At 36.2% G+C, this 144,179-nt stretch overlaps 2 protein-coding genes across 2 annotated transcripts; one reads left to right on the top strand and one right to left on the bottom strand.

The window, feature by feature from the left end:
- Positions 1–3,274: 3,274 nt before the first annotated feature.
- Positions 3,275–29,864, top strand: TMEM106B (transmembrane protein 106B). The gene is made up of 8 exons (XM_032402034.1): positions 3,275–3,537; positions 6,434–6,655; positions 9,862–9,925; positions 17,067–17,226; positions 21,115–21,255; positions 21,512–21,561; positions 22,762–22,815; positions 23,977–29,864. Exons 2-8 carry the CDS (start codon positions 6,436–6,438, stop codon positions 24,113–24,115), a joined length of 828 nt encoding a protein of 275 aa, XP_032257925.1. The 5' UTR covers positions 3,275–3,537; positions 6,434–6,435; the 3' UTR covers positions 24,116–29,864.
- Positions 29,865–56,999: 27,135 nt separating this feature from the next.
- VWDE (von Willebrand factor D and EGF domains) lies at positions 57,000–135,174 on the bottom strand. Its single transcript, XM_032401316.1, is given in 33 exon segments — positions 57,000–57,064; positions 60,407–60,515; positions 60,619–60,699; positions 70,972–71,075; positions 73,578–73,673; positions 74,440–74,535; positions 74,637–74,732; positions 77,315–77,410; positions 78,654–78,749; positions 79,322–79,417; positions 80,435–80,530; positions 80,612–80,707; positions 84,828–84,968; positions 89,290–89,509; positions 90,364–90,614; positions 92,572–92,686; positions 94,505–94,609; positions 94,734–94,889; positions 98,642–98,778; positions 101,416–102,380; positions 102,506–102,714; positions 104,839–105,109; positions 106,691–106,764; positions 107,012–107,107; positions 107,109–107,230; positions 109,977–110,066; positions 110,069–110,117; positions 112,238–112,330; positions 112,904–113,151; positions 114,033–114,098; positions 122,507–122,738; positions 124,967–125,151; positions 135,123–135,174. Coding segments are annotated over 33 exon segments (5,004 nt in total).
- Between the last annotated feature and the right edge of the window lie 9,005 nt (positions 135,175–144,179).

Raw genomic sequence — 144,179 nt, 5'->3', positions numbered from 1 at the left:
CTTGAAGAAGAGGTATAATGGAACTAACATGAGTTCTCTCCTTGGTGAGTAGAGACTACACCAGGAGGAGTTGTCACACAAAGGAAACTTTTTTTACAGCAGCTAAGGAGATCACTGTGAATAACTTCCAAAGCCGTGATTCCCAGAGTGGGGTAAGTGGGTTTGTTTTATTTAGGGTGAGGATGAATATTCAGAAATAGGAGCTTTGTCATCAGAAGGTAAGGTGGGTGTAACATTGCACAGGCATTCTTAGAAAAATGGCTTATACACACAAACCTATGTTATGTTAATAAAGCTTTCGCTCCTGCCAGGGTGGAGACTTTAATATAATGAAGCAGCGGTAACTGTTGGATAAGAAGGGGCTATGGGCCTCTCCAAGAGCAGTTATAAACTGGATGGTGTCTTGGGTTCCTTTTCTCAGGTAAGGAATGCAGGGCCTGACTTACTTTTGAAAGAGCACAGGAAGTTTTGGGGAGTTTTACCACTATTTTATTATCTCTGATATGGTTAGGCTATATCCTGGCTTGTTAGAGATGTTAGTTTTTGCATACTGTTTCCTTAAAATCATTAACTACTGAGGTTTTTGCTCTTATTTGTAATTCTGACACCTTTTGGAAAGTTCTGTAAGAAGTGTATTAGGGCAAGTAGGCCGGTAAGATCACATAAAATAGGTGGGGGCCTAAAATGACTTCTCTTTCCGAGGACCCCTACATCTTTCTCCTCTTTCTACTTACAGAAAGTTCAGGTTATTTCATTTACCTATTAATGTAAAGGGTGACTCTAGAAGACTGGAGAATTAGGTGTTGCAGGACTTTCTCTTCGGTGCCCATGGTTCTTGGTCACACCACTTCAAGGAATGAAGAGGTAGATCAGAGTGGTGGATAGCAAAGCAAGGTTTATTGAGCGATAGCAAAGTGATAGTACAAAGCTCCCAAAGAGGGAGGAGACCTGAGAGGGTTGCAACCAGAGTTTCTAAGTCTAGGGGTTTTTATGGGCTTGTTAGTGGGTCCTTTTAATCTGATTAACCCTCCCTGTGCCTGTCATCCAATCAAGTTTTTGTCATCTGTCAATCACATGGGAAAGGGTGGAGGGCTCCTACCAGGGTGGTGTAAAATCCTTTTAAGGGTGGTTTCCTCCTAGCGCAGGAGGGCCCCTTGTCCTTGCCTACCCGCCTTCCAACTATCCTTCATCATAGGGAGTCAATGTGGAATCTCTGCTCAGGTATTTTCAGTTTCTCATCTTCTTCCAATTCCTACTTCAGATTTAATATGCAATGAGAAAATAACAACTGTATTTAACTACAGGCCCTAACTAGATTTTTAAAAACATTTTGAGGTCAGGGAATACTAGATATGGAAGTGATGAGTTCTATATAGGAGCTCCCTTTAAGACCTAAAACTTTAAATGTTTAAGTAATTTTATTTTTATTCATTCATTCTTACATGAAATTCACTGTATTATATTAGAGGATTACTTACATGGTTAGGGCATTTGTATTGTTTACAATGACAATCCATAAACACCAAATCTACTTGGACATCTTTCCACCACTCCTCACCTTGGTGGCCACTGAAGCAACTCTGAAGAACCCCTATAGCCAGAATCATGGGTGTCCCATTTCATAAATGAAAATTAAAACCCATTCCTTTAAATGTTAAAATAATGATAGTACTTTTTGGACAGAGGAAATTTTTAAAACTGTAAAAAGAGGATGGATCTGTTCAGAGTTTTCTGAAAAGAAATGTGGGGTCACCTAGTACTGCTATAGGATTGAATCCTGCCTCTGTATCTCTGATTCCTAATTGTCACTTCCCAAAGCCACTTTTGAAAACAAGGAGAAATAATGGCTAGCAGATATAACACCATTTTTGTACTGCTTTAGGTCTAAATATAGCCATCTTTATCTAATTGGGTTTTATAACCCATTTTCTTGCCACATTAGTCCTTAATTATTCTACAGCCAGGATTTTTACTCTGGTCTTAAAGGACAGACTTAAAGAAAAATCTGTGAACCCTCTGAAAATGTATACAAAATACTGTTGTGCATCTCTATTTTCCACTGGGGGGGGGTCCCCAAGATTCTGATTTGTTGTAGCCATTTATTTTGAAAATTCAAACAATGTTAGTGGAAGATGCCATCCCCTCCCCTCTTCCCCCACTTTGGAAGATTTGGCTAAACGAGGGGCTGAAAATTATTTCATCAACGTCCCAATGTGGACATTTAGGTTAAATGAACACACTTCATACAAAAATATTTTTAGCGTTCTCATTAGCTTTAGGATAAATTCCGAAGGGCGAGATTGCTGGGCTAAAGGATGAGAAAATTAAAATATTTAATACATTTTTTTAGGTTTATTTATTTTTAGTAATCTCTACACCCAAGGTGGCACTGGAACTCAGGACCCCGAGATCAAGAGTCCCATGCTGCTCTAAGCCAGCCAGGTGTGCCAAAAATTTTGCCTAATTGTCAGAAAGTCATGAGATTACATTTTCGCCAACATTGGGTGAGAAGGCTTATTATCTCACATGTGGATATAACTAACTTGTGTATTACGTTGACTTGTTTTTCTTACTTTTACATATCTTCATATTCCACCAGCCAAACACACCGATCCTGCCAGAAGAGAAATAAAATACTGTTACTTCCTTCCTTGGTTATATGTATACTGTGACTGTGATTGTAACAATAGCTAACATTCATTAAACTTTAAATTCTCTGCAGGAATTTGAGATGGAATTTCATACTGCTGTAACCTCTGAATTAGGGGCCAGGCCTGGGTGGAGGATGGTGACCCATGTGCAAAAACAAGTAAAACCAAACCAAAACAAAACCCCCAAATAGGGCTCCCACCGCGCTTAGTTTCTTTCTACCAGGCAAGAGCTTCTAAATTTTAAATAATGTGACTTTTCGGCTGCCAAACGCGCAACTACCCAGCGTCGCGAGTGTGAGCGACAACTCTTTAAAGCGTGAACTAGAAGGCTGCTCAGCTGAGGGTTGAGGCAGATAGGTTTTTTTTTTCCCCTTTGCAAAAGGAAAAGGCCTGATAGGAGAGAGAAAAAAAAAAAGGTGGTACCATTATTTTTAAATTTTCCAAGGCTAGGGCGGCCGACTTTTACCTTTAAGTCTTGGGAGACCAAGGTAACAAAATCTAGAGAGTGCATAAACACAGCTCCTGCGCTTCCGGTCTTTAGCAAAGCAGAGAAAGGACGCATGCGTAGTGCACGCTCCTGGGTCCTACACCTCCTACGAAAACGTTCTGCGCAGGTGCGGATGCAGGTTGCAGCAGCGCCTGGCCTCAGCTGATGCCGTCGTTCTGCCGCCCTTCCCCCCCACTTCTGAATGCGCGGAGCCCGGGCGCTTGTAGGCCTGTAGCTCCAGCCCCAGCGATCGGGACTGCAGACCCCGTGACCCTGTCCTCCGGCCTGTGCGCGCCGGAGCAGCTCGGGACTGCGCAGCGCCCCGCGTGTCGGTGAGCGACCCCGGACGCGCAGCCCCTCGGTTCCTTTTTCGGAGTGGAACTGAACGGTGGCGCCCTGGTAAGAGCCGAGAGGGACGGGGAGGTAGAGGAGCAGAGGCCGCAGGGGAGCCGGGCCAGCCCGGGGACCGAGGAGACGCTCAGGGTTGGGTGATGGCGGTGTTCTGTCACCTCATACAGGGCCCAGCCTCCTGCCTAGGGGGCTCCAGGCTTTGGCCCAAGCCCGGAGCATAGGGTTGATTCCAGGCCCCACACCTTCTGTGGCCAGCTGGCCCCTGGTTTTGCTGTTCTTGAGTTTTCTTGCACGGTTGCCTTGATCTTAACCTTTAAACTTTCCAGAGTAGGCTGTGTGCCTGCTGAGTTTTGTTTATGTAGCTTATGAAAGGTGCCGGCTTCCTTCGTTATCACAGAAGATAATGACCCATTTAAATTGGATGAAGTGCTGTACTTTTTTTTAAATCTCTCCTTGCTGTCTTAGATCCATGTTGGGTTTTCAGTAAGAGATTGTGATAAAAACATTGAATACAGGGAAGAGAAGGGGGCGTAGCACTTCTTCATAAACAAACCAGCGAGTCTCCAGGAATAAAAGTGGCTAAATATTTCTTCACTGTGAGGAAAATCCAGTAGGGAGGGTGGGATACGAAGTACCTGACAAAGTCTGGTGCTTGTCATTTAGCCTCGCTGAAACAAACACCTGTCAGAGGCCGACTCATCAAGACAACTGTTAGACACGGATAGAAAACAGGCCCAGACTGAGAGCAACTTGATCTTGACCCTGCCTTCTGTGCCTCCCCTCACCCGCCACCAAAGCATTCTAGTGGGATGCACTTTACACTCTACACTCCTGTGTTAACTGAGATCCCAGAAAGGATGCTTCTGTGGCCACACTACTCAGGCCCCCAGTCCCTGTTCAACTGATATTCCTCATAGGTCAGTGTGTAGGGACAGTGATGTTAATTCACCCCGAACCACCTGTGACTGGCAAATGTTGGTTTGGCTTGGATTTAATGTCATTAGACAAACCAAGAGAAGATAATGCATTTGTGGAAGTTATGGAGAGTGTATATGTAGATTTTTTTAATAGTAAAATTGTGAAAATAAGCATCTTCATCATTCTACACTTTTATATTTGTCTACTAGTTGTATAATTTTTTTTATCCTGCTGTATACACTATGTTTGAATGATCCCAACACTTGGATGGCATACCAGTATTAAAAAGTGAACTTTTCTTCATACTATAGTGAGTTGAATTATTGTCAGTTTTCCTTACAAATCACTGAGAATTTTTTTTTTTAATTTTTTGAAGATTTCATTTATTAAAATAAATAGCATGAGTGCACAAGCAGGGGGAGCAGGAGGCTCCCCGCAGAGCAAGGAGCCTGATGTCAGACTTGATCCCGGGACCCTGGGATCATGACCTATGCCAAAGGCAGACGCTTAACCAACTGAGCCACCCAGGCGTCCCTCAATGAGAATTTTTAAAAGAAATGCTTATCTCTTTGTATGAGTGTCTATAATAATCCATTTTTAGGAACTGATAAAGATATATGGTCAAATTTAGGAAGAGAAGAAATGTTATTTTTAAATTCTGCTTTCCCTCTTTATTAATTTTCCCACAGACTATCAGCAGATTGGATTATATGACTTTTAAGTTCCTTTTCATCCTTAAAATTTATGACTCAGCTGCAGTGCTATTTCATTCCCCACCTGCAGAGGTTATTTTGGTATAGGTATGGTATATGTGTAGGTACTACTACTACTTATTCTTACTTGGTTTTAAATTTATATTAAATATAAATTTAAATTTTACCCATGTTATTTTTGATACTATCATACTAGAATTTTTAAATGTTATAAATTTTACTGCTTTGTATTGGTGAATTTTATTAAATATCTTGGAATATTAATTTCATAATTTTAACTCTGCCAACTGTTGAATGAAAAAAATGTGCAGGATTTGGTTTTTGAGTTGTTTTTGTTGTAAATGTTTAAATGTTAAGGCTAGAAATGTAGGGGAGAATGAGAAGGATTGTGCATTTTATTTATCACAAAGGGGCATGAATTTTAACAGGCTGAAACATACTACTTTGAACTTGTAACCAGGGCTTAGGGGTCCAAGGGAACCTGGCTCCAGGAGTCAGAAACAGACCAGGTTCAGCCACTCACCACTGACAAAATCCAAAAGCAGAGAGAGGAGTGGTGGTGAAACAAGAAAGGAATTTACTTCAGTGAGGCCAACATGGAGAAGACAGGGAACTGAGGTCCCAAAAATACTGTCTCCGAAGTGCGGAAAATACTTTTGAGTTTATATAAGGAAAATGTGGCACAAAGGTGGATGGGTACATCCGAGTGTGCGGTAAAGGTCAGATCCACCATTGTCTTGGCTTCAGTCCTGCTGACCCCTTATTGCCTCGTTCTCTTCCTTTCACAGGATGCTTTGCCCTCAGGGTCTTTTGCCTGAGTTAAGAGAGAAGCTGGAAAGAAGAATTCAGTTAGAAAGTACAGACTGAGGTCTAACTGGAGGTAGTTGAAGTCTTCTTTCAAACTTACCTGGTGTAATAGGTGATCATAATCTGCCTAAACCAACTTTAGCCTTTAGCACTAATTGGTTTAAATATAGAATAAAACAAAAAAGAATATTCTAAGAAAAGTGAAGGCCACTTTATTTTCAGAGAACCCTAAGAAAGTGTAGACTTCTGTCATATTTTAATGTTTGAAAGTCCATTCTCATCACAAGTCTGATACATCATTTTATAATATTTTGTTAGAAAAACACTTTGGACCCTTGGCTCCCTTGTTTCAGACATTACTTTGATTAAATATCATTCTAATCAAAAAGTAATTTGAATATTCCCTTGAAGTTTGCTCTATATATTAGATTGGTATAAAAAATCCCGTAATGTTCTTGAGTATACTTTTTTCCTTAAGTTTACCTAAGATTTTTCTTTTTCTTTAGACATGGGAAAGTCTTTTTCTCATTTGCCTTTGCATTCAAATAAAGAAGATGCTTATGATGGAGTCACATCAGCTGAAAACATGAGGAATGGACTGGTTAATAATGAAGTCCATAATGAAGATGGAAGAGGTGGAGATGTCTCTCAGTTTCCATATGTGGAATTTACAGGAAGAGATAGTGTCACTTGTCCCACTTGTCAAGGAACAGGAAGAATTCCTAGGGGTATGTGTTACTGTGTTTTTCCCTTAAAGAGTAATTCCAGGCATTCACACAAATAATATAAAACCCATAGATCTAAGCACAACCTTCTGTGTTTTAAAAGTCTTTTAGAATTAAAGTTAAAACTATGTATCAGTTATCTTCAGTTAAAGAGACACAAAGAAGTAAATATAAACTTTAAAAAAAAAATGTTAATATTCCTAGAGCAGTAATGAAAACCACCAGTCTACCTCTAGTATTTTCTTTCCCACCTGCAGTAGCAGATATGCACAGTATCTTGACTGAAATTTTTTAGACCTATTTGGCATCAATAGAGGTCATAATCACATGTTTGTCATTGGGAACAATTTAAGTAATTTGGTGACCTAATATTTTTAATTCATTATCTAAAGAATAGTAAGAAGCTAGTCATTAGTTAATTCTTTTTTTTTTTTTTAAGATTTTTATTTATTAATTTGACAGAGAGAGAGAGCACAAGCAGGGGGAATGTCAGGCAGAGGCAGAGGGAGAGGCAGGCTCCCTGCAGAGCAGGGGGAGCCCGATGTGGGACTCGATCCCAGGACTCTGGGATCATGACCTGAGCCGGAGGCAGTCGCTCAACCAACTGAGCCACCCAGGCGCCCGCCCTCATTAGTTAATTCTTAAAAGGAACTACGTGAAGAGGGATTGTAAATGAAGATGGGCCATCGGGGGAAAAATCACTTTGTGGCATATCATAGGGAAATTTAGAAGGGGATAATCTTAATGTGCTGTTTGTAGGCTGGACAAACTTCAGTAGAAGTGGGAACAATAGAAATAATAAAAATACTTTGTGCTATTCTCATTTTCTGCTTAGTTGAAGTTGTAGATAACCCGGGGGAAACCTTGAGGGAAGGACAAAGTGACAATAGAAGATAATACCAGTTTATACCAGTTTCTAAGAAATGCCTTGGTTTGGGGAAGTTAATCTATGAGTTGGCCTTTGAATGTGATGGTTTTATCTTTTCAGGGATACGCAGCTGTTAGAGAATGAAAGGATTTTTGTAAGTGAAGGGATTAGTGCCTCAGGCTCAGAGGAGGAAAAAAAGGACTATTTTAGCAATCTGGATATGTTTTTGAGATATAGCCAATAGGCTTTTCTTGGGAGCCTAGAAGTGGATTGTGGTTAGTAGGAAATCACAGTGACTCTGAAGGTATTTTTGTCTGAATAGCTGGAAGAACGGAGTAGCACTTTATTAGGATGGAGAAAAGAAGGCTTGACTGTATGTCCAGGGAGAGATCAGGACCTCTATTTTAGAGATGTAAGTCTTGGGATGCATATTTGGCATCTAAGTGGAAATGTTTAATAGGTAGTTACAATAAGTGTCTGGAATTGAAGTGCAAGCTCTCAGCTGGAGTCATCAGAATATAGGTGGTACTTAAACTGAGTTGGATGAGAGCACCAAGCTTATCAGTGTGGATAAAAAAAAAAAACACACCCTAGTGTTGAACCCTGGGGCACTGTGACATTTCAAAGTCAGTGATAGGAGAAAGATTTAGCAAAGACAGTGAAAAAACAGCTAGAGTAGAAGGGGGAAATTCTAGTCTCTGGTGTCCTGGAAATAAATGTAGAACGTGTACCAAGTAGGAGAGAGTAAGGACCTGTTAGATGCTACCGACAGATCAGGTAATGTAAGGACTGAGAACTGACCATTGGGTTTGGTGAAGTACATGGAGACCACTGGAGACCTTTAGAAGAACAACTTGGCAGGTTGCATAAGCATGTATAGCATGTACAGAGTGGGATCAAGAGAGCATAGGATGAGTGAAGTTATATAGTGAGAAAATAGGTTTTTTGAGGAGTTTTAACTGTATATATAAAGAAGAAAGATGGTAGGTGGAGGGGGCTGTGAGGTCAGGAAAGGGATTTTTTTTTTTTTTAAGATGGAGTGAATAATATGTATGCTGATGAGAATAATCCATAGAGAAAAAACAGATAATGTAGGAGATGGGGGAATTATTAGATGTAGGGCACAAGTGCAGGAGGCTGTTCTTACAGAGGAGCATCTGCAGTTTTATGCTTTGTAATAGGGAAGTAGAGTATATGGACACAGAAACAGATAGGTGGGTGGATGTGGTAGTGGGAGCTTATGGAAATTCTTTTCTGTTTGCCACATGAGCTAAGAGTGAGGACAGGGAAGGAGCTATTGGAGATCTGAAGTGAGAGGTGAAGTTATAAAATTGTGATTTTGGAGACTTAGATTGAGTGTGTGAACTAGGGAATATTGTATGATGGTTGACATCATTAAAGGCCACTTGAGTTTAGTGATCTAAACGAGGCCAGTGAGCACAGTTGCATGTTTTTCTGTATCCACATTTAGCTGTATGGATATCAGCGTAGTAGCTAAAAGGTTGCTTTTAAGCAGGATTGTAGTTTAGTCAAATGAATACCACCAAACAAGACAGGATACATGTACATACAGAGAGAGACATATATACATAACAGATTTACTTGTGGGTGTGGGGAGGTAGTGTAAATGAGGGGAGAGTTTTAGAAGGGGCAGGGAGGAATAATGGAAGCATTATAGGAAGCTTTAAAAGAGAATTTGACTATAGTGCTTTAAGAGTTAATACAAAAAACCAAGTTCTGATAAGATTGAAAAATTGGTTTATTAAAGATCTATTTATCCATTAAACTTATGGATATAGCCCAACCCAAGAAATAAAGGATGGATTTTAAATTGACTTACTACAGATGGTGTGTGGCCTGAGTGAGTTGTGGAAGCCTCATTTTGTATGGGCTCTTGAAGCGTGAGACTTGTTATGTGTTGATTTTGGTTTTCAAGGAGTATAGTGTAGAGGATTTCAGGACACAAAGGTAGCAATATTTCTTCTGCACTTACCCAGATAACCAAGTTAGAATCTAAACAGAAAATACGCAGTTGAAAGAAGTCTTGGTAAATTCAGATCCTCTGAAAACTGAGACTTTTTAGATTTTTTTCAGTAAAGAGATTACTCTTTCTCATTCTTTGTATTATTTGTATTCATAGCTAGACATCAAGCTATGAAAAATACATTATTTGTTTTGGAACTCAGCGTCTAGATAATTTTTGAAGATTTTGAGCAGTTTACCAGAGGAATGAGATGAGAGCCAGATGGTATTCTGGTCCTTCTAAACCAGACTTTGATAGAAAGCCACTATATTTTAAGTGATTATGTTAATAAAATTCTAAACCTGTTTTTACTTTTAGGGCAAGAAAACCAGCTGGTGGCATTGATTCCATATAGTGATCAGAGATTAAGGCCAAGAAGGACGTAAGTGATGATAAGAAAAATAGCAAATTTTTTTGGTATTTTTTTGCTTTTCAGATTACATATAATCACTCTAGTAAACTCTATTAAAATGATAAAAGTTATCAGGTTGTTAAATTATGCCATCAATGCTTTGTGTCATTTAAAAAAAGAAAAAGGATTTCTGATTGGGGTAAGGTCTTCAAAGCAGCATAATACCTGAATCTTCTCAAATCTATTTACTAAAACAGACAAACCTAGAATAGCAGTAGGAAACAGAGAAGCATGTTCATCAAAAATGGGTGTTAAGCTTCTCCTACTCACCCCAGAATAAAAATGGAGCAAGGATCAAAACATGGTAGCACCTGTGTGGATTTGTGAAGGGAAACAAAAAGAATTGCTTAAGGTCCTGACAGCCCTGATACACAAATCAAATGCTCTGCTACCCCAAAAGAAGAGGATCCCACTCAGAGCACTTTCAGCAAATATTTCTGGATAACCTGTCAAAATGGGAGGCCTCTTGGTGTGCTGTACCTTGAAGAGAGTGCAGAAAAGGTCACAGAGATCCACTACAGGGCCTTAAGATCAGAAGGAACCAGACCACCTTGATCCTTCAAAGACCTTAGGAATACTCACCAGAAACTCTTGTTGTAAAAGGACAGACATCTAAGGAAAAGCCTGCTGGGGATTGAATCCATTTTGTACAGGGAAAGAATAGGGAAAAGGGAAGAAAAGGTTCAAAAACTAGAGAGAGAATCTGAGAACTAGAAAAGTATATATACATATAGGCCATCTTAAAAAAAAAAAGAAAACAATTTTGTATTACAATAGAACGTGGAGTTTTGAGCAGTGAAGCTAGGAAGGCCACCCTGGCTTATCCTCATCACCTAAAATGCAAGCTTCTATTAAAAGTACAAAAACATTTCATTTAAACATGAGCAACAAAAAAGTATTGCAATGAAGCATCATACAAAGACAGTGGAAAAAAAAGTGAACTGAAAATGCTAATAGATCATAGAAGCATATCAGAAAAACATGAAAACTGTAACAATATTATAAATGTTCTAAAGAAATTAAAACTAGAAGCTATGAAAGAACTGCAGGAGTCAGAAATTGAAAAGCTCAGAAATGAGATGACTAAACAGCATGAGGACATGAAAAGAGACTGAACTCCTGAATTAGAAAAAATTAGTATCAGGAATGAAGACAAGACTGGAAGAACAAGTACAAATAGATACCATGGAAAGTATGGCAAAGGAAATAGAAGTTACAAAGGAGGAAGTGAAAACACACACACACAAATTAATGAAAAGTAAGATAAACACAAGCAAAGAAAATTGAACACCCATGTAATTTTGAAGCCACTGAAGAAAAATCACAGGAAATTAAACATTCAGTTCAAGAACACTTCCCTGAGGTAAAACAGGATAGAAACCTACATATTGAAAAGACATGCCATGATCTTAAAACATTCTACCCATCCTAGTGAAGTTACTGGACTTTGAAGGTAAAGAAGAAGAAAAAAAAAACAGGAAAATCTTTTGAAAAACCCCAGGCAGAAGGATCAATTAATTTATAAGGGACAGAAAATCAGATTGGCATGCTTCTTGACCACAGTGCTCCATACAAGTAACCAGTAGAACAGCATATTTAAATATTCGTAGAAAGAAAAGGATTTGAAAAAGTCGATCTGACCCTTTATTATTAAATATGTAGTAGATGGTTATGAATATTCAAGAAATTAGGATGAAATTCTAGGATGAAAAAACTTTTTTTTTTAATATTTTATTTATTTGACAGCGAGAGAGGGAACACAAGGAAAGTGGAAGAGGGAGAAGCAGGCTTCCCACTGGGCAGGGAGCCCGATGCGGGGCTCGATCCCAGGACCCTGGGATCATGACCTGAGCCGAAGGCAGACACTTAACGACTGAGCCACCCAGGCGCCCCTGAAAAAACTTTTCTACAGATAATTCAGAATCCAGTGAGGACAGAAAAGATTAATTAATTTGACAAAGCCTAGATTAACTTTTACAAGATGAAAACAAGACCTTAATTGAGGCCAGAATATAAATGGCAAACTGGGAAGTAATGTCTGCACATTATTATTACAGATATTATGAACGACTAGTCCACAAGAAAGAAATACAGATGCCCTTTAAACATGTGAGAACATGTTCAGTCTTGCTCATAAGAGAAAAACAGATTAAAACAACATTGAAATACCATTTCTTATCTGTCAGATTAGCCAGAACTCCAAATTTGACAGTGAATTTGTTGGCAGTACTGTGTGAAACGAGCACACTCATACCTTGTTAGTGAAGAAGTATTTGGCGTTATCTAGAAAAATTACATATACATTTATCCTTTGGCTCAGGAATTCTACTTTGAAAATTTTTTCCAAGGATAATTGTCAAATACAGTAAGTGGCTTTTGTGTAAGTTATCCACTGTGCCAGTGTCTGTAATTGCAAAGGACTAGAAATAATGTAAATGGCCAGTGATAAGGTTCTGGTAGACTACGTTACACTACATCTATACGATGATAAAACGGAATGAGGAAGAACTCTGTATTTTACTACAGTTGATATCCAGAGTATGTTTTATCTGAAAACACACACATGCATACAGAGAAGGAGAGAGAAACAGTGGATTGATAAACCAAAGACTAATAAAATGATTACGCTCAGAGTTTGGGAGGGAACTTTGAAGAGGGAATAGGTAAGTAACTGAGATGTCTGTGTATATATATTTACATTGTTTGGGCTTCAGAAGTACATTTTTTTAAAATAGAACTTAAAAGATGAAATCAGAAGTAAAAAGAAAAAAAAGCAATTCCTAAAAGTTGAAACAAACTGAAACAAATGATTCTAGTGATTCCAGCTGTATATCCAGTTGGTGGCATAACCACAGATGAAAGAGTCACTTTACGTGACTTGAAAATACTTCATTTTGACTGTCAGTGTCCAGTAAGATGTGTTCTAAATGACAAAGACAGCTACAACAAAAGTTTAAACTGCAGTCAGTAGCTGCATTGTTAGGAGTCATATTAGTATGATTTTGAAACTTACATGAAAAGCAGATAAGTATATACTCATGCCATTAGGGAATAAGATTCTTAGCATAAAAACAAAGGGATAGAAGTACAAAATCGAATTTTATTCTTTACTTCCAACCAAGATGGAATTATCACAGGGACTAGATTTATTCTTCTAAAACAACTAAAAAGCTGGACAGATAAACAATATTTTTAGGTAGTGGACATCAGGCAGTACAGTGATATCTGAGAAAGGGAAAACAAATGAGGTAAGCCCTGTGATTGTACCACCGTATTGTCCAGGAAAAGATAGCAGACCACAGCACAATGGAAAGAACCCAGGCAGAGCTTAGCAGTCCCCCTAAACTGAGGAGATATACGGTACTGGGAATCTAGGAGGCCAGTTCCAGAGTTAGTAGGGCAGACTACCAGAGGGTAGAGAGCTACACTGGGTACTCCTATTTAGCTGAGTACTGATCAGTGTATATGTGTGAGGAAAGTACCTGAGGCTGAAGGAAGAACCTCGCAAAACAGAACAGAAGGAACAGTCCTCAGCCCACTTATGGCCAGGGATAGTTTCTACCAATCACTGTGGAAAATCTCATAATTCATAGGGAATTGTGTGGAGAGTACTCAGATTACTTCCCAAGTAAGAGAATAAATTAGCTGTAGATTAAAAGCTGCAGTGCGCATGCTTAACAAAACCTAAAAGCAAACCTCGAAAGGTTCAAATTTTTTTCAAGAAACTCAACTGTATCCCAATACAAAGCTCAAGAATATATGTAGGAATACTAAAATATCCAGCACTCAACATGGTAAAATAATGTCTGGTATCCAGTTAAAAATTACCAAGCATGGAGGGGCACCTGGGTGGCTCAGATGGTTAAGGGTCTGCCTTTGGCTCAGGTCACTATCTTCACGTCCTGGGATCAAGCCCCACGTCGGGCCCCCAGCTCAGTGGAAGTCTGCTTCTCGCTCTGCCTCTGCCTCTCCATCTGCTTGTGCTCGGTCTCTCTCTCTGAATAAAAAAAAAAAATTACCAAGCACGGAAAGAGGATGAAAAAATACAGCCTATAATGAGGAGAAACATCACTTACAGAAACAGACCAATAAATGACATAGATGAAAGCATTAGACAAGGATAGTTAAAATAGTTATCTTAACTATATCCCATAATTTCAGGAAGGTAGAACTTAAGGATTAGACATGGAAGATGTTTTAAAAAGATCCAAGTAGCATATTTAAAAATGAAAACTAAACATCTCAGATGAAAACTACATGGGATGAGATTAACAGCAGATTAGACACTTCAGAGGAAAAGAAGAATGAATTTGAAGACATAGCAATAGTAAGTATCCAAAATGAAATACGAAGAGAAAAAAGATTGAAAAAAAATGAACAGGCCATCAGTGATACATGGGACAAATTCAGGTGGCCTCTGTATACGTAATTGAAGGCCCTGAAAAAGAGGTGGGGGGCGGGAACAGAAAATATATTTTCCATATTTTACGAAATACTATGGAGGGCACCTAGGTACTCAGTCACTGTTAGGGCCTGGGGATACAACTTTAACAAAGGTATCTTTGGTAAAAGGGAATTACAATTTTGTAGAGGAAACAGACAAGTAAGCAAGTGATTACAATATTTCTCTCTCACCTTTAGAGGTATTTCCAGAGTGCTATGAGAGCAGAGTAGTATCTATCGGAATTATTTTATGGAATTAAGGAAGGTTCCAAAGAAGATGAAACATTAGCTGAATCTTAGAAAAGTAGAAAACAGAAAGTGGAGGTGGGTAGTTCAGACGGAGGGAATAGCATGTGCAAGGACAAGAGTAACAGACTGGCAGTCAGATGTATACCTAAAGTGAACAATGCTGTTGGAAGGTGGTAGAGATGAAGCTTGAAAAAATAAGGTCCAGATCTTGACACCGTTAATAAGCGAAGAAATCTGAAAACTATAGGAAGCCCTTTAAGAATTTTTGGGACTTTCAGATATGCAATGAAAAAACAAAGTTTTAGTAAAATTATAATATTTTACAAACAACTCTGATTATTTGTAAATTGGGGGAGTTGTGATAAGGTAGTTAGGAAATTATATTTACTGATTGTTTTTGTCTACATGCTTTAGTTGTATCATTCAATCCTCAAAACAAACCTGCAGATTTTAAAGTGGAGGAAAAAAGTAAATTTTTTTTTTTTTTTTAAGATTTTACTTATTTATTTTGACAGAGAGAGAGAGAGACAGCGAGAGAGGGAACACAAGCAGGGAGAGTAGGAGAGGGAGAAGCAGGCCTCCCACCAAGCCGGGAGCCCTATGTGGGGCTTGATCCCAGGACCCTGGGATCACGACCTGAGCCGAAGGCAGATGCTTAATGACTGAGCCACCCAGGTGCCCCGAGGAAAAAAGTAAATTGCCTAAAAGTGTTGTAAGCAGGAAATGGCAGAAGTAGAAATGTAACTTGACTCCAAATAAGCCACATAACCTTTATAAGTACTGTAGCTCCTGGAATTCGGTTACTGTCCCTAGAATCATAAGAAAAATTATTACTGGTAAATTTTGTAATAGAGATCTGTATTCTTCAGTGAACTAGCCAATTTTTCAATTGATAGGAAATACTGTGTGAAATATTTCTTTATTATTCATAAAATGAATCTTATATATCGTAAGATTAGATATATTTGTTATGGCCGTAATCTTGGGGTACAGAGTAAATTTGGAACATTGATCATATATTAACAACTGGAGCTGATTTATAGTCCCTAAGCCCTAAATAGATCACGGTGGGCTCACCTAGCTGTTAAGTAATTAAAAATAAAAACAACACTAAAATAATAAAATCAACAAAATTCAGATTCTTTTTAATCATGATTTTGAACTCTTTTTTTTTTTATATCTTGGTGTTTTGATATATGGTAGGTATATAAACATGTACTTAAATATGTGGCATGTAATCCAGTAGTGATCACCACCCTACTCAGGTTGGGAAGAAATCTAGTGAGTGAGTGGAACTTCTTTCTTTGTTCACTCAAGACAACAGTATGGGCCTAGTAGTAGTGATGTAGTGAATTTTTGTTTTATTTTGTTTTTTAATAAACTGTTTTGTTCTCATTTCTTAGACAAAATACTCAAACATTTATGAAACATTTTCAAGAGTCACTTGAAAATAGCGGTGTGGGGCATGCAAAGCTTATTATCTATTAAGGAATTTGGGAGTTGGTGGGGAAGAGAGAATGGAAGAAAGGATAAAATGAGAATTTTTTGAATGACTAGAGCATAAGGAAAAGATAAAGTAAGTGACATGCAAGACCTAGAAAGAAAGAAACAGGTACTGTGGGCTTTGAGCTGAGAGTTATTTGTTGGAAAAACCAGGAAAATTGTATTTTGAAACCCTAATTTTGAGGGTAAACTTGTAGATAGAGGCAATTTTTATCTCTGGAGATTGGAAATAAGAGCAAGAGATAGAAGAGATACATTTCAAGGGGAGTTAGAAGAGTAGCAAAGGCATGGAAAGTTTATTTTTTTCTTGTCTTATATCTGCATACTACCCCTTTCCTGATTTCAAAGAAACAGTTTAACAACATCATCAAAGCAGAGTTGATTAATGTAAACACTGTTTTAAAAACTGAGTACATAAGTACTTTGGGATGAGAGACTTAAAGTCTTGGTGAGACTTGATGAGGCATGTGGTTATGTCATTATGTTTTTAAGGGCTTCACAGGTTCTGATGAGCAGTTACTTTAGGGAATTATAAAATTGCAAAACCCACATGTGAAAATACTGCTTTAGTGAATTCAGAAGGGAGTCTTGAAATCCACATTTTTATAAAGTTCCCCAGCTTGGTTAATTCTAGTGCGCAGCCTGGTTTAAGAAACACTGTAGTAAATGTTCTGCAATAACCCTGAAGTCCCAGACTCCAAAAAGGTACATACAGCTTCTAAGGAGAACATTTTAACATGTAATAGACCAGACCCAACCCTACTAAATACTTTTATAATGTAAAAGGTTGGTAAAATTATACATCTTTTCCTGCTAGCATATTGGGGAAAAATTCAAGTTGAAAATATCTTCTGTGAATGTTTCATTATGTAATTTTTGATGCACATGTATTTCAATACTCCGTTTTTCTTTTCAGAAAGCTGTATGTGATGGCTTCTGTGTTTGTCTGTCTGCTCCTTTCTGGATTGGCTGTGTTTTTCCTTTTCCCTCGCTCTATTGACGTGAAATACATTGGCGTAAAATCTGCATACGTCAGTTATGATGTTCAAAAGCGTACAGTATATTTAAATATCACGGTAAGTACAAATTTACATTAAAAATATTTGACTCCATTCCTTTATAATACTAAGTACACCTTTGTCCCTTTGAGAGAATATTAAATGTGACCCTGGTCAGTTTGCTTTCTGTGTGTCTGCTATTGATCTTCTCTATCATTTCTGGTTCTGCTGATAATGGCCAATAATAAGTACTGGCATAAAAAAAAAAATTTACAGTCTGTTAACTTTGAACATTTGACTCCCAACTAATTCGTAGCAAAGTGCTAAAATAGTTGATTCTATAAATGTGATAGATGTACCATTTTCTTTTCCTTTTATGTGGTGAAATACAATTTTTTGCCATTTTAACAGACTTCCTTTATGGTGTTTAAAGTACAAGTCACTGTTTGATTTCTCTTATAAATTAGTATGTGGGAAAATATCTGCAGTGTTTTCCTGGACAGTCCTTTTTAAAAGTATTCTATAGCCTTCCCACTCCTGAAAATAACAGACAAACCCTCAGAGAAGGTCTGCCTGTTTACATGTTAACCTTTGTTTGAAAAGAAGCATGGTTTGCAAACCACTGAATTATTAAAAAGGAAAATATGTATTGGTCATGCCATTAGCAATTATGTATGGTTTCAGGCCTCAGGGTGCATCTGTGTGGCAGTGGTTTGTGGAAGAGTGATACTGGACTTCAGTTGGTTTTCCTTGCGGAGGTGGTTCATACGCTTGAGGTGGAAGTAGAGATAGAGAGCTAGTTGTAGTTCAGGGGAGAGGTTTGGAGGGACAGGAGTGTAGGGGAATGGTATGTTAAAGTGGAATTACTCATTAATTACAGGAAAAAAGGAACTCCCATGGGTCCATTTATTCTCATTGCTTACCACCAAAAGTTGTTAATCTAAGGGCTTTTTTTTTTTTCTTAAACTATGGAAAAAACGTGCATAAAACAACACAATGCTAATTGTAAATCAATTTCATATGACTGGAGAATTATTGAGTATTTTCTCACTTTAACAGCCATCTGGAATGAGGAATATATTTTTCTTTTTGAATAGTGTTTAAAAGAGTGGCCAGATTTTTTTTGGCCAATCTCCAAAGCTTGTTTTAGTATCAAATATTATAAATGTATAATAAAAGTCATGTGATGTTCCCTTTTAATTATCAGTTTGTTTAGATGTAAATATCATATTTTATTTTCAGTAATTACTCAGGAATTCCCATTTTTTGGGATACTAACACTTAGAAAGACTGAACAATAAATAAGAAACAGCATTATTATATAAGATAAATATTAAGTTTGACTGGATAACCGTGCGATAAGAGGTTGAGTTTTCCTTAGGTTCTCCTATCAGTATTTTGAAAAATGGAATTATAAAGTATTTCTTTTGTTTCTTAAATTGAGTAATATGCATTCGTACTATTTACTCTGTTTTAGTAACATTTGTCTTTCTGCTTATGAATATGTTAAATTAATCATTATACATTTGAAAAATACTGTGTATATTTTTACTTCTACCTAGACCTATAACATATACATATATTTGCTGATAATGCATATATACATTTGTATACACACATACATTCACAAATAGAGTCAAATATTTTCATATGTACGTAAGGGATACACACGTGTGTAAGTGTATACACATGTACATTTTACCTTAAGTGAGATCTCATTACATTTTCCCATATTAAGTGCCCTCATGTAGTCTTTTATATGGCTGTATTACGATTTACTCAACCATTTCTTAATAGATGTTTAATTTTGCTATTATAAGTATTCAGAAAACATCTTTATACTTAAATTTTGTTTCCATTTCAGGTTATTTCTATAGGATAGATTCCTAAACAGAAACTTGCTAACTAAAGATCACAGATCATTTAAAGCCTTTGATAAAAAATCATCATTACTTAAAAGCTTATGATTGTGGGCTCTTGACTTACAAATTAAGTGGATTCTCACTGCTCCTAGCAACAAAATGTCTGTGATAGTACTAAAATTTGTCTTATTTTTTTTGTCTGTCTTAATGTTAATCTTTGTTATCTTTCTAATCCTTGGTACATCTTTTTCTAATTCTTACAAGTATGTTTTCAACCAGTTTTGCATCATTGATCTCTTTAATATTCTAATGAAAGCTATGGGCACTTCAGAGAAAGACACATACCAATGTTATTTTGCATGTACAAGAGATTCCCAGATTCTTCTGAATCCCGTTCTTTGGCCTGTATTGGAAGGTCCACTGACCTCAAATTAACAATCCCTTTCCTATAGTATCTAGAAATTAAATTGACATGGGTATTAAGAGCTAAGTAGATGAAAATTTTCATGTATTTAGATAAAGGCTATTTTTACTATATTACGGAATTTTAAAAATTTTCTGTATAACTATAAATTAATGCATAAATGTGATCATAAAATCACTGATTGCTAGCATATTTTTTTATCCTTTTTTACTGAGACTCTTCTCTTTCCACTTACCCTATAGTTGAATTTTTCCATCTTTCTCCATATTCGTATTAATTTATAAGTTCACATGTTTAACTTTTCTTAATATTTATTTTCAAAAGAATACTCTTCTGTACATATTTTATGCATCTTGGTTTTCTCACTTGTTAATACCTTGTAGAAATCTCCTAATTTTCCGGCTTAGAGTTAATCTGTTCTTTTTAATGGCCTGCATAATATCCCATGTAATGATTTAATACTGTTCAGTCATTATTTTTGTAGATGGACATTTGCTTTATTTTCAGTCTTTTTTTTGTTTTTGCCACTATTGTCATTAGCATCCCAATGTTATTTCTTTAGAATAAAATGCTCAAGTAGGATTGCTAGGTCACAGGATACACATTATTTTTATTTTAATGGATATTGCTAGAACCCTATCAGAATGGCCGGAAGGCTTCACGTGTTTTCCAGGAATGTAAAAATAGACCCTTTTGCTTATATCCCTGCCAGGAATAGAATTTGTTGCTTTCTACAAGTTTTACTAGTTTAACGAATATAAAGCAATATTCCTTTTGTACTAAAATCAACTTTCCCCAACTACACATGAACTTGAGAATTTTTAAGTGTTTCTTGGTTATTTATATTTGTACTCTTTTGATTTGTTTACTCATTTGCTTTGCTCTTGTTTTGCTTTATTTTTTTTCTTAAGACTATCTTTCTCTTCAATTTGTAAGGACTCTTTGTATAGATGGTAACCATTGCAATCTGCCTTATGAATATTTTAAGATTTATCATTTAGTTCCTATTGATTTTCTTTCATGATGACTGCTTCAGATGTTTTATTTATTATCTGTTATTTCTTGATTTAACATTTTTTTCTTCATTGGCCGTTTTCTAAAATAATTTGAGATAATCGTTGTGAATTAAAATTGCAGAAGTTGCCGCAGCTATTACGTATAGAAACGATGTAGCTCCATTTCTTTCCAACAGACTTGAATCTATCCCTTTCTTCTCCAAAGTGACCCAGTGGAAATACTTATACATAAGTTGAAATAACCAATTTCTTTGGTTATCTTTGTATTTAATAGAATAGGAAGTAGCTTACTTCACAGACATCTATATATTAACATTTAGCAAAAATTTAGATGAAATTTAAAAATTATTTTTATAGAACTTTTGCTAAGATAACAAATACATTTTCTAAAATTTTTCTATATTCCTATAATGTACATTTTCTGGGCCTATTTTTTTAATTGTGTGTTTATTATCAGCATATTACATACATAGTACTCCTCATAAAGCCAAATAATCAGTTCATTTAATGTCCTGTGTTATTTTTGGCAATACTTTTCTTCCTCCTAATAACTGAATCATAGCCACAGCTGAAGTCTTTTTATTTTTTTGAAGTCATTTTTTAAAATTAATTTTGAATACATATTTGTTATGCTTATACATTTTCTGTCTTCTTTCTTTTGCAGAACACACTAAATATAACAAACAATAACTATTATTCTGTTCAAGTTGAAAACATCACTGCACAAGTTCAGTTTTCAAAAACAGTTATCGGAAAGGCACGCTTAAACAACATAACCAATATTGGCCCCCTGGATATGAAACAAGTAAGCTTCCATCATGAAATACTTTGGAGGAGTTCATGAGTCTTGACTTTGTCTACTGTATTAACTTGAGGGAGGGGGAGGATTTCCTCAAAAACTTGACCTTGACATGTGTCCCTTCCATGTATAAGAGAAAGTCTTAGAATCAACCTTGCAAAGGGAAAGATTTCTAAACTCTTTGAAATTGAGAAAGGTGTCTGAAATACTTGATGCTTTGATCATTTTTCCAGTTGGCTTATTTTCATTTTTTGCCTTTCAGATTGATTATACAGTACCTACTATCATAGCAGAGGAAATGAGTTATATGTAGTAAGTTTTGATTTTTAATAATTTTTCTCATGAAATTATAAAGTATGAAGAATAAAGCGTATGGATATCTTTTGAAATACCTGCAATCTTAGCAGTCAAGAAACCACATTTGGAATACTCGTGTCCTCTCTCTGATCTTCTTTTTCTCTTATCCCCTGTCAACATACATCATACTTATGTACATTATGTGTATCTATATACTTAATATTTGCTTTTTACTTATTTATTTTTCAGAATTAAGATCAGATACACCATGTCACCTTTTATTTACTATGAGAACCATATTCTCATACATTTTAGTTATGTGTTGACTTTTTAGTATAGGAAAACTAAAAGTGCTAGTAATTTATAATACTCTGTTATTGGTTTGAAGTTCTGAAGCTTTTCAGTTGGGTCTGATTATTGACTTGTTAAGTTAAAAAAAAAAGGATGCATTTTTATCATTTGATATCAGGCTAACGTAGAATTTCTGAGTAACAGTAACAGACTTTACTAAAATTTCAAAAGGTGAATAAAAAGTAACAATAATTTGTAGCCTGTGTTAAACAACTCTACAACTGCTGTAGAGCACGTCTGTTTCTAGAATAAAAAGTCATGAAAATATTTATCACTATTTGAGCTATAGAAAATGTTCAGTCAATAAATGCTTACTTATATCTTCTTTTTTAGATTTATTTATTTATTTTAGGAAGAGAGCGCATGCACAAGCTGGGGTGGGGGAAGAGGGAGAGGGAGACAAGCAGACTCCCCCCTGAGCAGGGAGCCTGACTCTGGGCTCCATCTCAGGACCCTGAGATAATGACCTGAGCTGAAATCAAATCAGATGCTTAACCAACTGAGCCACCTAGGTGCCCCACTTTATATCTTCTTTTTTTTTTTTTTTTTTTTTAAAGATTTTATTTATTTATTTGACAGAGAGAGATACAGTGAGAGAGGGAACACAAGCAGGGGGGGTGGGAGAGGGAGAAGCAGGCTTCCCGCCGAGCAGGGAGCCTGATGCAGGTCTCGATCCCAGGACCCTGGGATCATGACCTGAGCCGAAGGCAGACGCTTAACCGACTGAGCCACCCAGGCACCCCACTTTATATCTTCTTTATAGAATCTCTATTAGCTGTAACATGGGAGGAATCATAATTAAATGATTTTAAATTTATAATATCATAGCTTGCATTTATTCACATTGTTTTTTCTTTTTAACAGTGATTTCTGTACACTGATATCCATCAAAGTGCATAACATAGTACTCATGATGCAGTAAGTATCAATCTTTTTTGAGATATTTCTTTGTTAAACTTTAGATTTATAACATTGGCTTATAGCATACACAGCACCTTTACAGATACCAGTTCAATTGGTTTTAAGCCCTACAAAAGTGCTATGAGATAAGTAAATTCCATTCCACTTTACGAATGAGGAAATGGGGAGCTCAGAGAAGCAGTGAAGGATGGCTACTCAGCAGTGAATCTGGATCTTACAAGAATGCTGGAAAGTGGAAGGGGTTGGACTAGAGAGGAGAACAGAGCTCAGCATCCAGTTTTCTGCTGCCTGTGGTAAAAAATCCTCAAAAGTAATGAGAAGTACTGTTACTGGTTTGAAAGTTTGGTGTTATTCAAAGTCATTAAAACATTGTAGGGGGGCCCCTGGGTGATAGGTTTGGTATTTGGGCCATTAGCTGACATCTGAATAACCCTTTCCCTATGATGAGAGAACTATTGATTCTTTTTTTTTTTTTTTTTAAGATTTTACTTATTTATTTTAGAGTGAGAGAGTGAGAGAGCCAGGAGGTAGAAAGAATCTGAAGCAGACTCCGTGATGAGCACGGAGCCGGATGGAGGGCTCAATCCCACGACCCTGAGATCATAACCTGAGCCAAAACCAAGAGTTGGACGCTCAACCGACTGAGCCACCCAGCTGCCCCTATATAATTACTTTTAAAAGTGAAATGAGGGGCGCCTGGGTGGCTCAGATGGTTAAGCGTCTGCCTTCGGCTCAGGTCATGATCTCAGGGTCCTGGGATCGAGTCCCACATCGGGCTCCCTGCTCCTTGGGAGCCTGCTTCTCCCTCTGCCTCTCTCTCTCTCTCTGTCTGTCATGAATAAATAAATAAAATCTTTAAAAAAAAAAAATAAATAAAAAATAAATAAATAAATAAAAGTGAAATGAACTTACATATTTTTGTCTAATGATAAGTGTTCTGGAAACATTATATTTGTCTTGTATAATTATTTGAGTAGGGCTTGCTAAACTAGTCCCCAAGAGGCCCATGTCCACAATATTAAGTTATCATTAATCAGTCTCTCTCAGGAGAAAATTTGATATATAAAAGTATTCTCACTTTAGAAAACTTTTTTATATTTAACTGTTGAACGTTTCTCCCCATTTGAGTTTTAATGTTGTTGTTGTTTTCTTTTTTAGAGTTACTGTGACAACAACATACTTTGGGCACTCTGAACAGATATCCCAGGAGAGGTACCAATATGTTGATTGTGGAAGGAACACAACTTACCAGTTGGGGCAGTCTGAGTATCTAAATGTACTTCAGCCACAACAGTAAAAACTAAAACAGATGCCACTGGAGAAGAAGAAATCCCTATTAAAATTTTCCTGAACTCTGAAGGATGAGGTACTTACTTCCTGATAGGAAATCTTAAATTGAACAAACCTAAAGTTTACACTTCCATTTTAGGGGTACAGTTAAAAAGTATGTGGACTTGTACATTATTGCAACACTCTCCTCTGTGTTCATGATATCTGTACCAGGATCTTTTACTTGAATCTAAATTTGCCGATTGATTTCCTTCTCCCCCTCTCCCCAGAGGGGGACATTGAGACTTCCCATGTTGGACAATAAGTAATTATTTACAATTCACAGCTTCAGTCACTACTGGAAACAATTTTGATGATGAACAGAATTTGAGAAACTTTATTTCTGAATGTTTTTATAGAATATTACTGAGAGCCTATTATTCATGACTTTTAAAAAATAACCTTTTTTTCTGTTTTATAAATTCCCATTGCTACATAGTAGTATTTCAAGATATTTTAGCTTTTAGCTAAAACATTTGTAGTTTTTCATTTGTTGAAATTCTACTCATTTGCATGTTTTTGTCAGTCTTATTTCAAGCTAATGCTTGCATAACACTAGAAACCAAAATAATCTGCAAAATTCTGTACCTAAAATTTTTTAAAGCCCCCTGTTTCACATGTCTTTCCATATAAGTAAGTTTTGTGAAATTTGTGTGTGGTCTTCAAACATAGTTAATGTACAAACTGTAAATAAACTGTGCATGGCTTTTAGACAGCTTTAATAAATGTCAAAGTACAGATTCAAAATGAAGTAAGTTGCTCATAAAAATAAAACCGGAAAAATGAAATTCAGAAACTTACAGAATATGAATATGGTTCCAGTTACATATGGGATTTAGGCATAAAGTAGTTTTGAAATAAAGTATTTTGATGCTCCACTTTTTTTTAATGTTGCTTTTCCTATTAACAAGTTGTGGAGACAACTTTTCACAACTCCTAGGTACCCAAGTCACTCCCGTCATCCATTTTATGCCTGTTTTAAGGAGGAAATCATGTCTTTGGTAGAAGTTATCCAAGAAATCTTGTCATTAAATAATGGTGGCTATATCAAAATAAAACCTATATTATCCTTTTTAAAAATTTAATCACTTTGCACATCACATGGATACCATACCTCTAGCAGTTATATTTCAAAATTTTCAATTTTTTTGTTTGGATTTTATTTAAAATTGTTTTCAAGTGTAAATTATTGACTTTTTCACTTGACTTTATTTTTGTTTTATATTTTCAATACCATTTTCCATTCGGGCTTCTTGCCTTTTCACTTGACAAATGCTGATTACCTTCTAATAAATTCCACTGAGGGTAGGGGCCGACTGTGATACCAAAAAAAATAAATAAATAATAAGTGGCTTAAGATTAATTTCTTTCTGTTCCCTCGCGACAGAAGTCAGGTTCCCCCTCCCCCAAAGTGCCTAACTTAGGTCTGAAACATACTATTTATCAGTCGGACTCTCAGCTGTAACACACAAGCTTTGTTTAACTATTTGGAGCGAATGAAGCCTCTTTTCTGCCTTGAAACACTCAGGTCCCCCCTTAGCTTTCATATCATTTTCTCCACGTTTTCCTGAGTGAACATTTTAAATGGGTGGAATGCACAAACTTTTTTTTTTTTAACTGCTTGTCTTACCTCAGTCCATTGGTAACTCCTCCATCTTTGCTATTAAAGTCACCCCATCACATCTGTACAGACTCACTAGTCAAACCCAGTCTTAATGTGTTTTTCTTCTGCTGTGTTTTTTGACTACTCCCATTTTCCATGAAACTGCATACTTCCCTCATATATTGATTCTATTTGTTATTTTTCAAATCATTCTCATTTCATTTTCCTTCATTCTCTGTCTTTTGACATCTTTTAATGAGTATTATCTGGATCCTCTTTTGCCTCAAAATTTCTAATCCTGTGACTTTAATTAACAATCATTTATCTTAGGGCTTCCAGGTCTTTCTGTACACCTGACCGGTCACCTGTCTACCTAGAGATAAGAGTATTTCAGTGACTCTTTGTGTAAAATCGTAAGATATTTGAAAAATCTTTATCATATTCTGTTCTGTTCTCTCCTTGTCCTCATGTCCCATTTACTTCAAAATCACCATTTTTTCAAAATCATCCTTCAGATATGCCTCCTTCAGAAATCAATCCTGATTTATTTTTCTGCTCTGAATCTTTTAACCTTGGAAAAGTATGTAGTGTAAATTAAATGGATTTTTCTGTTGATTTGTGGTTCTGGTATCCTTTTAGAATGCATGCATAGAGTCTGCTAAAGAGACAAAGTGAGGAACATTTGCTTTTAGTGACTTAGTTTTGAATATTTTTTCTTCTTTTTTTTAAACTAAAAACTCTTTACCTACTTTCCATGAAGTATAAGGTAGAAAAACCTAGAATTTAAAATACATGAAAACCAATAGTAGAGGAAAAAAGGATCACCTATGACTGCTTTCAGAGACGTTTAAGTAACTCGCCAGAATAAGCCTGGGACAGAGCAGGCTGTAAATTAATATTACCAAAACACATTCAGGTGAAACAGAATTATAGCCATTAAACACAGACACAGGGAAGAATGAATGAGCATTGCCCAGGGAATTTTTTCTTATATAGGGAAAGGGTAGATATCGATACATTTTTTAAAACTGCTCTCAGATCTTATTCAAAGGATACGGTAAAGATGTTACATTTTTTTTTCTGAAACTCTCAAGAATAATTTTCTCTTAAATTACACTTTTAATAGACTGGTCATTCTAACCAAATCCAATACTATATAACAAGTCTCTGTGTGTTGATATTCTATGTATGGAACACTATGCTCTTCTCTAGAGCTCTTTCATATATTTCTCCTTATATAATATCCCTGGTCCTGTGAGTCAGACAAAGGGGTGGCAAGATCCTCGTCTTTTAGAAGAGGAAGGAGAGGCATGGAGAAGTGAAGGAACTTGGGGAAGATCACATACTTAGTAAATAGTTTTATTGGGGCCAGATCTAGTTTTTCAGTTTCTTGTCTATGTGCTCTGTCATTTAAAAAATAAGTAAATAAAATAGAGTCCATTAGGAAGCCCTGTTGACTCAGGTTAGTATGATTAAAACTCAGAGAAAACATTCACTTAGTTAATAGTGACAATCAAAATAATACAGATGGACTAAGATTTGGGTACCTTTAACTTGGTACCTGAAATATTCCTAATGAAAAATGAGCACTTGTACAATATTTTGGTATAGCATAATCGATAGCTGATTTCTTCTGTTAAAATTTATACTCCTTGATCATTCCAATAAAGATATGGCTGATAGGTTGTCAGAGTAGGCTATTTAGTAGAGATTAATGTATTTGAGATTTGAAATAAGAACAGTGTGAAAATATTAGATACCAGATAAATTGCTTGAAATTGCTAAATAACCATCTTTACTATAGTACATAACATGTAAATGACTGTGGTTTTATTTGTGAGCAGTTTTTCTGTGCCTTTTTTGTTTGTTTAGGCCAATGAGATCATTATTTGCTCTAAGAGTTCATGACAAAATAAAATTTAGATCTTCTGAATTGTAGTTTGGAATTGATATATCCAGTACAGTGTTAACATGGAGGGAAAGTGATTGCCAAAACACAATGAAAGTATCATTATTGCAATATAATTCTGGGGGTGTTTTGTTGCAGGGCATGTCCCCACCTGTCTTCTATTACCAATTTTTTAAAAATTCTTAAATAATTCTTTATAATGATTCTATTTAAGAAAATAGTTTGTTAGGTGCTTGACCCCAAAGTAAGTCACTGTTAGTATAAAGTCACTGTTAATGTTACTATTAACAAATAATATTTGTTAATGTGTCAGATACTGTAGTAATCTCTTATGTGCGTTATCTGATTCTTACTCAGAAGAGCCCTCTAAAGTAGATACTGACAATGCCCCCCATTTTTTATCTGAGGAGATCCAGTTCTAGAGAAGAAATATGCATAAGCTTGGAAGGGGCAGATTTGAGATTCAAAACATGTCTTGATTGACTCAAACATCATTGCTCTTACAATTAGCGTATTTTCTTTCCAGCCTTTGAAAATGTTTTGTTTGTAAAATTTTATTGGTTGTTGCACTTAATATATAAGATTTTGAGGTTTTTGATAGTATTTTCAAAAATACTATTAGGATACTTTATTTTGTAGATCTTTGGTATGATAAAAATGGTTTACCAATGAATTTGAAGTTTTTAAAATTCATACTTAGCTGTTATACAGTATTTTTCTTTTTAAAATATACAAAATTTTAAATTTACAAATACACATCAGACTTCTTTGGTAAGCAGTGTGAATTGAATTTCAGGGTATTAGGTTGCAAACCACAGGTTACTTACCATAGTGTCATGCTTTTTAGGTCATAATATCTGGAAGCAGTAACTACTTGGCTCAAATACATCTAAGAATAATTAAGTTTTATTTCTCTTTTTTGTAAAATCAGATTTTAAATGAGATGTTTATCTGAAACTTAAGAAAATATATGTGTTTGAGAAGATGGGGTTAAAAGACTGTTAAACATTATTTCTTTAAAAAAATTTATTTTTACATGAAAGCAATATATTTGTGATGTGCTTCGATCAAAAATTTTACTTCTATATCCCAGATCTACTATTTAAAAGTAAAAATTTTCACTTAGCTGAAATTTCTGATTAGAACTAATATTTGTGTATTTTTGTGCTTTGTGAGAATGTAAATTTCACAGTGGATTTTTGAAATTTATCCTTACTTTGGATAAAAGCCAGTGATATATTTATAAAATTACTATAGGGATGAAAATGGTAATTTCCATTTTTTTAAAAAAACTAGTGTGATTATGTTTGTAGTTCTTTTTACACATGTTTAGCACAGGCTCTAAATTAAACATCTATATTGACCCTAAAAATACTCCACGAATTAATTTAACAAATATTTGGCAAGTTTTTCATAGCTAAATAGCTCTTCTAGAAGGAAATTGTTGCCTTCTGTTTAATTACATTAATTGAAATGTGTTTAAGAGAAATGTTTTCAGCGTATTTTGTATACTAAAAAACAAAAAGGATTAGTATTGGGCCAATGGCCAAGAGGTAATATTACTACCATGTAGACTATTACTGTTCAAATCTTCCCACTTCCCCCAGAATTTTAGGAACTAGAAGTCTGGGAGATACTGTGTCAGCTGTGGTCAGGTGATTCTCAGTGCTGTTCATCTTTTAATTATTGTGTGAGATGGAACAAATGCGAAGTTGCAAAAGATGCGTAATTTCATTATGTAATGGTTTGTTTTAGGTGTAAAACATCAGCAAGCTATGCCTTGTGTTTTGTTGTATATTTCCTTGTAGAACTAAAGTAAGATTTTGGAAAAGGATTTAAAATGCTTGCTTACTTGATCTGATCGGTCACATATTTGAATGATGGCATTACTGGGTAGAGTCCAATCCATGATTTTAACTGTGGAATAAAGAATAATACAGAATGAAAGACTATGTTTGGGCACTTACTCTTTGCTAATCATGTGTTAGCCTCCATCATAACACACTAAATTTCCAAGTTGAGCCGTTCTGTAATTGTAATTATTGTTGCTGTTCATGTAACAAAACATGCTTATGTTAGTAAAAGGAATAGAAGTGCCCCAAAATGCTATTTTTTTAATTACTTGTAACTGTTGCTCTTGTAATTGTGTATGACAAAATAAAATTTGTAAACATTTTAGCATGAAAAATAAAATTTGTATCAGTCAAATATCTTGGTCTTACTTTCAAAATTCCCTAGACATAAACAAATCAGTGTAGATATTGAAAGTCCTTTAGCTGAAAGCTCTCAAGTCCTTTCGGTTCTTAACCTGAATTCCACTTTTGCATCATCTTTGATTTATTTTTCTTTCATCCCCTTAGCTTTCATTCTGTTGTCATATTCTCTGTTCTTCCTCTGTAATAGCTCTGGAATCTCTACTTGAAATCTCTATTGCTCTTACTCCCTAATTATTTTACTGAAAACAGCCCAGTTCCTTACTGTTGGTGTTGAGAACCTTTCATTGTTTGTCCACACCTAAATTCATTTTCTTTTTTCCTGACATTGCCCCTCACCTGTGTCCCAGCCAAATTGAGATGTTTGCCATTCCTTGGAAATAGTTCCTTCCATTTTCCGTGCTTTGCTCATTGTGTTCCCCTTTTCTGTGAAAATTATTTGACCATTTCCTTAATCCTCAATCTTATCTGTTCTTCGGTGTTCAGCCCAAGTGCCCCACACGACTTTCCCTCTCTTCCTGCATATTCACTCAAACATTTGGTGACTTATTTTCTGAATGTGTTAAAATTGTTAAAAGAATTGTCCAATCACAAGATTTTGGTTTTGTTTTCAAACTGAACTTAAAACTGGTTTTAAACTTTTGTTTTAATATTTACTCAAACATGTTCTGCCAGCTTACAGTTAATGTTTTAATAACAACTTAAAAAATCTTATATCAATAGCATGATCTGATATTAGAGGAGATTTAACCAAAAATAATGATTTATTAGCTGGGTGTGTTCTACCTAGCCAGTTTCTCAGAGGAGAAAGAAGAATCACCAGCAAATTCATGAGTTTTTTTCTGGTAGATTTCTGTTCCTTTGATCGGTGGGTTTCAGAATTTTTTTATTTTAGTCGTGAAACTTACTTTTTAAGCAATTTTAAGCATTTGACATAGAATCCCCATATGACAGAACATAATCACTTCGACTTAGTTGGGAACAGAAAACGTGCAGTCCATGACTACTCTTCTTCCTCAGTGGCCCCTGAAACCAATGTGCAGCCACTTCTTTAGTGATAACTTAGTGCAACTTAACAAAACTTTTGTGTATGACTAGAACATTTTTAATAACTGAGCAAATACAAGCTTAAATTTATACTTAACTATATTTTATGAATAGCTTTTTTAAAAGTGACAATAAAAGGGGAAAATGGAATTCCTAACTTTCTAATTAGAGATTTTCCATTACATACATTTCAAATGATTAGTCTTCAAAAGGAATTAAAAAAAATAGGGTTGAGACTTTGGGCAGTGTGTATCATCTTAAAGTGACTATATAATGAATTAATGAATTTCAGATTCATGAATAGAATATATTGATATCATTTTTTTAAATTACAAGAGACTAGAACTACAAAGAATCCTAATCCCATAATCTGCTTCAGATAAATTTAATTCTTAAAGGTACACTTCCCAAACAAAACTGAGTTTCCTGCCCTGTTGATAATTTGTGAGCAATTATGTCTACTGTATAGAACAAATACAAATGGGAGATACCAGGCATATATAACAACCTCTAGGTAGAGTTAAGAATAAGGTTAAAGTCAGATTTTTTTTTTTATAGAGAGTGTTTACGCAAATGTAAACTTTCATATATCTGAAATGGTCTAATTTGAGTAAAAGCTTTTTATCCCAGAAGTTATCTGTTCACATTATAAATTGTAATTTTTTAAAAATTACATCCCTACTTGTTTATGTATTAACTTTGTGTCCTTACCATGATAACTTTTTGTGTTTTTTTCGGTTAAGCAATATGGAGTTTTCTAAAGCTGCATTATTTGAATATTCACATTATTTATCACACTTTAAAATAGCACCTTCTTCAACCAGTATCTTCCTTGTAGAGGCTGCTTTTGGGCAAATGGGCTCTAACAATGGACTGTAGAAAGGGCCACAGCAACTACCTGGCTGAATAGAGACTGGCCCCTCAGGTGACCCACCTCAAAACCTCGAAATATCCATAGGCCCTGACTGACCAGTGGGCTGCTTACAACCAGACAGAGTTCCCAAAAAAGGGAAGATACCATCTGTTGCCATGCCGCCTCCCCCTCCCCCTTTAAAAACAGTCCCCACCCACTGCCTCCTTACATACAGCCTTTCCTTCGCTTGGGCCCACTGCCCCTTGGCGGTGTGTTCAGTAAACTTATTTGCTCAGCTTTGGGTGAATTCTTTCACTTGCTGTGCCCCCACCCCACCGGCTTCCACCTCATTGTCGCCCCACATTTGGGGCCCTCCATCTGACCCAGAGACACCCCATTTAGACACCACATTCCTTCCTAAAATACTAGCTATTTTATAAGCCTATGCTTGGTTAAAAAAACAAAACAATACAAAACCACAGGGATGCTTTTAACACCCCGGAACTGTGGAATCCCCCCATTCTTCTTTCTTTGCCTTTTATTTTTTCCATAGCACCAATCACCATGTAAAATACGATACGATTCACCAATACTAGAGTGTAGCAAACATGAGAACAGGGATTTTTGTCTATTCTGTTGACTGCTGCAGTATCCAGTGACTTACCTATACCGCTCACATATTCGTCAATGAAGGAAAATCTTCAAATAACACAATTTATATTTTTACAGAATCTAAACATTTTAATATTTTCAAGGTCTTTTATTTGTAATAGTCAACAGGAAAACATTGTTTAGATACAGAGTGGGTGTTTCGTCATTACTTGACTGTGGGTGACTTCAGTGGTGGCACCTGTGACATGATGCAGAGAGGAGACCAAACATTGCTGTTGTATTAAAAAGTCAGCTCCTCCTTTGTGTATACATCTACCTCAAGTCGCACTGACAAAATTTTACAGTATGAAGAAGATCGAAAGACCACAGTGATTCATTTAGTCTGTATTTTGATACTATTTAAATTGCCAATAATTTTCATGTCACCTACTGTGATTGTGATTTATAACAAGAAGTCATGGATTTGGTCTTCATCGCATTCCCGGCACTGAGGTCCTAAAACCCTTGGAATTTCTTAAGTGGTAAGAGTGATGAAAGTTCCTTCTGTTATTTATAACAAAGCCCCTTTCAACCACACCTGAGTTTATGTTAATGAGGTGGTATTTGGAAAGTCCCCTAGGATGGGGGCTGGTTGCGAGGAAACTGGCTCTGGGAGTTAGAGGTTGGAGATTTTTGTGGAGCGGACAGAGACTAGAGATGGAGCTCAATTACCAGTGGCCAGTGATGTAAGCAGTCATGTTTGTGTAATGAAGCTTCCATAAATACCCAAAATGACAGGGTTTGGAAAGCTTCCAGGTTGGTGAAGGCATCCAGATGCTGAGGGGGTGGCAAATCTCAGTTCCATGGGCACGGAAGCACCGCTACTGAGGACCTTCTGTATCACCCAATGTACCAGTTTATCAGGCCGCTCATCCGTATCCTGTATAAAAAACCGGTAAACGTAAGTAAAGGTTTCCCTGAGCTCTCTGAGCCATTTTAGCAAATTATTGAATTCAAGGAAGGGGTCACTCGGGAACCCCAGGTTTTAGTCAGTGGGTCCAAAGTGCAGCCAACAATCTGGACTTGAAATTGGTGTCTGAAGTGGGGGCAGTGTTGTGGGACTGAAGCTTTAACCTGCGGGATCTGATGCTATCCTCAAGTAGTGTCAGAATTGAGTTAAATTTGTAGGATACCCAGTCCGTGTTCACTGAAAACTGGAGACTTGCTTGGTGGTGTGGGAAAGCAAACCACCCACTGATCACTTTTTATCCCTCAAGTATTTTGCTTCTTATCCATATCTCTGATAGGAAACAAAATGCTCTTTTAACTAGAAGGCTTTCTGAAACTGGGTGAGCACTATTTCTGCTATGTTACCTGAAGTGGATGATGGCCGCTGGTAACTCACAAGAGACAAAGAAAAATGAGCTAATTTTATAAACCAGAAATGTGATTCTCAGATGCAGAATATTAAAAAGCCAACACTTTCTGCAAGAGCCATTCAGCACTCCGGGGGAAATTTGATCTGTAGGAATAATAAGCTATAATGATAATAACCAAGTGCACCTCACAGGGGTACTAAGCTTTAATGACTCAATATTTGTGGAACCCTTTGAGCACCTCCGAAGTTATATAAGCATAAATGAATAAGTAGGGATATCATATACCATAGTTATTTCTGCATTAAATCTCTCCTGATAATTTCTTATAATATCTTACAAGGTAAGCACTGTATGAGGCTAATATATGAACAAAGTTATGGAAGAAATAAAGTACAAAATAATACACAGTAGTGATTTCCAATGAAATAATTACATTCATATTAGTGAAAGAGAATCAAGTCATTAATTGCACCTCTATTCCTAGGCTGTAAAGTAGGAAAATGAAAATCTGGAATAGACACTATATAAATGACTGTAAAGAAGTTGAAAGAACTAATTTTTTAATGGAGGAGACAGCTAATATTTTTTAAAATAAAGAAATTTTCTGTTTATTAAGTAATAGAAATTGTATACATTTACTTTATACATCTTCTATTCCTCCTTTCCAGTCTCCCCTCCATCACTAACATTACTTATACAATATGATAGTACTTTTAATGTTCCTAGGTTTTAAGAAAAGTTTCACATCCCTGTATATCTTTATCATATTTTCCAAAATGCACCACTGTGATTGTAGTATTTCCCTCCTTTAAACTTAGGTAGCTAAAGATAGAATACATTGGCCCAAATAATCTCTTCAACAACTTTTGCTGTAATACTGTGTTCTCCACCAATGAAAGATTAATTTTTCTCAGTATCATCTTTTAAAATAAAAAATCCTGAGAGTATTCTGTTGAGAAGACTGCTCTTCCCATCCTTGCTTTTTGCCTTTCCCTTAGGTGACATCACTTTCCTTAAGATAAAGGGAATTTCTAGAAGGAAAGGGAAAATAATAATAAAATAATAATGAACATAGTTAACTGCTCTACATGTTGAACGTCCTAAATTCAGTCCCTCTGGTAGCACTATGATCAGTATATTTCTTAGACTTGGATAACAGAGGTCTCTACCCCAGGAGCTGCTGGAGCCGTACTTCACCATGTCACTCCCTATAGGGCTAAGGGCATCCAGAGACCATGTCCCACATTCTAGACCATTCCATGGGTACTTAGGACTCGGGATATGTCTGTTCCACAAACCCTGAGCCCACTTTTCAGCCCACTATACACATCCCTACACCCCAGGGGTGAAGAGACAGCTGTTAGCAGGAATGTCCATGAATCTTGAATGTGAGGGTGCCCTTTGGGCACTGGAGGCCCAAGTGCGAAGTGCCCTTGGGGAGGGAAGGAATGGGGAGGAGGAGTGGGTGGTAGAATGGAGGGAGCTGGAGTCAGGTCGCGACCAATTCCTACCATTGCTACATTTAGTTGTAGAACAAAACAAAGAAAACTCTGAAAAGTCTCAAATAGAACATGGTCTTTCAGCCTTAGGCTTCTTGCAGGATTTAAGGAAGAGCCCAGGAGGTAGAGCCTGGGATCACCAAGTGGTCAGAGGATTCTAGGCCTGGACTAGGCGGGATAAAGAGAAGCCTTTAAGCCTTCAAGAAATTTTCCCCTTCGCTGCCTAGGCTGCCTTGCCCCACAGTGTTTTTGGCAAAAAATGAAATTAATTTTGAAATTATGCTATCCGTCTTACTGTTCCTTTACTCACATTTAAAAAATTGTTGTAAAGCTGTATTTGTTTTTACAAAGGTAGAAAATATTTAACAGTTTGTTGGCCTATTTATTGTATCTTTTATGTTTGGACAGCTGGACCTGATTACCTAACAGGGCATTCATGGCTTTACTCGGTACTACTTTTGGTATAGGACTGAGAGGAAATTGCTGATTCAGAGGAGTATTTTTATAATACTTTCATGCTACAGTGCAAGAAAAGGGAGAGAGAATGGAGGAATCTCGTGCATGCTCTGAAGTTTTCCTACAATGACACTGCCACCCATAACAAAATGACTCTCTTTTTCTCAAAGTTAGTGAAGCACTGATCTATATATAAAATGGAAAAAAATGATTAAATTCCTAATAAAGTCTGCATTTGTAAGTAACTATTAATATATAAAGTCATGATACAGTATATTAAAAATTATTATGGAACTTTCTCTTAGGCAATAGAAGAACTTTAGAAATAACCCTTCATTTTATATGTATGAGGGAGTTGAAACCCAGAGCTTCAGTCAAGGCCCCGTAATTGAATAGTGTTGGTGCCAGATTCCTAATCTCGGTATATTTGTGTTATAATCCTCCCAAATGGCTGATCTATCATTAATACAAAATGCCCCCAAAAGCTACTTAATATCATACGTGGACTATATTTCTGTTTACACTATTTTAAGTTATACATGGGTCATGTTTCTGTTAAATTAGGGTAAACAGTCCCCTGCCCAACATCTCTAGATTCTTGGTTTGTTACATTATTGCTTACTGGTTTAACTGGAATTGACTGACTGTTACTAAGCAAATATTGTGCAAACCTGAGGAAAACTATATATAAAAAGTTAACTGGGTACTTATGGTCCTTAGTTCTTCATTTCAGAACTCCTCACTAGACAATGAGGGGACTGCTGAAAGAGGTGTTTTCTTTTTTGGGGCAATATCCAACAGAAACTTTTATTCAATCCTAAAAATATGTTTGCTTTAAATCTCTGATTAGTATCACACCCAGTTCTCAGTATTTGACAAAAACGTTAGGATAGATGGTTCTGTATATACTTGGCAATGAGCTGCTTCGGTTTTTTATAACATGAACAATTAAAAAGAAGCTTAATATTATAAAAAATACACTAGCGATTAAATTTTAAAGGAAAATTTGTACTCTTTTGAAGATAATGTTTCCATTTTGTCTGCAGTAGCACTAAAAATTGTGTGGGGGGGAAAGGTTTCAATTTTACTGATTTCATCTGCATGGGAAAGGAGAATGTGTCTTTTTAAAAACTGAGGTATAACTTACGCAAAATAAAGGGCTCAGATCTTAAATACACAGCTTAAGTTTTTACATATTGAGTCACCCATTTAACCACTACCCTAATCAAGATATAGAACATTCTAGACCTCCCTGAAGATTCCATTGTGCCCGTACCCCCAGGACTCCCCCGCCACCCCACCACCCCACACAGCATACTCTGATCTTGATCACTACATTAGTTTTGTTACGTTTTTAACCTCATCGGTAGGGTCATACATCAAGTATTCTTTTGCATCTGGCTTATTTCACTCAACATTAAGTCTGTCAGACTCATGCATGCCGTGTGTGTCGATAATAAGTTATTTTTCATTGCTGTGCATTAATTGGTAGATCGGGGAGTATGTTTAGCATTTGTAGAAAAGGCAAATATTTTTCCAAATTGGTGATAACAGTAGAAGTTCCAGTTGCTCCACATCCTCACCCATCCTCTTTTGGTCTTTTTTTTTTTTAATTAAAGATTTCGTTTATTTATTTGACAGAGACAGAGATAGCGAGAGCGGACCTGAACCGAAGGTAGACACTTAACCGACTGAGCCACCCAGGCGCCTGGGTTTAGGTTCTTTTTTAAAAAAAAAAATATGCAGGGGCGCCTGGGTGGCTCAGTTGGTTAAGCAACTGCCTTCGGCTCAGGTCATGATTCTGGAGTCCCGGGATCGAGTCCCACATCGGGCTCCCTGCTCAGCGGCGGGTCTGCTTCTCCCTCTGACCCTTCCCCTCTCATGCTCTCTGTCTCCCATTCTCTCTCTCAAATAAATAAAATCTTTAAAAAAAAAAAAAAAAATATGCATAAACTAGTTGACCCAACACCATTATTGAGAAATTTGTCATGTCTCTCCCAAATTGCAGTTGAGATACATGCAAGAAACAAGCACAGATATAGGATTTTCTTTGGAGGAAACTGATCTGTAAACAAAAAAAACAAAAACAAAAACAAAAAAGAGAGAGAGACAAAGAGGGCAGGGGGAGAAAAGAAAACCAAAAAGGGACATTCTGAAAAATGTCTGTTTGATATTAGGGCACATATTAGTTTTGAATTAACAGATAAACTCTGAAAACTGTATGTAAATATTCTAAAATAAAAAATTTTAAAATGTATGCAGACTTCCAGTTTCAACTCTGACATGTAAGGAACTTAGAAGTCATCACTCAAGATTCTTGCAACAAGAAAAATGCTGGAAAAAAATGAAAATCATGATTTATCTTGGGCTTATCAGAGAATTGAGGTTGCAGGGCAAACCACCATGTGAAATCTGAGGAGAGAGGCAAATACAGGGAATCCCAGATGAAATCAGCTTACCTGGAACAGAAGCTGAGCTGCAAACTGGTAAGAACACTTAAATGTCACTTTGCAGAATTGCAGGATGCAGAGCATGAACTACTTTTTTTGGGTTTTATGTACAAGTTTTTCTCCATGTTTGCTAATTTTGTCTTCTCTTAGAAAAGATTTTAATATGTATTTATAATGGGAGATATTCGCAATTTTTGAAATGTTGTGTTTTATTTCCCAAACTGTTTCCCCCCTTTAAATAAAGACCATAAGTTATAAATAGGAGAACAAGGACCCAAATTTTTAATGATAGTGCAGAGTGTTTTCTCTGAAATATAAAACAATTACAGTAAAATGTCATTTTAAAATTAGGTCTCCTTATGAAAGATTAATTGTATGTGAATACTTGGTCCCAAACCACTGAAGTTTTTCAGAAGATAAATGACTGAGCTAGTCAGGGGCCTAGCAGGGGAAAAAAAAATGGTAACATTCAAATTGGGTAACTTGAGGAGGGCGCCTAGGTGGCTCAGTCGGTTGGGCGTCAGACTCTGGATTTCCGCTCAGGTCATGATCTCTGGGTTGTGAAATTGAGCCCTGCTGTCAGGCTCTGCACTCAGCTCGGGGGTCAGGGGTAAGAGAGGGGAGTGTCTGCTTGAGATTCTCTCTCCCTCTCCCTTTGCTCCTCTCCTCCCCTCCACACTCTTTCCCCCTCTCTCTGGAATAAATAAATCTTTTTTTAAAAATGGGGTAATCTGAGGACGGTTTAATAAAATGACTTGTTTCTTTTAAGTGTGTGGACGAAGTACAGGGAAATCACAAGAAATAGTGTTATTCCTTGGGCCTAGTAAATCCTGGCACCAATACCACACTTAGGACAGAAGTGGAAAAGGGCTGTTTTGAGAGGAATTCTTGACAGGTACTGAGATGTAGTCGAGGGACTCCATCAACCCATGTCACCCCACAGGAAGGAAGCCAGGGAGAAAACATATTCAGACTTCATTTTCCTTCATTCCTCTAACCTCCTGCCAGGGAGGTTGTCGTACAACAATTGAATCGGATGTCCTACAACAAGGGAGCTTGTTGACATAATCCATACACATCCAGTCTTCCAGAATACAGAGTAGGGTGAAAATAGTGTTTCTAGTTGAGTAAATAAAAACTGTCCAGCACACCAGTGACTGGGTTTGTTTTTCCCTTAGTAATAATCTCAGCTTGGGGATGCCTGGGTGGCTCAGTTGTTAAGCATCTGCCTTCGGCTCAGGGCATGATCCCAGGGTCCTGGGATCGAGTCCTGAGTTGGGCTCCTTGCACAGCAGGGAGCCTGCTTCCTCTGGCTGCTCTCCCTGCTGGTCCCCCCGCTTGTGCTAACAAATAAAATCTTTAAAAAATAAAAATAAAAAAAATAATCTCAGCTTGGACTTATTTTTTCTCAAATGAGATAATAAATTGACGACACACACACATGCACATACAAACACGGCAAACCTTATCAAAGTGACAATGAATAAAGTTTCCAAAAAACGGACAGGGTCTTTGTTTTTGTTATCTGTTGAATTCTCAAGTCTTTGAACAAAGTGTAATACATAGTAGATAATAAAGATTTGTTGTGTGACTGAATCTTCAATTGGAAGTAGCAAGTAGGAGCATCTTTGGAGAGACACCCTCAAATTATATCATATAGGCCAATCCTTATTTTGTCTACCCAAGAGGCTGATCCTGCTGTTATAGAATGTGTTACTTAACTTTCAAATTCTCATTATATAACAAAATTTATTGAAATATAGCAATTTTAAAATTTGAGCTACTGCTAAGAATTTTTGAATACTTTTTAAAGTTTAAGAAGTAATGTCTTAACTGACTAGTTGTTTATTCAGAGTAACGAAATATGAATTACTTTATACTAAAAAATTATATCCGTAAATTATTTTAATGGACTGGATCATTTGATTATTTACAAGGGAAATCACTACATATTTTCATTACATCTAAGCTTTTATTACTAAGCTACAAAAATTAGCAGGCTGTTGACTACAAAATTTAATTTTATTTCTTACAGTCATAAAATGATATGAAAATTCACCACATGAGACATGCTTATTTTTAATTGGGCATAAAACATGTTTAAACTAGGAAGACAAATGCCTTTATAGGTCATTAAAGAGCAATGAATTTTCAGGGCTTCATTCTAATTTAATAAGTTTGTTAAAGGATTTTTTTTTAAGAAAAAAATGGCAAAATATAGCCTATATTGTTAAAATATATTTTACTAAGGATGCTATCAATGGAAGGGAGGTTAAAGAAATTCTGTCTTTCCTTTTATTATCTGTGTGATACAGTTAAAACATTCCACCAGTGATTTGACAAGTTGATTCTTTCTAGTAAATGATATTAAATAGGAGATATTTCTTACAGCATTCATAAGAAATTAACTTTTGATTGTGTTAGGGTACTGAGATTTTCCATGGTTTATTCCTACAGGATTACTAAGTCTACCTTGACTCATATGGTGTAGGTAATATAACCTACTACAACAGTTGTGAAAGGCTTGGCCTACAAGAAACCTCATAACCATTACCAGTCACTCCCCATTTTTTCCTCCTCTTGGCACGCCGTCATCACTAATCTATTTTTGACTCCATGGATTTGCCTATTTTGGACATTTTATATAAACAGAATCATACAATATGTGTCCTTTTGTGAATGGCTTATTTTGCTTAGAATGATGTTTTTAAGTTCATCCATGTTGTACTTCACTCATGGATACATCACATTTTATCCATTCATTAATGGATGGTCATTTAGGTTGTTTCCGCTTTTTGACTCTTATGAATAATGCTGCTATGAACATTTGTGACCATGTATTTTCAGTTTCTTGGGTCTATACTGAGAAGTGGAATTGCTGGGTAATATGGTAACTTTAGGTTTAATTTTTTGAAAAGATGACAGACTGTTTCCAAAGCAACTTGCACCATTTTACATTCCCACCAGCAATGTATGAAGATTCCAGTATTTCCACATTATTGTGAACAGTTGTTATTGTCCATCCTTTCGAATATAATCATCTTAGCGAGTGTAAAGGGATAGCTCATTGTGGTTTTGATTTGCATATCCCCAATAAACTAATGATGTTGATTATATTTCCATGTCCTTATTGGCCATTTTTAGATCGTCTTCAGAGAAATATCTCTTCAAATCTTATGTCCATGATGTAATTGGGTCATTAGTCTTTTATTGTTGAGTTGTAAGGGTTCTTTTATATTTTGGATACTAGCCCCTTATCAGATACTTGATTTACAAATATTCTTTCCCTCTAATTGGGAGGAATGAGGAAGGAAGAAGGAAGAACATTACTAACTTATTGGAGTAAGTCAAGAAAAGGAATAGTGAGGCAGTAGTGATGGAAATAGAGAGGAAATAGGGAAAATTTAAAGAGTTGTTTTCTATATATGATAATAACAGAGCAGATGAAGGAGGTGGGCTTTGCTGTGAGACAGCGTAAGCTGTAATCCTCAATCCCCCTCTTGCTAGCTGGATAACCAAGTATTCGTGTTTTTAGAACATAATTGTACAGACAATTTTTATTAAAAAATGGTCCAGGAGCACCTGGGTGGCTCAGTCATTAAGCGACTGACTCTAGGTTTTGGCCCCGGCATGATCTCTCAGTGCTGTGGCTGGTGCCCCAGCCGCTGTGCGGAGCCCGGAGTGGGGCTCCGTATTCAATGGGGAGTCTGCTTCCTCTCTCCCTCCTCCTCTGCCCCTCCCCGCACTCATGGGCATGCATGCTCTCTCTCTCAAATAAATGATTCTTAAAAAAAAATTTTAAATGGTGCATGAATATAATTTTTTGTCAGGTTTGGCCAGCAAACCCTGAACCGGCGAATGAAAAGATTACTCCTGGGGCGCCTGGGTGGCTCAGTTGGTTAAGCGGCTGCCTTCGGATCAGCCCCGCATCAGGTTCCCTGCTCAGTGGGGAACCTGCTTCTCCCTCTCCCCTCTGCCCCTCCTCCCCGCTTGTTCCCTCTCTCTCTTTCAAATAAATAAATAAATAAAATCTTAAAAAAAAAAATTACTCAGACACCTTAGTAGGAAAAAGAGGGCCTGAAAACCAGACACTCTAGCGGTGAAAGACCTTGAGCCAAGCTCGGCCTCCGCTTTTATTGTGAGTTTAATCAATGCACCATGTGCAAGGCAAGGAGTTCATGAAGTACGTGACGACTGCAGGTGCCTGTATTTTAAGCATTTACTCCCTAGATGAGAACCTGGAGTCTTAGTATGATTCTGGCCGCTTTCAGCCAAGAAACTTTAAAGGAGGCCCAGGGTTCCGAGTGCTCTTTCTTTGCTTTTCTATTAGTCTCATCCAGGGAGGCATATGCAAGTCAGATTTTATCTGTCCAGGCACTGTGACTCCCCACAATTTTTCAATCCAGATTTTAGGGGGAGACATTTAGGGGACATTTTAGAAGAAAACTTTTCTGTAAAACCTATGAGCAAATTCTAATGAAAGTTATGTTTCTGGGAATTTTGAAAGAAAAAATTGTGTCTTGTACCTATGTTCATCTCCAGCTGGCTGTATAATCTTGGACAAATTTATTAAGCATCTTTGGAAATCCATTCTCCCATCTGTGAGATTGGGATAATAGTTCTCCTATATGGAGTTAGAGAAAAAAAAAAGTGGCTATAGCATGTTTTTGAGCTCAAACTACCTGCATTCAGGTCATGCCAGCTATTATGTGTGTAACTTTGGGAAATTCTATAACTTCCTGTCCTTCAGTATCATCTGGGAAAACGAAGATAATATTTAACATTGAAATGATGTTATGAAGATTGAGCTAATGCAAATTAAACTCAGCATGGTATCTGATAAATATAATTTCCCAATAAATATTAGCTATTATTGTAAATGTTACATAAAATAATTTATGTGGAGTACTGATTTTAGAGCCTGGATATAAAGGGTAAGCAAAACATGCTTGGTGCTTGGTGCTATCATTATAATAAGCATTATTACTTGATGTCAGAGAAAGAAAAAATGAAAAGTTGAGGATGAACACAGTTTCTAGTTGGTAAGGGTGATGCTACCATTTATTATACAAGAAAAGTAGCAAACCAGATAGAAAATAAAGACAACATTGGAGCATATTAAAACAGAGGTGCTTGATGACATAGTAGAAATGTCCAGTAGATAACTGATTATATTCATTTGGACACTGGTTAAAGGAAGGACTTGAAAACTACTTAAGATGTTTCCAAACTGAGAGACTTTGTTATTCTAGGCTTTCCTTGGAGAGGGGGCTGACATAATGGGAAGATACAGTATAGATCCTTGGTTCACATGGAGGAAGCAGAGAATAGGCGAGAAGCTCAAGAAAGGAGCTCAAGGTAAACCAATCACAAAACTGATTTGAGAAAATAGGAAGAAAGGTGTCTGTAAAGGAAGAACTTCAGTCACCCATCTTGGATTTACAAGCTCAGGAGTGTGTGTCTAAGGAAATTAAGCATAGCGATTATAAGTCATGAATTCTAAAGTAATTATTGCCTTCTATAACTTTTCTAGCTTTTTGTTGTAGGGAAGAGAAATATACTTCGAGTAATTTTATCAGGGTCCTGGTAAGAAATGCAGGTACACTCAAGTTTGGTCATGAAGGAGAGTTTTTAGTCAAAGGACTTTACAATGGTGAAAGCATAGTTTAGAAAAAGCATCATGGAGTGAAGCACCATGCCTGTGCGACTAAACCCAGAGGGCCTTTACCCGCCCAAGCTCAACAGCGGCCCGGGGAGGCAGCAATGAGCGGATCCCAGAGAAGAAAGCTGCAGAGAGAAGGAGGCCTCTCAGCCGACCGCAGACAGCCAGGTGCTGAATATGAAAGAATGCCTACCTTAACATTACTCTTCCCACGCTTTCCAATCTTCTGGCGTTGTCCCACTGGCTGAAGCCAAAGCCTGTGAACAAGGGAATCATCGATGCCTCCTGGGCTCGGCGTCCTGAGGCCCGAAACGGGCGGGAGGTGGTAAGATGGAGAAGACCTCAGCAGGGATACCGGCAGGTAGTCAGCATAGCCACGGAGGCAAAACAAGAAGGAACATCTCAAAAGAATTACTCCCTCACAGGAGCAAATTAGTTAAATGTGTTAAAATATCAAATAGTGGTTTAAGTGAGGTTTCAACTTGGGCTCGGTTTACTCTATACTACATCGCTGATGTGTCCTACAACTTTTTAAATAAGTCCATAGAAAGGTTTAATCGGAAATATGAACATTACTTTAGAAAAAAAAATCAATCTTCTTAATGATTACATAATAAGCCAGTAGGCTTTAAGATGATACTGCATTAGAGCTGGCTTGCCATGATTGTCCAAACCCTGTGGGGTTCAATATAAGAGCTCTGAAGTGGAATGAAAGGTTGAGGCACAACAGGGTTTCTCAATTGATTTTAATAATCTTTAAAATTAGAAATAGATGTTCTCTAACAGCTTAACCTCAATTTTCAGCTGAAGTCTTATTACACTGTAGCTTTTCAAACACGCTCTGGTATTAAAGAAGATTTTGCATATATAACTTTACCTCTTTTTAATGGTACATTATCCATAACCCATTTTCTAATCTAAAAAATCATATTCTATAATGATAATGGATACTAAAAAATAAGGATAACAATTAAGGTTTTTTACATTTCAAGTGAATTTAGAAACTTTTTTTTCTCCATCTCTTAATATTCTTTATATCAATCTAGCATCAAAATGCTGCCCTTTCCTCACCAGTGTGATAACTGATTGTGTATGGTTTGTTGTCCACTCATGGTTATCACTGGGGATGACAAAACAGCAAGAGACATTCAACAGAACTATCTAAATTTCAAACTGACTCTTTCCTGCCTCTGTTACTAGCAGCAGCTTTACCTCTTCATGATAATCAGGTCCCATTACCCCTCCCACTATAGTAACTCTTTGTCTGCTTGTCTTTTGGTATTAGGAATCCAAAGTATTCAGGTGGCAACCACAACTATAGGTTTAATAGCAAAACCTTGCTGTGTCTCCTGATGGAAGCATTCCATCCCCTACCCCTCCCTAAACCAGTATCTCTAATCCTACAAAGCCTAAAGTTGTGGCAGAGTTAAGCACACATTCCTCAAGTGGGTCAGTAGGAGTGGTAAGAGAGTCCACCCGTACTCCCTTGCCTGGGACTCACCGTCATGCATTTCAAGTTTTTGAGAAAATATCACCATATAATGCCTTTTGGTTGAACATACATACTACATCTTAAAGAATAATATCCCAACCCCCACCACTCAGGGTAGCATCCTCAGGCTGAAGCCTCAGCTGGGCATTTAAGAGGCCATTCCAAAATGTTACCAATCTGGCAGCTTTTGGGTGATGAGTTTAGTAAAACCAGTGGGGGCCATGGTCATAGGAGACCTCCTACACCATAAAATAGGTCATCAGTATCAGTCACAACTCAGTTCTGTGTCCAACAGTCTTGAGGAATCTCAGTATTCTTCTTCCTTGCATGTACAGCTACATGGATACATGTCCTGGATCCCTCTGGGGACAAACTGGGAATACTAGGAATAGTAGGAACACCTACTCTACCTGCCATGGTGTTACAGGGTCTTTCCTTAACAGCACTCCACATCCCTTTCAACTGGGAATGAGAAATGGCTTAAGTCTAGAAACTGGGTAACGGATCAATGATTTTTCCATTGGAACAGACTTCTACTAGCCTGCTCTTGATATTTTTGAGTTATGTAAAATGAGAAGTGATTGTGTTGGTTACTTCTCAGTCTTGCTTCTAGAACAAGCATGATGTATAAACCTTACTTCTAATTGTTAACATGTGTATTTCTTTGCCAGAGGAATTTTCCTAGCCGCTCCACTTTGCCCAAGCCAACTGGAATGGCACATAATTAATGCCTGCCTTCTAGTCTCCCATAACATCCTTCAAACAATGACTACTGGGAATTTGTAGATAAGCACTACTGCTGCCTCAGTGAATGAGTTTGAGGTATGAAGCCATCACTGTGTGTGAGACCAGGCTTCAGCTGACCACAATAAAAAATCTCTTAATCGGGGGCGCCTGGGTGGCTCAGTCGTTGAGCATCTGCCTTCGGCTCAGGTCAGGATCCCGGGGTCCTGGGATCCAGCCCCGCATCGGGCTCCCTGCTCCACGGGAAGCCTGCTTCTCCCTCTCCCACTCCCCCTGCTTGTGTTCCCTCTCTCGCTGTGTCTCTATCAAATAAATAAATAAAATCTTAAAAAAAAAAATCTCTTAATCGACTTTCTTTCCTTCTTTGCCTCATTTTTCCACTACCCTACAAATGCTACCTAGAATCACCTTCCAATAAAGTACTTGAACTCAAATCCTTGTTTTAAGGTCGACTTGGGGTAGGGAGAAGCAAAATTAAGACAGTACTGAAAGTAAGACCTTGGGGCACAATAACGGAATTGAATCACACACCAGGTAAATGCCAACAGGGTCCCATTGCTGGTGGCAAATAGGATATGATTTTCCCTGGGATACTGGGATACTGCAGCATCAGTAAGACCTTTACCTGTGGTAAATTGGGGTGACATACAGGTGGAAAGTGATGCGTAGGCTTATGTAGTATCACTAGCACTTGGAAGAAATGGGATATAAGGATTGTGGGGTTTGGTTGTTTGGTGATAATTGCCATTAAGGTATGGAAAGAAGAAAATAATGGCCTTATGTCATCCAATTCTTAAATCAGTGCATATTGAACAAGCCCAAAAGTATTTAAAGAGACCTTTACCTCATGTAAATTCCCTGTGTTCTGTCTCAAGCTTTAAAAACTGCCAGTGGGCAACATAAAAGTTAGGGTGATAATATGCACAAGCCAGAGTAATTTGAAAGAAAAGATCACGTGTCAATAAATATGGCTGGGATAACCAGCCTTTATTATGAAGATATATATTAATTCTCTTCAAATATAAACTCAACTTTGTACACATGAAAATCTTTGCAGTTCCCCTTTTCACTTGTCCTCTCCTGGGTCACTCAGAGCCTAAAAACTATGTTCAGTTTCCTTTGATTGATAGATAACACTTTGTAGCTAAAAATTGTTTGAGTTCTCCCTAAGAAATATTTCCAGTCACAGTGAGAATATAATTCTTGTAAAGTGACTTATAATTTGACCTCAGAGTCTCTTTACAACAAAAATCCTACACTCTTGTTAAATTTCAGTACGGTAAAAACTGATGGCCTGACAATTTGCACTGGGTAACTGAGGATTAGGCCTCTTTTTAAATTTTATAACAGCATTTGAATCAGTAAAAGTTAATATTGGAATCACTTATGCTCGTAAAAAATCACAGCTAGTTTTTTATAAGTTTTAACATGTGTTCTAAAAAGAACATGTCTCCTTAAGATAGCATCAATTTATCATAGTAACTAAGTGTTTATTAAACATGTTCTTTTAATTTTTAAAATCTTGTGTCAATCTATGGTTTAAATGGAACTAAAATAGTCTGTTGATTCCCCCATGAATATACCAGGCATTTCTGATCACCTCCTATACACAAGGAATGATGATTGGTGCTAGGAGCTTATAATGGAGCCTGAAAACAGAGACAGCTAAAATATAATCAAGGCTCTGGGAATGGAGATATTCAAGCTGCCTGGAGGAGCCAGGAAATAACTGTTAGGGAAATAAAACTTAAGCCAGAGCTAAGAGGGTTAACAAAAATTAGTCTGTGGGTTTTCAGTAGTTCAACTGCGATGTAGTTCAGCCTGGAGCATGGGGGACAGAGAAATAAGCCTGGAGAGGGGAGGCAGACACTGAATACTAGGACAAGGTCCTAGAGGATGGCACACTGTGGCAGATGGCTGGGCTATGGTAGACTGTCCATTATTCTCTTGTTCTTGCTGATGTACCCTGGCCAGTCCTTCCTGCCATTGCAGGAATATGGGCATTATCCTTCCATCAGCTTCTAGCTTCTAGGGATCACCTGAAGAGGTTTCCTTTCCCTTATACTTGGATATTGAAACATGGGTAGAACGGCTTCTGTAAATTCCTGACCTTGATCCTAGTGATATTCCTGTAATAACTGGTCTGAGAAATTCCTTTCTACCATTCTATTTTGTAGGGTAGGCTCCTTGTGGACAAGACCTGGCTTCTGTTCTACCATAGTTTGCCAATATTTTTTTTCCCTCAAATGAAACAATGGATGTGTGAGTAACTCTAGGTCATGTAATTACAAATATATGCACAGTAGGGAGAACAGTTAATCCCAGCAGTTACCCATCAAATCCTTACTAGGAAGAAACAGCCACTATCAAGGAAAAGACCTTGTTGAGCTACTTAGGGTGGAAAGTAATATTCAGCAGGGGCCAAGGCAATCAAAGAGAAGGCTCACTACTCTGCAGAAGAGAAAGGACTTTTATTTTTTCCTTCTCTTGCAAGAAAAACCAAGAAAGGCCAGAGAATGGAACAAAAGTGGCAATGAGAGAGTGTTAGGCTGAAGGCTGAATTCTATGTGGAGGAAAATGATGAGTAAGAAACCCTCAGTGGTACAGATGGTTCTAGAAATGTTCAAGAACAAGCATGTCCAATTGAAGTTTGTTATTTACTGAGCGCAGTGTAATTGTCGAGCAAAATTTCTGCTCCTTGCAAATCTCGCGTTATTGGTTTAGTTGGAGAGGGAGAGAGAGAAAAAAGGGCAATGCTTGGGTTCGTGCCACGTGTACATGAAGGAAGGATCATAAAACGAAAGGAGAAATAGCCAATTCTGTTCTTCGCCCAGGATTCTGCCCAGGTTATGTGACATTGGTTTGAACTGACATGTCTATCTCAAGGAATTGAGAGACACTAACTGACATAAAGCTTATACAGATTATATAATGAAATTTACTTTGAAACTGAATTTTCTGTGATCCCCAAGTCAAAAAATATTTCATGCTAATTCTCATAGAATACTAACATGTAATATCTTCTTTAATATAATGGGTTAGGTTCACTTGGATTTTAAAAAATAAACGTTAATTTTGTATTGTATCCCTTAGATTGTTCTTAATAGTGAATTTTGGTTGTGACCACAATTTAGTGCATATTTAGGTATTTGAACACTGATTAGTTCTAGTGTTAGATTTAACAACATTTGTTATGTACCTTCAGGCATTAATGAACTTTTTTTCTTACATAATTTCATGTAACTTTGAAGATCTTTCTGTTGTTTGTAGAGAAAAATCGTACTGTACTAAAAATAATATTATAGTAAGAGAGTAGTAAATATTTCATTATCATCGATGTGCTGGTATTTATTTCCCCCCATAAACTTGATATGTAAAATATCCCATTCTTTATCTTTGTCTAGAAATGCTCCTGGGTTCTACTATTAAATACTTAAATCAAGGCAAGTTTTAAAATATTTTGAATCTGGGTACATTCATAGAAATTGAGGTCCTGTCATTTAGATATCTATCACATGTAAAAGAAATTATTCTGAATTTATTATCTTTACTGCCCTTTCTATTTATTACTTTACATTTATTACATATCTAGTATATGTGATAACATTACATTCACTATGCACTGCATTATAAAGTACATATGATATTGATTATATTTACCTTTATTAATCTGTGTTCAGTTCATTCAGGAAATTTCTCTCTTATATGTGTTCCTCAATATAACTGTGATTCCAATTATCAAAGCAGTCTATTTCTTTATTTTATTTAATATTTTTATTAAGATATAATTGACATATTAGTTTCTGATGTACAACATAATGATTCCATATTGTATATATTGCACAATGATCACCACAAGGAAGCAGTTTATTGATACATCAATCTAAGACTTGCGTTTATTTAAATTTTAAAGGCCCATTTTCAGATAACATAAAAGGGCCTTGGAAATATTCTTTTTAAATTTAGTTCATTAATGTTTCTTATTCTGAGGATTTAACTTTGTACCCAAGATTTTTGACATCTTTGGTATAAACCTGAGAGTATTTTCTGATGAATTGCTTTGCCTGTTTGAGAAGTTCTTATATATTTCAAGGAACATTCAGAAACTAAATGATATTGACAAAATTGCTTTATTCTTATGACCAACATAAAAATAGGTCCAATATATGTCGTGTGCGTTAGGCAAAATGTTCCTTTCAGTTTTATTCTCTTTTGAGGTCCTTATTAAATATAAACATTAATTACATTAATTTTGATTTAACTTAGAATTATTATTTAATGAAATTTTGATTAAAACTGCTTTTAATAATGATGTTGAAAGATTAGGTTTTATTTTTTTCTCCTGCTTTTAATGCATAATTATAAGTGTGTTTTCATCATTTACTCAGCTCACTGAGATATTTAATTCATATTTACATATGGTTTTCTATATTTATCAATTGAATATAATTTAAAAGAAACTATTAAAACTTCCATCCATAATGATAATCAATAGAAACAAAAAGTAAAAATAAAGCTATTAACACATTTTAAAGCTGAATATTCAGGTTACAGTTTTTAACATGAAGATCCTGCTTTGAAATGTAAAACTAAACTGGTAAAATGCAATATAATTTTCACAGCTCAATAAAACAAAAAAAATCAACAAAAGTCTCTTCAAATTAGAAAACAAAATGTAGAGTCAAGGAAAAAAAAAGTTTCTGAAAACTTTACTAGGACTTTGAAACCTAACTCATCAGGGCTTAAAAATACAGAATTTTGTATGTGAAGTAGAAATTTTTCCTGTAAATGGAAGGAACATCTGGGCAGACTCAGATGAAAACAGAATGCCACAATCAGCTTATAATACAAGCCAATTCAAATGGAAAGAGATGATTCTCAAAAAAGAAAAACCATTTTGAGAATAAAGGAACATACTCAAAACCTATAATTTATTCTTAATGATGCTTCATTTTTCATTTGCTTTATAGCAGCCTTCTACCCAAAGGGCAAAGATTGACAGACTATTCCTTAGTCCCTTAATTTTAGCTGTCCCCTTAACTATGACTCAGAGGCTGGAATGCACAAACAGGACAATAAATCAGAAGGAACAAAGAACCTTTAAAGCTATATGGCACAGGGGAGAAGGAAAGTATACAGAGAAATTCCCTTTATATGTATCCTTAATAATTGATAAAAAGTATCGAGTTTGCTGAGTTCAGTTCTATATTTTTCAAGACAGATACATTTGTTCATGGTTTCCCTGTCTAACTTAAAGCAACATAGAGTGCTGCTTCACTTTTCTTCCTTGATGTTATACTCTAGTCAATGTATTTAAAATTAGAATAAATTGGGTTTGGTTTTAGAAATATTCATACTTGCCCTGTCCTTAACACTTTCAAAACACACAATGTATGCCTTTGTTGGTTTGAAGCGAACCTCCATTTAAATGTCATCTTATCAAAAGTAGGACACTACTGCATTAGTCAGTAATACTCTGAATTTAAGGTCTCTCTTTAGATAAATCTAGCACTTCTGAAACAAACCTAATTTGCCAACTCCAACACACAAATACTACTACTTTTTAGCTTCTTTGTTATAGAGCAGATCTCATTAGATTTTTTCTTTCTTGATTTAAATGTTTTATAATTTAATAGTTGAACTGTTTTATATGCACTGAAGTATTATAGATAATTTCCTTTATGTAAGTAGTAAGACATCTTTGACCTAACAACTAAAAGCATGCATATCAAGGTCAACATTTATCATACGAGATGTCATTACTATTTTACTTCTGTCACTGTAGGATGGTTAAAAGCACAGTTAGGTCAAAAGGAAAGTTAAAGAATGGGGAGGCTGGTTAGAGGTGCTTTGGACAAAGTGACTTTGTTATTTCTGGTCTCAAGGACTTTGGCGATACTATTACAGGTTGGGATTTGTGAGATGATCATTGGGCAGGATGGGGGAGTTGGCTAAGCTTTCCAGCTACTAACTCCAAGGAACAGTACTGAGAGAGAAAAGCAACTCTGGAAATGATGTACACATGCTTCAGTTCCACTGAGCTTCGTAGGGAAACTAAATATGAGCCTGGATGATGGCAGTCCCTGTCTCACACTTACTACATTTAGAGGGTCGAGGAAAGTCTGTGAAATATAGACGGGAGGAAGAAGTTTTGTGCTAAAGCAGCAGTTTCCTTTGCAGTATATCATTTTTAAATTTCTGTTCTTCCTTCTTAAATCTAGAAGTTAACTTGCAATCTTTCTACCTTACATGCGGCATTAATATTGCAGTAACTGTCTATAAATAAGTAATAATAATAAGTAATATAGAAAAGTAGCAAAGCATTTTTATGATTAACAACTCTTATGTCACCAAGGGGAAAAAAACATTTTAGCCTATAAATTCACTTTCCAGCAGACTTTATTTTTTTCCTTTTCTAAACACTTTGGATCCATTATGCCAAATCTCTAAGCATTTAAAAAAATTTATTTTGTAATCAGATTCCTCATCTTCATTCAACAATGCCCATTCTGTTACCAGATGTGCTACATCTAAAGAGAATTGCTCCGCCTCTCTTATTTAGAGGGGGATAAGATTTGCTTATTTATCTTTAACACTGTTGAAGCAATCTCACATAAAACACCCAGTGATGATGGGCATGGCAGTATTCAGGTGAAGCAAAAATGTTTTGTTTTTTCCAGGTTTATTTGGGAATTGGTCATGATTCTGAGGAATTCAACTCACTCTTGTCTGAGGAAAAACACTCTTTGTATTTTTGTGTCTTTCATATGTCGAAGAGTAAATCCAGGCTTCAGAAAGAAGTAAAATATTAACTCCATTAAAATGCAGGTATGATGACACCCCAGGGAGAGAGAGGAGACTGAATACCCTGACATCTCTTTCCTCCTAATCTTAGATCTACTGCTGCTGACCCCCACTGTCTTGGCCCCATCAGAAGGTGCAGTGCGAGGAGCCTAGGTAAGGCGCTCTGTAAAGATCAATAGCAGGGCACAGAGGCAGAGAACAACTGACCCTCAGTACAGATGAGTTAAACAGCAGATTAGACAAAATTTCAAAGATAATTAGTGATTTAGAGACAGGTGTGAAGAAATTATCCAGCATCACAGAGAGACAGTATTTAGAAAATAAGGAATATGAGTTAAATGACATGCAGAATGGAATAGGCAAGTGTTTTATCTTTCTAATGGGTGTTCTAGAGAAAGAACACAAATAATGGAGGGAGGCACTGTTAAAGGAGATGATGAAAAAGTAGTCATTTTCCAATAATAATAGAAAACGCAGAGGTACCTGGGTGGCTCATTCGGTGAAGTGTCCAACCCTTGGTTTCAGCTCAGGTCATGATCTCAGGGTCCTGGGATTGAGCCCCACATTGAGCTCCCTATTCAGGGGGGAGTCTGCTTCTCCCTCTCCCTCTGCTCTTCCCCCTGCATGCACACTTGCTTTCCCTCTCTCGCTCTCAAAAAAAAAAAAAAAAAAAAAATCTTTAAAAAATAATAATAATAATAGAAAACATATAGCATTTCTATGTGCTGGGTATTTGACATCCACTGATTTAATCATTGTAACAATCTTAGGAGTAGGTAGAACATGAATCCATAGATACAAGAAACACAGTAATTAGCGAGCAGTATAAACAAAAAATAAACTGACATTCACCTGTAGTCAAACTACAGAATACCAAATAAAAAGAGAAGGAAAAGAGCCACAATAAAAGTATCAACAATTAGATTGATAACAGAAATTTTTAAGAACATTAGAATGAGTTCAATGTATAGAAAGAAAAATAGCTATGAATGTAGAATTAGGTATCCAGCAAAACTATTTTCAAGTATGAGGGAATCACAGCAATAATCTAAGGTAAAAACAATGTTTACGTTCAAGACTTTCATGAAAAGAGCTTCAAAATGAATGTACTTCAGGGGAAGAAAATTAATTGCAAAAAGAAGGTCAAGAGGCAAGGCAGAATGGAGAGCAAACTGATAAACATTTAACTGAATTTTAGCAAATAATTGTCTTTATAAAATAACAGCAATAATTTCTAATTTAGGATATAAAAAAGGACAAAATTAAAATACAACAATAACATGTAACTTGGAAGGAGGTTGAAAACGGCTCATATTTTTTTGAAATGAGAGTGGAGAACAATTTATATTTTGTTCGTTAACTGAGAATTTCAAAGGCAATTATCAAAAGGATCAAAATATAATATATATTACTCCCAAGACAGTTAAAGGGAAAAGATGAACCAAGAATCAAATAAATATAATATCTCAGTGAAGGGACACCTGTGTGGCTCAGTCAGTTAAGCATCTGGCTTCAGCTCAGGTCATGATCCCAGGGTCCTGGGATCGAGCCCCGCATCAGGCTCCCTGCTCAGCGGGGAGCCTACTTCTACCTCTGCCTGCAGCTCCCCCTGCTTGTGTTCTCTCTCTCTCTCTCTCTCTCTCTCTCTGATAAATAAATGAATAAAATCTTAAAAAAAAAAAAAATCTCAGTCAATCCAAAATAAAGCAAGAAAGGGGGGAAAATAGTAAAAATGGGATAACTAGCAACAACAAAATGATAGAAAGGTCGAAGTGTTTATAATCACAATATTCAATTCTTTCCAGTTCAAAGACAGAATGACTAATTGTATTTTTTAAAAGAAATCCAGCTATACAATGAATTCCAGAGGTATGCATAAAACCTAAGGAGAAAGAAAGGTTGAAAATACAGGAGAAAAAGATTAATCAGGAAGATTTTCTTTTTCAGGAAAATTCTTAAAAAAAAAAAAAAAAAGATGGAGTAGCTATCAATAACCTGTAAGTAACCTTCAATAAGCATTAAGAAAAAGCATTATTAGGAATAAAGAAGTCAGAACACTATTGATTTATTAATAGCTGTATGTCAACTACTGTTACGGGCTTGTAAGTATTAACTTATTTAAACCTCACATCAATCCTCAGATAGCTATTATTTCTATCTCCATTTTTCAGGTGAGGAAATGAAGGGATAAAGGTTAAGTAACTTGCTCAAGGTCACCCAGCTAATAAGGAATAAGGTTAGGATTCAAATCCAGAGGGCAGTATGTCCCTAGAGTCCATGAAACTCAACCACCATGATATGCCGCCTGATCAAAGGCTCACTATACTAGAAACGTTTGGGCATCTAATTTAATGGCCTCGAGAATATAAAGTAAAATTTGATAAAGCTACAGGGAGAAAGAGACAAATACAAAAATGATAAGAGATTTCAATGCCTTTCTAAATTATTAGAAGATTAAGCAGCTAAAAAATTTGCAAGGTGAAGATTTGAACAACATAATTTAAGAGTTTGATTTAGCGGTTATTAATATACTCTGTGCTCTTCAGCAAACCTTATACAAGGCAAGGATATATTGGTTGTCTACTGTTGACTAACAATCACTCCAAAACATAGTGTCTCAAAATAACACACATTTCTATTTCATTTCCTGTGGGTCAGGAATTTAGGTTTGGTTTAACTGAGTGCCTGTGGCTCAGGGTCTCTTTGAGGTTTCAATCAGGGTGATGCCTGGGGCTACGGTTTCATCTCAAGGCGTGATTTGAGGATGATTCACTTCAAAATCACTCAGAGTGGTTGTCAAGATTTAGTTCCTCCTGGGTTCTTGGACTGAAGGCCTCAGTTCTTCCTGGCTGTTGGCTGGAGACCCTCCTCATTCTTTGCTACCTTTTCATAGGTAAACTGACTGCATGGCAATTGGCTTTCTCCAGAGCGAGCAAGAGAAGGGGAGTGAGAAGAGAGAGAGAGGGAGGGAGAGAAAGAGACAGAGAAGCTACAGTTATTCTATAACCTAAGAATTGACAGCCATTACTTCTCTCATATTCTATTTGTTGTTAAATGCAGCTCATCCTCAAAAGAAGGGGATTACGTGAGGGTATGTATGACTACGAGAAAGTAGCAGTTCATTGGCGGGCATCTTAGAGGTTGCCTGGCACAGGTCATAAAATACAGGGCAGTAGTTTGGGTTGGGAGGAAGTCAGAAGAGGAGTATAGAAGTAGGTGCAATCATATTGACACTGCATATTTCTGGACTGGATGACTGAATGGTGGGTGTCCATTCTGGTATGTTTTAGAACTTTAGAGATACAGTACTATTTTCTTTTGCATGCATAAAATACCACTTTTTTTTTCCCCCCCAAAAAGAAAGGTACTGGTCCTCTTCTGAAACAAAACAAATCTCTACCTATTCAAAACTGACCTCTTTAGTTTCTACTGAAAATTAGCCATTGCATTTCATTTGATTTATGTCTTTGGGACGGTTGCTTCATCTCTGTCTGTCCCATACTATATATATAAATATAAAATGAATAGAGCATTTTAATTCTAAGTAAAATGTTCATTAATTCATTTTAAAGTATCATTAAGTCATTCCTTTAAAGGTTCCAAAATTTTTACATAATAGGCACTCTACAACTTGTAAGTATAAAACATTTTGTGGTGTATTTTCTCCCATAAATTTAGGCAAATGTGAGCTCTTTACTTGAATTAGCTGTGAATATGACCTCTAAATATTAGAAGTAATGCAAACAAAAGAACTTGGTTTCATCATATTCATATGTAGCGTATTTCTCTCCTGCCCACCCCCTTGCCTGATAGTATTAGAAATACAGTTTGATAACATGAATCAAGCTAATAACATTAGCCTGTGACTGATTACCTGCCCAGTTTGGCCTCATATGAAAATTCTGAGCAATTAATTTTAATCTTATGATAATACTCAGGGGACGGTAAACCATTCTCCCTAATTTAAACACAATGGTTTCCAAGTTAAATGCGTATGCAATAATGAATTAGCAAAATCTTTTCTCTGAAAAGAGTATAAGTACCATGGCTAAAATTTTATACAAAGAACATGTTAAATTTTTAAGTAATTTTTATTTACCTTTTCCAGTTAAAGAAAACTACGCATTGGTTCTTTGATTTTCAATTCCTACTATTCTGAAGGTCTCTTAATTGGCATTTCAAGAAAGCTGCATTGTTTGGGGCTAATTGGAGATTCTGCAAAAATATAAATTGCAAAAATAAGATCACTATAAAAATTTTAAGCAGTACAAAGATATATGAAATAAGTAAAATCTACCTACATTACTCTTCAGCTCCTAATCCCACTTCCCTGACACATCCAGTTTTAAACATTTGATATTTGTCTTTTTAGAAATTTTCTATGCTATTAAAAATATACACGTTTTTACACAAATGCAAACATATACATTTTGCCTGGAAATTTGCCTCCTCGCCTTTTTCATTTGCTATAACATAGCCATCTTTACAAGATATAAGATATAGTGCTGCATGAATCATTGTTTTATTGGGTGTATAGAAATTCTATAGATGAGTATATAGTAATTTAGCTTTTTTCCTATTGATAGTCACTTAAAATATTATTTATTTTTATGTTTTCATGTTGGAAACTGTGCCACAATAAACATTTTTGGCAGTGGAATTATTGCCCTAATAATTATCAGAAGAGTAACATATCAGAGGTTATTATTTTAAATCTCCATGTGCTCCCTTAAATGGACATATCTCATAAAATTTTCACTGACAGTTCCCAGTTCATAGCACTACTCTTAATAGTAGATGTGATAATTCTTTAAGTTTGGGCCTCAAGAAAGGTTACAGATTTTGATTTTAATTTTCATTTGTTCATTCAATTATTATTACATATTAGCTAAAGTATTCATAATTGTATGCCAATTTCAACTCAAATGAACAGCTTAAAAATAATAAAGCTAGTCTTAAATATTTTATCTAGCTTAAAAACTATCATATGGTAGCACTTCTGACAGTTTTATGCCTATAATAAGGAACTTACTTTGCTTTTTAAAAAATAATGAGTAGTGATCATCTTAATTAATTGCAATGTGGCTTTTACAAAGAGCTTGGAGCCTCATTAGTTAAAATCTCACATGTATATTTTCCTCATGAGTATTCTATCAGAAGTTACAAACTGATTATTCATTTTGGTTTCAACCACACTTGTCTTTTTAGGATTCCCTAAGGGGTGCGGAGCCTACCAATTCACTCTTTCTAGCAAGTTCTCTCACTGGTGCTTAGTAATAGGGCCTGTAATCGGCCTGCCTGTCTGGGTTGGTAAAGGAGTTTTTTGTTTTAGCTGAACTCAATATTTACTCACTTAGAAGACTGTTATGGTGTTCAAAACAATTACAAATAGGAATTTTCTCTTAATTGCTTGGCTTAACAGTGATAGGTAAGGTTGGGTCATCTAAACAGAGCTCACAGGTAGTGTTCTTTTGGAATCTTTTTTCTCTCATTTCAGGTGAAAAAAAAACAATGTATTCCTCGGCAGCCTCCTCCTTTTTAATGTGAATCTAATGTTGGAAGCTTTTTAGAATCAGGACTTTATCATTAACTGTAAACTGCCTTCTGTCCGCTCTAGCCCGTTGCCCTTCTTGATTCAACCATATGGCTCTAGAAAAATCCCACTCTTGCTCTGCAGAGCCAGGCACACAGCCATATGCCAAACCCTCAAAATGAGCAATTCAGGCTTTATGTTCTGGTAATGCAAATTTCCATTTCCTATAGCTATTTCTTCTTTTATGGGGAGACAAATAAAACTAAAATATTTTTTCAAAGTATCTGTCTGTGACTCGTAAGACATGATGCATTTTCTCTGTAAAGGTACCCACATTTTTCACCAAGCTCTGTTGGTGCCTTGTGATTTTTTTCTTTCCTGGGTTGAACCATTCTACTCTTCTATGTAGTCCACTGTGTAGGAAATGAAGTGGTCAGACTATACATATCATCGCTAATGCTTTATTTATTTCATTTATAATGCTGCAGCAGGCTGTCTTTATGACATTACACTGGATATGGCTTGACTCTTTGATATGGGGAGACAGAATTCAGGTCAATTCCAAAGAAAAAATTGACAATTACCACCAGAAGGGATTTGAAATAATTAAAAGAAAAATCCTGTCCACTTTTACAGTCCTCAGAAATTGTCAGTCATCAGCGAGAACGCATCCACAGAGAATGCTGAGATGGCAAAAAGCAGAATAGGGGGATGAGGCACCCTACGACTGCCATCTGCATTAACCAACATCAAGGCAGCATCAGGGTCTTCCCTAGAAATGAGTGACAGGTCTTGATAGCTAAAAACACAACTTGATGGGGTGCCTGGGTGTCTCAGTCGGTTAAGTGTCCCACTCTTGATTTTGGTTCAGGTCATGATCTCAGGGTCATGGGACTGAGCCCTCCATTAAGCTCTGCACTCAGCAGAGAGTCTGCTTGAGATTCTCTCTCTTCATCTCGCTCTCCTTCTGCCCCCACCCCTCAACTCACATACAACCCCATGCGCACTCTCTCTCTCTAAAATAAATAAATAAATAAATCTTTTAAAAAGTAAACAAAAACAAATAAATAAAAATAATAAAAGCACAACTTGGGGCCATGGAATAAGCAAATCCTAAGAATTTCCTTTGATTTGTAATCAGAGCCCTTAACCAAGAAAGGAACATCATAACTTAGGCAGTACTGAGCCAAAGCAGTGAAGGAAATGCAGATGAAGATCCCTAGATCCCTAGAATGAGAATCTAAATTAGAATTAACAGTATTTCTTGGCCACATTAACAAGGATTACCACCAAGTCCATGGTGAGGAAGACTGAAGTCTGATATCAGAAGCCACTCTTTATATTTTGATCTGTGTATCTGTCTGTCATGTCTATCTGAGGGAATTGAAAAATAAAATAAATTGGGATCATTCTCACTATAATATTTGTATCCAGTAAGTCTTATTACTTTTCTCAAGTTCCTAGTGTCTCCAGTCAAAGATTCCTCAGGTATTGTCACATACAAGACATGTAGCTGGGGGGACCCTACTTACTTCAGACAAAATGATGGTGCCAAGAAGGAGCACATTCAGGAAAGCGTCCTTTACAAAGATTTTTTTTTCTCTCTCTCTCTCTCAGGGTGTGCTACATACTGACTTAGGATTATTTGTTAACGACAGGGAAAATAAGGTATAATTTTGAAATACTTGAAAACTGCTGGCTATTTTAAATTGCTAGAATTTTCCAAGTTCAGTGTATATATGAAGATCAAAAGGTTTTTCTGCTTACACTAATACTACTCACAACAATTTTAATCTAGTATAAATTGAGTAAATCACCTCATCCTTGAATGAATTGTTCACCATGCTCAGGCAAGTGGCTGTTGTTATTGATTACTCACCAGGTGAGATGAAACCATCTAGGCTCGCAGGAAAGGCGGATACTGTCTTAATGAAGAATTTTAATTTTGAAGAATGTCCTGCTTGCATTAAATATTTCATACGCTCTCTGACTAAAGTGGTCCTTTTGCATTTCTGGCGTGTTACCTGGGAACTGAGGATCTAGCACCACCTGCAGGCAAAAGTCGGCAGTCGGAAGTTTTACAAAAGCTTTCCAGCGGCGGTTAAGACTGTTTCTCCAATGAAGAAGGCGGTCCTTAAGATAAAGATGCAAAGCGAAATGCCATCTAGTTTGTCTTGCCTTTCTTTTCTTCTCTCAGAGCAGGCACAGTGGCTCCTTCAGAAGAACCGCGATGTACCGTGGTGCGCCGCACGCTGCGCCGGGAGGCGGCCCCGTTCCTGATCAGGCACAGGACGCGCCGTGACCAGGGTCCACAGCACTTTGAAAGGCTCAAGAAAATGTTTTCATTTCTTTTAAAATCGGCGGGGGGGTGGGGAGGGGGACGTTTTAGCTCAAAAAAAAAAGTTTTAAAATGTAATATTAATACAGTGGCCTTTTTACCAACCCACCTGTAGAGTATCATTTTAAATATTTGTAGGTGGAGGAAGGGGCCGGGAAGACAAAAGGGCGTAGGGCCCGCAGAGGCTCGATGCTGCGGGACTACGCAGAGCACCTCCTCACAGATGAGGCAGGAGGCGCAATCAGCCGAAGCCCCGTAACACTCACAACCCAGCCTGGCACGCATGCGGCTCACGAACTGTAGTCATTCTGTGCCAGGTGCTTTTAAGACTTTTTAGTCTTGTTCTTACTAATCGTATGCCAGACTTGATTTAAAATTTACATTCACTTATTTTATCTTGTTTTCGACTCACATACTGTTTAATCAATGCTTTTTTAAACGTACATTCTTTAATCAGGGAACAAGAAACATCAATATACAGTAATCATTGGAAAACCTAAAACCCAAGCGGGAGTCTGCCTGTCATCCTTTCTTCAGCTGGTCGCGCGGATTTATTTTCAGCAACAGAAATAATAAATTTAAATACTAAATATTAATAACAAATAATATTGTCAATAATATTGATGATAAATATTCATAAAAAAACCCATGTATTTGGCATTTATTAGATGGCAGTCACTGTGAAAAGTCATTTCTAATAATCTCATTTTCGATTTAAAATTACCCAATAATCCCGTGAAATAAATATTATTTACCCCATCTTACAAAGAAAGGAATTAAATATAGAAGGAGGTGAAGTTCTCTGTGCAAGTCCACATCACTGGGAAGGATTTGGGGCTGAATTAAACTCAGGCACCCCCGACTCTAAAGTCACTGCCCCATGTCCTGTTGCCCTCCTGTCTTTAGTCCTATTTCTGCAGGGCGCTCTTCCTTATCAGACACCTTTCTAGACACGAATGCATATTCCACAGCTAAAATAAAACAGGCTACTAATTCAGAAAGTCTTCTTGAAATGTGTTCCTTTCAAAAATATTTTTGCTGGATAAGTGAATAAATTAAAACCTCTTATTTTAACATGCATAGTTTTCTTTATCAGTGCATACTGTGGATCAAAAAGATATGGGGGAAGAGATACCCAAGAGGAATCCTTACTGAAATTATCAAGTGGTCTTGAGCCATTAAAAGCCATTGAAAATTCCTGGCCTTTTTTCTTTTTTTAATAAGTGATACAATGCAGTTAAATAATAGGCTTTGGTTTCAGATAGATATGCATTCGAACACAATCACTGCAATACATAAGCAGCAGGATATTAAACAACTGGACTTTTCTGGCCTTTAGGACCTTCACCTGCAAAATGGGGATGAATCTCCTTCTCTCAATAATTTTGTGAGGTCTAAATAATTAATATTAGTTAAAATCCCTAGTGTGGTGTTCAATATACTTTAGTTTTTTTTCTCTCAATGTAGCCTGACAATTTGATAATCACATAATTGATCTACTTTAAATTAAGAAAACACTTCTGATTCTCATAGTACACTACTGAATAACTTATGAAAAGCAAATGGATGTTGACTGGAGATAGTATCCTATGTAGTACTGTCCTTTAACAGACATTTATTCTCACAGGCTTTAGTTTACCTGCCTCAAATACACAAATTTTAAAAAACCCAGGGGCACCTAGGTGGCTCAGTCACTTAAGCATCCAACTCTTGGGGGTGCCTGGGTGGCTCAGTCAGTTAAGCGTCTGCCTTCGGCTCAGGTCATGGTCCCAGGGTCCTGGGATTGAGCCCCGCATCGGGCTCCCTGCTCAGCGGGTAGCCTGCTTCTCTCTCTCCCACTCCCCTTGCTTGTGTTCCCTCTCTCACTGTGTTTCTCTCTGTCAAATAAATAAAATCTTTAAAAAAAAAAAAAAAGCATCCAACTCTTGGTTTTGGCACAGATCATGATCTCAGGGTCATGAGATTGAGTCCCGTTTAGGGAATCCCTCCTCAGTGGGGAGTCTGCTGGAGATTCTCTCCTTCTGCTCCTTCCCCCACTTGTGAGCACACAAGCGCACTCTCTCTCTCTAAAATAAATAAATCTTTAAATTAATTAATTAATTAATTTAAAAACCCAAATATAAAAAATTTCCCTTGACAACAATTTTCTGCCTTAAATTACCGTAATTTCTCAAGAATAGGGGCCTATTCTGGCCTAATTATCTACCTCAGTTAATTTCAGCATCACAAAAGTCAAACTCTGAAAATGACGGCATACTGGGATCTTCCTCTATTCAGAAGTGTTATATGCCCACCTCAGAATGTGAACTTCCTCATAGCCTAAACACAGGCAGCTCCATCCATATGACTCTTCTGGCTGTGATCATGGCTGATTGCCCAGGGATGGACACTGACTCAAGCCCACCCTCTGACTCTTCATTACCTTCTAAGGTTTTTCTCGCTCTAGACTTTTGAACTAAATGACTGTTTTCTAGCCAGTGGGTGGCTGCTATGGGAACTGAAAGATTGCCATGTAGATTTGGTGGCCTTGTTGGATCCTGAGGTGGATCAATGAGTAGAGAGAATAGAGATTTACAGAAAAGCCAAGAGGAGATATCTATGCAGTAGATCTACGCAGTAAGAGAATAGAGTGGGTCTATTTTCTTGATTGTTTTCGGTTCTCATTAAGCCCAACTTCACATCTTGCCTTTGAGCTCTGTGAGATTTCTCTATATCCTTTTTTACTAAGTCACCATTTTCACTGAGTTCAAACTTAAAACTTCAACTTGATGGTTCGTACCTTAGAGAAGGGAGGCAGTATTCACCAAAGTGAGATAAGGTAGAAAATGAAGGAAACTGAGGACAGTTACCCACTCTTCAACAACAGGGATACTTGTCCCCAGCAAACTCTGGAGCAGTCCAGGCCATTGTGAACAGATAATTAGAGGATGCGGGTCAACTATGCTGTCCATCGTTTTCAACATCAATGAAGAGTTGTATGAGGAGGTCCTTGGGAGGCAAATTGAAAACTGGGGGGAAAAACTGACAAAGTCATCAACAGGCTCAATTTTTGTGCCCATTTTCAGGGTTAAGGGCCGAGTTCTATGAAAGATGGAAGGTATCTAGGAAAAGGCTTTGTAAGATGTTTCTTATTGAATGTTAAATATTAGTAATTTCAGCACAACTGCATTTTACTGCTGTTTACAAATACACCATTTCATCCACTTCATCAGATGAGGAAAATGTGTTGAAGACAAAAAATCTTAAGAATATCAGGCTTTTCTATTTCTATAAACAAGAATTGAGTTGTTTTTGGTATCATTTGCAAACAGCAAGTGAGAAAATATCAGCTACAGGGCTATTCAAAGTCTCTTATATAAGAATTAATTAATACATTCCACTTAGATCATCTACTAAGCTTTATATGAACACATGGTTAGTCCTCTTTTTTAAAAAATACAATCTTTTTTTTTTTTTTAAAGATTTTTTATTTATTTGACAGAGACAGACACAGCGAGAGAGGGAACACAAGCAGGGGGGAGTGGGAGAGGGAGAAGCAGGCCTCCCGCGGAGCAGAGAGCCCGATGCAGGGCTCGATCCCAGGACCCTGGGACCATGACCTGAGCCGAAGGCAGATGCTTAACGACTGAGCCACCCAGGCGCCCCTAAAAAATACAATCTTGTAACTGCCTATTATTTGCTTATTTATGTATTATAACATTGTAGATACAATACAGTATTTCCTTTCTCAGGTTTTCTGTATTTATTGTTTTTTTTCCCCACTTAACATGTTTAATATTTAGGTCACTTCATCTCATTTTAGAAATAAGTGGCATGCATATCATAAGGAATGAATAATTAAGTGGCATAAAGGAAAGAAAATATTATATTCATTTAACTAAATAAATGTGGTTTAAGCTCTAGCACATAAATACTTTAAAAACAATTACATAGTGGGCACCTGGGTGGCTCAGTTGGTTGGGCGACTGCCTTCGGCTCAGGTCATGATCCTGGAGTCCCGGGATCGAGTCCCGCATCGGGCTCCCTGCTCAGCAGGGAGTCTGCTTCTCCCTCTGACCCTCCTCCCTCTCATGCTCTCTGTCTCTCATTCTCTCTCTCGCAAATAAATAAAAAAAAAAAAAAAAATTAAAAAAAAATAAAATAAAATAAAAACAATTACATAGTTATAATGATACTTATAAAATATATATAATATATATACATGTTCCAGTATAGGCTCCAAATATTTCCAAATAGTTCTAACCTGAAATTTAAAGTTTTATTATGTATGTTGCAATTTGGATAAGTTCTATAATTTCTGAATGAATATGAAAAATAAGATATATTTCTAATTCTATCAAAAAGATTATGATACTTTAATATTTTAGAATAAGGGCTAGTAGGGATATTTTAAAGTTTAGAGAAGTTTGTATTTTAAATAGAGGGTCAAAGAAAGGATCAGAATATTGGACAATGCAAACATTTCATTTAAATGTTAACATGAATAAACACAAAATAGCCAAGAATATTAAACAAGGTCTATAATCTGAATTCTTTTTGGAAAATGATTTATAAGGTAAACATTGAAAGGTACACATTTTAAAGGACTTTTGCTTAAGTTCTCAAACACTCATTATCTTCAAAGTATTAACCAAATGGATTCTGGACAATACATTTTAAAGTCAATAAATGTGAAAATATCAAGAAGTAAGAAAAAATTAAATTTCTTCTCCATAAATTTATCAAATTACTTGCTTTTCTAAACTCACATTATATTTCCTAAACATTACTTTCATTTGCATGAATCATTAGCTTTCGTAAGGAGTGCTTTTATATAAAATCTGTAAACCATAGCATTTCTTCATTATTAGCATGTACAGGCCCATTAAATCTATTATAAATGGACAGTCTACTGATTAATATTTTAATTGTAGCTTGGGGTTCTTGGTGTGGATCTAGAAAATATTTATGAAAGATTTAAAGTGTTGGTTTAGACATTTCAGAATAAATCCTTGAGGAATTATAACTTTTTAACCATAAAAAACATACATTGAAAATTAATTTAATAAGGCTATTGGTTGTTATGTTGTATACTGAGCAAAGGTGGCAAAGAAATGAATATTAAAATTATATCTATTTTTATTTCACCTATTTTTGTAGGAATTTCAATTCTAATTATTAACTTTTAAAAAGTATGCATTTTTATCTAGAGTGCTTTTTTCTTTCTAGGACTTATATTTTTATAAGAGCATAAAAATTGCACACACTAATTGTCAAAGGTTTATTTTGATTTATGTATCTGTACTTTTGGTAACAAAATAAAACACAGTGAAACATTGTGTTTTCTTAAATAATTCTTTAAAACTACCTTTCAGTAAATATGAAATAAATGAAAATCTCTTTAATTCTGACACTGAATGCTGTTACTTACAAGATTCTTTTCAAAGTTAGCATAATTTTATTCTAATAATGTCTTACTTTATCTGATATTTTAAACATGGCTTAGGAATGTTGAGTATTTAGACTTAAAAGAACAAAATGAGTTTTGTGAACTTGTATGATTTAAAATAGATATGTTCAAATTAAAATATTTTCTGGGGGTACCTGGGTGGCTCAGTTGGTTAAGCATCTGCCTTAGGCTCAGGTCATGATCTCCGGGTCCTGGGATTGAGCCCCATATCTGGCTCTCTGCTCAGCAGGGAGTCTGCTCCTCTCTCTCTCTCTCTCTCTCTCTCTCGTAAATAAATAAAAATAAAAGTCTTTAAAAAATTAAGATATTTTCTGAAAAAGACAGTTTGAGGTCAAATATGAGATAGGAGAGGAAAGATTTATAACTGTAGATAACCTATATTTATTTTTATCTCCGAGACCAATCTTTCAATTATATGTATATACCTGTTGACGTTACCCACTTCCCCAACAATTAATGCCATTACATTTTGCTTTTATTTAGCATTCACTTCTCTTTTGGTATTTGTAGAAGGATTTGATTTGTGGTAGTTTCTCTCTTGCTTCTACACCAAAATAGATCAAGGTACCAAAAGAATGGAAAAATGAAACCCACATCCTCATGCTCTTTTTGAATATTGGACAATGCAATAGAACTTATCCATGGTCAGCCCAGTGACCAAGTAAGTCTTCTAAGACCAAAATTTCATTATTTCTTCCACCTTGTCCAGAAATGTACAGGTCAGAGCAATAGAAAGACTGGAAGGGAAAAACAGGCAAAATTAAATATGGTGTTTTTATCATGGAAAAATGACAGCTTTAGTCTCCGGAATATAGTCCAAAGCAATAAGATGCAGGGTATGTCTTCTGTTAGCTTACTATTATCTCCTTGGTACCACTGTCACTTTTGTGTAAGGCTAGAGCTACATTTTCTAGAATCCCCTTTTCTGTGTGGTTCTGGGTTAGACTTTGCTGATGACAAAAGCTTTCCAGAGAGACAGAAGATAGAAATGGGAAGTCATTATTTTTTCAAAGGTGTTTGCAGCTAGATATTTGGATAGATAAAAGATTCACAGTGGCCTTCCAACAAATTTTTTATAATGACCCGCTTTGCTTGAGAAGTTGGTGGAGTTTTTAAAGATTCTCAAGTATTGCAGCAGCTCCAAGAAAGCTGAAAAGCATCTGCTTGGTGCTTTAGGCTAACATCTTCAATACCTACCTCTCTGACCTTCAGCCGCTGCTTTCCTGACCTCTACCTCCCCCTCTCTCCCCCCCAGCTCTTCCAAGAGTCCTGAGAGTTCCTAATTCTGCATAACACTTTATATCTGGATACATCAAATGGCTTCTGTTATGCTAACTGATCCCCGATGATAAAGACACCATCACAGTAAGAACTGGGAAATACTCAGTTTATTATATAATGTGAATGTCTCCAATATCAGATACATCATCTCAATGTGTAAATATCAAATCACATTTCAAAGGCAATTCAGATTACCTGAATTTCTTCTTTGGTTTTCTCTAACAATGACAGGTAAGACCATTCTATATGTTATTAGTTTCTTCAGTCTTTAAAATAATTTTTAAAATTATGTTCAAATAAACTTCAAGTAGTTATCTTCAACTTTTTCTGAATAAAAATTTCATTCTTCAGACAGGCTTGTGATTCACATACTTGATATTAATGGCGTTTTGTCTGTAGTAGGAAGAGGGAAATCAAGTTTCAATGAATATTAGAAAACTGTTTAACCCTTGCTCATTATTTCCACCTCCTTCTCTCTGGCATGATACAGAAAGCTCTTGGTTCTGTTTGCCACTGGAGACTAAGTACTGCTTTCATAAAACTGATATCTAATCCAGATCATATTTAAATATCAAAACGGGGCGCCTGGGTGGCTCAGTTGTTGAGTGTCTGCCTTTGGCTCAGGTCATGGTCCCAGGGTCCTGGGATCGAGCCCCGCATCGGGCTCTCTGCTCGGCGGGAAGCCTGCTTCTCCCTCTCCCACTCCCCCTGCTTGTGTTCCCTCTCTCGCTGTGTCTCTCTCTGTGTCAAATAAAAAAAAATCTTAATAAATAAATAAATACATACATATCGAAACAGTTGTGACTAAATAGAGCTTGGAGACTACATGACTCCATCTTGACCAAAGGTTACATTCAAGAAACAACCATGCTCAATAAAACCCAGTACATTTTTTTCCCTGATACTTTTCAGGAAAAGACTGTTTTCAGTGCATGGCAACGTTTCTTTCCAGTCTCTTTCCTCATCCTTTTCCTTCTCCATGTCTATTCTTCTGTTCAATATAATAACCAATAACCAACTCACCAACTTACACAGTGTCTTTTACATACCAGCCACTTGTGATGACATATTTAGTCCTTTAACAACCCTGTGATTAGGTGTTATCAGCACCACAGTACAGATGGAGAAACTGAGGCTCAGAGGGGTTCAATACCTTGCTGAAGGTCATAGAGTGAGCAAGTGGCAGGGCCCATGCTAAATGTACCTATTGGAGCTGGGCAACAATTTCGGAAGCCTCTGGAAGCCTTTCATAAACCCACCCCTCTTTAGCACCTCCTCTGCCCAATTTCCCCTTTGTGTCCTTTGTTTCTAGCTAGTAATTCTCGTTCTGTTGTTTTGATTGAAATTCTGGCAACTCAATCACTATCTTCCATTTCTTTTCCCTCCACTACCTCAGGATGCTGGAAGAAGGGCCAGGAAGGTAGGCAGCAAGGGTACAGGGAAGAGTCAGGAAGGGTTCTATGAATGCTCATAAATGGTAGTTTGTTTGTTTCCTAATTAAAAAGAAATTTATTTTTACCCTCTGTTTTGGAGCCAAAGAAATATAAAAAACAAATGAAGCAATGGTACCAATGAGCAACATAATAAAGCTCAAGTGAGAATTAAAGTCAAGAATTTAGAAGAGCAGGTTATAGGAAAGCAGGACATGGGGTCCTTGAGCTAATCTCTTTTTTGTTTTCCTTTTCCTTCCCCATGACCCGCTGTTCTTTCCTTCCTTAATATGGCTCCAGATGCCCTCTCAGAAGCACCATTAGCGGGGATGAAGATGATCTGACGAAGGATTCAGGTAGTAAAGAAATAGATTTTAAAAAGGTTATAGAGAAGTCACCTAGTTTAGTATGTCAGAGTGAAGTTGAAAGCTTTTGAGGTCATAGGATTTCTGTGCCATAAAAATCTCCAAATAAAATAATACACGTGCACGTGGCCTTTGAACCAGGGAATTCACGTTTTTACATTTACTGTTCTCAACAACAGCTGATGCAATAGGTACCCCGTAACTTTTGTTTTCTGGTTTTCAAACCACAGTACAGTTATGAGCTTGTTTGTTTTTGTTTCCAAAACGGAGGCCGCACGCATCCCGGCTGAACAGCAGCCAGGGAGAAACACACGTGCGCATGCGCCGTGCCTCCGAGCCGGACCGCCCAGGATCACACTTCAGAAAGGAAACTCCTTACATTGTTCAAATTACAGCCCTCCAGCATACTTTGACATTCACAACCCTAGGGCTTTCTGAAGTGCTAAATAGCATATAATTGCTTTTTAGGTTAAAACTAACACAGATTAGGAAATTTTTAAGAGCTCTGCTGCCCCCCGCATTAGCACCACCCTTGTACATGCAGCAATTAGGACTAAAAAAATTCCTTGGCTGTAGATATTTAGAAATTTAAGATTGGAGACAAAATAAAATTTAGTTTAATCTTATGAGCACAGATTTGATCATAGAAACTTTAAAAATAGATGTTTCTAGAGGCGCCTGGGTGGCTCCGTTGTTTAGGCAGCTGCCTTCGGCTCAGGTCATGATCTCAGGGTCCTGGGATCGAGTCCCTCGGAGGGCTCCCTGCTCGGCGGGGAGTCTGCTTCTCCCTCCCTCCCTGCTTGTGCTCTGTCTCAAATAAATAAAATCTTTAAAAAAAATAAAATAAAATAGATGTTTCTATAGCACTGGCCTTCTAAGTAAGTGTGGGGCAGTATCAGGAACTCTAAGAAAGCATCTATTTTTCCTTCGTTTTCTTGATTTTTTAAATAAAAATAAATCCTAATTCTAATGATATGAAGAGGTTTTTTTTACTGCTTTCCCCGAAATGGATTTTATTTGTTTAAAGATTTCATTTATTTATTTGTCAGAGAGAGAGAAAGAGCACATAAGCAGGGGGAGCAGCAGAGGGAGAGGGAGAGGCAGATTCCCACTGAGCAGGGAGCCTGATGCGGGGCTCGATCCCAGGACCCTGGGACCACGACCTGAGCCGAAGGCAGACACTTAACCGACTGAGCCCCCCAGGTGTCCCTGAAATGGCCTTTAATGAGGAGCAAGTAAGAGAAAGAAATACTGTCTGGGAAAAGAATGAGGATAGACAAGGTTTTAGTGGCACACAACCCATCCTCAAATCGATGAAGCCCTGGATTTAAAAGTGGTGGATTTAAAAAAAAAAAAATGGGGGGAGGGGTGAAGGTAGCCTTTTTATCTAGTATTTGACCAAAATATAAATTAGCGGTATCTTAAGTTCATATTGGGGGAAATTTGTTCTCTTTCAGCTCCAGTGCCATGAAACAGAATATTACACTTGACAGTCATAGCTAAACATTAAAATTCCTTAAGTACACATCAAAATTTTGAATATTAAGATAACCCTATCATGACACGAAAATTTTTAGTTTCAGAGGCAGACAGTAAATCCTTGCATGTTTTTTTATTTGGAAAAAAATAAACATTAACAGATAGGTGTCAATTGCTAAGCAGAATATCTGAGTAGACAGCAGATGTCCATATCTAATATTTATTTTCTGTTTAAAATTTAAAGTACCTGTACTTTCTTTTCACATTTGACTCCAGAATATCCACCGCGACAAGAGCACATATTGGGAAATACACATCTGCCTCCATAAAGACACTTTTGTTTGCAAATTGCTGCAATACACAAATTTTTACCATTACCATCCTTTGACACAAATGCTTGTGAAATATTCTATTCTGGTGGTCTGAAGCCATTCAGCAACTCAACTATAAAACAGTCGTAAGATTTTATGAATGACCAACTACACTCCCATCCTTGTGTGGCCAGAGCACACACACACATACTCATACACATAAATAAACAAAACAGCCAGAATTCAACACATCAGTTTCACAATTCTTTAAAGATATTATTAAAAGCAAACAGAATTTCTATTGGCTACATTTTAAACATTCGGTATAGGTTTTTGTTTTCTTTACAGAGAAGATTCAAATTAGTAACATAAAATAACATTCATAATTTGCTTTTTGATAATTTAGCAAACATTTAAAAAAAACAATTCAGTACCAGCCAGTGTACGGAAAAATTGACAATTTAATATACTATCATTGGAAGTTTAATGTGAAACAACTGTATTAGAAACTTCCTAAGAATTTTTAAACAAGCAATTTCTTCCTTAAAAAATCTCTTCTCAGGAAACTTAAAAATACCTATATCTATCTCAATATACCTCAATATCAATCTATTTATCTATCATCTATCTATCTAATCTATCCACCTATATTATCATCTATCCAACTACCTACTTACAGAGAGAAAATGCTTGTTAGAGTAATAACATAAATGACTACAATGTTCAACATAAAGACAAAAATCAAGTGAATTATCTATCTATCTATCTATCTAAATTATGTTATATTTAAAATTATGTTATATATATATTATGGAACTTACTATTTCATTCAAAATTATGTTTTGAAGGATGTGGAAAATGCTTTAAGTAATACTGAGTGAAAATAAGCATAATATAAAATTACATACAATACAGTTATTTTTCATGGGAGAGGTATCTACTTCCATAGCTCATAAGGAAAGCTTGTGAACTCAAGAATAATATTCACTTTGGTATAAGTGCAACATTAAGGGTTGTTGGGTATGGTTGGGCAGGTGTTGTAATGCACAAAGCTCCACAGTAAGGAAGAACTTTTCACATCACAGACATCATAGATTTGAATATTTGTTACAATGACTTTCCAGCAGATGGCAATAAGACATCTTGTTAAAAAAACGTCAATATTTAGAATTTCTGGACAGTTGGAAATAAAGCATTTTGAGGAAGGGGACTTTGAAAACTTCACATAGAAGTGCTGCAAGGTGCACAATTAGAGAGCATATTGTGATGCTGCAGAGTACTTCAACCCACACTCACTGGGGCACCTTCCCACACTAATGTGCTTTTAACATCTCTTCATTCTCTCTCGTGTCCACCTAGACCTCTCTCTAGAATAAGAAGCCCAAACTGAGGGTGATAGCTCTTTCTTCTAGCAGTTTATCACATCTAACTTCCAATAAGAATTATTGATTTTTGAGCAGATATTTCTTAAGCAGTCAGTAGCACTCAGTGAATTCTTTGATAATATTTTCTTAGGATGAAAAATGTATATATTATAATAACAGTTACTAATAAAGTCAAAGAGTCATGGGAGTTATATGCAGAATCTCTGGTACATGGAAACAAATGTGGTTCATAAAACATCAAAAAACAGGGCAGGGATTTCTAATAAAAATGCATGATCATTTTGCAACGGTATGTTTTCAGTTTACAAAGCACTTGGATTACCAGTTTTGAAATGATGTAACTACTGATCATTTGTAAATATTTTGGGGGGATTTCTAGTTTTTCCCATTGAGTTAATCTTTGTTACCATTTTAACATGTTATTTCAAGTTTTCATAAATTTCAAAATTACATACAATTTGATTTTTCTGAATACCCTGAGACCTCATCTATGTAATATGTATGACTAAAACTAAGGGAAATGTATTAACACATTAAAGTCATAATAGGAATTAGTTCTAGGTGGTGGAATCTGGGACAATTTAGTTTTTAAAACTTTTTAATATAGTTTATGATTTTCATGATTGATACATATTTTTCTCTTAATATGAAAAAAATATTGAAAGTGTGTATTAAAAACCTTCTTCAGCACACCTGAGAGAACTTCAAAAGCAACACACAGATCATAATTAGGAGTTAACTGTGTCACATAACATTTTAACATATTTTGCCATATTTTCTTTTTTTTTTTTTTTAAAGATTTTATTTATTTATTTGAGAGAGAGAGTGAGAGAGAGCATGAGAGGGGAGAGGGTCAGAGGGAGAAGCAGACTCCCCACTGAGCAGGGAGCCCGATGTGGGACTCAATCCCGGGACTCCAGGATCACGACCTGAGCTGAAGGCAGTTGCTTAACCAACTGAGCCACCCAGGCGCCCATATTTTCTTCTTTTAAATGGGTATAACAATAAGATTTCTTTTATTTCTAAAGCCTTTTTTTGAATGGGTCGGCATGCTGGGATTTGTTTTTTTTCTATGATTTCTTCTCACACTATACTTTGTTTGATGATTGTAACAGATTCAGGTTCAGAATACAGAGTAACAAATTTTGTAGGCTTACGTATTTGACACTGCACTCCTTCCCATGTGGTAGGACAACGGCATATACTGGGAGCAATGCATTCACCACCGTTTTTACATTTCTGAAAGCAGATAGCTGCAAACAGAAATATAAACAAGTTAAAAATTTAATTTGCTAGTCAAATACTCATGAATAAACCACAAAAAATTTCACGAAAGAAAAAAAAAGAGAACCAGTTAAAAGTTAATGATTTAAAGGAGCTTTTCCCTTAACATTTTATCAAGAACATTTTTCAGTGTCACTACTGGTTCTTGAATAAGGCGATTTTAATGGTTATATAACATTCCACTGATCGAATGCATTGGGATTTAACTTTCCCTCAATTGTTGGACATTTACGTTGCTTATTTTTTCACTTTGACCAATACATTATAATAGCTGGTACTTTTAAATGATAATTTATAAAAAGGAAAAAAAAATTAAACATTTGAATGAGGAGAGCTGCTATCACCTCAAAACCTAGCCAGACTTGAAAGCAGTGGTACCCCACCTTAGAAGGTTCTGAATTGGTTGGTCTGAGATGGGGTCAAGGAATCAGTAATTATTTACACCTTCTCCTGCCCTCTACTTAAGACAAGGAGACAGGACTTAAAGACTTGTCATTTATCCTGGCAATTCTAGTGGACAGACTGGAAATTCATAACATCCTCTTTCCCCGCTAACCTGAAAGAATGAATTTAGAGCCCTTGGCATTTTACTCTTTCAAAAAGGGATCCCCTAACATAGGAACAAAGAAGCAAAAACAAAGACAAAACACAACAAAAACAAGGAAAATGCTCTTTGTAGTAAATTCTGCTTTATGTTCTCATGAGGCTTTAACATTTTAAGAGTGTTCCTCTTACCTGTATTGCATCGTTTCCCTCTCCAACCAGAAGGACAAGAGCAAACATTTGGTCGAATGCATTTTCCTCCATTCATGCACATGGGATCACAGATACCTTCAGGGAAAGGGATTAAACAGCCCTCAAATAGCAATACTTTTGCTATTTCATGTGTTTGCGTTACCTGTGCTTGGCGAATACATTCAGTGGTGTCTTACTTTTTTGGCATCTCCTACCAGTGTATCCTTCATGACAGGTGCACACATTATTTCTCATGCAGCGGCCACCATTCTTACAGGGAGGGTGACAGATAGCTAAAAGAACACATGGCAGCAATCTGTGAATATTACATCTCCAATTATTATATATTACATATTGCCTCATGTGCTTGTTATCTATGAGGCCATAAGGCAGAGAAATGTGCTATTAAAATAAAAGATCACAACTGCAAGTCATTAAAACCATCCTTTCTAAATCATAAAATCCAATGCTCATAGCTCTAAGCAGCCAGTGGATTAGCACAATTTGAAATGTATTGATGAAGTGTTCATAACAAACAGCATCTTTGGTATTATAGTGCTTAAATTATGAACCTGATCTTGTATTTCACCGTTCTTGGAAGTGAAGAGTGAAATGATCGGGGCAGAACCAAGAAAATAAGTCAAACCCTGGCTCAAAATAAGAAATGCATCTATTCCTGTGGAAATTAGAAAAATCTCAACAATCTGTCACATGATTTTTGGAAAATAATTTTAAGTTGACTTTTGAATACCTACTGAGGTCATAAAGGCAGAGCTTTGTATGTCACTTATTTCTGTGAATGCTTAGTGAAAAGTCCTTTTAACAGTAATTCCTTGGCTTTGTTAGGACTATTTATTGGATAACCTTGACTATGTTGTACTAGTATCTTCTGTGTATATGATTCTGCTCCATGGAATTCAAAAGTTAATATTTATTATCTTTTATGAGAGGATTTTTATTGCTTCATGTTTCTTCCAGAAATGACAATTAAATGCCTTTATTTAAAAAAAAATGATAAGCAAACCTGCCTGGAAATTTTAAATCTTATTTTTTCCCTAAGTGATAATAAAGATCATGTTATTATTTCTTCTGCATCTTCTGCAGCATGTCTTAAAGACCACTGTACTGGGGCACCTGGGGGGCTCAGTCGGTCAAGTGCCTGACTCTTGATTTGAGTCATGATCTCTGGTCATGATCTCAAGGTCGTGAGATCAAGCCCTGCATTGTGCTCTGCACTGGGCATGGAGTCTGCTTAAGATTCTCTCTCTCCCTCTACTTCTGCCCTTCCCCCCCGCAAAAAAAAAAAAAAAAAAAAAACTAAAAAACCAATTATTAAATAAACTATTATAAACTATTATTTATGGTAGCTAGCCATGCACTTACAGTATTATGTCTCACTTGCTCCTTACGTCAACTGTCTAGTTCAAACCTGAAAGTCAGGAAGTCTGATCCTGGAGACTTTAAGTAAATTCCAAAATCCATGCTAGCTAGAAGTTTTAGAGGCTACCTAACTCCAAAACCTGCCAACATGACATATGTTCAACAGATAAATTTTAGTTTAATACTTAATAATTTAGAGATTTCCTCCTTTCCCGGTTATTTGGTTGGCATACAAATTTTGGAGAAGTTTTCTCACTGTATCTTGCATCTACTGCAAGGAGCATGAGAGTTATCAGCTTTTTAATTCACTCTTACATTCTCGGTCAAAACTACACCTACAGCTCATAAATACGGGTTTAGACATAGTTGCTTGGCTTCCAAGGTTTGCCTTAACTTAGTCTTTACTTCTTCCCATTTCACAAACTGGCTCCTTAAAGGAAATCTTAATTAGAAAAACTCATTTGCTATGCCTGTGTAGCTAGTACTTCAGCGACGGTTTCTTCTCTAGCTCAAGTGCAACCTAAGAATCCTAGCCAACCTCCAAATAAAAGAAATCACATCAAAGTATAACATGGCAAGGAAAGTATACGTTTTAGGAATTAAATTATGACAGGTTCTGACATGTTTCTACTAAAAATCTACTCTGCATTTTGCATAAACTCAAAGATATGAAGATGTAGAAAATACATTTTAAATTTCATTTATTGACATTCATTCATGCCTACACTGTCAGCCTCAGGACATGCTCATTATTCTGAAAAAAATTGTAGCATTACTATACCAGGGAAAATGTTAAAATAGCAGGCCACGAAGGGAGAAATGATGCGTCTTTCTGTGCCCATATCACCTTGCACAGTGCTGTGCATAGCTAGCTTTTCATAAATGTTTAATAAAACTAAAATTGAGGGCGCCTGGGTGGCTCAGTTGGTTAAGCGACTGCCTTCGGCTCAGGTCATGATCCTGGAGGCCCGGGATCGAGTCCCGCATCAGGCTCCCTGCTCAGCAGGGAGTCTGCTTCTCCCTCTGATCCTCCCCCCTCTCATGCTCTCTCTCTCTGTCTCATTCTCTCTCTCAAATAAATAAATAAAATCTTTAAAAAAAAAAAAAAAACTAAAATTGAAAGATCATAAGATAATAGTGGACCTTAGATTGGCCATTAATCAAACATTTTTGCTGCGAGGGCCGTAGAAATGACACCACTACACACAACAGACTGCAAGAGAACTTTGCTTATTTGGTTCATCCCTTGATCCTACAAAACTACGCAGACAAGTGCCAAGGTCAGGAGCCGAATATATGTTGAATAAACACAAATATTTTACATAATAACTCACATACATTTCCAAGATCTGGTCATTTGGTGACCACAATGGCAACATCACAAGAAATAGAGAAAAAAAAATAGCATCTTCCCCTTTGAGACTTGTCTTATGCTTACTCTGAGTTCTGTTTATGCCTTTCCCTTTTTATTTAGAAAGAAAGAAAGAATAATTACCATTCTGACACTGTGCACCAAAGAATCCATTTGGACAGAGGCAAGTGTTTGGCTTATTACAGGAACCACCATTGAGGCAAATGGGATCACACAAAGCTAATGAACGGCAGGGGAAAGAGAGACCATAAAAGTTTTATTATTTAAAAAATGAAAGATGCACTGAAGTACAAAATGGTGCATAATGAAATATTTTATTTTTACTGCAAGTAAAACCCATAACCCATAATTAATTTGACTTTGCCAAACATAAGAGGAATGAGATAACTGGATAATAGCTTTGAAAGTCTGTTCATTAAGTTTACAAATAATACCAAGCTAAGAATATGGAGCTTATGATTAGAATTCAGAATGCCCTCTGTAAGCTGAAAAAATGATGGGAAACTAGAAGACATTTCAACAGCACTAACTGGATGGTCTGTGATCTGCTCAAATACATGGGGCCATATGTGTACCTCTTTAAGTCTCCGTCCTCATTCAAATAGAAACACTGCACTCAAGTCCTAGCACGCTCAGGAGCATTCTCTGTTTTTGCTTCTTTACCTTTGTTCCACTTTGAGAGGTACCCGCAGTTCCATTTTGCAACCCAGACTTTACCCATCCTCCAAAGCCTACCTCAATACTATTTTCTTCCAAACTGTACTTGCCAGACTGAATTTCTGTCTTCTCTGCTTCTAAGAACTGTGTGTTAATTACATTACTTATTATAATCCAACTTGTATCATAGTCTTTTTGAATAACTGTATCCTGTGTCTCCTTCACTAATGTGCTATTTGAAGTCATGGGAAAAATCAAATTGATCTTTGTTTCCCCTTGCATCATGCTTCACACATAGTTGGCAAGCTGTAAGCATTAAGTTAAATTTATGTTGAGAAGTCATTAGATCACAATGGATTCGATTATACATAGATAACTGCAAACATGCTGGCAAAGAAGTAAGCCTGATATTGTGGTAAAGAAACAGAATAATGGGATGGTGTCCCTTAATTGCTTGAATGTTTCATGAAACAGAATGTCTGTGTTGTGATAAAAAACTTGAAAGAGATCTAGGAGATGTAACACCGATTTGTTTCTCTCCACTATAAAGCAAGGGGATGATGGAAATATAAAGGCAAAAAGAAAAAAAAAAAAAAGGACTGGTTGGGCCTGGATAGCAGTAAAGCTGAAATACTCTCTATTGTCTGATACAAGAAGAAAAAGAATCGAAAGACAGGGTTTTAATAAAACTTCATACCAATCTTGTCAGATTAGCTTTATGCTTTGGGGTGCTGGTCTTTAGGATATTGGTGCACCTTAAATTTGTTTTAACTGATTTATTCATTGAACGTATTTCTGATTTTACCTGTACCACAAGTAGGTCCATACCAGCCAGGCTTGCACTGGCAAATATCTGGTGTAAGACATTCACCTCCATTTTCACAGTGCCTGTTACAAACCACTAAGGTTGTAGACTAAAAATAAAAGCAAGGTAGATTAGGCTTGGAACTGGCCATATTATTGGCTATTACCTAGCTAGCTCGTAACTGCCAATCACATCCTCTAATGAATAAGATCAGAGAGAAAAATAAAAATAACTTATTCTTTGGCTTTAAATGGTCTCTGATTCTCACATTCAGCTATTTTTTGCTAACAGAGTTGGGGAAGGAAGAAAATCATTGAGCTGAATGGTAAATAAGAGTTGGCTATTCTAGAAAATTGTTAGTTACTAATGAAAATAATCATAGATATAAATTAAACAAGATAAACATATGCAAATCAACAAACTGGAATTCTTATTATCTCAAAGAAATGGTCACGGATAGGGTCAAGAAGAGAGTTGCTTCTAAGAACAAACTTCTTTATCTTAGTACTGGCACCCAGGGCTCCCGGTGGCATGCAGAATGAGAACTGTCAGAATAAATCATGAATGTATGTCCTTTAACTAGGCTTTGGGTTTATCTTAGTATTAAAGCCATCAACTATTCAAAGGAGCAGTTTCCTTACATTAGGCTGCAAGAGAGTTTTGCTTACTTGTTTCACACCTTGGTCCTATAAAACCATAAGGACAAGTGCAGAGATTTCCAGCCAAGCAGGTGCCACCATGTTGACAAGGTGGATGACAGTGTTCTGCAGACACAGATTATGTTATTAAGTCAGCTCTGAATTAGGAAAAGGTCAGTTTATATTTATGAATCACAGCCACAAGAAACTTTCTTGTAAGAACAATTTATAATAAACTCAGTTCTTTTACTATGAAATTTAGTTCTGTGGGATTGACTATATAAGTTTATATTCTAAAAACACCAACAAACCATCAGCATGTTTTGGTTTATAAAACTTTTGGTTAGCTGGATGGAAATACATCATCTTGGGGTTCTTCTGAGAAGTGAGACTTGGACTTACACATTCTTGCCCTAAAAATGGAATACTCCTGTATTTCCACAATTATTTTCATATGCTATCGATATTGAGTGTTTCTCTTAGTTCACTCTGGATTTACTTTAATTTGTTAATTTGTAACTTGCCTTGTCATGAAAGTATTTAGTGTGGCTCTTAGTTTATTGTAATTATTTGTACCATCTATCAAAGTATATTCTTTAAAATATTAAAAATAATGAATGTGTTCTTTTAAAATATTATCCATTCTTAAAATGCCATTTCATAAACTCTCCTCTTAAGATTTCAACCAAAATAATAAAATTATATGGCTATAGACATGTTTTGAAATTCACTTTTTAGGATTCTTTTTAGTACCTAATATCTTCTAATTATTTGGTATTCAGCACTTTCTTGGAGTCATGTTTGACAAGTCATTCAATAATCAGGTGTCCTTTGCTTGAAACTAAAATACATGTAGGGATATGGCACCTTATAACTAAACCTCAAAAATACTACTTCCGAAGACAATTTTACCAAGGACAAATAAGCTTTACTTTTTGGATGTCTAATTTTAGAAATTTAAGTTTTTAGAAGCTTCCAATAAATTATTTTTAATAAACATTAAAAAGTTTAGACTTCCCCACCAGCATTAATGAGTATATATTACTACAGACACAGTAAAACTGAATTATCTTTAAAAGAAAAGCTTTAAAGAAAATAGTGTTATTTTGCTTCTTTTATTTGATTTTTAATTTGAATTATCACCTTCATCACAGGTTGCTCCACCATGCCCTGGGGGACATTCACAAACGTTAGGTTTAATACATTTTCCATGGTTTTTGCAATCAGGATGACATACAGCTGTATAAAATAAAGTGCATGTTTTAGAAATGTCAATTATCAACTAAATTCTTTATGCAAACTAGCGAGTGCTATACCTACCAGTCCGGCAGTTAGAACCAATGTAGCCAGGTTTACATTTGCATATATTTGGGGCAACACATTCCCTGCTTTTTCCACATGGGTGTCTACAAATGGCTGCAGAAATCAAGGAAAAAAGGCTGAATTGTTGATACAATATATACATGTTGCCCATAGACTTACTTATAAGAAAAGTCATATTCTCTGAAATTGGAAAATTTTGAGGCTGCTTATTGAACACTAACCACTGCATTTATCTATAAAATTATTTTTTCCCCTTGTATTTGTTTTACTACTAGAATGACTGAGAAACATGACTAATACAGTCAGAAAGAAGTACCATATGTGGCAATTACTCCCAAAGCCTCATGTTGAAGGTGGCTGCTAGTCATAAATGGGATTACAGTCTTTTTTCAGAGGTCAATTAAGTTTCAGATGTTAATCAGATAAATGCTGATAAATGGCAGGAATAATCAGAATTTCAAAGAGCAAGATGCTAGGAACACATCATAAATTTATAGGTTCGTATTCCTTAAGCTTCTTTAACTACCTGATATATTCTATTAGGCATTTAACATTTTTCTGAGGTAACCGAAATGTGATTGTTTTGTTTTGTTTATTAATAATATGGAGTTTATATTACAAACATTTAAGCATTGAAAGTTGTTATTATTATCACTATTCCTATAAAAAAACAAAAACAAACAGAAAAAAGTACCTCTCAGTAATACTGAGAACAAAGAAATACACACCCCAATAGCTCTATTACTTAAGTTAATCTCAAATCAAAACACAAATAACACAAAACAAAGTAACAAAATACCAACAACAACACGAAATAGCTTCTGCAGTATCAAAGCCAAAAATTTGATTTGCATCAAAGAAAACAATACTGATAATTGTGAAAAGAAGTAAACGCTCCTTTCAAAATTAAAGTGATGCCCAACTTGTTTTATTCTCAAGAGCTGGAGGAATTACAGAAAACCTAGTTTATGAAAATAAGTGAATACACCAGAATTAGTAATTTAAAGTGCTAAATGCCCACTGTGAGCTGAAAAGAACCCAGACCACAATGTTATTCACATCCTTATTTTATCTCTTTAGTTGCTTAATACTAGGCAAGTCAGTTAGCCCTCTAAGGCTCTGCTTTCCTATCTGGATAATGAGAAAAATAACACTCAATATGTGGAGTCTTTATGGATTATATGACATAATTGATTAAGAGTGTTTCTATAGACCTTGGAACACAGTAGGCACTCAAAAACCTGTTTATAATATATTATATAGTTATGGTACTATTTGACATTATTTTTAAAAATAACTCAGGAACACCCATGTTAATTATTTTTGGAAGTATGAAGAGGATATACACAAATAATAAATAAATACAATGAATAGAAATTGGTGAACTAAATGGAGTAAACAGAAATTAATAAGTAGAAAAGCATCCTTTTTAATTACTTAAATGTGAACTAAATAGTTTTCTTTGCATCTTCTGAAGAGTTTTCATACTACCTCTGCAATTGATACCATCTCCATAATATCCAAACGGGCAGCGTCCACATCGGAAGTGACCATCTGTGGTTGGCACACAAGAAACACCAAGAAAACAAGGTGATTCAGCACAAGTTGATATTTTGGTCCATCCAGGCTTTTCTGGTAAAATAGTGATGGCTCTGGTAACTGATGAGACAAACCCATCCTTATACTGTGTGAAACCTTGGGCAGACCGGTTAATTTGAGAATTATGCCCTCCTGCCTCTGTTTGGATGGTGCGCTGTATAATATCTTTTACTTCACTATGGGAACTGTTTGGGTTAATGCTTAAAAAACTATGGTTGTTCATGGACACTCCCAATTCCTCCAGACTGAGATTTGTACTGATAGTATGATCCGCCTGTTCAAAACCTGATATCTGATGGGAAATAATGTTCTTTGAATTATTCATTTGAGTTGTAACTGATTTTAATGAGAAGTGCGAGATGTTGCTCGTTGTGTCCAAGAACTTTTTGATAGTAGCAGGACTGTGGGTAAAGTTTGCACCGGATGGTGAATGATTTGTTGATGGTGGCTGAAATTTTATATCTAAAGAACCAAAAAAGAAAAAGAAATGTCAGTCAATAACATTTATTAATATTCTGCTCTTTCCACAGTACTTAACATTAAGTAATTCATTCCTTCATCTAATGTCTATCACAGTTATACCATTATACTAGGAGCTGTGCAGTAGTAAGAAGTCATCATACAGTTCCTGCCTTCAAGGAATTTATAGTCTATTTAGATATACCCGGTGCACAGAATGTTAAACAGTGTAAAAGTTAAAGAACAATAACTAATAGTTTTATTAGGAGTTGGAAATAGCCAACAAACATTTATTGACCACTTCATACACTGAGGCTCAAAGCAAAGGAAATTGCTCGCATTTGTATTCCTGACATGTGAGCAATTCATAATAATAAACTGAAGCAAATTTTAAATTATACAAACATACTACGTATAATTTTAAACTAAGAATTTGAAATCTCAATGAGATAAACATTTTTTTGGCAAAATATAAATGATTAAATTGAAGAAGAGATAGAGGAGTTGATACAACAACTGCAATGAAAGAAACAAAAATGATCTAAAGTCACCTCCAGATATGATGCCAAGACAGATGATTTAATGGAAAAAAATTACCAAATTATCAAAGAAAGAATATTTTATAAAACTCTTGCAATACACAGAGATGAAAAGTTTTATAAACATTTGATCAAGTGGCATAATCCTATAGTCAATATCATTTATGAAAACACATAAGCATTTTAAATGAACTACTAGCAAATCAAATGCAGCAGTGTAGTTACAGACTACTGCAACAGGATGAAATAGACTTGTATCTCTACTAATCGAATTACATTACATAATTTCGTTATGATATTAATAAAGAAAGCAATATAAAATAATGTTAAAAGGTAATTTGATACGATTTTCTGTCGAAAACATTCTAAAAAAGTTAGCCTAACGAAAGATTAACAGAAATTATAGCAAGTAATAAATGATGCTGAAAAACCATTTGATAAAATTTAAAAACCACTTCTAATTTAAAACTAAAGAGAATTCTGAGAAAGCAACAAATGGAAGGAAAATCCCTTAACTGGATGAAGGGTTTCTAGCAGAAACCTACCCTGATGTCATACTTAATGGTGAAACATGAGAAGAATTTCCATTAAGACCATTAAGAAACAATTCCCTGACTACACACTTTGCACTGGAGGTCCCGGCCATTACAATGAGGACCCAAATTTGAAAGCTGGGACTGCAGTCAGACTGCTCAGGTTGAAATCTCCCTTCCTTTACAAACTCTATAAACCTGAAGAGAGTACCTAACCCATCTATGCCTCTGTACAGATGAGTAACATCTGTAAAATGTAAATAATAACAGTTACTGTCTATAGCTATTGAGAAGATTGAATGTGATAGTATATAAATAATATTTGTCTACAGTGCTGGTATATCATAAATACAGACTAAATCATAATTATTATTATAATAAGAAAGTAAATAAGAGTAAGAGACAGACTCACTATTGGCAAGAGGTATTATCTATTTATAAAACCAAGAAAGAGAATCAACTATAAAAATAGTGTAAATAAGAGTGTTTAATAAGGCAACTAGATACATGAAAAAATCAAAATCCAGATAGCTTTCCTATATTGCAGTAATCGACAAAGATACCTTGCAAAATAAGTAAGTGCAGTGGTAATCTTGCAAGATGAATAGCTAATATTACAAAAGGCAAAAGCATAAAGAAAGCTAATGTAAAATGTGTAAGGTCTTTGTGAAGACAATCAGAATATTAATTGAATAAATCAAGAGTTATAAAGACAGCACTGTAGAAAAGAAAATGCCTTACGAAATAATGAGCTTCTTGTAACTTTTAGGGTTTGAGTTGATGTTGAATGACCAGGGAGTTACAAAATATAACTTTGAAAGGGTCACTTCCAATCATAAGCTTCTCTGAAATCACCTTAAATATCATTTGTTCATTATACAACATGCATCATTTTTCTAGAATATAAGCCAAAGGAGTCAATGGATTAGCAAGAAAAAGAATAATTTGTAAACTGCATTGTGTTATCTTAGGTGATCTTTCTGAAAAGAAAAATTCCTAAGGAACAAATATGTTGGTCTTCTGGAAAATAAAAGGGAGGTAAATTAAATTTTATCCTTAAATTTTAGCAAGACCATTACTTACTAGAAGCATTTCCATTTGTTGACTTAACACGCCTCTCTCTCTGTACGGCATTTTTACCATTCTCTTCCTTAGTTTCACTTTTATTAGAACTTGTAAGAACCATAGTATGTGTAGTAGATTCATGTAAAAACTGTGTTTCAACTGTAATGTATGCATGAAAAACAGATTATACTATTATAAAACCAAAATACTGTGAATAAGAACATACAATAAAAATGTCACTTGGATTGAATTCTTCACAAATTTGATTACAGAGCTAGCTTAAGTGTCTCCTCTTCAGCAAATCCTTGGGTTATGGACTGACTTGTGTCCCATCAAATTTATTTATGTTAAAGCCCTAACTCTAAATGTGACTGTATTACCTTTAAGGAGGTAATTAAGGTTAAATGAAGTCATGAGTGGGGCCCTAATCCAATAGGACTGGTGTCCTTTTAAGAAGAGGAGGATGCACATGTGAGGACACAGTAAGAAGGGGGCCATCTGTCAGCCGCGAAGAGAAGCCAGAAACCAACCCTGCTGGCACCTTGATCTTGGATTTCCAGCCTCCAGAACTCTGAGGAAACAAATTTCTGTTTTTTAGGTCACCCTACCTGTGTTATTCTGGTATGGCAGCCCGATGTGACTAACAGATGTTCCTATAGTCTCATACCCACCCAACCAATTTCATCCATCTGTGTTCTCCCACAGAGTTTGGTCCTTGACACTGACTCATGTGTCTTTCCTCTTCTAGTTAGCAACCTCAAGAATAAGAACTGTGCTGTATTGACTTTTATGGTCAGTGACTCTGGTGCCTGCCATAAATAAGTATACAATACCAACAAGAAAAAAAATATTTTGTATTAACAAGCATCTTCCTAAATACACAGATACCTCTGACAGAGTTAAGAAACTTATTAATCACTCATGTGTAATGGGACTTGGTTCAACTTGCTTTCCTCTTAAGTTCCACTTGATACAGGTTTTATTCAGGGACTGAGTCTCCGTTTGCAAAAGGCTGATCTTAGATCACTTTAGTGCACGGAGTGAAGGGTGTGATACTGTTGAGTATTTGGGATGGGGTATTGAGGGGGAAATGTGAGTGGCTGAGATAATAGGGAATTCCCCTTACCAACCTGCCCTATGCTCCTCAAATCTATTACCTCTAGTGCTAGACTGGCCCACTCCAATCTGAAGCACAAAGTGACATATTTTTCATCAAAATGGGGTCTTATTCACTTAATGATACCAAAATATGGTTCTTTGATACTGTTTTCTATAATTAACTTCTCTCTTTTAAGCTTTTAAAAGGTTGATATCCACCAATTTTTGTCTTCCTTTCCCTTAGTGTTCTCTTTGGGCAATTTCATCCATGACGGATGACCCTAAAAACTGTATCTTTCACTTAATCTTCCCTCCTGAGCTCCACTTGGAGTCACCTCAGTCTCCATGTATCCATACTGAATTCATTCTTTCCCTTCCCAAACCACTTCTTCCTTAGATGTCGTGTGTGTCGTGTGTCTTAGTCAGCTCAGCCTACCATAATGAAATACCATAGACTGAGTGTCCTAAACAACAGGAATTTATTTTCCTACCATTCTGGAGGGTAGCAAGTTCAAGATCAAGATGCAGGCCCATTCGGTTCCTGGTGAGCATCTCTTCCTGGCCACCTTCTCCTGTATCCTCATGATTTACTGCATAGCAATGCAAATACCAATTCTACACACCCATTTGCCTAAACCGAGCACATGGAACTTAGTAACACTCTTTCCCTCTCCATGCTAATCCCAATCAGTGACCACAGACCATCTACTTGCTTCTTTAGTGTTTTTTTCAACCACTACCTCCTCATCCAAGGTCAGAATATCTTCATGTCTTTCCTATTTATTTGTAATATTGCCGTAGCTTTTCTTCCCACCTTCAGATTTGCACAGTTCCTTACCCATAAGTGGTCCATCCTCCATACTGCTCGAGTAGACTTCTCAGATGTAAATCATATTATGTTTCTCATGGTTTCTCAGTGATCTGGCCACTGGCTAGGTCTCTAGCTTTAACCATTGTAGCAGTCCCTCTTACCTCTATATTTTAAGCATGCTTAATTATTCATAGTGCCCAAGTGTGCTGTGATGTTACAAGCCTCTCCACCTTTGTTCATGATGTTTCTTCTGCCTAGAAAGCTTTTCTCTCCTTGACTGGATACATCAGAGTTAGCTGTAATGACACTTGCTTTTTAAAAACTTTTCATTATCCCTCCAGGTAGATGTGATTCCCTGTGTAGTATTCCTACTATTCTCTCTAGGCACTTCTATCAACAGGCACAGAACACCATATTGAACTATGGTGATTACATGTCAGACCCCCCGGTATTACACTCAAACCTATTAGGTCAGAAGGCACGTATTATGTATTTTTGCACCCGCCACATCCTGCTTAGTGCATGACACTTAACGAATATATACTGAATGAATACATGAGTAAAGAGATAATAGAACTGTGAGATTTGGATTAATTAAATGGAGCAAAAAACATTTCAGAAAATAGGGACTTTTACCATGACATATTTTCCCATCACCATAAAATCCTTTTGGACATGCACCACAATGATGGGAGCCAAAGGTATTGAGACACTCTGCTCCTGGAAAGCAAGGCCTGGATTCACACTCATCAACATCTTCCTGGCAATTTTTGCCTAAACAAAATATAGATCGAGAGTTCAAATTATTTATTTTGAAAAACATTAGATGTCCCATTAAGTGCTCATTATTTGATTTCTTTTACTTGAGGATATTTTACTTTTACTTTCCTAAAGATATCTTTACTTCTTTTACATTAAGGTATGTCCTACAAACTCCAGAAAAGCTGTCATATATTAAGAGGAATGTACTAATTTTAAAATTTACAACAGAGTTAAACATAGTCATTAATTAGATCCTATTTAACATTAAACAAGACCCTGCAAGTACATAAGATTTTCCCTATAAAAAAGAAGACAAAAAGGCCATTAATATTTTAAGGAAAAAATTTTACCATATTACAGCTGCAATTTTTACTTTGTTAAAAAAAACTCAGGAAATTGTTAAAAAGTTATTAGAATGGTTGCCTGCTCAGTTTAAGGACAACTTAGTGCAGTTATTGCATTAGCTGTGAAAATCCATGAAAACTTTATAGCGTGCTAGGAAAAGTTAGTCTTTCCTCAGTAAAATTTTTTGAGATCGTGTTGCTCTCTGAAATGTGTAAAAACTTATTTGAATGAATATATTCAGTCATTTACTCATTAGAGTAAAATCCATGAAACAATCAACATTTGAATTCTTTCAACTTTAGTCTGTAGCACAACAGTCCCAAATGATAAAATTTTTTATTTTATTTTAAGATTTTATTTATTTATTTGAGAGACTGAGCAGGAGGAGGGGCAGAAGGGGAGGGAGAAGGACAAGCCTACTCCTCGTGGAGCCCAGAGCCTATGCGGGGTTCTATCTCAAGACCCTGAGATCATGACCTGAGCTGAAATCAATAGTCGCACACTTAACTGACTGAGCCATCCAGGTGGCCCTAAAATTTTTATTTTAAAATGCCGAGAGAATTAGAAGACACCTAAATATCCTGCCTAGTTCCATTATAATGTTAAAATAGATGCCTTCAGGGCGCCTGGGTGGCTCAGTCGTTAAGCATCTGCCTTCGGCTCAGGTCATGATCTCAGGGTCCTGGGATCGAGCCCCGCATCGGGCTCCCTGCTCAGCGGGAAGCCTGCTTCTCCCTCTCCCACTCCCCCTGCTTGTGTTCCCTCTCTCGCTGTGTCTCTCTGTGTCAAATAAATAAAATCTTAAAAAAATAAAAAAATAAATAAAATAAAATAGATGCCTTCAAGGAAAACATATCAGCTCAATAATTGCATATTTACTTATTTAACATTTATATCTATTTAAATTGGAGGAAATATTGGTACGACTTATCAAAAGCCTTGGGAAATTAAAAGTTGTCATTCATACACTTAGTTGAGGTTTCTAGAATCAGATATTTTAGGATAATTAACGAGTTAGCAAATTCCATTTGATTTCAACTCTAACTTTATATCATGATCTTTTTAAATGATAACCTTTCTTAAATGATAATTTTTACATTTCCCATGGCAAATTTCTTCATTATTCCATATTATATTTCAATAGAACACATTTAAATATATTTCTACCTACCAAATTTAGACAGAAATGTTTAGGAACCTGCAAAATACAATATAGACATAGAATATTGCCATTAAAATTATAAAAATGGGCAAAATTATAAGAGTATATGTAAGTAATATACAATAATAAAAGGATATGGGTAGCAAATATATATGTGATGACTTACTAGGCTTTTTAAATGCATATTAAAATCTTTAGGACCATACACTTGCTTGAGTAATCTGTAGATTACTTGGAAAGCCAAAGAACTCTCCTTTCATCTGTTCACATACTAATTTCATTCGTGAAGAACCAAAACTTACCTTTGAGTTCAGGCGGACATACACAAGAATAACTGGGAAATCCACTAATACATCTGCCAAGGCCACAGGGGTTTGCATGGCACTCACTGACATTCACTTCACAGAGACCCCCCTGAAAGCCAGGCAGGCAGACGCACAGGTACATTCCACTTCCTGGAGGGAATTTCCTATCTGACACACATGATCCACCATTCAAGCAATCACAAGACTTCACAGTCACCTCCAAAAGAAACAAAAAGTAAATGCCTTACTTTTCAATAAAATTAGCGTCAGTTTATGCCCCAGAAATTGTGATAGGCATGTATATTTATGTGCGAGTAAGAGCAGATCACAAGTTTTGCAAAAAAAAAAATATATATATATATATATATAAATATTTAATGTAAAAGAGTATTTTAAAAGATTTAATAAAGTAATTACGCCAACTTTCAAGAGCATAGCCAAAATATAAATGCTGGGGATAATTTTTAAAAATGTTACAAGATGATCGATCAATTTCTATAATGCATGCAGCACAAAAAATCCGTAAGGTGTAAAGCAGTTAGTCAGTCACCTGAGTTATCCCAAAATACAGAGAGTAAACAGTCACTTGAATTATGTGGTTAACATGACATAGTACATAATTGCACTTCATACCATTACTTCTGTATGAGTGTGTCCCAAATGTCGAGTGAATATAGTGCACAAAAAAGAGTATTAATAGCTCATGACTGATAATATCAAAAGAATAGCCAATAAAAAACGACTTTACTTGAAGGAAAAGGGTATAATTATCAATCTTAGGTTGAGCATAGGTCTTTCAGAGAGGCAGACATGAATGCATTCTTTAGCCTTATCATAGTTAAGCACAGGCGAAAATGACCTAGGAATTAGTCATTTAGATCCGTGCTCTAGACTTGAGACTGTCCCTCAGATTTTAAATTCTGACAAAAACAGCATTTTGGCAGTTTAGTTTTCCATGAAATGTTGAATAATTTAGTTCCTCCTTACAAATTAAGAATTATATTTCAAGTTTAAAATAGATACCGATATTGCTAATTAATTCAGTGGCATTTATGTAATGATAAATATTACCATAATTGTGACTCTCGTCTCAGCACTGCAGTCGTCGTCAAAATGTAAAGTGAATTGCTGTGGAGTTTGGGACTCTGTTTTCCATGTAAGAAGTCCTGTAGAGGAAACATTTGCTCCCTCAGGACCTGAGTCCAAGGTAAAATGGATGTCAGAACCTTCGGGATCCAAGGCCGTGAACTGGTACACAAAGTTCTCCCCCAAAAATGTCTGTAATTTGTCTTGAGGTATTTGAATCACTGGGGGTTGGTTGTCTGCCACAGAGAAAACATTTACTTTGTACTTGTGTAGGAAAAAAAAAAAAAAAAAGGAAAAGTATGATACCGAGAACGACCGAGAATGCCCACGGGAACATTCTGATGAAGTTCGAACTCTGCTAACACTTCCATTACCTACCTTGGCTCTTTTTTTTTTTTTACATTCAGAATAAATTCAATTGCATTCTTAGAAAATGTAAAAGTAACTGACAGGTGCAAGACTTGAAACTTTGCTACTTTGAGAGTGTAAAAAGCACTTTGAACAGAGCATAAAATACATAAACACATTTGCATTTCCCAAACTGAATGCCTCTCCTTTCCTATCTGAAATTACTTCTCGATGTTGACCAACTCAACTGCTTGCTCTTTCACTCTCTCTTCTTCGTCCTCTACCCTTTCCAGCTTTACTTTCCTCCTCGACACCTTTTTTTCTTTATTTCTCCTTTATTCTCCATGACTGGACTGTTCATTTGACTCCCCTGACTTTTCCTCACTGTACCTGTCTCCCCAGTTGTAACTGGGGTCCATGGAGTCACGGCAATCCTCTGCTCCTCAGAGGTCTTCCCTGCTGCCAAACTCACTTGCTGGAATGCTGGTTATTTCAGAGGACAGAGAGGGCTCCCTTTGTGCTCAAGTAATGCTTTAAAACATCTTTTTATATTGTCACATTAAAAAATGTCCCCCTTCCTTGCCAACTGGCTTAACAGAAAGAATAGCCTTTTTCACTGTGCTGGGCACAAACACACTCCGCTTGCATCAACAAAGCACTGATGCCAAGAGAATGTAGTCCTGGCTCCCGTTCTGCCCTCATATATCTTTATACAATTTACTGATTTTAATTTCCTCACCCCTCAATATGAGAAACTTGGGACAGATGGTATTTCCAGACCCCTTGTATCCTTGAACACTGTAAATCTATGATGAGTCAGTTATACCCAAGCCATTAAAAACATAGACATCAATTCAGAAGTTATAGTGTGTTTCCCTTGTCTCCTGCACTAAATTCTTCTCCAAATTTTCATTGTTTTCCCATAACACCCCGTGAGTCTTGCACCTGAGCAATGAATCATCTGACAAATGGTCTAACACAGTCATGAAATTTGTATATACAGTAATATATATAGTGATGTTACAAAGCACAGTATAAATACAAGGTTTTATGACTCAGATAAAATTACATGGGGATGGGGGCAGGGAATAATTACATCTTGTTGTATTTTATGATGCCTGGTCTTTTGACTGAGGAAAGAGAATGAAGAAATATCTATGTGGAATTACATATAGCTGTACTTAAGGAAGTGAAAAAATTAGATGGTACATGACTATGATGTGGAGTGCTTTTTCGGGTGGGACTAAGTATCCAGACATTGTCTGGACCACTATTATATTCATGGAGTCACAGAATACTGGGGCTGGAAGGCTCTTAATAGATTACTGAGTCCAGATAATCTTACTTAACAGGTGATGAATGCATGGCCTCTGGAATTTAAATAGCTAAATGTCTTGTCACAAAACTAAAAAGAAGTAAGGCTAAGAATAGGATATAGAGCTTTGGTCTCAAAGTAATATTCTCTTTCCACCCACCAACCTTTACTAATGGACATTTGACATTTTATGTACTTACATAGTACTTGAGAGCCCATTTTGTTAGTAGCTATTTGACTTGTACAAACTGTGTGTAACTGAATTAACCATTCCCATTTCTTCCATTAATAATTCACATTTGCTTTCAGTAAAAAATATTAAAGTGAAAATCCCATACCCTATTGTAGTATAATTGTAGAAATTACATAAAATAACATTTCATCTTATATTACATTCAAGCAAAGTAAATCATGCAGTTAGGAAAGATACTAAATTAAACACAGTGTTCATCTTTTATGTAACTCATGGTTTAAAATCACTTAAAAATATCTTGTAGAGAAAATATTTGGATTAATAAAGACTAACTTACTTTCTAAAAATGACCAAGTAAATTTTGAAATTTTTGGTCTAAAAATCAAACAAGGGCTGGTAGTATTTTTATCTCCTTCAATGTAGCAGAGTCCATCAATAATGCAAACATTTTCCTAACGGAAATTTTAAAAAGAGAAAAACAATTAAGATGTCGTTATACTTAGTGTTTAGGAAAAAAATGTATATAGAAAGCTAGCACCATATATGTTGGTGACTCCAATGAAAGCATATTATAAGTCTGTTTTGGTTAGGAAACATTTTTTCATGTGTCCTAATCATAAATGTATGTTAGAAAACAGATCATTTCCTTTTTGTGTAAATGCCTGTGGAACTGACCAATATGGAGGGAATAAGAAAATACATACAGCTTTATCTCTGTGTAGAATTATAGCTTATAAATAACATGGAACAAAAACTGTCTTTTCTTCTTTTTTGTTTGTTTGTTTGTTTTGTTTTGTTTTACTGCTAACTCAGGCTGGAAATACTCTATTAATAAAGACATGAAACAATTTTTCCCCTGCTCATCTTACAGAAACACATTAGTTTGTAGCTATTTTCCCTTGCTCTAGGAGACCACTATGTCCTCTGAACATGGTGAAACTGAACCAGAACCATGATGTAATTATCCATACTTGACAATGGTTATCCTTATACAAAATAGTAGAAAGAGAGGCTGATCCGCAAAGAAATAATGTTAAATGTAGCAATCATTTTCAACCTGGGAAGAAGACCAAATTTTGTTCAGCATATATAAACTTTGCCCAAATCTCCTCTAATGTCACTTAGGACAGGACACAAAAATAAGAACAGAATAGCCCCAACAATATAAAACAATTGTGAATTATAACATTTTAAAAGTACTTATTGTAAGACATGTGGAAATGGAGAATTTAGGGGAAAGTAAAAATCAAACGTTTCAGAAACAGAAACTTCTTATTGATATGATCTAATTGCTAATCTCAAAGGAAGAAAGATTTAAAATTTAAAATAATAATACTTTAAATTTTTATCTACAAAAATATTATTTGATATTCTTCTCAGTTTTGAAGAGCCAAGTAATATTAGATCCATGGTATCTATTACATCAGCCAAGTGGCATGTGAGAAAGACCTGCTGATAAACCCAACAGACTGGACCTCGATGAAGAAGGTGTGGCTGTGAGGATTCAGCCCTGGTTGGGCCGTTCTGTAATCCCTCCAGTGGTAGAGATTTGCAAGAATCAATGAACTCAGTTGCCACAAAAAAAAAAAACAAAAAAAACAAAAAACAACAACAAAAACAAAAAAAACCCTCCTTGTAAAAGTGCTAGCCTTATACATTTTACAAGCTCCATCCAAATGCATGCCCCTAGTTACAAAGAAGATTGGGTAACTGTGGTAACTGACATGTTACTGGAAAGTCATTATTACTATTTAAAAAGGAATATATGTAGGAGTTAAAAATCAATCTGAACCTCCTTTTTTGAATTTTTTTTTGAGAAATAAACAACCGGGCGCCTGGGTGGCTCAGTTGGTTAAGCAACTGCCTTCGGCTCAAGTCATGATCCTGGAGTCCCGGGATCGAGTCCCGCATCGGGCTCCCTGCTCGGCAGGGAGTCTGCTTCTCCCTCTGACCCTCCTCCCTCTCATGCTCTCTGTCTCTCACTCTCTCTCTCTCAAATAAATAAATAAAATCTTTAAAAAAAAAAAAAAAAGAAATAAACAACCTGCCACTTCAAACCATAAAAGGTAGAAACCTTCTCCTTGCCATTTCAACAAGAGTTACAGGGGAGTAACAATTTTAGTTACCTGTATATAAACTTGAGAAAGGCTTTTCTCTATTAGTATTTCTGATATGAAGGTGAAAAAACTAATATGCCATTAATATGCCAATAGCATGGGAAATGAAAATACCTAGCATGTAAATGTGAAAATAAGTGAAAAGATGCATACCTTTATAGTGCACAAGTCCTTCCCATTGAGACCACAAACTTGACAAGCTCCATCATATATGATCATTATTTTGGGATTACTGAACCTATAACCATCATTAGATACCTATAAGATATAGTTTTATAATAAGATAATTTATTCTAAATGTAGCTTCATAAATTCATTATGAAATTTTAATATATAAATATTTACTCTGTTTATAAATATGAGAATATCTTTTCTTTTTTACCTTTAATTGCCACTTTACAATTGGTTTCTCCCCCATCAGATTCATGGTATCAGACTGTTGAACATCAGGGGGCAGCTGACAATCAATAGTTCTGCTATTTTCAAAAACAGGATGCGTGTAGACAGCTTTTCCAAGGACCCATTTACTGTTATTATACTAAAGGCATAATGAGAAGGCAATTAACTTCTGTTTAATTATGGAAATTCCTTGCTAGTAAATTACGTATAATCAAAATATAAATTTTAAAATGCATGCCTGGTATATGGAATATATAATGAAGTAATAAAAGTGACATCAACATTGAATTTTATCCAGAATAATGAAAACCATACACACTTTAATTTGATGTAAACTGCTTCTAATGCCTCATGCATTCCTTGTGGGTTCAAATCAAAGAAGTTACCAATATTGGTCATATATAATGAATCACTATGTAATGAGTTTTATAACAAGAGGAAACACATTTGACTATGTAGTTGACACACAGTGGATTGATTTCCTGCCCAGAAACTCATTTCTCCTGCAAAAGCTCCTAACCTTCTACTTCAACTTGAAATTGCTCTTTCTGTCTGGTTCCCAGAACCCTCTCATGTTCTCATATGACCCATCTTCCTGACTACACGTAACTGCTCCGGAGGTGGATCTAAGCTGACCCAATGCTTTGATTACTTGGACTATTTTAACTTGTACCAGAGAGCACGTTGGGCCAGTCTGCTTCTGGTGGCTTGAGGTGAAAGACACAAAGTTATGGAGCTGTGGGTGGCTATGTTTTTCACTATGTGGGGAAAGCTAGTATCTAGTAAAAGGGAAAAATGAAGCCCACAGAGAAAAAAAGAACTGAGACAGATAAACACACACACATACAAAACGCAGACATATTGAGTTTTCATGTGTTCAAGTCCCAAGTTCAAGTTATTCCTGAGAATTCAGCAATTACATTCTAATCCTGATTCTGTGAAAGAAGTACTGTCCTCATAGTAAATACCATTTTTCTCAAGGTAGTTCAAATGAATTTATGTAACTTAAAACTTAATTCTAACCAGTTTACTCTATTAAATAACTCAGTGGCATATCATACTTAACCTACACTTAAAGGATTATTTTTCAGTATTAAAATGCATTGGTGTCTAAAGAGGAAAAGCCAGAATAATTTTCTGGGTACTGGTAACTACATAGAAAACTAAAAGGACATATTTTATTAATAATATTTTGATTTACATTTTTTTAAAATTTATGACTGTAGAATGCTTTCAACTGCTCAGAAATGGGCAAGGAGAATGCTGATGCTTCCATACCGAGGGTCAGTAGGAGATGGAAAAGAAGGCTCATGCTCATCTGTGGCCAGCAGAAACTATCTTGTTAAGATTTGATGACTGAAGAGTAGGCCACAGTAGAAATCTCCACGTTTAAGGGGATGTGTACAGTCTGGCCCAACAGATAGGTCAGTTCAGTGGTCCCCCTCCAGTGGAGGGGGTCTTGACAATGATGTCTCGGGGTAGTCACGATATGGACTCTTAGATGGATACAGGGCTTTGTGTATTGAAACGAGACTCCAGCCAATAACTGGAAATACAGAAATCATTTCCACCCATGTCTGGAGAAGCCTACCCCAAATAAGAAATAAACAGAGTTCTGTTTATTTTCCATTCATCAGTATTTTGTATCTATATGTGCTGAGGACTTTCTGATGAAAAAAGATCACAGAGGGAAAGACAGACAAATAAAATAATTTTAAGATTGCTGTAACCAAGATTCAAATAAAGCTTAATGAGAGAGAAAGAACCCACTGACTGTAGCACAGTCAAGGGAGGTTTCTCTTCCTGAAAGTAGAAGAGGAGACTGCCATTTGGACACTGGGAGGAGAAATGGAGAGAGTGCTATTCAGCCTTGGCTGGAGGGAATAGCAAGTGAGAGGCAGGGATGCATGGGATAGTATGAGATTTTAGTAGAGCATATGCAGGAGGTTCAAGTTTGCAAAAATGTCAGACAAGAGCTGGATCACAAAGAGCCATTCATTTCTAGGATAGCTACTTGGATTTAATCCTGTAAGTATTTAAAAACTGGATTCTGTAAAGTCCTGGCTGCTTTTCAAGGGGGGGAGGGAGTGAAAGAAAGGATTGGGTGCTTGCATCTCTAGATAAAAACTTGTTTAAAATTACTGCTGCAAAAGTAGAAAAGAACATCTATAATATGCTACCTTTCATGCAAAAAGAAGAGATTTATCTGTTCCTTTGTGCAAAAGAAATGCAGTAAGGATAAACCACAAAATAATGAGAGTGGATACCTTCAGGGGATAGATGGAAATGGGATGGAAAGAAAGGGTAATGGACAGAGTGGTAGAGATGATAAGACAGTGACATTTCTCTGTGTGTACTTTTTGTATGGCGCAAACTCTCAGAACCATGATAATATTTTGTATACTTTCCAAATAAGTAAATAACTAAAATCAACCAGAGTGTGGAGGGAATTCAAAGTGGAAGACAAATATTTAAAAATAAACCGAATTGTATTACAAATAATATCCTGAACAGGGTGCTAAAGAAAATAGCTAATCTAAGTTTGGTTTGGTCTAGTGAACATAGATGTTTCTTTCTGTAGTTCCGTATAGTGTCTTAGAGAATTTCATAGTGTGCTCTTTATCAGATGTTTAAAAAAAGAAAGTAGTATTAGAATAAATATCACAGCAAATAATATATCTGAAAGTAAGTACAAAGTGTACTTTCTCAAATCTCTTGGCAAATCACTTAATGGTAGTGTGATGTATGATTTATTCTGCCACCAACAAGGTATTGTCTACTCTCTTGAGTAATACTGAAGTGAATAAAATTATACATATATTCCATTTTCTATTGTGTGTCTTATTATTTCATTGGGATTAAAATATTTCATGGTTATTTAGAAAAGCTTTACTCAAAAAATCTAGAAATAAGCGTACTTTTCTTGTACAATGATTTGATAAAGACAGATACAAAAGTTATTTCCTGGGGCGCCTGGGTGGCTCAGTCATTGGGCATCTGCCTTCGGTTTAGGTCATAATCCCAGGGTCCTGGGATCGAGCTCCGCATCGGGCTCCCTGCTCAGCAGGAAGCCTGCTTCTCTCTCTCCCACTCCCCCTGCTTGTGATCCCTCTCTCACTATGTCTCTCTTTGTCAAATAAATAAATAAAATCTTTATTAAAAAAAAAGTTATTTCCTCCTTAAATTCTCAATCTCAGGATCATATTTGGCTTTAACAATTTAGAGAAAAAATAAAAAGAAAGCTAAAATGTCATTTGCTGTTTTAAGTTTTAGGTTATCCAAAGGTACTTTCAAAGAATGGTCCTTAAAATAAAAATCCACTTGAATAAAGAAAAGGAAGACCATATAAATAATCATCAAAATAAGGTATAATTTGATATGCCAGTGTTCAAACTGAGTGATCTTGTCTGTTGTTTGTGGCCTGAAGAAAGAAAAACACTATTTTCTGTTTGATATCCATAGTAAGGGAAATATAAAGGATAAGTGCAATTAATCTTCAACTTTTTGTTTTGTAAAGGGAATTGTTCATATCCCTGTGCCCCATAAGTCATACAGACTGTCTTGGATAAAAATGATCTCCATTCTCTGTAGTTTTACATTTCAATAAATACAGAAGCTTGCATATCAAGCTTAATATTATTTTAATTTTTTACTATGACCGGAATAGTGAACCAATACTACAATAAAAATTATATAAAATAGTTTAATAGAATTAACAAATAAGGAAGAAGCTTTAAGGTCAAGCAACTTAACCATCTTCCTATTGAGCTCTCTGTGGATATGACATCCTTTGGGATTATGTTACTAATTGATAGACCAAATTAATCCAAGATAAAAGTAATCTGAATAACTCATAAACTTAATTGTTTTTCAACACTAAAATTAACATACCTGCAGTTTAGTAACTTCACATTTAATTGAAGGTGATTCTTTGAAGTCTTGACCAAACACTCTCACTGTCATACAATTATATTTTCGAATATTACAGAATCCAGCATTCTCAAGTTCTATAATTTCAGGAGCCTTGTCTTTGGAAAGAATGATAAAACAAAATGGACAAATTTTCTTTAATTCCAGAAAAATAAACTAATTATTTTCAAGGTCCAAATTAAAAGCATATGGAAAATAATATTTTGAAGTCTACTCCAAATATTAGTGAATTAACTAAACTATTAAATATATATATATTTTAAAGATTTTCTTTATTTATTTGACAGAGAGAGAGAGAGAGTACAAGCAGGGGGGGAGCGGCAGGGAGAGGGAGAAGCAGGCTTCCCGCTGAGCAGGCAGCCCGATATGGGGCTCCATCCCAGGACCCTGGGATCATGACCTGAGCCAAAGACAGACACTTAACCGACTGAGCCACTCACACGCCCCGGAACTATTAAATATTAAGAGTAATCTGGTGTTAAGTGTGACCCACCATCAAACCAATAAAAATAGCATTAAAGATACTACCAATACCTAAATATACAGGTTTAATTAATGTTTTAATAATGTTTAATACCAATTATTTACAAGTATTAAGAAATTACTACTACAATGGCCTGTGTTTTGTTCTTGCCATTTTGGTTTGTGCCCTAGAAATGGATTATAGCAAAAATACTTTTGTAATAAAATAGTGTAATTAGCAATGTCATGTATTAAAATTTTTAAAAATTTTTAAACAGTAGAAGAGTTATCAAAATTTCATGAAACTGTTATTAATGTTTTTATGTATTATTGCTCTATCCTACATGCCACCACAATCTTAGGTGCACTCTCAATCATTGGAGAAAAAAATTCTCCTAGCAGTCAGAGTTAACTGACCTTCATATAGTCATATCTCTGATTCTGGTCTTGGTAAGATAACACATTATCTGTATCAGCAAGATCTGGCTGTCAAAATAGATAAATGCAGCATATAAAAGTAATTGAGTCCTCTAAGTATTGGCAAAATCTAAGTGAATATAACTTTACCAGCAGTGGAATATAAGATCATAAATTGTGTACTCAGAACCCTAAAAATGTTTGTGAAAATTAAAAATATATATTTGTTAGTTTACTCTTTCATATTCAACAAATGTTTACTGAGCAATTTCTATTTTTCTGGTGTTATTGTAGGTACTGGGGATATATGAACAGAATAAAGTTCCCGCCTTCATATAACTTACATTCTAATACAGGAGGACAAAAAATAAACAAGTGAAAAATAAATATAAAGTGTATCGCATAAATGTTTTCAAGACTATGGAGAAAACATATATATTAACTATATGAAGGGACATAAAGACTATGGGGTTGTGTGAAGAAAACCACTTTATTTTGAATGACCATGGAAGATGTCTCTGATAATAATGACATTTGAAGAGAGAAGAGAAGGAAGTCCATCATGAGGATATGTGTTGAAAGAACGCTCCAGTGGGAGGGAAAGTAAATGCAAAGGTTTGGCCTCTTTGAGAAACAGCAAAGTAGCCACTTAAGAACACTGGGGAGAGAATGATAGATGAAATTCAGTGAGAGAGGAGACTCCGATTGCATAGGGTCTTCTAGGCTGTGGTAGGGAATGTAAATTTTACTTTGGAAGAAGATGGGGGAGTCATTAGAGGATTTAAGCAGGAGTCCTATGATATCACTATCATTTCAAAGGGATCACTTTAGCTGCTGCATGGAGAATAAACTTTGAGAGAATCTATAATAATCCAGGTGAGAGATAATGGTGGCATGGCCTAAGTTGTAGCAGGGAAAGAGGTGAAAGTCTTTGAAGCTACAGATGGATTTGCTACTAATAGATTAAGCCTGAGGCATGAAAAAAAGAGGAAAAGTCAAAATGACTACAAGTTTTTAATGTGAAAAGTTAGAGTGAAGTTTGCATTTACTGAGATGGCAAAGTCTGCAGATGGAAAAGGGCGGGATGGTGGGGGTAGAAGGAAAATCAGGAGTTACTGGTTTAATGGCTAATGAAATGAAATTGATTTTTTAAAAAAGATTTTGTTTATTTATTTGAGAGAGAGAACAAGAGCAGGGGAGTGGGCAGAGGGAGAGGGAGAAGCAGGCTCCCCGCTGAGCAGGGAGCCCCATGTGGGACTGGATACCACAACCCTGAGATCATGACCTGAGCTGAAGGCAGATGCTTAACCGAATGAATGAGCTGCCCAGGTGCCCCTCAAATTGATTTTTTAAAATTTCTTTCTCTTATATATTGAGATATAATATTTTGCACTATGTAGGTGAAATAGAGAAAAAAATAAGCAAATTGGTATAATTAGCAGAATATTAGAAACACAGTATCCAAAAAATACTAAATTTGAGTTCTAGAAAAAACAATTATTCTCTACAACTGGAGGGACAAGCTGCATGCAAAGACCCTGAGGTCAAGAGAACTTGGCATTACAAAAACCAGAGTAGGGAGAGTGAAATGAGTGAGGGTTTTAGTTGTAGGGGATGAGTCTGAAGAGATACTGCATGCCTTATAGGCTTATGTTGTGCCTTATAGGCTATCATAGGTACCGCAGCTAAGATGAGATGCTTTGGAAGAATTATTACTGTTATCGATTAATTAATTTGGGTTCTTTTCCCTATGTAATCTGAATAAACCCTGTTAAGATACCGAAGGTAAAAAAGAACAAAGACTTTCCATAATCCAATAGCATACGCAATATCAAAGCTGGAGAGTACTCACTCACTGTGTGAATCACTGCAGTCATAGGAACTGAAGCCCGGGGAGCATGCGCATCCCCATTCCATACACTGCCCATTGCCACTGCATAAATTGGGGCATTTGAGGACCGAGAGAATGTCTTCAATTGACTTGCCGTATTCTTCTGTGTTATATTTCCCCTCTTCCAAAATTCTCTTTTCACATTCATTTTCTAAAAGAGCCACACCGGCTTCTGCCCAGCTAAGATCATCTTTTAGGAGAACATCTTTAATACACATATCTACAGCACTGTCTAGGCTCTTGCCCAGAAAGGCAAGACAGTGTCTTCCAATGCTTGAGTTGGCAAGAGCCTGCTGGCACAGCGCCAAAGTGCCGTGTTCAGTGAGATCAGAGGCTGTGGGCCACGTAGGGACAAACTCCTGGTGGACATCCTCAGTATGGTCCTCAGGGAAGAAATAAGTAAATTCTTCTAGGTCACTATGGCTGAGACTTTGGAAAGCAAACATAGGAAGAAACTCATAAGAGTTTTGCCGTTTCCTTCTGTTTTGTGGATCCCGCCTCATCTCCTGGCTGTGGCTACCATGGTCCTGTGTATGTCTCCCACTGTCCAAAGTTTTCAGTGCCTCTTGTTTTTCATTTCCAGGATGTTTTTGTAAATGTAATTCCAGTTTGGTCAGGTTCACATGCTTTTTTTCTTGAGGAAGGAAGTTCAAATTATTTTCTTCTCCAGATGTATACTCACTTATCCCTCTGATAAGAGCTTCTGAATTAATATACTCAGAGGTGACATCTAGTTCTGGTATCAAGAAAGAGAATTTGACATGTTTGAGATCTTTGCAACCTGAAACAATCTCTTGTTGAGAAGTACTGTCCAGATGATCAGAAGGATATAATGAATTAGTGTCCAACGAGCAGCTACAATAGGATAGTTTTCCAGGTGACAATGGAGAAACTGGCATTGTGTCAAACATGCTTTTCCCTGGCAAAATCCTTCCAGGTGAAAAACAGAAAAGAATGGTAAATTGCACAAGAACATTTTTTCTCTGTCATGTGTTGCAAACATAGAGAGTACTGCGTCACCACTCAATACAATAACAAATGAAAAGAGTTCTTACCTCCATTCATTAATAAAAGCAACACAATTATCAAAAGTTAGATCAATTTTTATCCCATATTTATTATGGAAATCATTTTCTGGGTTTTCATCAAAGGTGCCACAAAGTCCCAAAGTGTTTCTGTAGTCTAGGCTAGGGGCTCTGATTGTTAAACTCATGCCCCATTCACTAAGATCAGCACGGATAAATGCTCCAGAAGAAAACCAGATCTGAAATACAGAAATAAAAGATGCTTAAACAATATTCTATATGGATTAAGAAAAAAACTATTATTTGAGAAGAAACAAATTCCTTTATTTCTTCAATATAAAGAGAGAACAGAATACCGATTTTCTTCAGATTACAATCTTCCTTTTAATGCTGTGTCAAACCAATGGCTTTTGCACTTTGCTGACTTGAAATTTGATCTCCATATTCTTTTATTGCAAAATATTGTTCAAGGCCCTTTCTTTTTAAACTAAGGTGAGGTATTTTATATAATCAAACAGCTATAAATGTTGAAGATTATGTTTACCAAGTAATGTCTCTGGTAATATGGAACTAGACTGCCAAGTAATTAATTTACACAGATAAATATAATTCCAGAGGAATACATATTCCTGTGGCTAATCAACATTCTCATCTTCACGGTAGGCAAATAGAATCAGAAGCCAAATTACAACCAGGGCATACCTGGGGAGTCGGAATGAGAGCAAGGGTTTTGTTGAATTATCTTAATAGCCTGTATCATCTGTGATGCTCCTCACAGGCCTATGGCTGCTCCCAGATCAGGGACTTGAATGTTGAGAAACTCTCCTAAAAATCACTAAAGATACACCACCTATGTTTGTTCCTCTGACTCTTTCCCCTTAAATTTTTTAAATTTAAAATGGCACTTTTTTCTCTTTATAAAAATGGTAAGTGCTTATTCCCGAAAATTATTTTAAAAGCAAGCAAACCTTACATTACTATTCAATCTAAGCTAGTTAATGTTAAGATTTTGGTGCAGATTCTTCTAAAACTGTTCCTATATGTCATTAATATCTTTGCCTGTCAATAAATACAATCGACTCCAAAATTTTCGTGACTAGAAAGTGTTCTATTATGTGACATCACTCTACTTAGGGTTTTGGTTAAACTAAAAGATTCATCATTGATTAATTATAACTTTTCCGTCTTAGAAGGAGAGATGCAATGAACACCATTGGGACTCTGCATATACTTATTTATTATGGTAAATTTTCAGAAGTAAAATTTCTTGAAAAATGACATGGATAGGTTGTGTGCATGCATAATATATATATGTCCTTTGGAAAGACTATAGCTACTATTTCTATTCTTGCCAATATTGTATGAGATATTTAATCCACATTTCTTTGATTACTAATGAGGTTGTGGTTTTCATATTTTTGTTGGTTATTTATGCTTTTGGATATATTTATCAGTTTTCTTTTGTGAATTGCCTGTGTATATTATTTGCTCATTTTAACTGGAGTGCTGATCATTAGTGATGTATAAGAGTGTTTTCTAGGGACACCTGGCTAACTCAGTCAGTAGCGCCATGAGACTCTTGATCTTGGGGTTATGAGTTCAAGATCCACGTTGGCTGTAGAGTTTCTAAAAAAAAAAGATGGGAAGATAGAAAAATATTTTTTAAAAGGAGTGTTTTCTATATTAACTGTATGTTTTATATGTAGAAAATATTTTCTCAATTTTTCATCTGCATTTCGGGTTTTGAGGATGGAACTCAAATATATAACATTATGTTTAAAAATTCTTGTTCACCTCAATATTATAAAAATATTCACCTATATTTTCTACTACTTTCATTTAAATTTGAATCTTATTCACCTGGAATTTACTTTTTTGGAAGATGAAAGGGAGATGACATTATAATATAAATAGTTAGCTTACACACATGAACTATTATTTTAAAATACTAATGATCTCTAATCTCGTCCATGTATCTACCAGGCTATTCCTGAGGCAGAAGCACCTGTGCTTATTTCAAAAACTGGCTAACTACTCCTGAATATTTATTCTTAATTATATATTTCATCTCTGTGTAACATACCATTTATTAGGCACTGTCAAAAATAATTTGTAGGAATAACCCACCAAGTTACCATATTGAAATCTTAAAATAAGGCTGCTTAGATTTGACAAAGTCTCAACTATGTTGTGTCTATTTGTGCGTGCTAAGATCAGTGTTAATCAAGAAGCTATTTTGGGGGAAAAAACTAATGTTAAAAAAATGATAGTTCTTAATAGAGATGAAAAAAAGTTCAGACTTTAATCCAAAATCTGTAGGAAAAAGAGGAAAAATACTTCTAAGTGTAAAAAATCATACATACTGTGACTTTTCTTCCTAAGTAGGATTCACTTATCTTGATATTGCTGGTTACATCTTGGCTCTTTACAGATAAATATGGCTGTGATTCATGTAGCTGACCACTGCACATATCGAAAGTAACTACATCACCTCCTTCTTTGGCAACAAAACCGCAGTTACATGACACAGGATAGTGAAGACTTCCACAGTCCCACTGGCGTACATGGACTTCAAAATCACGTGACATACTCTTATAAAGCACAAATGTTCCGGTCTTGAAATTATCATATACCCTAGGGTTAACAAAAATCAACTGCATTAAGAATTGGTATAAAATACCACAATAATATGTTATAAGCAAAAAATGTGTGTTTATACACATTCAATATATTTTGACGCAAGAATGAAAATCCAAATTTCTAATAGCTTCATATAGGTTTATTTTATTTTTTTAAGATTTACTTATTTGAGAGACAGCATGTGCATGCATGCATGTGAGAATGGGGAGGGGGAGAATCTCAAGCAGACTCCCCGCTGAGTGTGGAGTCCCATGCAAGTAGATCCCACCACCCTGAGATCATGACCTAAGCCCAAATCAAGAGTCCAACGCTTGACCGACTGAGCCACCCAGGCACCCCTGCTTCATATTAGTTTAGAGCACTGAATGAAACAAAATAGTGACAAACACCTAATCTCATTACTTGTTTCTTCCCTTCACCACTTTGGTCAACCCCTGCTGGAGCCTTCTTCTCCCATCCCTGCTATAGTTTTCTTCATAGCACCTAGGTTCCTCAGATACACTATGTATTTTATTTATTAACTGTGCAGATCTCTCTTTACCTATACAGAAGTGAGCTGCATGAGAGCAGGGGATGTTTTATGAAACTGCCATACCTCCAGCATTGAGAACAGGGTTTGTCACTCATTGCACAATTAATTTTGTTGAATTATAACCAACTGAATTAATCCCCACTATGCTTTCTTGAGGTTTTTCCACTAAAACTTCTAAGCTTTTCATTATAACCATAAAGGATTCTTGCATGTGGGATCAATTTCTACAACTTTTCGTTAATTGCTCAAACTTTTAGATTATCATTTGCTATGGAGTTCTATATCTATTTGCTTCTATTGAATAATTTTACTGATGATGATCACATTAAAATTTTTTTAAAAAGAATAAATTATCTTATCTTACATCACGAAGACAATTTTGACTCAACAAAGAGGTGTTCTTATAATTTTCTTTAGGGACATCTTAAAATCATATATTCCCCAGAACAGTATAACTGAGTTTAAATCCTCATATGCAGATATTAATAGCAAGATAGCTTAGATTACTTTTTGATCATTTTGCCCATTTTACTTGCATTCCAGGGGCAGAAATCCAGGTATTCATGATGGCTACAATAGTTTTCCCCTGAGTATCCTTGTCATGAAATAGAAATGCTTAGTTTTTTAAATAATTATAATGTGTTAATCTAATCATCTTGCCTAAACCTTAAGGATTATTGCATTATCATGTGGAAATGCAATATAGTAAGTATCTCTAGAGCAAAGAATTTAACCATTATTAAAAATGACTAAATGATCAAGTTAAAATGACTGTTTGTATTTGTAAGAATCTTCATTTTTCCAAATTCAGCCTCACAACTAATCTGTGTATTTACCAAGGGCCAAATTTTAAGGCAAAAACACTCCACACAAATAAATTAGTATTTTGAAACAAGCCAGTGATACCCATACATGCCTTCCTTTCTAATCTTTCAGTGAACAGGATGACAAAATAATAAAATAGTAAGATGTTTAAAACAAAACAACAGCAAAATCCAAAAGAAACAAAAACTACTAAAAGAAAAAGACTTTCAGGAAATTACCTGCCATCAAATGTAATTATATGTGGGTCAGTAAATGAGTAGCAGTAAGCAGTTGGGACATCCTTTACTTTGATCTTAAAAGCAAAGATATTTTTAGTAAATATTATCATTAGTTGTATTTAGTGATACACAATAAATTGCTTATCAATCTCAATGACTTTTTCATTAATTATTGTTTTTATCATAGTTGAAACTGACTCATTTAAAAATGGAAAAAACTTACTAAACAATTTTGAAATGAAAAGTTTACAAGATGTATTGCTCAAATAAATATATCTTTTTTAAAGCTCCATTGCAAGGTATTTTTTGTAATTTGTCAACCTGGACGCTGTCTGGAATGTAGCTGTTCCACAGGAAATCCTCATGAACTATAGGTTCCACTACAATGTTTGTAACTCTGTCTCCATCTCGAGAAAAAATCTGTCACAGCAGTGTAGTACACAAAAGCACGGCTACACGATCCGTTAGCACACGATGATGTCCGCTGAAGGTCCACATGACAGGAAGACAGTGCCAAATTTAAACCTAGCTGTTCTTTACCTATTTTGTGAAAAAATACATTGAGATTTTTTCTTAAAGGAAATATACCAACCAAAGCATGTAATAACTTGATTAACATGGAACACTGAATTGATTCTTCTTCTTTTCTCTTATTTAAAAAATATGGTTGTAATTTTGTCTAAATAAAAACAAAGCTACTGAACCCTACCCAATCTTTACAAATAATTAATCAACTTTGATATATACATATATATGTACATACACAGTACTATTTTCAATAAGATTATAAATCCATATGTACCTGCATAAAATTCAAAAGCAATATAGAAAATTTATTATGTTTCTGTAAGAAAAATCATGATTCCACCACCAAGAAACATAATTTGATGTTCTTTCTGCCTAAGAATTGTGCCTTGGGTCCAAATATGTCTGTAACATTTCACAGGGTTTGTACTCATGTTCTATCCATTGTTGAGTGATAGCAACGATTGTTGGTATAGATGATTATTGGATCATCATCTTAAAAATAGAAATGTTGGGGCGCCTGGGTGGCTCAGTCGTTAAGCGTCTGCCTTCGGCTCAGGTCATGATCCCAGGGTCCTGAGATCGAGCCCCACATCGGGCTCCCTGCTCCGCGGGAAGCCTGCTTCTCCCTCTCCCACTCCCCCTGCTTGTGTTCCCTCTCTCGCTCTCTCTCTCTCTGTCAAATAAATAAATAAAATCTTTAAAAAAAAAAAATAGAAATGTTAAAATAAATTAAGTAATTCCCCACCAGTAATAAACTTGCTATTGCTTTTTGTCTCCCAAATGTGCCAATATATTCAGAACCTTGAGATGCTCCCTTTCCTATGGAACAAAGAACACAAAATTTAGAAAGAAAATAGTAACAGAAGAGAAAAAAGGAATTTCAGGAATGTAACTAAAGAAAAAGGATAGACTGCTCCAAAAACCGGCAACAAGGGAAGTTTGCTCTCATATCTAATTACTGATTACAAAATGCTTTTAAGATCCAGAAAAAAGCAGCAGTTATTAAAAACTTTCTATCTTCTTTTCTTCCACACAAAGTTTTCAGGTATAAAATTATATTGGTATGACATAGAACACTGCACTAGACTCCAAATTCCTGGAAAAAAAAAAAATTCTTCTTCACGCATTTTTTCCCCTAGAAATACATACTGTTCCTATGCACATAAAAAATAACAAAAACATCTAAACTCTTAGCCAGCTCCCTAAGGTGATCATGGAATATATGTGGCTTAGATATATCCCCTGACATAATTTCCCCTGCCTATGGTGTGAGGGCCAAGTATTGTTCTCTGCAAGCCTGTAAAAAAGCAGCATAGTCATTATAGAAATACACTAGGAGACACCAACTTGTTCTCTATGGAAGTAGATACACTTAAAAAAGATAAGATGAAGCATATCCAGAATGAAATCCAGAAAGTCTTCTCCAGAAAAAAAGGAAATTATTTTTAATTGACAAATAATAGGAACATGTAAACTTCTAAAATGTAGAAATGTATTTCTATTATTATAATGTTTGTCTTGTTGAAAGAATTGAGAGCACACAAATATAAAGTATACTTGCAACGGGAGAAAAATCTTTGCCTAACATGTTTGGAAAATATCAATAACATCATCCTCTTCCCATTCGCCCCCATAAACCGTAGCAACATCTACAAAATAGGCTTTTCGCAGGTCGTCTGAAGTAGAATCATGTCAAACGGTGTGAGAGAGGGTCTAATTGCATATTTCTGAGCTGAATTTCAAAATACAGTGCTGCTCATGGTGCTCCTGAAATCTAAATAGGTAGCAGGGTATCACCTCAGCCTGCTTATTGTCAACTGTCTGGGGACAGCCTCTCCCAATGCCTCTTTCTATTTCCATACCCATCTCTTTTCTGGGTGCAGCATTCATTCCCATCAGACTCTCTTAGCATTTTTATCCTTTCGTTTCTCTGGTTTAATTTGGTGTAATATAGACATGAAGACCTAGATATATTGTATTTGGTGTATTTACCACATAACATTTTATGTCCTATGGTGAAAAGGTATGTAAACAGAGTCTCTCTTAAAAGTTATATTCTAATTTATGTATCTCTTATGTGCTTTGGTCTCTACATCAGGGGGAGAAACAGAACCTAATCAACCCAATGACTGCTATACATGGTTTGTCCTCTCGTATTTCATCGTGTTCTATGGGAGAATTTCATCTTTCTCTATAGGCTGTGACAGTGACATAGATGTAGCCGTGCATCCTACAATCTATATAATTAGTAATTAAATAGAATTTTAAAACAAAAGATCTCAAATACAAGCTTATGTTAGGGAGAGAAGTGTAAAGAATGCATTAGGAGATCCATGTTGCCTAGGTTTGAACTTAATGTTTGCATAATATATCACACCTCCCTAGTTTGGGATATTTGGAAAATCTTCAAGAGCAGTCTGACCCTCCATCTCTGAAAACAAAGCAAAGAAAATAAATAAATAAATATGTGGGAGGAAGAGAACGATGAGGAGGAAGAGCTGCTCATTACTGGGTTGGTTGGTTGGTTGGTTTCAATGAATGCTTCCAGCCCAGGAGGGATAAATGAGAACTGCAACACAGATTGTTTTGACAGTCATAAATATGGCCCAGTAGTATTAATATGACTGAGCCATAAGTTGATATAAACACACAACATAATTACATGTATACAGTCCGTGATTTTTTCTAGAAGAAAAAAAAAAAGCATTGATTATTACCTGAAATCTAATAATAAAATTAAGTGAATTTAGTATATTACCTTGATCAACAGTTTTCAGTTTTAATGAGATTTTGCACTCCTGGCCAAGGTCACTGGATTCAGAACAAATGACAGGAACTGTGCTATCTTCAACTGATATTCTTTCCCATCTTCTCATATAGTGCTTAACTCAGGGTGTAACTGGTAGAAGAAAGCATACAGAGCAGTCGTGTCAAAACAGAATTTATTCCTAAGATAAAATTCTGCAAGGGCATTTTTCTCAACAGCTCATATTTCACTAAATAAGCTGAGAGCAATAACTGAAGCCCTGGAATTTTTTAATTAAACAAGAGCAATTAAAACCAAACCCTTAAAAATGTTAGCAGCATTTGGAGTCGCTGAACTGCTCTGAGCTGAGACATGATCTGGTTCCCCAACACGTTAGGCAGTCTGGTAGGAGTCTGCCTTAGTGATTCTCGTTCTGGGATGGGCACTGGAGATGGAGGAGACAAAGATGCCTATATTCTTCCATTGGTTTGTTAACATTTACTGACTCACCAAGGTAAGAGTGTATTTATTCTTAGGGATTAATATCATCCCTAACGTCAGTTAGAAATCTAAGGGTTTTTTTCCAATTCCTATTTAAATTCTAGTCAGGTAACATACAGTGCAATTCTAGTTTCAGGAGTAGAATTTAGTGATTCATCACTTACATATAACACCCAGTGCTCATCATAAGTTCCCTTCTTAATATCCATCACCCATTTAGCCCATCCCCTGCTCACCTCTCTCTATCAACCCTCAGTTTGTTCTCTATCATGAAGATTCTCTTATGGGGCGCCTGGGCGGCTCAGTCAGTTAAGCATCTGCCTTTGACTCAGGTCATGATCACAGGGTCTTGGGATCGAGTCCCACATCCGGCTCCCTGCTCAGCAGGGAGTCTCCTTCTCCCTCTCCCTCTGCCTGCCTCTCTGCCTACTTGTGTGCTCACTCCCTCTGTCTCAAATAAATAAATAAAATATTTAAAAAAAAAAAAAGAATCTCTTATGGTTTGTTTCCCTCTCTCTCTTCCCCCCCATATGTTCATCTGTTTTGTTTTTTAAATTCCACATATGAATGAAATCATATGGTATTTGCCTTTCTCTGACTTTTTTCGCTTAACATAATACACTCTAGCTCCATCCACGTCGTTGCAAATAGAAATCTACGTATTTTTTAATATATAAATCAAAATACTATTGTCACCTCAAATATCTCAACCTTCATCTTATTTCACAGCCTCTGTTTTCCTCAGTTGGATTACTGAGGACCAAAAATCTAGGACTGGTCCTATCCCAGTTCATAGGCCAATCCTTTTGTGAGGCAGGAAGTTTTTATTCCGTCTCAATTCCTGGCTAGCTCTCAAAACAGATGCTTCTGAGCACCACATTTTTTCCCTGTGAGCCTAATCAGAAACATTTGCTGGGGGCCGACCACTGACCCTGATGTTGTCTGCTGAGTGTTGGCCAATGGAGATCCAAAGGTTCTGTGCTCCGAGGTCTGAGCTCTGCTCTCCCCCCACTGTGATTATGCTGTTCTGACAACATGGTTACTCCTCCCTCCTTTCCCTAGTCCCTGTTGTGTATAAATGGACATTCTCCAGGAACAGGTTCTGTCTTGGTTCTGAGTCCTATTCTCACAATCTATCGATTATCCCATCTTGTCCCTGAACTAGAAATGAGTCCAGGTCAAACTCCAGTGCCGTGGCTGAGACCGCAGACGGTGTGCAGTGCTTGCTTGCCTAGACCTCGTGATACTGCCTCATTCCTTCCAGCACTTCTGGATTCCCTGTCATGCCTGCTCATCTGCTGCAACAGCTCATCTGCTCTTGGATGCCCCGTGCTACCAGCAGTGATCACAGATACTGCCTCATTTAATTAGCTCCCTCTTCACAGTTCATAGAGCCCAGATTTCTGGGTCAATTCTACTCTAGCCAGATCCTTCAGTACCTGACTTAGTCCTGTCTTCCAAAATGTATGATAACTAAATAGCAACACTCTAACTTTTAGCTGCATGACAGAAGGAATTATGGGAATAACAGTTTTATTCTAATTTGAGCTACTTCTGAAAAAAATATGCAAAAATATTCTAATTTTTGTTCATTAACAGGGACCCTCAAACTTCACTGTACATTAGAATTATTTGGGTTACTTTTCAAAAATACAGACTCTTGGATCTCAATATACAGTCTGTGATGAGGTCCTGGAACCAGCATCCATAGATCGCAGTATGGAAAACACAGTGATAGAGAAATAATCTTTCTGATCCATCCCCATGGGTACATACCTTAATGCCTGCAAAAAGTCTTGGCTTTCGGTGGCTAAACTTTGTACATGTGGTTTCTCCAATAAAAAGACGGAAGCACTACAGAATATCTATGAATACAATTAACAAATAATCATTTAGCAATAAAATTATGGAGAAAATATGTGTAAACTATTATAATTAAGTACTTTTGGTACATAGTGCAAACAAGATAATAAGAAACTAAATAATTTTAAAACTTGCTTGAAAACTGAGAAAAATTCCACCATTTAAAAATATTAGCTATTCAAAACCTCAACATAAATTAAAGTGTTGTAGACTCTGTGTTTAAGATATATTCAAAAGTAGATAATAAGTGATATCATCATTAAAAAAAATGAAAACATCTTTCTAGAATAAAAACATATCATTTTAAAACCAGAAAGAGGCATCAAGTTATAAGGGTTCATTGATAATTCAGCAAACTGTAACAGTGGATATTCATATGTAGTCACTAAGATTACTGACTCATCCAATTGTCACTGGAGTTGGTACAATTACATAGGAAAAAATAAAAAGAAAAACAATAGTGCTTTATATTCTGGGGACAAAAGTATTTTTAGGATATGTTATGCTAAAAAAATCATTTTGAAAATTAATACAGTCATGAAAAGGAAAGCAAACCCAATTGTTTGTGAACACACCCTATCTCCGAGTCTGAGATTTATGCCGTCCAGTTGTAAAAGAGAGGATGCCTGAACTGTGGTCTCTTGCTTCAGCTCCTCTTTGATTTCTTGAGAAAAAAGCCTAGACCAAGTTATGAGAAATCCCACTGAGGTGTTTGTAGGGGAAACCTCAAAAGCACACCTACAGAAAAGTCTGGATCCAATCAGCTCCACCACAACTTCTGGCCTTCCTGGGGGTGGTGGTGGCAATGAGGCAGACAGCTGACCTGATGGGAGAAAATGCATCATGTGTAACCGGGTATGTTAAAGAATGGAACTGGCTGATGGGGAAAGCTCACGGGGACTGTAATTCAGGGAGTTATATTAGGAAAAGGAAGATAGCATTTAGAGAAATAATTATTCTCTAGCAATTAGCAAAGTAGCCCGTTCTTATTTTGACCCATAATCAGAGAAATACTGATAGCAGAGACATGTATCAGCTCATCAAGTTTATATTAATGCATGTTGGATGTGTCTACCCTTGAAGAGTCTAGCTCTTGAACATAAAAGTAATTTACCTCCTTTTAAGCAATTTCTGAAAGATTTCCTTTTCTAAAACAGAACAAATAAAATTAAGGTTTTTTACATTATAATTTCTTGCTTAAAAAACAGTCATAATGTAAATTCAAATGACTATTTTACTTTTATCATTTACTCTTATAACTCAACCCATCATTACTCTGGATTGAAAGAGCTGCTCATCACAAGAGTGATTATACTGTTCAGTGAAATACATCAAGTGGTAAAAAATAACCTTTTTTCATTTTTCTCATGTTAAAAATGTTTGAAGTTTTTTCTAGAAATTTAGGAAGATTTTGCAATTTTTATCTCTGGTCATTTGCAAGATTAAATTTGGGGATCTAAAATGTTTTGACTTGGGGTGTCTGGGTGGCTCAGTCAGTTAAGTGTCTGCCAGTGTCCTGGGATCCAGTCCTGCATCGGGCTCCCTCTATCCCTCACCCTGCTCTCGTGTGTGTGTGTGCTCTGTCACTCGCTCTCTCTCTCTCAAATAGTATAATTAACATCTAAAGTAAGTTACAGAACATAAAAACCCACTGAAATTGTTAGTTTATAAATACATTATTAAAAAATAAAATGTGGTACTTACGAACACAGTGACCTCCAATTTCAATTTCATCAGGGTGACATGGGTGTAATTTTGCATCAGAAACAGCTGCAAAAGGTTAAGGTTTGTATACTTATTCAATTGAGCATAAAGATATAAATACATAAGTATCTGAAATGACAATTCTTTGAAGAAGTATGTTTTAATACAGACTTAGACTTAATAGTTCTATTTTTTTAATGATAAATTGTTTCCCTTTTCAGGATGAGATCAAATGGAGATAATTTGGAATCATATTTTAAAACAACCACAGCTTTCATATCTTGTTTTCTAAATTTTAGTCTACATTATTAAATAACGAAACTATAATTTCCATAAATTTATACAACAGTTGGTTTGAACCACTTCCTTGGAACTTGCCTCCCCTCTAACCATGTGCAGGATTACAGAAATGAGTCAACAGCTGTCATGGTAATAACTATAACCCCATGCCAAACTCAGTTAATTGGAACAAGGGTAACTACCTAAACAAAGACCGGCTCATCACATTACTTCTTGGAAGAATTTAGAATTTGAACTGAGAGACAGGAGTTGAAAGCTGAGTCAAGTCACTGAAGAAGCTCTACTGGAATGTCTATAGACTCCTACTGCCAACATCATGGGAGCCACTCTATTGCCCTACCTTCTGAGCTTCCTATTTAACGCTTCCTCGGATTCAATGACAGATCCTAAAATCTTTACAGTTCATCATTTTTAAACATTTTTACTTGTTTTCTGTTATTTGCAATTCAAACTAGTATTCATTGTGAGTTACTTTTTTATTTGTATTTTGATCATTTTATTTGCATATAGAAATCCAATTTGTTGAAACTACTGTCCTTTTCCTAAAGAACTGACTGTGTTCCTGTGTTGAGATCAGTTAACTATGTGTGTTGATTTATTTCTGGACTCTCTATTCTTTTCCACCAATCTATATGTCTAACTTGATGCAAATATAACACTCCGTAGATTACTGTAACTTTAGAATAAGTCTAAAAGTTGGTATAAATTGTCCAATATTCTTTTCCTTATCAACATAGTTTTGGGTATTGTAGGTATTTTGTACTTCCACGTAAGTTTTAGGATTAATTTTTCAATGTCCACAACAAAACTTGCTGAGGTATTGATTAGGATTGTTTTAGAGCTATAAACTATTCTGAGAATTGATTTCTTAACATTGAATCTTTGTTCCATAAACATAATTTCTCTCTCCATTATTTTAAGTTTTCCAATTTCTCTTAGCAAAGTTTTACCATTTATAGGTCTTGTACATCTTTCTCCACATTTATTCCTATTATATACTTGGTACTATCATTAGTATTTTTAGATGAAATTTTTGCTAGTATATAAAGAAATACAAATGACTTTTATATGTTGATCTTTTTTTTCAGTATCACTGCTTGCAAGCTCCAGTGGCTTTTTTGTAGAGTTCCATTGGATTTCTAAATAGACGATATCATCTGTATTTATATTCATGAGGATATTGTTTCATAGTTCTCTTGTAATATCTGTATCTGCTTTTAGTGTCAGAGTAATGCGGGCCCTCCAGAAGTTTTGTAGTTCCTACTACTCATTTTTCTGGAAAAGTTATGTAAAATTGGTATTATTTTCTCCTTTATTATTTGGAAGAATTCCCAAACCATCTGGGCCAGGGTTTTTCATCTGTTTTGTCTGTAGGATAGATTTTTAACTAGAAATACTATTTGTTTAATCAGTATAGAGCCACTGAAATTTTTCAGTGAGCTCTAGTTATCTGTGTATTTCAAGAAATTTGTCTACTTCATTTAAGTTGTCAAATGTATCGGGAGTTATTCATAATAATTCTTTATTCTTTTAATATCTGTAGAGTCTGTATTTGTATTACCTCTCTTGTTCCTGATATTGGAAATTTCTGTCTTATTTTTGTACTGATTGAATTGGCTAGAGAATTATTAATTTTACTGAATTTCTCAGAGAACTAGCTTTTGATTTTCTTAAGTTTTTTGTTATGTGTATTGTTTCATTTTCACTCTATTATTTCCTTTCTGCTTACTTTGGGTCTCATTTGTCGTGCTGCTTCTAGTTTCTTAATGTATAAGCTGAGGTTTTTTATTTGTAAACTTTCTTGTTTTCACAGTATATTTAGTGGGTTTTTCTTTTTACTAACATCAAACTTTGTCTAATATTCTAATTTCCTTAATTTAGGGCCAAGAATGTAATCTATCTTGGTAAATGTTAGCTGTGCACTTGTAAAGAATGAGGGTTGTTAATCATTTGTGGAATCTTCTCTAAATGTCATTTAGATTAAGTTGGTTGAGATTTTCTAGTCTCCATTTTTTGTTTTTGTTTCTATTGTGCTCAATTATCTACTGATGGGTGTTAATCTCCAACATGAACTATATATTTGTCTATTTCTTATTGAAGTCCTCTACATTTTGCTTCATGTATTTTGAATTCCATTATTAGGTACTTAAGTCTTTAGAACTGTTTTGTCCTGTTTTTCAGTTGACCCTTTTATCTTTAGAAAATGACCCTTGTATTTCTAGGTAATATTCTTTGCTCAGTAATTTACTTTGTCTAATATTAATATTGCCACTCTAGATTTCTTATGATTTATGGTACTTAAGTAGATCTTTTTTCTATCCTTATATTTTCAACCTCATTTTTCTTTATATTTAAAATGGGCTTTTCTGGGCAGCCTGTAGTTGGGTGTTGCTTTTATTATCCAATCTGAAAATTTCTGACTTTCAATTGGGGTGTTTAGACCCTATATATTTTTTAAGATTTTATTTATTTATTTGTCAGAGAAAGAGAGCACAAGCAGGGGGAGTGGCAGGCAGAGGATCTAACTACCTTGCTAAGTAGAAATATGGAAAATGTGAAAAATATTTTTCCAATGAATTCTTTATTTTTTAAGATTTTATTTGTCAGAGAGAGAGAGCATAAGCAGTGGGAGTGGCAGGCAGAGGGAGAAGCAGACTCCCTGCTGAGCAAGGAGCCTGATGTAGGTCTCGATCCCAGTACCCTGGGATCATGACCTGAGCCAAAGGCAGACACTTAACTGCTGAGCCACCCAGGCGTCCCCCAGTGATTTCTTCTTAATAAATAACATATATAAACCTTTTTGTTTGAATGGCATTGATTATAAGTATAATCTTGAATTAATGTTTCTTATTTGGCTTCTAGAAAATGCAAATAAATTGTGTGAAAATTATATATAAATTCTAAAAAACAAAACATAGTCATGAGAATATATTATTAAATGGGAAATATTTTTCTTTAATTTTTGCTGTTTTGATGATTTTTAAGCTAAATATGACTGTTGCCTATCCAATAGCCTATTAGCTGGGAGCAGAAGTATGTCCAAGTAAAAAAGTACATTTCCCACCACTCCAGCAAGTGGTGGGGGTGGGAGGGATGGGGTGACTGGGTGATAGACACTGGGGAGGGTATGTGCCATGGTGAGCGCTGTGAATTGTGTAAGACTGATGAATCACAGACCTGTATCTCTGAAACAAATAATAGATTACATGTTAAAAAAAAAAAAGAAGAAGATAGTAGGAAGGGAAAAATAAAGGGGGGGAAATCGGAGGGGGAGACAAACCATGAGAGACTATGGACTCTGAGAAACAAACTGAGGGTTCTAGAGGGGAGGGGGTGGGGGATGGGTTAGCCTGGTGATGGGTATTAAAGAGGGCACGTTCTGCATGGAGCGCTGGGTGTTATACGCAAACAATGAATCATACAACACTACATCAAAAACTAATGATGTAATGTATGGTGATTAACATAACATAATAAAATAAAATAAAATAAAATAAAGCAAGTTTCTTAATTTCAAAAAAAAAAGGTACATTTCACAGACTGCCTCTGAAGACAGAGATAAGCCAAAGAATTCTTCTGAAATAGCTGTGATAAGACTTCTTCCAAATAAGCTCCTTAAGCGGAGGGGGGCGGTAAGTTTCAGTTAGCACACACCCTCTTTTCACCCTTAGGGCTTCCCCTTTTAGCCTGTCTAAAATGCACATAAAGGGCTAAAACTGGACCTTCATCTCGTCATTGTGAAGGAAAAGCAAAAGCCTGGAGACTCACAGAGACCTCAGCCTGACATTGTAAAGTGGTCAAATCAGCATCAACAGGGAACATCTGCTTCAGATTCTTGGTAAGCAAGAAAAAGAGACACTTATGGATTAAGTGACTCATTTCTGTTTGCTCTCCATGAAGTCTAATTCAAGTCTAAATAGTATTTCAAGGTAAGTTTTTATTGGCACATCAGAGAAGATAATTCATGTGTTTATCTGGTTAATAACTTACACAGAGTAAAAAATAACAACCTTCTCCCAGAAATTCTATTTAAAACCAGTAGGAGGACTTGAATATGGAGAATAAAAGAAACAATTTTGAATATTCGAGCTTGAGAAACTGAATGGGTAGAAATGGCACCAACAGGAAAATTTTTTTTAAGTTTTAAGGGCATGTCATAAAAATGCAAATTTTATGTATTGAGTTTTTAAATTCAATGTAAACAATTATTTCTGACGATGGTATTCTCCGGTGTAAAAGTTTTTTTTTTCATTTTTAACAGTAATCAATATTTCTTAAAATAATGTAGGTGTATTAATGGGTTTTTTCCCATTGAAACACCTACACAGTTTTCCACAAATACTTGGCAATAAAAATTAACTATTTTTAATGACAAGAATATTGAAAAATACTTGAAAAACATTTTTCAAAATCTCTCATCTTGGCCACTCAATGAAAGTGATGCATCTCTCTGGATTTTCTCCTTCCCAATGAGTAACACTAGCTCTGTTAGCTGAGCAGATGCTATCCTTCCTTCCCGAACATACTGCTTTCAGCCAGGGTTAGCTGGCCAGCAGCTGTTTACTGGCTCAGGCTCTCAGGATAATTCTCCTAAGATTTCTCAAAGCACAGAGAATAAAATGAAGAGCTCCCTAAATATCAGGCCCTGCTGCCTTTCTATATCCATGTCTTGCTAGGCTCTCCCTCACTCTCTGCGATCCAATGTCTCTGTGATGCTTCACTCTCGGGAGCCACACCACACTCATCGCCTTAAGGCCTCTCCCGTGCTGTTGTTGCTGTCTGGGAGGCTCTTGCCCACACTCTTTATCTGACCCGGGACTGTTAACCCTCAAACTCTCAATGTCATTGCCCTGCTCTCAGAAGAGGCTTTCTCAAGGTGGCACCCCATTATAAATTTCATCCTCCCTCACCTGTGGTATTGTCAGCTACAGCGACTTTTAATCTTCTCATTCACACCATTCATTTGCAATCTGTGGTTTCACGTATACTCTTTGCCATTGTTTCGCCGTATCTGTTAGTTGGGTTTTTTTTTTTTTTTTTTTTTTAATCTGGAGAGCCTAACAACCTCAGGATGAAAATGTTCATAGGTGTTACTCATACAATTATTATTGTTTGCTGAATCAAGTGTTTGCCTAGTTCAAGAACACTGATCTACAACAGTATCTCCCAGCATTTTCAATCTCCTACATATGGAGGTCCAGATAACATAGTAGGGGGAGGTTGGTTTCTTCCCATCATCTGGTCACATATCAGCACACTCCCTCCACGCCCCCCCCCCACCCCCGAACAAAAATAAATCCCTCAGTTATCAGCTTCATTCTTCTCTATGCAGCCCAAGTAAAAAAAATCATCATTATGTAGTTTCTTTCTATTTTGAGCTCCTTGTATCTGAGGAGTTGGGTCACTAGTTCTATTAAACACTTCTAGGGGCACCTGGGTGGCTCAGTCGTTTGGGTGTCTGCCTTTGGCTCAGGTCATGATCTCCAGGTCCTGGGATCAAGCCTCGCATCGGGCTTCCTGCTAAGCAGGGAGTCTGCTTCTCTCTCTCTCTCTCTCCCTCTGCCCTTCCCCACCACTCTTCTCTCTCTCTCTCTCTCTCTCTCAAATGAGTGGATGAAATCTTTAAAAAAAAAAAAAACACACTTCTATTAAACATTCATTTGTTGAGTCCTTACTTTGTTCAGGACACAAGGTCACGAGACCCTGATGTAAAGGGTACATGGTCTTTAAAGAGTTCATAGTCATAATTGAGTACAGAGAAAATGAACAAACAAAAACTCATTAAGTTCAATTATCTATTGTGAGCTCCATGATGGGTATTATGGGAGGTACCCACAAGCGCCCCCATTCCCCAGCATCCTTAGTCAACACCATATCAGTGGCAGGCTCATGAATCTGGTGTGCATTTTATGTCTGTATATCTCATGTCCCCTCTTACAGAACAGGCCAAAATACAACACTTCATTTCTCTTTCTCCCCAACTGATGTGTTACTTTCCTATCTCAATTGCTCAAGCAAATAACCTAGGCCTTGTCCTTGGTTCCTTTCTTTCCATCTTCTCCCATATCCAAAGCCTGAGCTCTGCTTCCAAAAGACATTGCAACTCAATAATCTCTTTTCTTTGCCACTAGTCTAAACCATTTCCTCCTCCACCAACCTTTGAGCAACCACCATCTTTCCATAGCCTCCTAGATGGAGTCTTACTGCAGGAATAGTGGCCCTTTAAATACAATCCTTAGGTCATATTGACCTACTTCAAATCCCATAAGATTTTATACTGCAGGTATAACTAAATCTAAGTTCTTACCATGGTCTACAGACCCTACACATTCTGTCCCCTTCCTACTCTTCTGACTGCATCTCTAAAGTCTCATCCAGTCTTCCTGCCATGTTGTTCCTCCTTCAGTTCCTTGAATGGCCATCTTCATGCCTATCTAAGGACACTGGCATTTGTTGTTCTTTCTACCTGGAATGTTCTTTCCCCATATGTTTTCATGGCTGGCTCATTCTCATTCAGAGCTGAGCTCAAGTTCATCACCTATTGAGAGAAACCTTCTTCAGGTATTCTCTGTAAGACAGCATCCTTGTGCCAGTCAATCCCTATTGCATTGACCAGTTTTCTCTAATTTGTAACACATACTGCTTTCAAAAATAGTTTTATTTTTGGTTTGTGATAAAACATTTTATTTAAAATTAATTTTAGACTCACATAAAAATTATGAAAATAATACGGAGATTTACCTGTAATAATACCCCTTCCACTAATGTTCACATATTACAAAACCATGATACACTTCTTTTTTTTTTTTTTTAAGATTTTATGTATTTATTTGAGAGAGAGACAGACAGAGATAGTGAGAAGAGAGCATGAGCAGGGAGGAGAGAAGCAGGCTCCCGCTGAGCAGGGAGCCTGATGCAGGGCTCGATCCCAGGACCCTGGGATCATGACCTGAGCTGAAGGCAGATGCTTAACCGACTGAGCCACCCAGATGCCCCAAAACCATGACACATTTGTTAAAACTCAGAAACTAACCTTAGAATTCAATTCTTAAATAAACTGAAAACTCTATTTGGATTTTACCAGTTTTCCACTAGCATTCTTTTCTGTTCCAGTATTCAATCCAGGATATCATCATATTGCATTATTCATCATGTTTCCTTAGTCCTTTCCAATCTGTGACAGTTTTTGCACTCTTTCATGGCTTTTCACGATTTTGACACTTTCGAAGACTATTTTTCAGGTATTTTGTAGAATGATTCTCACTTTGGATTTATATGAATTTTCTCATGATTATATTGGGGTTATGGCTTTTAGGGAAGAATACCACAAAGGAGAAGTGCATCTTATTGCACGTTATCAGTAGGTACCCAATATCAACATACATTATCACTGGTGATATTAACCTTGGTCACTTGATTATATAGTGTCTTAGCTTTCTCCACTATGAAATCACTATATTTTCCTTTTTATATATAATATTTATATATAGTATATATTATTTGGAAGCAAGTCACTAAGTACAGCCCACAACCAAAACAAAAGGAATTAGGCTCCACCTTATAGGTGGGATAGTAGTTACAAATATTTTCATTAGTCTTTAAGGAAGGTTTGTCTCCTTTCCTCCACCAATTTATTTCTCTAATCATGCCCTGATACAGTAGGGACTCATGGATATTTATTTTATTCTTTGGGTCATATCCAGTTTTTTTTTTATATGTTGTCTGAGGCACTCCACTAGAATGTGAGTTCCATGAGGGAAGATACCCCATTTGTCTTGTTCATTACCATAACCATAAGGCCTAAAATAATTCCTCGCAAAGCATAAACATGCAATCCATATGAATGAATGAAAGATGAAATACTATCAAACACATTTTCATGATATCTTTTACTCACCATCTTTCATCCCTTAATTGAAAAGAGTGAAGAGGCATGAGGAAACCAGTGAATTTTTAACACATTCAATCATCACGTTCAATGGGAGGGAAGAATCCTAAACAGATTTGGCCAATTTAAACCAGAAATTTAGCTTCACTCTAGCAACAGTGGCAGACCAAGACTCTTCCTGAGATCTGTATTATCTCAACACAACCTATCCAGAGAATGGGCCCAACACACCAACACACACAGTTCTGTGATTAACAGTTCATGTATATTACTCATGTTTTCTTACCTTGTGCACAATATCCCATACATCCCTGAGTGGGCTGCAGTAAGTACACAAAAAAATTTCCACAGTTTCTTACAGACACTGGGATTTGAAAAAGGCAGCAGTCTTTTGTAGCACTAAACAAAAACTTCCATGTGGCACAAGCTGTCAGTTGCTTGATCTCTCCAGGTGAAGGCAGTGTCTCTGAATCTCTCAGAGACAGCCAGATGGGCGCCTGTGTTCCACAGTGATTCACCTTTTGCAACAGAGAAAACGAAAGTTGAAAATCCAACTTATTTTCACACGATAGGTAGGTCAACTTTGCACTTTCTTCTAAACAACTTTCAAATAATAAACTATCATTTAAAAACTCTAATAACTTGTGCCTATACTATAAAAGGAACTTTATATAGTTACTAAATTTAAAGAATACTAAATTTAAGGTTGATTCCTCATAATTAATATAACCTTATTCCACTTAAATTTATTCTATGTTACCTTCGTAATGTAAATAAGAGAAATTAAGTACCAGATAACTTACCACCATAGTGATACATTCTAAGATAAGGTAAGTGAATCTGAAGTCATCTTAATAGAGAGCAAAAAGATCAACTCACCTTGGAGATTTTTTTCTAAAATTACTGGATATAGAATATGTAAGATTACTAGAGGAGAGGTGGGTGAGGGGATGGGGTAACTGGGTAATGGGCATTAAGGAGGGCACTTGATGTAATGAGCACTGAGTGTTATATGCAACTGATGAATCACTAAATTCTACCCCTGAGACGAATAATACACTATATGTTAACTAAACTGAATTTAAATAATTTTTTAAAAAGAAGTTAATGTATAGTTCAGGAGGCATCAAAAATCAGGGGAGAAGGAAAGGATTGTTCAAAATCTGATGTTGAAATAATTGGTTGGCAATCTGGAAAAGAAAAGCCTCATTTAAAGCCAATTATCAAAATCATTTCCAGATGGAAAATGAAATTAAATAGAAAACTAACCCAGGAAAAATAAGAAGAAACTATATATGATTTAGGAAGGACCCAGGCACTTGCTAAATGCATGACCTCAGGCAAGACACTCAACATCCTTCCCTTTTGTTCTAGATGGATTGTAGTACCCACCTCACTGTGCTGTGGTGAGGTATAAACATAATTAGGTAGATAACATAATTTCTACATAGCAATGACTCAGATTGTTAGCCAGATTATAATGCTCAGTATTATGATTATTTCCATGCTTAAAAGCAATGGAAATCATAAGGGAAAAGATTGATAGTTATTTTTAGATGATAATTTTAAAAAATATAAGGCAAATAAGAGTTAATAAGAATTAAATAAGAAGAAAAGTATTTGTTAATAGCATATTTAGTATATTATTTATTGTCACATTATTATATTTCTTATTTTATTTTAATGATATAATATTATCCACTTAAGAACTGTAAGATCATAGATGGGTAAAATATACAATCACATAATTCACAGAAGAAATACAGATGCCTAATGAATACATGAGAGTATTCAGTATTAGAAAAGGTATTTTTATCTATTACTCCTGAAATAAGAAATTAGCATTATATTTTTAAAAAACAATTATATAAAATCTTCAAAAAGACATTAATTAAGCTTCACTAATTTTACTTATAAAATAATCTTACTAAATACACTAAAGTATAACAGTGATTTATATACACATTTGCTAATTGCAGAATTACTTATAGCAAAAGCCCAAAGGTGCACACACAGCAATGGTTTATATAAATATGGTATATACATATGACAGAAAATTATTTTCAAGATCAATATTAAAGAATTTTCAACAGCAGTGGAAAATACTAATGCTGTAACTACCTGAGAAAAGCATGTTATGCAATTGGACATGTAGCATGAACCTTACAGAACAATATAAAAAGACGGAACGATAGCAAAATGTTCATGCTAGTATGACTGTGGGGGTCGATGATGAATGAATGTTATGCTATTAATAGTCCTTTATTTTCTAAGTTTTCTATAATGCACATGAATTACTTTAATCATAAATAAACATTTATTTACACAGACTTGTATTATCCTGTAGAGTAAAAAAAAAAAAAAAAAAAAAAAATTCTACCTATTCTCCAGGTGGATCCTCTAAAGCCTTGGCTCAAGTAGGGAATGAGAATGGAGGCAGGGAAGAATCTGTGTTTTCTGTGCTCTCTAATGGAAATGATGATAGACTATATTCTAGAGTTGTTGCAAAAACTATATCAGGTACTGTAGGTAAAAAACCTTGGTGGACTGCATAAGCATAACATTAACTATTACTGTTATTATTAGAACAGGGAATGTGGCAATACTCCTTTGTATTAACTCCATCTAGACACAAAAGTAAAATCATATTTCAGAGTGAAAAATAAATTGGTTGTAACAAGATTCAATCCTCATATGAAAAAATACATAAGAAAATGCACATGTAGTTCTTAGTGAGTTGAAATACCTCAACACATTTGGTTGGCATCTCAGCAGGTCTGTCAAAGATGAGAAACCGATACCATCCAGGAGAAGGGGAATGGTCACATATCAGGTCTTGAAAGGGAGAATGCTGGAGGTGCATTGAGTCAAAATGCACACTTCTGTAAGGGCTCTGAAGAAACTGGTGTCCCCCAGGAGCGCACTCCTGAGCTAGGATGGAAAGACAGTGTCTTAAGTATGTGTTTTCTTCATTAACATAGTTTAGTCCTCAGTTAAAATTGATTCTCCCCCCAAATTAAGCAAATAACCTACAACTGCACATAACGACCATCTGAAATGTTAGTAAGTCAAAGATGACTTGCATTTTCCATAAATGCAATAAACCAATCAATAAACTGTAGAATGTATTTTTGAGGTACTTAAGTTTCAAGAACTTTATTTTCATTTAATTTGGACAAGCAATACTGTTGCTCACTGTTGATTTAGGATTTGCTTATTCTTACCATCTGAAGTCACAGACCCTGCAAAGACTCCTCTTGAGAGTGGCCCTCCAGATCTGACTGCCATTATTGACCCTGCATGACCCGTTTCCCTCCCTAGTAGTCACATGCCCCCCAAGTCCCATCTCTGCCAAGTCCTGGAAGGCAACAAAGTAAATTAAGCTTTTTATGCCAATCTAATTTTTGCAAAATGCCCTCCTACTGAAGTTTCCTGCATTCTTCAGTACAGGAAAGAATATAAAGTTTTCAGTTTTTCTCTTCTTTTGAAGAAAAATTTTATTTTTAAGGATTTTAAGGATTTTAAAGTATTGAAATCCATTTTTATTACCAAGCACAGGAAAAGGAATGGGGTACAGGGGTGCAGTTTTGAAGGAGAAACAAGAAAAGACCTTGGAGAAAGGGAGATTCTGTAGTTTAGGTTTTTTTTGTTTTTTTTTTTTTTTTAGGAAAGCCATTTTCTGACCAGCACTTGGCCTGGAAGATACTTTTTCTGTCAAGTCCACAGAGGCAGAACATAAAGCTCCTTTCCCAGCAAGAAGAGAGAAACATAGGTAGTAACCCTAGAAATATATCCTAGAAATATAACTAGAAATAAAACTCTTGTTTGAAGTTCCTGTACTCTCAAATTATAGGAAGCACAAAGAACTGTCCTTGGATACCATAGTTTCTTGTTGACAGAGTAGGTAGAAAATCTCCAAATATTAGCTATTATGTATGTTGAAAGAAACCACTATAATACAGATAATATCTATAAAATAGAAATGTGAAAGAAAAATTCAATCATTACTAAAGTCCCTCACTGTGGGAAAAATTTATCTAACTGAACAAAAACTCTCAAACATTTATTACATAATTTTAAGTTACAGAAGTGTTTTTAAATCAAAATTTCTGAACTTAAGTTAATAAGAGCACAATAAACTAGAGATATTAATTTGTAAGTCAATCTCATAAGTCTAGCTTATAAAAACTGTTACTATAATTTTTTTGCTTTTTGTTATTTGCAGAGATAGCAATTAAACTGTACAAAATGTATTGTTCTTCAAGACAAAAAGTCTCCCCGAAGAATTTTTTGTGGTAAAAAAAATTTAGGAATGAGCACAAAAGGTTTCTCCTCCTTTTCTCTCTTGCTCCACCAGTTTTCAACTTCCCTAGAAAAATATAATCCAAAAAGCACTATTGACTTTGATCATCTCAAACTGTCAACACTAGATAAATATTTCATAAAATGTGTATGGCTAGAACTCAGGGGATATGCTATCATTTCATTTAATTTTGAAATAACTCTAAGATCCTATCAGTACCGCAGCATTGTACCTGGTTAGAAACTAAGGAAAATATTTAAAGAGAGATTCTAGTGAGGTCTGCATGAATTATTGAAACGTTTTCGCTGATATCTTTCCTGCAATAGAATTTTGTCTTGGGAAAAAAGTCACTAACTCCACCTTTATTCTGTAGAGTATTTCTCCTTCTTAAATGCTTCTGTAGCGCTCAAATTGCCTCTGACTTTGCACTTTGAATAATTGTTTTCTAATCCAAAGCTAAAGATGTAATAAATGTAGTGGCAGTCACAGCATAATAGTAACAGTGATGTGGAAATGTTGGGGTTTAGAGCAAATGGTCAAAAAAGAATTCTTGAGACGTCTTCAGTGCAAAAATGTGGTTTTATTAAAGCATGGTGACGAGACCTGTAGGCAGAAAGGCTGCACTTACGTTGTGCCGGGTGACCAATTATATACTTTTAAGTTGGGAGGGGGTTAGGGATAGTGAAAGTCTGTAAGGAATTTTGGAAGCAAGGTTTTTAGGACCTTGAGGGGGCTAGCTATTGTTAGGAAAAGGTCATTTATTACTGTCTAATAAAACCTTAGTCATAAGACCCTTCAGATGTATTATCAGTGGGCCATATGCTTGGGGATGATTGCCAACATGTATCTTGGGGGGTAGAGACAAAGGAAATCTTCAAAGGAATATTTATATGTTAAAGGAGACTTAAAGGATCCTGGAGGTTGGGTTAATATTAATGTAAAGTTGCCTTTTGCCCTTAGCAAAGTATTAACATCGAGGCAGTTAAGTTCCTAGAAGAAGTCACTCTGCCCGTCTCAAGGACTTGTCAGTGGGTTTTAAGTTGTAAGGAAATTTAATTTTTTCTTTTGCCTTTGTTCCCTACATCAAACAATACCAAAGAACTACCTAAGATTTACACAGAAAAATTTAAAAATTTACTTATTTTTTATTTTATTTTAGAGGAAAATTCTTAATTCATATAATTAATAATAACCCATATTTTATATTGTTCATTTCATTTTTTTTTCCAAAAAATCTACTTGTCTTTTTAAAAATGTTCAAGGTCTCTGTAGAAAATTTTAAAATCTTATTAGCAATGAACAAGCCACACTCTTAAAAATCTCATTACAACCTTAACTCTAGAATGCAACATACAGTTAACTAAGTGAGAATTATAAGGATGGTTCTGGCTCCCATTTGGAAAATTGGGGACTTAGCTCCTCAAATACTAAAAGAGCTCTACAATTAGACCACACTCATTAGTCAACTTTATGACATGAATGATGCGCTAAGCTTTCTAGGAAAATACAAATATAACTTTTCCCTCATAACAAAAGTACATATAAAATATACATTAAAATTGACATTTCCATTTATTCTGTCTTTCCTAATAGGATTCAAATAAGTGAGATAGTATATAATAGAATCTGTAATATCTGGATTTCAAATATTTTGGGAGAATGTGCCAAGTTATAAATAATAGCTACATAATGATACAATAGGAAACTGGTTTTCTAGTTTTGTTTGTAGATATAAAATAATCTGTACTAGATTGTTTTCTAGTTTAACACCATAGCCAAGATTCTTTACGATTCATAATTGTTGGGACAAACAAATATGTTAGGAAAGTAGATAAATCACTGTATTTTAATTTAAGAGATGAATATGCTTAATGCCTGAAGACAGGTACTTCATAATATTTGAGTTTATAATTATAAAACCTTTGGGATATTGCCCTATGGGAATTTCAAATATTTGTGAATTTTTTTTAATTTGTGTAGCTTCCCTAAGGCTTCTGATATTCAAAATAAGACTATCAGTTCTGCAACAACACAAAAGGCTAAAAAGCAAGGTCAGATAGAGAGTGACTAGATTGCTAAATCTCTTTACTTTGCCCTCCTTCATATATCAAGAGGCAAAAACTGAATGCCTCTTGTAAAGTATACAAATAGATTTAAAGTAAAAGTATGGAAAATATCATACAAACAGCAACCACAAGAAAACAGGATTGGCTATATTAATATCAGACAAAAAAATCTTTAAAAATGTTACTAGAGATAAGGAGGGGCATTCTGTAATGAGGATAGGTTCAGTCCATGAGGAAGATACTCAGTTATGAATACACACATACACACACACACACACACACACAGAAGGAAAAAATGCCTACTTCAATGGTAATAGTTGGGGACTTCAATACTCCACTTTTTTTGGAAAGATTTTATTTATTTATTTATCTGAGAGAGAGCGAGCAGGGGTGGGGGGGAAGAACAGAGGGAGAGGGACAAGCAGACTCCACACTGAGCATGGAGCCTGACAAGGGCTCAATCTCACAACCCTGAGATCATGACCAGTAAAAATCAAGAGTCGGATGCTTAACCGACTAAGCCACCCAGATGCCCCACAATACTCCACTGTCAATATGAATAGAAAAATGGGCAGAAGGTCAACAAAGAAATACAGCTAGAACAATACTATAAACCAACTTGACCTAACAGGCATCTATAGAACACGCCTCCCAACAACAGCAAATAAAGTTCTTCTGAACTGCACATGGAACATTCTTCAGGATAGATAATACACTAGACCACAAGATAAACCTCAATCAATTTAAAGAAGATAGAAATCATGCAAAATGTGTTCTTTGACCATAATGGAATGAAATCGTAAGTCAACAGCAGAGATAAATTTAAAGAGCTAACAAATATGTGGAAATTAAACAACCTAGATAATTGATGGGTCAAAAAAGAAATTAGGAAGGAAATGAGAAAATATATTGAAAATATTAAAACAAAGATACAATATACCAAAATTTATGAGATGCTGCCAAATTAGTACTTAGATGGAAATTTATAGATCTATACGCCTACATTAGACAAGAGTAAGATCTCAATATAGTTAGCTAACTGTAGTAATGTAGTAAGCTAACTTTTCCAGTAAGACACTGGAAAAAGAAGAGCATACTACATCTTAAGGAAGCAGAAGGAAAAAAAGTTTAAAGATTAGAGAGTGTATTAATGAAATTGAGAATAGAAAAACAATGGAGAAAATCAATGAAACAAAAAGCTGGTTCTTTGAAAAAATCAACAGAATTGGCATTATCTCTAACGAGACTGAGAAAAAAAAAAGAAGAAGACTCAATTGCCAGAATTTGAAATGAAATAGGAGACACCACTACAGATTTTATTAAGGAATATTATTACAGGGGCGCCTGGGTGGCACAGTAGGTTAAGTGTTGGACTCTCCGTTTCGGCTGAGATTGTGATCTCAGGATCGTGAGTTTGAGCCCTGCATGGGGATTCACGGTCAGCATGGCATCTGCTTAAGACTCTCTCTCTCTTTCCCCCCGCCCTCCATCCTGTGCACTCTGTCTCTCTCTAAAATAAATAAATAAATAAATAAATAAATAAATAAATAAATAATTTTTAAAAAGGAATATTATCGGGGCACCCGGTTGCTTTAGTCGTTTAAGCATCTGCCTTCTGCTCAGGTCATGATCTCAGGGTCCTGGGATAAAGTCCCGCATTGGGCTCCCTGCTCCGCGGGAAGCCTGCTTCTCTATCTCACTCTGCCTGCAGCTCCCCTTGGCTATGCTCTCTCTTTCTCTGTCAAATGAATAAATAAAATCTTAAAAAATAAATAAAAAATAAAAAGGAATATTATTACAATAAATTAGGTAAGTTAGAGACTGACAAAGTCCTAAAAAGACACAAAGGACAAAACTGACTCAAGTAGAAATAAGCAATCCAAATAGGTTTATATCATGTAAAAATATTGAGTTAAAAAAAAAAACACACACCCATAAAGAAAAAGGCCAGATTCAGATGGCATCAATGCTGCATTCTACCAACCATTTAAACAATAATACCAGTTCTTCACAAACACTTACAAATAACATGAAAGGATGGAATACTTCCAGACTCATTCTATGACGCCAGTATTACTCTGATACCATAACCAGAAAAAAGATATCACAAGAAGACTGCAGACCAATATATTTTTGAATATGGATGCAAACATCCTCAGCAAAATATTAGCAATGTGAATCCAGAAATTAGACAAAGAATTATAAACCATGACCAAGTGGAATTTAAACCAGGTGTGTAAGGTTGATTTAACTTCCAAAAGTGAATCCACATAATATACCATATTGATATAATAAAAAAATAAAAATTCACAAGTGCTTTTCAATACATCCAAAAAAATCCCTTGAAAAAAATCTATAACACCATTTTTTGATACATATACCAAACAAACCAGGAATAGAATGGAACTTACTCAACCTGATAAAGAGAATCTACAAAAAAAAAAAAACCCACAAAACTAACAAACAAAAAAAACCTTCCAGTTTACATCATATATGATGAAGAAAGACTGGGTGCTTTCTCCTAAGATTAGGAATGCCCACTCTCCCTGCTTCTATTCAACATGGTACTTCAGATTCTAACTAGGACAACTAGGCAAGTTAAGTAAATAAAAGGTATCCAGATTGGAAAAGAAGAAGTAAAACTTTCTCTAGTCACAGATGACATGATCTTTATGTAAAAATTCCTAAGAAATCCACACACAAAAAAGTTACAATGAACAAGTTTAACAAGGTTTCAGGATACAAAATCAAGATACAAAATTTAATTATACTCTTATACATGTGCAATGAATAGACTGAAAATGAAATTTTAAAAATCGATTCCGCTTATATAGCTTCAAAAGAACAAAATACTTAGAGATAAATTTAACAAAAGAAGCCCAAACTTACACTCTAAACATCACACAACATTGTTGAAAGAAACTGGAGATCTATGTAAATGGAAATACATCATGTTCATGGATCAGAAGATTTAGTGTTGTTGAGATTGCAATTCTCCCCAAATTAACATGAAGATTCATCAAATCCCTATCAGAATACCAAGTGACTCCTTTGTACAAATAGGCAAACTAATTCAAAATTCATATGGAATTTCAAGGGACACAGGATAGCTAAACCAATCTTGAAAATGAAAAACCTAAATAGGAGAAATCATATTTTCCCATTTCATAATTTACTACAAAGCACCAGCAACCAAAACAGCATAATGCTGATATAAGGATAAACACAGATCAATGAATAAAATTGAGAGTCCAGAAATAAACCCATGTTTCTATCTATGGTTTTCAACTCATTTTCGGCATGGGTGCCAAGGTCATTTATTTATTTATTTTTTTTTTTTAAAGATTTCATTTATTTATTTGAGAGAGAGAGAATGAGAGAGAGCGAGCACATGAGAGGGGGGAGGGTCAGAGGGAGAAGCAGACTCCCTGCTGAGCAGGGAGCCCGATGCGGGACTCAATCCCGGGACTCCAGGATCATGACCTGAGCCGAAGGCAGTCGCTTAACCAACTGAGCCACCCAGGCGCCCCTGCCAAGGTCATTTAATGGGGAAAGGACAATCTTTTCAACAGATGGTGCTGGGAAAATAGGATAGTCACATGCAAAAGAATAAACTTGGAGCCTTATGCTGTACCATATATAAAAATTAATTCAAAATGTACCAAAGACCAAAATAAAAGAGCAAAAACTATAAAATTCTTAAAAAAAAAAAAAATGGGGTAAATCATCATGACTTTAGATTTGGCAACAAATTCCAAGATATGACAACAAAGCGCAAGCAAGAAAGCAAGAAAAGATAGATAAATTGGATTTCATTAAAATTAAAACTTCCATGCTTCAAAAGACATCAAGAAAGTGAAAAGACAACTCACAGAATGGGAAAAAAACTGCAAATCACGGGCGCCTGGGTGGCTCAGTTGGTTAAGCCACTGCCTTCGGCTCAGGTCATGATCCTGGAGTCCCGGGATCGAGTCCCACATCGGGGGCTCCCTGCTCAGCAGGGAGTCTGCTTCTCCCTCTGACCCTCCCCCTTCTCATGCTCTCTCTATCTCATTCTCTCTCTCAAATAAATAAATAAAATCTTTTAAAAAAAAAATTGCAAATCACGTATCTGGTAAGAGAATTGTATCTATAATATATATATAACTCTTATAACTCAACAACAAAAATAACTCCTATAACTCAACCCATTTAAAAAAACTTAAAATATTTGAGTAGTATTTCTTCAAAGAAGGTATACTAATATCCAATAAACACATGAAAAAAGCTTGCCATCATTAGCCGCCAGGGAAATGCAAATCAAACCACAAAGAAATGTCACTTCATACAAATAGGATGGCTAAAATCAAAATCTCAATGTTGACAAGAATGTGGATGAATTAGAACTTTCATACATTTCTGTGGGACGATAGAACAGCACAGCCACTATGGAAAACAATCTGGCTGTTCCTCAAAAGGTTAAACAGAATTATTCCATGATTCAGTAATTCCACTTCTAGTTATATATATGCTTAAGAGAAATGAAATCACGTGTCCACACAAAAACTTATACCAAGATGTTTAAAGTAGTAGTAATTATAATGGCCCAAAGGTGGAAAAACCCCAAATGTTCATCAACTGATGAATATACATACAAAATGTGGTAAATACTTAGAATGGAAAACTATGCCACCATAAAAAGAGATGAAGGACTAAATATGGTACAATATGAATGAACCTTGAAAACATGACGCTAGGTAAAAAAAGTCAGTCACAAAAGACAACCTGTTATATGATTCCATTTATATTAAATATATAGAATAGGCAAATCTATAGAACAGAAAGTAGATCAAAGATGGCTTACAGTTGGAAAGATGAGAGGGTAATGAGGGAATAGGGGATCGAAAGCTAGAGTACAGTATTTCTTTTCAAGGTGATAAAAATGTTCTAAACCTGACGATAGTGGCTGCACATATCTGTGAATATGCTAAAAACCAGACCACTGTATACTGCAATAACTATCGGACACTGTAAATGAGTGACTTGTATGGTATATGAACTATATTTCAATGAAGCTGTTTGAAAAAAAATCGTATTTTCTTCCTCTCTCCTATCTCTATTAAAGATAAAAAAGTTAGACCAACTTTACCATGATATGAGCTTAGAACCTGGTAAGGGTTAATATTTGCCTTCAGTAGAGAGATTATAAAGCTCTAGAGGCAAGAAGGGATTCTGTGATCTATAGTCAACATTGAAGCAGATTCTCTTTATAAATATTGGTCATTTTTCTGGAAGTATTTTATCTAACCAAAATACATGGAATATTTAATGTTATTACATGTATGTTTAACAGTTATTCAGGAAGATCTAGTAAATCTGTAAGCAAACCAAAGAAGGTATAGACTGAGGGACGCCTGGGTGGCGCAGTTGGTTAAGTGTCTGCCTTTGGTTCCAGTCATGATCCCAGGGTCCTGGGAGCAAGTCCTGCTCTTTGCTCAGTGGGGAGCCTGCTTCTCCCCCTGCTTTCAGTTCTCCCTGCTTGTGCTCTGTCGTTCTCTCTGGCAAATAAATAAAATCTTCAAAAAAAAAAAAAAAAAAGGTATTTCAGGAAATAATAATTTATTTAGGAATATATTCAGGAAATAATAATTGGGTTTTAATATTATTTTAAATATCTTACATGAGAGAGTGCTTGCTCCTCCCCCTCCCTTTTTTACAGAGCACATTTACCTTAGTAAAATAGACTGAGATCAACAAGATGATAAGACAAAATTATACCCTAAGCAATTATAAATGTTGCACGTAATTCTTTTGGAGTTGTACACAGATTTATTTCTGAAAAATATAAGTAAATTTATAAGAATAAGTCACCTTTCACTTAATATTCCTATCTATATACATACAAAAAACAATCAAGAAGAGCTAATTAATGTTTTAACTCCACTGAACTCTAAACTTTTTCTTTGTCATGGATTAAAGCGGCGGGAGTGACACTATTTTTTTTCCTAGAGATCTCTTACAGCAGCAAGAGGGATTCTAACAGATATACTAAAAAATCATACACAAAACTTAATTTATTGATTTATTGTAGGGATAAAATGTTCGTCAATTATTTATTTCCAGCGGTGGGGTGGGAGTGGCGTAGAAATCGCGCAGTTTGGAACTGAACTCTCTTCGGATAATTCGGACCCACTTTCCGCTAGGATGCCTGGCAGATCCAGTACAAGTTTCTTACAGTAAATTAAAGGGACCTTAAGACCGGGATATCAGGAGGAAACAGAAAAGGGAACAGTAACAGTACTGAGGGTCTTAGAGCGGGAGAAGAGGAGGCGACAACCTCCTGAGCGCAAAGAAAACATGGAGAGCTGAAAGGGTGCAAGTTGACCATACAGACTGCGGTAGGGGAGGCCGGAGGGCAGTGAGGGACAAAAATCAGATGCCGCCATAATGATGCGCCAAGACGCTCCACGTGTCATCCAGAAGTCAGCCCCCTTCGCCCAAAGGCCGGAGTGTAGTCCCAGCGCTCCCCTCCGCCTGTGCCCTACCTGGCCGACCTTGCCCCGGGGCCAGGAGCAGCAGCGCCAGCGCCCAGAGCCGGCCGAGCATCGCTGCTGCCGCGCGTGGGGACCAAGGTGTCGCAGAGCCTGGGCTGTGGGTGCAGGCAGGATGGGGACACCTCAGCTCTCCTATCACAGGCCTCTTTCAGTCCGTTCCTGCTAAGTCTTCAGGGTCGCTGCGTGTTCTCGCTCTAGGACGCGGCAGTCCTTCCCAGGAATGGCTTTCGCGCTGCCGCTGTGCGCCGCCGTCTCCCTCCGAAGCCCCGCCCACCCGACGGGAGGCCACGCCCACTCCCCTCCCGGGAGACCGCGTCCCGCGCCCCGCGGCTGTGGCTCCACCACCTTGGATCTCAACCGCAGTCGTACATCCAGGGGGCAAGCTCACGGGGTATATAGCATGGCACCTCGCGTCTCACTGTCTTAACAAATGCTTTAAGAAAACTTGATAATCCTAGAAATTGTTCAGATGTACCTCCAATAAAAGCAGCCTTGCGAGGTTCTGTTGGAACCCTTGATTACACCTGTAGACGGATTCTTAACCTGATAATTGGGGGTGCTGGTTTGCCTCCAAAGGCACACATGCTTCTCAGAAGTTGCCCCTGTCACCTTAGGCCTCGGTGATGAAGGGAGGAGGGAGTGGAGATTAATGTTGCAGCACTGGTAGCTCTTTTCCTCTGCCTCTATGACAGTTTTGAGAAGTGGAAGGGAAGCCATTGAGACTTCCAAACACGCGGGGTTAGCCATCTTGTATTTGCTGGTTATCCCAGTGTTCTTTCAGTTGTCCGATGGTGACCCAGTAACTCAGGATCCTTCCGCACATGGTCACACGACTCCCAAGTTTGCCCCGGGGGATGGTCTTCATTCTGAAGTTATCTTCGTATGTGTGGTTGCCTCTGCAGAGGAAGCAGGTGCCCACCTTAGAAAAAGAAAACAAAACAAACAAACAAAAAACCCCACAACTGTTTCTGCATCATTCTATGTCATTAATGGAACCTCACTTTCCTAGTTTTTCTTTGGCAGTCTCAGTTCTTGAGTCCCCTTATCCATCACCTGGGACTTTGCCCTCAGAGCTGGTACCTGAGGGGAAAGGAGACACTAGTCAACAGAAGGCAGCCCCAAGGTCCTGGTGGGTTCCAGGATTCAGGCCACAGTTCCACCTATAGATTTGGAGGACTGAGGCATGGATGAGGCATGGTGATAAACACAGGAGATGCCCAAATGCATAAAGAAGTTCTTCTAAAATAGTTTATAATTGGGCGCCAGGGTGGCTCAGTCCCTAAGTGTCTGCCTTCGGCTCAGGTCATGATCCACTCCTGCATCGGGCTCCCTGCTCAGCGGGGAGTCTGCTTCTCCCTCTCCCTCTGCCCTACCCACCTACTTGTGCTCTCTCACTCACTCACTCTCTCTCAGATAAATAAAATCTTTAAAAAAATAGTTTATAATTTTTTTATTTGAAAGAGAAATTGGAGGGGTGCCTGGGTGGCTCAGTCGTTGAGCGCCTGCCTTCGGCTCGGGTCATGATCCCAGATTCCTGGGATCGAGCCCCACGACAGGCTCCCTACTCAGCGAGAAGCCTGCTTCTCCCTCTCTCACTCCCCCTGCTTGTGTTCCCTCTCTCACTGTCTCTCTCTGTCAAATAAATAAATCTTAAAAAAGAGAGAGAGAGAAATAAGAATTAAAAAATTTTAAACCTGTTTCCAGAAGTATAAGTATTAACCCATTTTGGAAAAAAGTCTTTGCGGTGAACAAAACTTGTGTGTAACCCCCACTTACATGCAAAGAAGGCACCTAATTATATATAGAACAAAAGTGAAAAATAACTTTTTGGTGGGGTTGGACAGATGATTTTCATCTTCAGGCCTAATTATGGAAGAACAATTTAAGATGAGCAGGATGAAAACCCAGAGATTTTTCAGTGTACATCTTTTGTTTCAGCTTATAAAGTCCTAATAAAATGGACAGAGGGGCACCTGGGTGGCTCAGTCAGTTAAGGGGCCGACTCTTGATTTTGGCTCAGGTGAGTATCTCAGGGTTCCGGGATCCAGCCCTTCATAGGGCTCCGAGCTCAGATTCTCTCTCTCCCTCTCCCTCTTCCTGTGCCCCTCCCCACCCTCTCCCCCCCACTCTCTCAAATAAATAAATAAATCTTTAACAAAAAAGTGGGGCAGAAAAATAAACATCAATTGTCTCCGCCAATATGTGAAATCACAAGGAATAAAGTAACAGTTATAAACAAGATTAAGTTGTAACAGGCTTTTTGTAAATTTCTTTGTCCAACAATAACTGTAGAAATGCAATCAACTTTCATAATTTCTTGGAGGACAACATTACTTACCTAATTTTCAATAAACCCTGATTATATGATTTAAAATACATTGGGTCCCATTTTTCCCTTCAGTTTTTGACTGATGAATACCATTTTATGAGTTTACAATAGACTTGTAACAACCAATTTTCCTTGATATAGTGAGTTAAGATGCAAAAAAATACTGAACTTAAATTGTTTTTCAAATCTCAATGGAAAATTTATCTAAACTGGTGTGGGTCTGCATGAATATACCAAATAAAAATTACAGGATTGTGAGGAAAAACAAAGTAATAAAAATGATGTTTTAACATATATCTAGTGAAGTTCATCAAAAATTGGTATAAGATTCAAACATTTTTCACTTTTTCTTTATTTTTGAGAAGGAGAAAAAAAAAACAGTGGATGCATGCTACCCTTTGTGTAAATATCAATGGCACTGGGAAAATGCAGTAGGTATCACCGAGAAGGAAATAGTATAGAATGTCTGAGGGAAGATGAAATGAGGCCAAGAGTTAGTAAGTACAATGTAACTTGAATAAAGAGAAAAGCCTATCAACAGAAACTTTCAAATGATGATTTTTTGGGGGAGGGGGAATAACTCAGCACTTGTCAGGTTCATTTGCAAAATGATGATGAACTTGTCTGGGTAAAACCTCCCAAATTCAGGGGGGCAGGAAGACACAGCAAATTAAGTGCACAAACCTTGGAGTCAGGACACCTGGGCTCTAATCCTAGATCTGCTACCTATTTACTGGCTGTGTAACCTTGGACAGCTCAGCACACTTAACCTCTCTTAACCTCATTTTTCTGCACAATGGGAATGATGATAGTAATACCTACTGCACAGAGTTTAAGAAACAAAAGTATATATATGGGTGGGGATGGGTGCTGAGGAGGAGTCTGAAGAGAGCACTTAGTGTCTGGTACAGAGTAACTAAAGTGAATGCATATAATAGTTTACTGTTAATAAAACAAAGGTGCAAGACCACATAATTATTCTTTTTCTTATATCTTGTTATTATATAAAGGTGCATAGTTTCTCAGTGTTACCCTGTAACAGTGGACAGTATAATTTGGAGTGAACTTATTGAAAACACACGTTTACATAACATATGAATTCCCTGACCAGTGTGTGTTTTACTAAATGAGAGAGTCTGGCTCTCAGATACATCTACTTTTTTTGGCAATAGCATCAGGAAGATAATGGCATTACCAAATCAATACTTAAGCTTCATAAATTAATGTCTTGGCTCTGGTTCTGAGTTTATATTCAGGAGGCTATTGCTCCCAGACAGAGACACCAAATGGAATAGACATCTTGCTTCCAAGAATAGCAAGCTCCTTTTTCTTAATGAAGAGTGAACTAGAGATTTGATACATTAAAGAAAATTCATTGAGAACATCCATTAACTGTGAATTTTATAATGTTTATTGTGGGCATTCCTCTAGGAAATAATGTGGAAAACCTGGGAGAGGGGAACTGTCTGCCTTGGCATGAATGCTGGTTAGAAGAATGAATCTTTCCACACCCATGTTCGAAGTAGCATTACTCACAATAGCTAAAACGTGGATGGAACCCAAGTGTCCATTGATGGATGAACGGTAAACAAACTGTGGTATACACATAGAATGGAATATTATTGTTTTATAAAGGAAAGAAATTCTGATACAATACAAACATGGATGAACCCTGAAGACATTATGCTAAGTGAAATAAGCCAGTTCAAAGGACAAATACTGTATGATTCCACATACGTGAAGTACCTAGAGTAGTGAAGTACATAGACACAAAAGGTAGAACGGTGGTTCCTGAGGACTGGGCGGAGGGGGCAATGGGAGTTACTATTTAATGATTACAGAGTTTGGGTTTGGAAAGATAAAAAACTTTTGGAGATGGATGGTGGTAATGGTTGCACAACAATGTGAATGTACTTATAGCTACTGAACTGTACACTTAAAATGGTTAAGATGATAACTTTATGTTATGTATATTTTGCCACAATAGGAAAAAATAAATGAATGAATCTTTCACCCATTAGGCAGAAGGCAGACCCTTTAAACAGATCTCAACAATATAGGCTCGAAGGAGTTTTGAAATGTTCAGTAGAATAAAAATAGCTTAACCACTAATTGAGTTTACTTTGGGACATAAACTCATACTCACAGAGGTTGACAAATTGATTACACCTCAACCAGCCATGCAGAAACCACATAAATTGCAACATGGTGACATAAGATTTACCAGCTAAGCAGTTCTCCTATCTTGTCGGTCACAATACTTTACATAATACTGAGAAATTACTTTTCAAAGATTTGTTTCTGTCATTTTTATACAATAAAAGCAAATTTTATGAATAGTTATTTTAATAAAGAAATTAACTTGTTTCAACTTAATATTTCCACAATGTGATTTAAAAATGAGATTGGAATACTAAAGTTCCTTTGAATGAAGTTGGAAAAGGTGTATATTGTCCCTTTCAACAGCCATCCATATACGTAAGTAATACTGTTTGCATCCAAAGTATATATTATAAAATGCCTTTATAACTGAAATATCTGGCTAGTAAGTATCATGATTATACTTGAATGTTATTTAGATTCTTCTAGAAGACTTAAATAAGACGTTGTAGCAGGTGGGAAAATCATGTAACATTTCTATTTTTGTTTATATGATTTATGTTATCTTCCCTTTCTAAATCATGAAGCATTTTGAGCCACATAATTATAACTTGTAATGTATAATTAAATTCTGCAACTATAGAAGGAATGTTTGATAATATTGGAGCAGAAATTCCATTATTTAGGAAATGGATAGTTAGATTTATGAAAAAATTGAATAAATGTCAGTAAATTTAGCTTTTGTCCAACTCTCCCACTCACCCTTAATCCAATTTAAAATAAGCCAGAATTTTGTAAGATGCAAACTGATTTTTTACAATAGCTTTATTGTAAACATAAACATAAAATTCACCGCTTTTAGTGTATAATTCAGTGAATGTAAGCATATCTACAGAACTGTGCAACATCACCATAGTCTAACATTAGAACATTTCCATCACTCTAAAGATAAACCTCACGCCAATTTACAGTTGCACTCCATCCCAACCTGCAGTTTTAAGCAACAACTAATTTCCTTTCTGTTTCTATATATTTGCCTTTTTGGACATTCTATAAAAATGGAACATATGTATTCTTTTATAACTGGCTTCTTTCACTTTTTGAGATTATCCATGTTGTAGCTTTATCCTATTTTATTTTATTTTATTTTATTCCTTTATTTGCTTTATTCCTTTTTATTGGCAAATAATATTCCATTCCATCAGTGGATATGGTGCATTTTGTTTAGCCATCAGTTGACATTTGGAGTTGTTTCCACTTTTTGGTCATTGTAAATAATGCTGTCATGAACTGAGTATAAGTCTGTGTGTGTACATGTATGTTCATTGTTTTAGATAGAGATCTAGGAATGGAGTTGCTGGTCACGCGATACATCTATGTTTCACTTTATTTTTATTTTTTATTTTTTTTCAAAGATTTTTATTTTATTTCTTTATTGGAGAGAGAGAGAGAGAGAGAGCATGAGCAGGGGGGACAGGCAGAGGGAGAGGGAGAAGCAGACTTCCTGCTGAGCAGGGAGCCTGATGCGGGGTTCCATCCTGGGACTCTGGGATTGTGACCTGAGCTGAAGGCAGACACTTAACTGACTGAGCTACCCAGGCACCCCTCCTATGCTAAATTTAAAAAAAAAAAATTGGGGGGTCTTTTTGTGGGGGGTGGTTAGAGAGACAGTGTTCAGGGGAAGGCGGAGACACAGAGGGAGAGGGAGAGAGAGAGAATCTCAAGAAGGCTCCATGCTCAGCACAGAGTCCCACATGGGGCTCGATCTCACAACCCTGGGATCATGACCTGAGCCAAAATCAAGAGTTGGACACTTAACCGATTGAGCCACCCAGGTGCCCCTCCTATGCTAAATTTTTATGATTTAGCTAATACAACACCTCTAGCAAATTTCTCTGAGCTTGAAGGCAAGGTAAGAGCCCCCGCCAACCACATGCTCCTGTGACTACCTTGTTGCATTGATGCCTGGGTTTAAATGTGACATTAAGCCTGCTACTTAAACTATCTGGAAAATGGAAATAATGTAACAGTGCTTATCACGGTGATGGCATAAATATTAAATAAAATTACAGATATATATATATGTATATATTTATCTATACATAATATGTAGCATAATGCATGTCAAATACGAAATAATTGACAGAGCTACTTTCTGTATATATCCATATTATTTATAAGCACTGTTTATTGAAATATCCTACTCAGTATTTTGTGATGGAGTAAATGTACCAATCAGAATGTGCAATCTCAGTGGAGAGGGACACTGTTTTATTTTTATTTATTTTTTTAAGGATTTTATTTATTTATTTGACAGAGAGAGACACAGCGAGAGAGGGAACACAAGCAGGGGGAATGGGAGAGGGAGAGAAGCAGGCTTCCCGCGGAGCAGGGAGTCCGATGCGGGGCTCGATCCCAGGACCTTGGGATCATGACCTGAGCTGAAGGCAGACGCTTAACAACTGAGCCACCCAGACACCCGAGGGACACTGTTTTAGTCATCACTGAATGCTAGCACATCTATATAATGACTTAGTCCCAGCTGAGCTAGAACCATTCTGCTCTACACACGGTGCCCAGCTTTTCCTCTAGGTTTGGCAAACTTTTTCTGTAAAGGGACAGATATAAATATTTTCAGACAATATGGTCTCTGTTGACATTACTTTCCTGTCACTGTTGAGTGAAAACAGTCATAGGTAATATGTAAATTGTTGGGTATGGCTGTGTTACAATAAAACTTTATCCCCCAAAACAGACTGCAATCAGATCTGACTCGTGGGCCATAGTTTGCAGATCCTTCACAGATAGTTAAAAGATTATTTGTATTGTTATCTATTTGCCTTGCAAATAGTCAATTTCTTTCTTTCTTAATTTCTAAATATATGATCTTACTTTTTGTTGGAATATTTTAAGCCTATCTTAGAATTTCTGTATTTTCTTACCTGTATACTAATAAAATAGTAAAAAAAAAAAAGATATTCTAGTTATATTTGAATAGGATTTACCTATTTTAGAGCTGGAGAAGTCACCAAAGTCAATGGCTTTTAAGCTTATATTAAGACAATTTGTCCAAAAAAAAAGTATGTATCAAAGGCTCTGATTGAAGATCTAGTGGAAGTCCTGAAGCCCTACCCACCAGCGCTGCAGAGGACAGTTTGGGAAACATGGCTTGAGGTCAGGGTACATATTCAGAATTCCACAGAAGCAGGGCAGGAGAGGTAAAGATGTAACAATGGTTCAGTGCAAGACAACTGGGAGAGGTGGGGACTAGGGCATGAAGTATGCATTGATTATATAGAAGTAGCTGCCACCACTAGCTGATTGTTGTGCTAACAGAATTTGGGCCTATTTTGCTGGATCATCTTTTTTCCTAAAAAGCAAAGATTTTTTTCTTCTTCCATTCTTTTATTTTTATTTTTATTTTTATTAATATTTTATTTATTTATTTAACAGAGAGAGACTGAGAGAGCACAAGCAGGGGGGGTGGGAGAGGGAGAAGCAGACTCCCCGCTGAGCCAGGAGCCCAATGAGGGGCTCCATCTCAGGACGCTGGGATCATGACCTGAGCCGAAGGCAGATGCTTAACCAACTGAGCCATCCAGGTGCCCCTATTTTTACTTTTTTATATTTATTAAACACTACAATTCTAAAAGTCAGAAACCAATTTAAAACAAACAGAAAAGAAAACAGTGCTTGTCAGACCAAAGAAACAATTCTGCCAATCGGCAACTTCTGCTCAGGATCAAGGTTCTCATTTTATGGGTAAGAGAATGGAAGATGAGAAATCCTGACTTCGGTAAGGCTGGCATGTTCTTTGATTTCAGTTTCCATATGCCCTTTCACTAACACGTTGTCTTTGACTTGGGAAGAGAACTGGGCTGATCATGCAGTGGTTAAGGGAGCAGACTTTGTGGCTAGGCAGACCTATTCTAGAAATCCCAGGTTTGAATCCTATTATATTTCAGCTTCTTCCTTTGTAACATAAAAGGATAACTGCATCTTTCCCAAGGTTGTAGTGAGGGTTAAGTGGGATAGTGAATGGAAAGCACTTAGTCCCATTCCTGACATACAGTAATTACTTGATTAATGGGGCTATTATTAAATTTTACAAAGTAATGAAAATTTTGAAAAGAAATTAGTGTGAAAATATAGGTCTAATTCATTGGTTAAGTGTAACTATGCCCATATATACATTTCTGTCTTTCTTGGTCTATAAAATGAATAAAAGTCTCCAAAAATTATTGCAGAAATAAAAATTGTTTAATTATATTAGTTTTCAATCAAGAAAACAACAAGGACAGTGTGAGTGCTTTTGGAAGTTTCCAAAGGGGGCTGGAATGAGACTGTAGCCCTCCACATAGGTAACATTGACAATTCATGTGCAACCAAAGTCATATAGGGAAGCCTATCTTCCAAGTGTCACTGAAACATTATGTATCTCAGTTTCATGTTTAATGCTGTAACACTTAACCTAGATGAGAAAGGAACTACACCTCAGAATAAGCAAACACAGGAATATAATTAACCAGAAAAGGAGACTGAAGAAATTGTCATGTTGAGGAAACATACGGCTTCTTATAAATTACATCATGTTGAACAATGGTTTTAATGAGAGACTTCCAACAAAA

Source organism: Phoca vitulina, unplaced genomic scaffold, assembly GCF_004348235.1.
Source record: "Phoca vitulina isolate PV1807 unplaced genomic scaffold, GSC_HSeal_1.0 scaffold4, whole genome shotgun sequence".
Classification (NCBI taxonomy): domain Eukaryota; kingdom Metazoa; phylum Chordata; class Mammalia; order Carnivora; family Phocidae; genus Phoca; species Phoca vitulina.
The sequence above is the reverse complement of the archived record's forward strand: the minus strand, read 5'-3'. Positions and strand labels throughout refer to the sequence as shown.

Bases quoted from the DNA above. Each gene is read 5' to 3' on its own strand.
- TMEM106B (XM_032402034.1), top strand. From the start codon at position 6,436: ATGGGAAAGTCTTTTTCTCATTTGCCTTTGCATTCAAATAAAGAAGAT. The intron at 9,926-17,066 runs GTAAGTGATGAT...TTTTCTTTTCAG, and splicing joins AGATTAAGGCCAAGAAGGAC to AAAGCTGTATGTGATGGCTT. The intron at 21,256-21,511 runs GTAAGCTTCCAT...TTTGCCTTTCAG, and splicing joins GCCCCCTGGATATGAAACAA to ATTGATTATACAGTACCTAC.